The sequence below is a fragment of the Saccopteryx bilineata genome, chromosome X (assembly GCF_036850765.1).
Source record: "Saccopteryx bilineata isolate mSacBil1 chromosome X, mSacBil1_pri_phased_curated, whole genome shotgun sequence".
Classification (NCBI taxonomy): Eukaryota; Metazoa; Chordata; class Mammalia; order Chiroptera; family Emballonuridae; genus Saccopteryx; species Saccopteryx bilineata.
In genome coordinates, this window is record NC_089502.1 from 86,533,955 (window position 1) to 86,678,133 (window position 144,179).

Consider the following 144,179-nt stretch of genomic DNA (forward strand, 5'->3'; position numbering starts at 1 on the left):
TCTTAGTTTTTTCTGATTTACTTATTTCGCTCAGTATAATGTTATCAAGGTCCATCCATGTTGTCGTAAATGATCCGATGTCATCATTTCTTATGGCTGAGTAATATTCCATAGTATATATGTACCAAAGCTTTTTAATCCACTTGTCCACTGACGGACACTTGGGCTGTTTCCAGATCTTCACTATTGTGAACAATGCTGCCATAAACATGGGGGTGCATTTTTTCTTTCCAAACAGTGCTATGGTGTTCTTGGGGTATATTTTTAAAAGTGGGATACCTGGGTCAAAAGGCAGTTCGATTTTTAATTTCTTGAGGAATCTTCATACTCTTTTCCACAGTGTCTGCACCAGTCTGCATTCCCACCAGCAGTGCAAGAGGGTTCCCTTTTCTCCACATCCTCGCCAGCATTTATTCTGTGTTGTTTTGTTGATGAGAGCCATTCTGACTGCTGTGAGGTGATATATCATTATGGCTTTAATTTGCATTTTTCTAATGATTAGTGATGTTGAGCATTTTTTCATATGCCTATTGGCCATCTGTATGTCCTCTTTGGAGAAGTGTCTATTCATTTCTTTCACCCATTTTTTGATTGCATTGTTTGTCTTCCTGGTATTGAATTTTACAAGTTTTTTATAAATTTTGGTTATTAACCCCTTATCAGATGTATTATCAAATATATTCTCCCATTGTGTAGCTTGTCTTTTTATTCTGTTCTTGAATGTCTTTAGCTGTGAAGAAGCTTTTTAGTTTGATATAGTCCCCATTATTTATCCTGTCTTTTATTTCACTTGCCCATGGAGATATATCAGCAAATATATTGCTGTGAAAGATGTCAAAGAGCTTACTGTCTATGTTTTCTTCTAAGATGCTTATGGTTTTACGGCATACATTTAAGTCTTTTATCCATTTTGAGTTTATTTTTGTGAATGGTTTAAGTTGGTGGTCTAGTTTCATTTTTTTGCAGGTAGCTGTCCAATTTTCCCAACACCATTTGTTGAAGAGGCTGTCTTTACTCCAATGTATGCTTTTACCTCCTTTGTAAATTTCAGTTGTCCATTAAAGTGTGGGTTTATTTCTGGGTTCTCAGTTCTGTTCCATTGATCTATATGCCTGTTCCTATGCCAGAACCAGGCTATTTTGAGTACAATGGCCTTGTAGTATAACTTGATATCTGGAAGTGTGATACCTCCCACTTTATTCTTCCTTTCTAAGATTGCTGAGGCTATTTGTGTTCTCTTTTGGTTCCATAAAAAATTTTGGAATATGTGTTTTATATCTTTGCAGTAATTCATTGGTATTTTAATCGATATTGCATTGAATTTATAAATTGCTTTGGGTAATATAGAAATTTTAATGATGTTTATTCTTCCTAACCATGAGCATGGTAAATGCTTCCACTTGTTTGTGTCTTCCCTGATTTCTTTTATCAATGTTTTATAATTCTCCGAGTACAAGTCTTTAATCTCCCTGGTTAAATTTACTCCTATGTACTTTATTTTTTTGGTTGCAATGGTAAAGAGGATTGCTTCCTTCATTTCTCTTTCTGACAGTTCATTGTTATTGTATAAAAATGCCACTGATTTCTGAATATTAATTTTATATCCTGCCACCTTGCTGAATACATTACCAGCTTCAGTAGTTTTTTGACTGAGACTTTAGGGTTTTCTATATACAATATTATATCATCTGCAAATAATGATAATTTTACTTCTTCTTATCCAATTTGGATGTCTTTTATTTCTTTTTCTTCTCTGATTGTTGTGGCTAGGACTTCCAGAACAATGTTGAATAAGAGTGGTGAAAGGGGGCAGCCTTGCCTTGTTTCTGATCTTCAGGGGATTGCTTTTAATTTTTGCCCATTGAGTATGATGTTGGCTGTGGGTTTCTCATAGATGGCCTTTATCATGTTGAGGTATGTTCCCTGTATTCCCACTTTGCTGAGAGTTTTGATCATGAATGGGTGCTGGATTTTATCAAATGCTTTTTCTGCATCTATTGAAATTATCATGTGGTTTTTCTTCTTTTGTTTATGTGATGAATCACATTGGTTGATCTGCAAATATTATACCAACCTTGCTTTTCAAGAATAAATCCCACTTGATCACGGTGTATGATTTTTTTCATATATTGCTGGATTCGGTTTGCTAATATTTTGTTGAAAATTTTAGCATCTAAATTCATCAGGAATATTGGCCTAAAATTTTCTTTCTTTTTGTTGTCTTTGCCTGGTTTTGGGATCAGAATTATACTCGCCTCATAAAAGGAGTTTGGAAGTCTTCCTTCCTCTTGAATTTTTTGAAATAGCTTGAGAAGGATAGGAGTTAGTTCTTCTTTGAATATTTGTTAGAATTCCCTTGTGAAGCCATCAGTCCCAGGACTTTTTTTTTGGGGGGGGGGGTTGATAACTGTTGAATCTCATTTGTTGTAATTGGTCCGTTTAGGTTTTCTGATTCTTCTAGATTAATTTTTGGAAGATTATATGTTTTAACGAATTTGTCCATTTCATCTAGGTTGTCTAGTTTTTTGGCATACAGTTTTTCATAGTATTTTCTTACAATATTTTGTATTTCTGTTGTGTCAGTTGTTATTTCTCCACTCTCATTTCTAATTTTATTTATTTGAGTCCTCTCTCTTTTTTTCTTGGTGAGACTGGTTAAAGGTTCATTGACCTTGTTTACCTTTTCAAAGAACCAGCTCCTGGTTTCATTGATCCTCTGTATTGTTTTTTGAGACTCTATGTCATTTATTTCTGCTCTGATCTTTATTATTTCCTTCCTTCTACTAGCTCTGGGCTTTACTTGCTGTTCTTTTTCTAATACTTTTAGATGTAGGGTCGAATTGTTTATTTGACCTCTTTCTAGCTTCTTGAGGTATGCCTGTAATGCTATGAACTTTCCTCTCAAGACTGCTTTTGCTGTGTACCATAAATTTTGAGTTGATGTATGCTCATTATTGTTTGTTTCTAGGAATTTTTTAATTTCTTCTTTGATCTCCTTGTTTACCCATTTGTTATTTAATAACGTGCTATTTAGTTTCCAAGTGTTTGAGTATTTTTCAGTTTTTCTGTTGTGGTTGATTTCTAGTTTTATGCCATTGTGATCAGAGAAAGTGCTTGATATGATTTCAATCTTCTTAAATTTGTTGAGACTGCTTTTGTGCCCTAACATGCAGTCTATTCTAGAGAATGTACCATGAGCACTTGAAAAGAATGTATATTCTGCTGCTTTAGAGTGAAAGGTTTCGAAGATATCTATTAAATCGAGTTGATCTAGTATGTCCTTTAAGTCTGCTGTTTTTTTGTTAATTTTCTTTCTTGAGGATCTATCTAGTGATGTTAGTGGGGTATTGAAATCCTCTACTATTATAGTATTGCTGTTGATCTAGCCCTTTAAATCCATCAAAGTCTGCTTTATATATTTAGGTGCTGCTATATTAGATGCATAGATATTTATAATGGTTATATCTTCCTGTTGGATTGCTCCCTTTATCATTATGTAGTGACCTTCTTTATCTCTTATTTTAGTCTTTGTCTTAAAGTCCATTTTGTCTGATATAAGTATTGCTACCCCAGCTTTTTTTTCATTTCCATTTGCGTGAAATATTTTTTTCCATTCATTTATCTTCAGTCTATGTGCATGTTTTTTTTAAGGTGTGTCCCTTCTAGACAGCATATATATGGGTCCTGTTTTCTTATCCATGCAGCTACCCTGTGTCTTTTGATCGGGTCATTTAATCCATTTACTTTTAAGTTTATTATAGATATGTAATTCTTTTTTTTTTTTTAATAAATTTTTATTAATGGTAATGGGATGACAGTAATAAATCAGGGTACATATATTCAAAGAAAACATGTCTAGGTTATTTTGTCATCAAATTATGTTGCAAACCCCTCGCCCAAAGTCAGATTGTCCTCCGTCACCCTCTATCTAGTTCTCTGTGCCCCTCCCCCTCCCCCTAACTCTCTCCCTCCCTCCCTCCCATGTCCTCCCTCCCCCCCCACCCTTGGTAACCACCACACTCTTGTCCATGTCTCTTAGTCTCATTTTTATGTTCCACCAATGTATGGAATCATGTAGTTCTTGTTTTTTTCTGATTTGCTTATTTCACTCCTTATAATGTTATCAAGATCCCACCATTTTGCTGTAAATGATCTGATGTCATCATTTCTTATGGCTGAGTAGTATTCCATAGTGTATATGTGCCACATCTTCTTTATCCAGTCTTCTATTGAAGGGCTTTTTGGTTGTTTCCATGTCTTGGCCACTGTGAACAGTGCTGCAATGAACATGGGGCTACATGTGTCTTCACGTATCAATGTTTCTGAGGTTTTGGGGTATATACCCAGTAGAGGGATTGCTGGGTCATAAGGTAGTTCTATTTGCAGTTTTTTGAGGAACCACCATACTTTCCTCCATAATGGTTGTACTACTTTACAGTCCCACCAACAGTGAATGAGGGTTCCTTTTTCTCCACAGCCTCTCCAACATTTGCTATTACCCGTCTTGTTGATAATAGCTAATCTAACAGGAGTGAGGTGGTATCTCATTGTAGTTTTGATTTGCATTTCTCTAATAACTAATGAAGCTGAGCATCTTTTCATATATCTGTTGGCCATTTGTATCTCTTCCTGGGAGAAGTGTCTGTTCATGTCCTCTTCCCATTTTTTTATTGGATTGTTTGTTTGTTTGTTGTTGAGTTTTATGAGTTCTTTGTAAATTTTGGATATTAGGCCCTTATCTGAGCTGTCGTTTGAAAATATCAGTTCCCATATAGTTGGCTGTCTGTTTATTTTGATATCAGTTTCTCTTGCTGAGCAAAAACTTTTAATTCTGATGTAGTCCCATTCATTTATCTTTGCCTTCACTTCTCTTGCCATTGGAGTCAAGTTCATAAAATGTTCTTTAAAACCCAGGTCCATGATTTTAGTACCTATGTCTTCTTCTATGTACTTTATTGTTTCAGGTCTTATATTTAGGTCTTTGATCCATTTTGAATGAATTTTAGTACACGGGGACAGGCTGTAGTCGAGTTTCATTCTTTTGCATGTGGCTTTCCAGTTTTCCCAACACCATTTGTTGAAGAGGCTTTCTTTTCTCCATTGTGTGTTGTTGGCCCCTTTATCAAAGATTATTTGACCATATATATGTGGTTTTATTTCTGGGCTTTCTATTCTGTTCCATTGGTCAGAGTGTCTATTTTTTTGCCAATACCATGCTGTTTTGATTATCGTGGCCCTATAATATAGTTTAAAGTCAGGTATTGTAATGCCCCCAGCTTCATTCTTTTTCCTTAGGATTGTTTTGGCTATTCGGGGTTTTTTATAGTTCCATATAAATCTGATGATTTTTTGTTCCATTTCTTTAAAAAATCTCATAGGGATTTTGATGGGAATTGCATTAAATTTGTATATTGCTTTGGGTAATATGGCCATTTTGATTATATTTATTCTTCCTATCCAGGAACAAGGAATATTTTTCCATCTCATTGTATCTTTTTCGATTTCCCTTAACAATGCTTTGTAATTTTCATTATATAGGTCCTTTACGTTCTTTGTTATGTTTATTCCTAGGTATTTTATTTTTTTTGTTGCAATCGTGAAGGGGATTATTTTTTTGAGTTCGTTTTCCAATATTTCATTGTTGGCATATAGAAAGGCTATGGACTTTTGTATGTTAATTTTGTATCCTGCGACCTTACTGTATTGGTTTATTGTTTCTAATAATCTTTTTGTGGAGTCCTTCGGGTTTTCGATGTATAGGATCATATCATCAGCAAAAAGTGATAGCTTTACTTCTTCTTTTCCGATATGGATGCCTTTTATTTCTTTGTCTTGTCTGATTGCTCTGGCCAGAACTTCTAGCACCACGTTGAATAAGAGTGGAGAGAGTGGACAACCCTGTCTTGTTCCTGATTTAAGGTAGAAAGTCCTCAGTTTTATGCCGTTTAATAGGATGTTGGCTGATGGCTTATCATATATGGCCTTTATCATGTTGAGATATTTTCCTTCTATACCCATTTTGTTGAGAGTCTTAAACATAAAATTGTGTTGTATTTTATCAAAAGCCTTTTCTGCATCTATTGATAAGATCATGTGGTTTTTGTTCTTTGTTTTGTTGATATGGTGTATTACATTAACCGTTTTGCGTATGTTGAACCATCCTTGAGATTCTGGGATGAATCCCACTTGATCATGATGTATTATTTTTTTAATATGTTGTTGTATTCGGTTTGCCAGTATTTTGTTTAGTATTTTAGCATCTGTATTCATTAGAGATATTGGTCTGTAGTTTTCTTTCTTTGTGCCATCCTTGCCAGGTTTTGGTATGAGGGTTATGTTGGCCTCATAAAATGTGTTTGGAAGTATTGCTTCTTCTTCAAATTTTGGAAGACTTTGAGTAGAATAGGAACCAAGTCTTCTTTGAATGTTTGATAGAATTCACTAGTATAACCGTCTGGGCCTGGACTTTTATTTTTGGGGAGGTTTTTAATAGTTTTTTCTATTTCCTCCCTACTGATTGGTCTGTTTAGGCTTTCTGCTTCTTCATGACTCAGTCTAGGAAGGTTGTATTGTTCTAGGAATTTATCCATTTCTTCTAGATTGTTGTATTTGGTGGCATATACTTTTTCATAGTATTCTACAATAATTCTTTGTATTTCTATGATGTCTGTGGTGATCTCTCCTCTTTCATTTTGGATTTTATTTATTTGAGTCCTGTGTCTTTTTTCCTTGGTGAGTCTTGCTAAGGGTTTGTCAATTTTGTTGATCTTTTCAAAGAACCAGCTCCTTGTTTTATTGATTTTTTCTATAGTTTTTCTGTTCTCTATTTCATTTATTTCTGCTCTGATTTTTATTATCTCCTTTCTTCGGCTGGTTTTGGGTTGTCTTTGTTCTTCTTTTTCTAGTTCCTTAAGGTGTGAAGTTAAGTGGTTTACTTCGGCTCTCTCTTGTTTGTTCATATAGGCCTGAAGTGATATGAACTTTCCTCTTATTACTGCTTTTGCTGCATCCCAGAGATTCTGATATGTCGTATTTTCATTTTCATTTGTCTGTATATATCTTTTGATTTCTGCACTTATTTCTTCTTTGACCCATTCATTTTTTAGAAGTATGTTGTTTAGTTTCCACATTTTTGTGGGTTTTCCCCCCTCTTTTTTGCAGTTGAATTCTAGTTTCAAGGCTTTATGATCAGAAAATATGCTTGGTACAATTTCAATTTTTCTAAATTTGCTGATATTGTCTTTGTGGCCCAACATATGGTCAATTCTTGAGAATGTTCCATGTACACTAGAGAAAAATGTATACTCTGTCGCTTTGGGATGAAGTGTCCTGTAGATGTCTATCATATCCAGGTGTTCTAGTATTTCGTTTAAGGCCACTATATCTTTATTGATTCTCTGTTTGGATGACCGATCTAGAGCCGTCAGCGGTGTATTGAGGTCTCCAAGTATGATTGTATTTTTGTTAGTTTTTGTTTTAAGGTCAATAAGTAGCTGTCTTATATATTTTGGTGCTCCTTGGTTTGGTGCATATATATTAAGGATTGTTATGTCTTCTTGATTCAACTTCCCCTTAATCATTATGAAATGACCATTTTTGTCTCTGAGTACTTTTTCTGTCTTGTAGTCAGCATTATTAGATATGAGTATTGCTACACCTGCTTTTTTTTGGGTGTTGTTTGCTTGGAGTATTGTTTTCCAGCCTTTCACTTTGAATTTGTTTTTATCCTTGTTGCTTAGATGTGTTTCTTGTAGGCAGCATATAGTTGGATTTTCTTTTTTAATCCATTCTGCTACTCTGTGTCTTTTTATTGGTAAGTTTAATCCATTTACATTTAGTGTAATTATTGATACTTGTGGGTTCCCTACTGCCATTTTATAAATTGCTTTCTGTTAGTTTTGTATCTAGTTTGATTCTTCTCTTTTGTTTTTCTATCATTTGTTTTTGTTTGTTTGTGTTCCATACTTCTTTCCTTTGTTGCTACCTTTTTTAAGTCAAGTGTTTTTGTGGTGGTTTTTTTAAGGGTGGTTACCATTAAGTAATGAAAAGGGTACCTACCATATTCATTGTAGTACCCTATCTTATAAGTATTTCTGCACTTCATCATCCTTTGCTACTGTTAATCTCCATCCTCTCCCCCCTTTTTTTCCTTTGTTGTCACAGTTTAAGTTTGGTTTTATTGTGTTCTTGGTGGAGCTGTTACTTGTGGTGTTGTTTTCTTTTGTTCTTTGAATCTGGTTGGAAAACCCCCCTTAGTATTTCCTGGAGTGGGGGCTTTCTGTTGATAAATTCTCTCATCTTTTCTGTATTTGTGAATGTTTTTATATCTCCTTCATACTTGAAGGATAGCTTTGATGGGTATAGTATTCTTGGCTGAAAGTTCCTCTCTTTCAGGGCTTTAAATATTGGGGTCCACTCTCTTCTAGCTTGTAGAGTTTCTGCTGAGAAATCTGATGATAATCTAATAGGCCTTCCTTTATATGTTGTACTCTTCTTTTCCCTGGCTGCCTTGAGAATTTTTTCTTTGTCATTGGTTTGTGTCATCTTTATTATGATGTGCCTTGGAGTGGGTTTGTTGGGGTTAAGAAAACTTGGTGTTCTGTTTGCTTCTTGAATTTGAGGCTTTAGTTCCTTCCACAGGCTTGGGAAGTTCTCGTCTATTATTTGTTTGAGTATATTCTCCATTCCATTTTCTTTCTCTTCTCCCTCTGATATACCTATTATTCTTATGTTATTCTTTCTGATGGAGTCAGACAATTCCTGTAGGGCTTTCTCATTTTTTATTATTTTTGAGTCTCTTTCTTCTTCTCTCTGTTGTGCCTCAAGTTGTTTGTCTTCTATTTCACTAATCCTATCTTCAATCTGGGCTGTTCTGTTAGCTAAGCTTGTTACCTCGTTTTTCAGCTCGTGAATTGAGTTTTTCATTTCTGTTTGATTTGTTTTTATAGTTTCAATTTCCTTGGTAATATATTCTTTGTGTTCATTGAGTTGTTTTCTGATCTCCCTATATTGCCTTTCTGTGTTTTCTTGTATATCTCTGAGTATTTTTAAGATTTCTATTTTAAATTCTCTGTCATTTAGCTCCAAGGCTTCCAATATGTTAAGTCTTTTCTCCATAGATTTTTCCACATCTATTTGTGTTACCTCTCTTTCTTTTGTATCCATAATATTCAATTTCCTCTTTCTTATCGGCATCTGAGGGTAGTCTTATTGATAGCACTAATTAGAATTAATAAAGAGTAAAAAGAAAAAAAAAAAAGGGTAAAACACCCCACAAAAAAAAAAAGTAATAATTTATTATTTCCCCCTTTTTTTCTCTCTTCTCTTTCCCTCCTCTCCCCTCCTCAGGGAAATATCGTGCCTATAATGGAGGGCCTGATTTGGGGTGAAGAGTTCAAAGGGCAAAGAAAGGGAGTAGGGACCTACTAAATGCAAAAAAAAAAAAAAAAAAAAAAAAGGAAGAAAATGTTAGACAAGCATAAGATGATTTGCTTGTAAGTGAAGGTCAACTAAGAGATATAATGAGAGGGATAAGAGGGAATCAGAAAAAAGGACCAAAAAAGAATAATAAAGAAGAAAAATAAAAATAATAAGTAAAAATCTGTTGTATTAAGTGGAGCAAAGACTAAATACAATGGAGACCTTGGGTTGGGAGGACCCAAAATGCCACAAAAATAAACAAACAAGAGAAAAAAAAATAAAAACAAAAGCAAAAAAGAGAAATAAAGCCAAAAAAAAGCCTTGAGTCCCAAATTAACTAATTTGTTCGTGATTGAGGATTATATGGGAGGAAAGTAAAATGAGAAAAGAAAAAACGAATAGAAAGGAAAAAATAAGAAAAAGAGAAAAACGAAGGAAGAAATAAAATAGGAGGAGAAAAAAACAAAATAAAGCAAGAGAAAAAAAAAAACAAAAGAAGAGAGAGTGAGAGTTAAGTGTTTTGGAGTATAACCTTAAAGGAGGGTGAGGATGAAGAAGAAAAATAAAATGCAACACTCATGGGTAGTGTAGTTCAAGAAAGGGGAAGCATAAGATGGGAAGAGAATAGAAGGACCGAGGTGGAGGAAATAAAGTCAAAAAGATAGAAGAAACAAACAACAACAACAACAAAAAAAAATTAGTGGATCAAGTTGTAAAGTCTGTGGGTTTTTCTTGATTTTGAGAGGTTAACTTCTTCCTTTTTCTTTTCTCTCCCTCTTCCTAGTCAGTGACTCTGTACCCCAGGCTCTGCCCCTGTGTCACTCTTAGGTAGGGATTTGCAGTTGATGGGATTCTATGGCAATGTCATATAATTGGCTTTAGTCTTGCTGGAAGTAAAGGCTTGTTGGTGTTTGCAGGGTCCAACGATGAGAGAGTTTGCTTTCCTGGATTCTCTCTCCTAGTCCCCCCTTTCTGAATTAGCAGCCTGGTGATCCAGCTATAAGGCTGCAACTGCTTCTGCCTGGGGAGTAAGAGGCTCAAAGAGCTGGGAAATCCCCACTCTATCCCCACTCAGTGCAAGGCTTTGGGAAAGGCTCTGAGAGTCAGGGCCTCCAGTGTAATCAGGCGGGGGTGGGAGTCAATTGTTGTCAAGGTGACTGTTCAGCGCCTATCATTTAGTTGGACCTCTCAACCCAGGCTTTCCACACTTTGTAGCCTGTTTTTGCAGGGAAGAAGAGGCACTAGTCTCTGCTTATGACTAGTGTAGTATAGACCTTATTATCTGCCAAGTCCTTCTTGTTAGCGTTTATCCCTGAATATGGAGGCTCTATCAATCAGAAGTTGCCCCCGCCCCTTTAGCAAGAGGCACTAAAAAATATCACGCCTCTTGTCTTGGATCGCTGAACTGAGAGAGATCTTATCAATTAGAACCGAGGGTGCGCAGATTTTATGGGTTAAGCTAATTTCCGTGATTGGGTCGCAGCTGTGTTTCTGAAGGTGTTTTAGGCTGCCTGGGCGCACCCCTCCCCCAACGCTTGATTGTTAGCTTGAATGGCTGGGTGAGGTGCCCCGCCCACAGAGAGAATCTCCCAAGCCTCTCCCGCTCACCCCGCCGCTGGCGGCTGGACCGCACCAAGCGCAGGATAATGGAGCCCCCTGGGTGTGCGGGCCAGTAGGGCGCCCTGGGCGCGTGGAATGCCCAAGGCACGCGCGTGAATGTGGCGCTCCGGGCACCGGTGGCCGGCGACCCCCACTCGCAGTGTGCGGGCCGCTGAGAACGTCAGCAGTGCTCAACCGGACCGGGCGCGCGCGCGCGCAGCGGCTCGTGGCGGCCGCTCGCGGTGGCGGTTCGCGGGGGTTCGCGGGGGTTCGCGGCGGCTTGCGGTTCCCAAGTATATGGGCTGACTCACCACAGGCGCACTCCCTGGCGGCTTGAATGAGCGTCGCTGTGGTAGTTTCCTCCACACCCTCGTCTCTCAGATTCAAGTGATAACAGTCCTTTTGCTTTCAGTTTGTGTGGAACTCCGGAATGCTCCGAGGATAAATTTTTCTGTTTCTAGTTGATAAATTTGTTGTGATTTAGGGGAGAGCTGTCGGACGCGCTTCTCACGGCGCCATTTCCGTGACGTCACTCGATATGTAATTCTTTATTGCCATTTTATTCTTAAAAATTGTATTCCTTTTTTGCTATATTCTTTTTCTCCTTTGATCTGTTTACAACAGGTCCCTTAGCATTTCTTGCAGCTTTGGTTTGGTTGTAGTGAATTCCTTGAGTTCTTTTTGGTCTGGAAAGCTTTTCATTTCTCCTTCAATTTTAAATGATAGCATTGCTGGATAAAGTAGTATTGGTTGTAGGCTCTTGTTCTGCATTACTTTGAATATTTCTTGCCATTCCTTCTGGCCTCAAGTGTTTCTGTTGAGAAGTCAGAAGTCATCCTTATGGGGGGCTTTTTTGTAGGTGATAGCTTTTTTACTCTAGCAGCTTTTAATATATTCTCTTTATCACTTGGTTTGGTATGTTAATTATGATGTGTCATGGTATAGATTTCTTTGGGTTTCTCTTTAATGGATTTCTCTGTGCTTCTTGAACTTGTGAGACATTTTTCTGCCTTAATTGAGGGAAGTTTTTAGCTATGATATGTTTGAACAAAGTCTCTATCCCTGCTCTTTCTCTTCTTCTTCAGGAACCCCTATGATGCGGATGTTATTTCTCTTCATGTTGTTAGAGAGCTCTCTTAGAGTTTCCTCAAACTTTTTGAGTCTGTTTTCTTTTTTCTGCTCTGCTTCCATGCCTTCATTTATCTTATCCTTTAACTCGCTGATTCGATTCTCAGCTTCATCCATCCTGCTTTTAATCACTTCCATTGTGTTCTTCATTTCTGATATTGTATTTGTCATTTCTGACTGATCCTTTTTTATTATTTCAATGTCTTTTTTTGTATTTGCTACCTCTTTATTTAGCTGTTGTAATGACCATCTATTGTTGTTCTAATATCTTTGAGTGTCCTAACAATCATTATTTTAAACTCTCCATTTGGTAATTTGGTTATATAAGACTCATTCAGGTCTCTTTCTGGGGATTTCTCTTGATTCATTTGTGTTGCATTTCTTTGCCTTCTCATATTGTCTGTGTAAAAGAAGATTTTGGCCACTGGAGTCCACTGGGTGTGGCCTCTGTGTTCCCTAGGTGTGGTCTGTCTGCAGGTCTGTCACTTCCTGTGCTGCTGCTGCTGCCTGGGGCATTCTGGTATGGGTGTTGCCAGTGCCTGCCCACTGGGGCTGTTGCTGTATTCTCCGCCTCTCCTTCCCGGGAGTGGCTGTGATCACATGCTCTGGTGTACAACCCTCGGCCTTGGCCTTTGCCCCGCCCCTGCGGGTGGCATTATGCTCGGCCCTGAGGGCACTGGTGAGCACCTTTGCTCAGCTGCGTGTCTCTGCCTGACTCTGGGCTTTCGCCCTGCCCTTGCAGGAAAAGCCTGCTCTTGGAAAGGCTGTAAGCCTTGGCTCTACAGGCTGGGCAGGACAGTGTGTTCATGCTTAGTAGCAGGACTCGGCCTGTTCTGAGCTTTTGGCCCCACCCCCGCAGGAGGAGCCGGCTCCCAAGTCAGGCCACAAGCCTCAGTTCTGGGGGTTGGCAAGGCTGTGCCTCTGTGCCCTTGCTCAAGGGCAGGTCACCACCCTTCTGGGGTTCCCACCGTCCCCCGCAGGCTGGATTACAGACGTCCCGCAGCTGGGCTAGATGACTTTTGCATGCCCCCTCGTCCCCAGCCTTGCAAAAGTTAGCTCACACCTGGGCCTCGGTGGTGGCCAGTCAGCTTTTGCCCTTGCTGAAAGAACCACAATTCCACCTCCCACCGCTGCCCACCCTTGGGCGAGCCCTCAGCTGTGTGGGTGGGGGCACTACAGCTCAGACCCTAACACTCTCACTACTGTAGTCCCGAAAGCTCCTTCCTTCTAAGCAACTCTGCTCTGAGTGCCGTGGGAGAGCTTGTTTGACTGGTGTCCTGCTTCCCTTTGCTAGTATTGTTGTTTCTAGGGGAAATATTCGCTACAGATTTGGGGAGTGACTTGTCCCAGAGGTTAGGGTGTCTGTCTTTCAAAATGATTCTCCCTGTGTTTCCTAGATTACACTCTCTTCCTGCTACTTTGGTCCTCTCCTTTCTTCCTGTCCCCAGGAGCCTCGGGTGAGTGGTTGTGAGAGAGGTTTTCTGCGTGGTCCCTTTAAGAAGAATACTGGGTCTCAGAAAGCAGTCTCTTTCTCACAAACAATATCCTGACTTGTTTCCAGCTAAATACTGTCCATACGCCTCTTCTAGGCTCTGGGGCTGTAGGCTGGGGCTTTGTTTCTGGGACGCAGGACCCTTTTCTCTCTGCCAAACTCACTTCCCGCCACATGAGTCTGTCCCAGGTGCCATTTGCTCTGGGGAGCCGGGCAGCCCTCTCTGCATTCTGCTTTTCCTACCACTCTGTGTGTGGTTTCTTAGGTGTTCCTTGGTTGAAGAGTCCTCTTAGTTTAGTCCAAAGTTGGTTTTTCCAGATGATGGTTCTTAAAATTAGTTTGTAATCCACTTTGGTTCTAGGGGGTGGAAGTTTGTTCATCCGCCTACTCCATCACCATCTTGTCTCTTTGTAAATTCTTTTTATTTACTGTTTTATAGCCCTGTGATATTGAAATTTTGGTTTAAATATTAGGAATTGTTAATAATGTCTTTTTATGTAATGTTTAGTTTATTATCATTTTGAAACAGCATTGTTAAAATTTATTTTGAATACTAATATACTGAGTTATTCAGCAGCAGAGTGACTCTAGAATCCTAAAAGAGACACCATACCTGTTTCTCTTACAAACCTCTACCCTCTTTTATTTGATCCAGCTAATAACACTGTTTTTGTCTTTTTCCAAGACTTATCTAGACAGAAAAGGGCCCTCAAGCCCCTCTGCAAGATCTTCTGAGCATGGCTTTTAAAGTTTATAATGACCAAGAAAGAAACAGAAAAGGCAAATAGAGCCCAAAAAAGATCAGGAAAAATACCAGCTCTTGGCATATGCCATTAAAGGATTCAGTGCCCTGAAGGGATTCCATCAGGGCCCTGCTTCAAGAATGAAAAGAAAGGTCATTGAGCTAAAGCCTGCCAGGTTTCTCCACCCCCAACAGGGGACATACTTTTCCTGTGGGAAAAAGGGACCCTGGAAGGTAAGCTGCCCCACTGTTCCCCTAAGGGAGGGTTCAGTCTCTTCCAGCCCTGTTCCAGCCACCTGTGACCTAACCTTGCCCAGCCTGCTGAGACTTGCCACTGAAGGCTAAAGATGCCCAGGGCTCTTGGCCCCATCTCTTGTCACCGTGAATGAGCCTACGGTATTTCTTCCAAGTAGCAAGTAGACTGATCTCATTGGTAAACACAAGGGCCACTTACTATACCTTGCCTAATATTTGAGTTTTATTGATCCCTCGAAGATCCCTTCTGTGGGTATTGACAGTCTTATTTCTGTTGCTTTGTTTAATGTATAGTGTCTCCTTTATTTCTGTTGTCTCAATGCCCCCATGCCTATTTTAGGCTGAGACCTTCTCCTAATTCCAGCTAGAAGCAGTGGTCATTAGGACTTAGACTCTAGCTACAGAGTGTGGAATGTGACCACAACTCCAGTGCCTTGTGGACTTTTCCTGAATATATGTGACTCCTGCTCTTTGGGACTTTTCTCAGACTGAGTGGGAATTGGGTTACATTTGCAAATAATATAAAGCAATAATGGTGTCAACATAGACTTAGTGAACTTATGTTAACATGTTAAGGACATTTAAGACTGTAAGAATTTTATTTTGAATCCTGTTATATTGGTTAGTACTTTGATAATCTGGTAGGCTTTGGTCACTTCATTGTATTAGGACACTTGTTATATTATTTGTTAACATTAGGTATTTGAATCTTATTGTTTATTTCATATTTTTCCAGTCTGCCTAAAATCAGAACATAAGAATTAGGAATTCAAATAAATAGAAAGATTCCACCCAGAATCAGTGGGGTTTGGGAGCCCTTATTGCCAAAAAGTTTATTTGAAACCAATTAGAAAAAGATTTTGCCAACAGGAAAGGGATAATTAGAGAAGCCGGACTTAGAATCTATTACAGAAGGAATAATATCTGAGTTTTTATTTGTGTACCATGTGAATACTAAGCAAAATAAAATTATAGAAAGAAACAAGGAGAAAAGTGCTTTCCAGGTAAACATTTAGAAATAGACTTTAGTAAAATAATTGACAAGTAAATAAAAGCTTTTCCTTTTAGAAGTAGGGCCACAGTGGCAGTTAGAAAATTGCTATATAGAATTCTTTCCAGGTTTAGTTTGCTCATTCTAGTGTTGGGCCTGCATTTATATCCTAAATCTCATCACTGATAGGAAAGAAATCACATATTAATTAAAAGCTAATTTGAAGTTACATTGGGCCTACAGGCACCAAAAGAATCATGGCAAGTAAAATGCATGAATAAATGTGACCATTTCCTCCTTAAGTACTTGCAGGGTTTACAGGTTACTGAACAAACTGTTCAAAATACTGTCCAAGAGGCACTTCCAGCATTGCCAGGAGATCCAGTACATCCTTTTCGGCCTGCAGACTCAGTCTAGGTAAAGAAATACATCACCCAAGGACTGACTCCCATGTAGATGGGTTCACACACTGTGATCCTAACTACTCCCACTGCTGTCAAAGTAGAAGGCATGCTCACTTGGGTCCACTATAGCCTGTTGAAGCCTGCAGTCCCAGCATAGACACCCTCATGGACAGCAAAGACTGATCCCACCAACCCTTGTAAGTTAACCCTGAGAAGGTTGGCATGCCCTACTCCAAACATAAACCAGAAGCTGGTTTGTCTATGTACAGTGAATGCATGAAGAAATTCACAAAGAATTCCCTTTTTAATCAGACTTTTGGGGAAAAGGGAAACTAGGGTAAAATGAAATCCAGCTTGTCACTAAAGGTTAAAAGTTTTAAAATTAAGAGTTCTGACTAAAAGTAAATTGTTATAAAAACCAATTAGTTTTATATAAGTTGCAGAAAGGTTTGTACAGTTTGTAGGAAATTGATCGGTAACATTTGTTTCTTTAGTAAACTGTATTGCTATTAACGCTGTCTGTTAAATATCTGTTACATGTTATGAGTTAATATTCCTATACAACAGCCTCATGATCTTCAGTAAATTAAGTCAAGGATTTGACTTAGGAAATAAAACCAGTGGGGAATGTAGTAAGGTACCAAAAAGTTGCAAAATTAATATTGATATTTTAGGAGGAAAGTTCAGGCTTTCCTGTCCCATCCTTCCTTTGGGGATTGGAGGGAGAAGAATGTAGAAGTTTCTGGCTTGCAAGAACAATGGGTCATTTAGTTTTAAATCTAAAATAAAGGTTAACCAAGAAACTTCTTTTCTTTCAATGGGAGACAGAATTTACATACCACCCTGCATTGATTGTAGTTCCTCCTCCCTTCCTGAAATCTTGAGAGTAACATACCTTTAGGCAAAGAAGGGAAGATGAACCCTAAAAGATTGTAAATATCTTTAATTGTGTTACCTTGAAAGTTTTAATGTTTCTGTGTATCCCCTAAACAAATGTTGAAAACTTGTGTCTTGATGTCATGCTCTCCTCAGCCTGTGTGTGTTCAAGGGTGTATAACCAGCCCCTGTGATGTATTTGGGTTTACAACTGCCCTGTGTCAGCCATATGCAGCTGGCATATTTAATAAATCTCCTCCTTTAATTTATAAAACTCTTCAAAATTCATCTGGACTTGGTGTCTCTATATAAACCCACAGAATTGAGGCATGGGTACTTTACAACAATGTGAAGATAGTAGACTAAGTCACCTACTGTTGTTGTAAGGCATCAAAAGCTACAGAATTAATATTAATATTTTAGGAAGTTTAAAGAACATTTTATTAATTTGGGCTAGGTATGCAGAAATATTTTGTAAGTGTTATTTCTATGCTTTTGTGATTAGCATCAAAACTAAGATGGCTGATGGCATTGTGTTATAAATGCAGAAATGGAAGGAGACTTGGATTCTCTGACCTTCTCACATACTTATGGGGGAAGGGTGAATAGCTAGCCAGGTACAGGAAGAAAAAGATTAAATTAAAATCTTTTCTTATACTGATGAACCATTTACAGGCATTTGTCCCTATGGAAATTAGGGACAGATGGAAACTACCCCTCCCCTCCTGAAAGCATGTAGTTAATGTGTGTATCTCTAAACAAAAGGTATAAACTTATGCTGCGATGTCAGGTTTTTCCACTCCCATGTATAATTAGGAATATATAAACAGCCCCTAAATTGTTTTTGGAGGCTACACAAGTTGGGTCTGTTGCCCTGTGTCAGCCATATGTGGCCGGCATATTTAATAAATTTCCTCCTTTATATTTAAAAAAATTTTTTTTGTATTTTTCTGAAGCTGGAAACGGGGAGAGACAGTCAGACAGACTCCCTCATGTGCCCGACCGGGATCCACCCGGCATGCCCACCAGGGGCGACGCTCTGCCCACCAGGGGGCTATGCTCTGCCGCGACCAGAGCCACTCTAGCGCCTGGGGCCGAGGCCAAGGAGCCATCCCCAGCGCCCGGGCCATCTTTGCTCCAATGGAGCCTTGGCTGCAGGAGGGGAAGAGAGAGACAGAGAGGAAGGAGGGGGTGGGGATGGAGAAGCAAATGGGCGCTTCTCCTATGTGCCCTGGCCGGGAATTGAACCCGGGTCCCCCGCATGCCAGGCCCACTCTACAGCTGAGCCAACCTGCCAGGGAAATAAATTTTCTCCTTTAATAAAACTTTTCAAAAACTTATTTGGACTATGTGCCTCTACGAACAACTGTGAAATTGTGGTTTTAGTTATTTTACAACGTGTGGCACCCCCTGTGGGGCCTACGGTGTTTCACGTCACCGGGTAGAGGCACCCCGAATCAGCTGGTCTCTCCGGGAGCCTACCTGGTCCCGCTTGATTCTCAAGGAGTGGTATGCCACCTGAAATGTTGTCAGGGCACCTGGTCTTCCTGTGGGTCCAGATAGTTCCCCAGTAGACACCCCCGGTTTCCAAAATCAGCAATTTCAACTATTCGGCAGAGAAATAATGGAGGTAAGTAAAACAACTCTTTCTGCTTTGCTGAATTTTTCTGGCTTTCCTCTGAATACTTGCTTTCACTTTTCTGTCTGAGACTGGTACTGGTCAAATTTGTTTGGGACTAGAATGTAGGTAGGGCAGATTTGGAGGCTTTGCTGATTTTTGACTCTGGGGATGTGGAACCCCAGTGGAGTAGGTAGCGCCTTCAAAGCTACTTTGCTGAGATTTTCTGTTGGTCTTGATTAGGATTCTCTGGGATGCATTTAGTTATATTCTGGAAGGACAATTAGTAGGAGCTGAAAGTGACCAGGTCCATCAGCTTCTATCACGATTTTGTGCTTGCGCATTTATATATTTCTCAAGAAAGATAATTAATGGGGACTGAGTAGAGCCACCAAACTTCCAGAGGCAGCTAATTGTGTTATGCTCTCAGAGAAACTTGAGTAAAGACACCTTTGTATTTATTGAGATCTCATTCTTCTTTGTTCTCCTTACTTTTAATTCTAAAAGTCCTAGGTTTAAAGTCTAAAGTCCTTGCAGGGATGCAGCCTGAGTACACCTGAGAGGCCATGAGGGAAGCCCTTCCCTCATCTATGAAAGTGCGCTCGTGTGTGGTTGTGAGTCTTTTGTTTAATGTCTAAAATGTGTCTGTTTCTTTTCTTTCCTCTGAACTCTTGCTTTCACTTTTCTTTTTGGGACGAGAAGTAGGTAGAGTGTTTTGGGGGCTTTTGCTGATTTGGGACTCCAGGGATGTGGAACCCCAGTGGAGTAGGTAGGGCTTTCAAAACTGCTTTGCTCTTTGTCACTAGTCTATAGTCTTTATGTTTTGGGGTACGGTGAAATAGACCCGATGTGGTTGGCATGTTTGCAGTATGCTCTCCAAGACCGAGACATCGGTGGGGAGTTTTAGTGGCCCTGCCTTGGGTTCTAGTTGCGTTCTCAATAGAATGTCAGAAATGGGGATGATGCGTCTATCTCTACGAAGGCTAGTGGAGGTTAAGTCTGTCCAGGATTAGTCAGTTTCGCATCGCACTGAATCAGTGGAGACTGAGCTAACCTGGATTGATTAATCTCGACCCAAGACTTCCAAGAGACGTCTCTGTGTTTGTCGAGATCTCAGTTTTTTTAAAAGGTGTCTGTTTAGAAAACCCTGGTTTAAAGGAATCTCTGTTGCAGCCTGTGTGCATCTGAGAGGCCATGAGTGGAAGCCCTTTTCTCTTCAGTGAGACACAGCACCTACAGCATCCTCCCTTGTCTATTAAACTTTGTCTTTGTTTGCCAGAAAAATTAGGATAAGTAAAGCATGCTCATTTAAACTTCTTGATTTGTGTATATAAGTTCTTTGTTTAATGTCTAAAGTGTCTGTTTTAAGGCCTGTTTGAGTCTTTTGTGTTAAAATTGGAAGCTTCTTACTAAAAAGAAATCTTAAGTAGTGAACTATTATACTCTTTGTTCTCAAAGAGAACTAGCTTCAGGGCACGCTAGAATGGGCAAGCTAAGGTTTCTCCCCTGAAGGAAATTATTCTCTTCTGTTGGCTTCTTCCCTTGGTTTAATGTAATAATTAATACCTCTATAGTCAAACACCCTCTTTTTCTGGGTGCTAGTTAACTATCTGTCTATCTCGTAAGAGCACTAATTCTTAGATTCTCCTGAAACAAGTTTCAGTTTTGTAATAAGTAATAGCAACAAGGTATTCTAATTCCCGGATAATAAGGACAGTCTGGAATATAGTAATTGGGAACCCAGGTTGTCCCAATCAGTTTCCATACATTGATCAGTGGCTAAATTTAATAATAAATCCACCACAGTGGCTTAAAACATGCTCAATACAAAGCGGTGCCACGTCTTCTTGGTCATGAAAAATTTGAGTCAAAAACAGAAAAAAAAGAATAACTAGAGCAGCATTCCAAGAGACAAACTCTTCTAAGGATAAGGGACCCTGGGTGGAAGAAGGAGCATTCTCCCAAGCATGTGAGGAAATAGCTATCCTTGAGAAGGATTATGAGGAAGTTAATGTAAACTTTGAAAAGAAGAAGGAATTCAAGAAAGAATAGGACTAAGCTAGAAAAAATCAATACACATATTGTAAGAAAAATGGACATTGAAAAATTAAATGTCCCATATTACAAGCAGCCACGGGAAGAGAAAAAGTGGAGCCCACAAATTGAAAGTGTTCCACCATCCTCTAAAAGACTAGCAAGTAAGCAGTTTGAGTGAGAGAAAAACCGAGCCGGGCTGTGTGGTGTGCGGAGCGAGGGGGTGGGGCCGTGGCCAAGGAGAGGTGAACATAAGCATGCCCCCTCCCCTCCCCATTGTTCTCCAGTCTCTATTATCATGCTGCACCCAAGTGGCAGGCAAACAGTAAACAACCCGCTGCCTCCAGGTGCATGGTTAGGCTAGGATTCAGCCTGCTGTGTGTGTGGAGCAACAGGAAAGGCAATAAAGTAAGGATAAGGTAACTAAAAATATAGAATAAAAACTAGTTTCAAATGTCCACCTACTGACCAAAAGAAGTTTTACTCATTCAGAAAATACAGGAAAAGTATTAAAATTGGAACTTTGCTTTAGAAAAATCTTAGAAAAAGAACAAGACCAAGTAAAAAGGATTTAAAAATTAACAAACCATAGGTGTGGACCTTGATAGTTAATTGGTGGTTTCTTAAATTAAATTGCAACTCCAGAGGAGTAATAAAAGTGTAAGGTTCAAGAAAAGATCAAATTGTTAAATTCAGGAAAGTGTGCTGGGATTGCCAGAGTGTAGAAGCAGAGACAGGGAGGTAATGATAGGGACCCTGTAAAGCTAAGAACAAAGGAAGACAAACGTTTGCATTCCACTGGTTAGAGACCCTTATCAGAAGTTTATGTTTGAAGTTCTCCAATGAGTTAGGCCCAGCCCCTGTTGCTATGCTATGTGCAACTCCCTTAGCGAATAGGTAACCGCCACTTCTGCTTCTGTATTATGCTTGCTTACTTAGGATATATAAGGAACTAGCTGTAAGCGCCAGGGGTGATTCCCATTTGCGGCTCCTACTGAGTGCGGTGTCTCCGGACACCAGGGAATTCGCCCCTGCACAGGTGAAACTGGCCAATAAAGTTACATCTATACCTCTGAAAGTCTCCGACATTTGTTTTTATACCTGGTGGATGCTTCAGCTGGGGGCTCGCCCGGGACCTGCCTCGGCACAGTTTTGGGGTCGGAGACCAAGGAGACAGCTCGGGCTAAGTAAGTATTCTTTAAGGATCCTCATTTGGTTTCGTTTTGGGCTCCGGAGCATATTATCTGTGGTAGCAGGCAGGACGCTGCTGGTGACCTACCCAGGACTCTCAGAGGCGGGACACCACTGTCTGAGATGGGTTTGAAAATTAGGAAGTGACCAGTCACATTAGAAAGTCACTGCACTGCACTGCGTAACTGTCGGGCAATTCAATGAGAGGGGGAAATCTAACTGAGAAGCTTGCTTGTGTGTGTTTAAGTCTGTTTATACTTTTAAGCACGATAGTTCTTGTGTGGTTTTTCCTTGAGGAAGCAGAAAAGAAGAGGATCCAAACTGAAAGCAGCAAAATGGGTCAAAAGTAGTCTGTCCCTAATTCCTCACTGGATTGTGTACTAACTAATTTTTCTGACTTTCAGAAACAAGCTCAGGGATATGGCGGACCAGCTCCAGATCAGGAGACACTCCGCACCCTGAGTCAGCTCGAGTGGCCAACCCTTAACGTTGGCTGGCCCGCTGAGGGCACCTTTGATCTTCCTGTTGTGTATGCTGTACGAGCTATCATATATCAGGTGCCCCACCCAGATCAGTTTTTGTATATAGATGTATGGATTGATATTGCTACCGAGAAGCCAGGGTATATCAAGAAGTGCCTGAGGGAGAATAAGCGAGAAAAAAAGGGCAGTGTGCTTAGCTGCAAGCAATCAGAAGGCAGGACAGAGAAACAGGGAGAAGAAAGGAAATTCTGAAAAACTTGGGCCCCCGGAACAGCCCAGTATGCCATCATCTAGACTTTACCCAGTATTGCCGGCGGCACCAGAAGATCATTTAGATCCAGTGAATTTTCCCCCACCCTATCAGCAGCAGGAGGAACCTGATTCTTCGAGGCAGGACGAGAAGGGGTTTCTCAGTCCGCCTCACACTCAAGGAGGGGAGGTTTATGGGGAGGCAGCAGGTTTGGCAGGAGGGACCGCCATCTTGCCTTCTTCTTCAGCAGGTTTGGCGGGAGGGACCGCCATCTTGCCTTCTTCTTCAGCAGGTTTGGCGGGAGGGACCGCCATCTTGCCTTCTCCTTCAGGTTTGGCGGGAGGGACCGCCATCTTGCCTTCTTCTTCAGCAGGTTTGGTGGGAGGAACCCAGGAGAACGCAGCCATTTTACCACTCTGGGAGGCGCCGCCGGCACCAGATGCTGGTTCACGGGCGCCTCCTTGCCTCATCTATGTGCCTTTTTCTACCAGTGACTTGTACAATTGGAAGCATCAGAACCCTCCCTTTTCTGAGAAACCGCAGGGATTAATATCTTTGCTTGAGACTGTTTTTAGGGCCCACCAGCCAATGTGGGATGATTGTCAACAAGTCTTGCAAACTCTTTTTACTAAAAGAAACAGGATAATGAGCGAAGCAGCAAAGGTTGTTTTAGAGGATGGGGGAATGGATGGGGAAGTCGAGAATGTCCTTCCTAAACAACCCCTGAATTGGGACCCAAATACTTCTGGGGGAAGAGAGGCACTCTTCCAATACTGCCGGGCTCTGCTTTGGGGTATAAAGGCAGCAGCCAGGAGACCTACTAACTTCAGTAAGGTAAGTGAGGTTATCCAGGGAAGGGAAGAGTCCCCCGCTGCATTTTTAGAGCGGCTAATGGAGGCCTATCGGATTTATACCCCTATAGATCCAGAGGCTGAAGAGAATCACAGGTTGGTGAATATAGCCTTTGTGATGCAAGCTGCATCAGACATTAGAAGAAAGCTTCAGAAATTAGAGGGATTTGAAGGAGAAAATAGAAGTAAGCTATTAGAAATAGCTCAGAAAATATATGTAAATAGGGGTGACCCAGAATTAGGAAGAGCGGCTGTCAAAATCCTCCTTGCCGCTCACAAGTCTGAAGGGAAGGGAAAGAAAGGGCAGCAGCCCCAAGGTAAGGGGAGAGGCCCACCGCAGAAGCAAATAGACAAGGATCAGTGTGCATATTGCAAAGAGAAGGGACACTGGAAGAAGGATTGCCCTAAACTGCGGGCTGAAAGGCCCGAGCGGGAATTGCAAGTACTGCTCCAATTGGACTGACGGGGCCGGGGCTCTATCCCTGTTGGCTCCCAGGAGCCCATGGTTACCTTGGCAGTTGAAGGAATGCCCACTGATTTCCTAGTTGACACGGCAGCACCTACTCAATCTTGAAAAGCCCTCAAGGACAAATACAAAAAGAAACTACAAAGATAGTAGGGGTAACGGGAAAAGCGGTAACTTACGGCCTCCGCAAGAATTACTAATTTGGGCCGAGGCACCATCACCCATTCATTTCTAATCACTCCAGACTGTCCTAACCCTTTGTTGGGTCGAGACCTCCTCCAGAAACTCCATGCCACCATCACCTTCAAGCAACAAGATAGCAGCTCTCAAGAGAACAGCAAAGGAGGTAATCTGGAGGTAACAGTGCTCATATCTGAAGAATATTTGATAGCAGCCCTCCAAGAAGGTAAGGATGAAGCTATCGGGGTCACAGAGGAGTTACGGAAACAGGTTCCCAGAGTGTGAGCAGAAACCAACCCACCAGGCCTAGCCGCCCATCAGCCACCTGTCATAGTGCAGTTGCTGAGCACCACTAGTCCAGTGCGGGTAAGGCAATACCCCATACCTGCACAGGCTAAGCAAGGCATAGCACACCATTTGCAGTGCTTATTAGCGGCAGGTATCCTCCGGGAATGCCAGTCAGCCTGGAACACACCTTTGCTCCCAGTCCAGAAGCCTGGGACCCAGGACTATCGCCCGGTGCAGGATCTGCGAGAAGTAAATGCCTGGGTAGAGACTATTCACCCTACGGTGCCAAATCCCTACACTTTGCTAAGCTCGTTGCCCCCTACTCATATCTATTACTCAGTACTAGATTTGAAGGACGCCTTCTTCTGTATTCCATTAGCCCCCAAGAGCCAGGAAGTATTTGCTTTTGAATAGAATGATCCAGAGAATGGACTAGTGGGGCAGTATACATAGACCAGGCTTCCCCAAGGGTTCAAGAACTCCCCCAGTATCTTTAATGAGGCTCTGAGCAAGGACTTGCAGGGGTTTCCATCAGTTGTACTGCTTCAATATGTAGATGACCTTCTCATTGCTGCAGAAGAAGAAGAACAATGTAAAGAGGCCACCCTAGACCTATTCCTGGACCTCCAGCAGATAGGGTATCGAGTCTCTGCCAAGAAGGCCCAAATTGTCACCCAAACCATAAGTTATCTGGGGTATAACTTACAAGGGGGACAAAGGACATTATCCAGTCGAAGGATTCAGACTGTATTACAAATCCCAGAGCCTACTAACAAGAGGCAAGTACGAGAATTTCTGGGAGCAGTGGGCTATTGCAGACTTTGGATACTAGGGTTCGCCGAACTGGCTAGGCCTCTGCACGAGCTGACTAGGGGAAAGGAAGAACAGTTTATTTGGACAGACAAGGAAAGGAAAGCTTTCCAGGAATTGAAGGAGGCCCTAGTGGCTGCCCCAGCGTTGGCCTTGCCAGACATTGACAAACCCTTTCAGCTGTACATTACTGAAAAGAGAGGGGTTGCCTTAGGAATCCTCAGCCAAGAGCTTGGGCCATGGAAGAGGCCTGTAGCATACTTGTCCAAAAAACTAGATCCTGTAGCGTCTGGCTGGCCAACTTGCCTGAGGGCACTTGCTGCTACCTTAACCCTAGTCAAAGAAGCTAATAAACTGACATTGGGTCAGGACCTCCAGATAATTAGACAACATTATTTAGAACAAGTGCTGCGAGCCCCACCGGATTGATGGCTTTCAAACGCTCGCCTAACTCAGTACCAGGCACAGCTATTGAATCCCCCGGCAGTGCAGTTTTTGAAAACAGCAGCCCTAAACCCTGCCACCTTGCTACCTTTGCCAGACCCAACAGTGGTCCATGATTGCAGACAGATACTGGATACTGTTACAGGGGCTAGACTGGACCTTCGGGACCAGGCCTATGAGAAGGCAGACCTCACGCTGTTCACTGATGGAAGCAGCTATGTCCAAGATAGACAAAGATGTGCAGGAGCAGCTGTAACCACCCAGAACAGTGTTTTGTGGCAAAGGGCATTGCCAAAAGATATGTCTGCACAGCGAGCAGAGCTAATTGGACTGACACAGGCCCTCCAGATAGCCGAGGGCAAAGTGGCCAACAGCAGGTATGCCTTTGCCACTGCCCACATTCATGGTGCCATTTACAAGGAAAGGGGCTTGCTAACAGCAGGAGGAAAAGAGATTAAAAATAAAACTGAGATCTTGGCCCTGCTTGAGGCCATTTGGCTTCCCTCTAAAGTAGCCATAATTCATTGCAAAGGACATCAAAAAGGGGATTCTCCCATTGTTCAAGGAAACCGTTTTGCTGACATGGCTGCCAGAGAAGCTGCAGAAAGAGGGACTGCAGACATTCTTCCGCTCTTGCCTCAACCCTTGCTGCCTCCAAACCCTAAGTATGCTCCTGAAGAAGAGCAAGAGGGAAGGCAACTAGGGGGTAAAAGAAATAACCAAGGGTGGATAGAACTTCCTGACGCCAGACTCTACCTACCCCAAGGAGTAATAGGAGAAATTGCAAAGGAGATCCATGCAAGTTCCCATTTAGGGCAAAATAAGATGGAACAACTAATTAAGAAGTATTATGGGGGACCCCAGATTAGAAATATAGTTCAATCTATAGTTTCTAGATGTAAGGCTTGTGCTAAGGTCAACGCTATTAACAAGAAGCTTCCCCCTCTAGTTAGGTATAGGGGAAAGTGCCCAGGAGAATTGTGGGAAATAGGTTTCATGGAAATGACTCCAGGAAAGGCAAAATTCAGGTATCTACTTGTGCTAATAAATGCCTTTACAGGATGGATGGAAGCCTTTCCGACCAAGGGTGAAATCACTTCCACAGTTTGTAAAATTCTACTAAGAGAGATCATCCCTAAATATAGAATTCCTATAGCTATAGGACCTGACAATGGACCAGCTTTCATCTCTAAGATTTCCTAGGAATTAGCTAAGAAGCTAGGAATTAATTGGAAATTGCATTGCATTTATAGGCCTCAAAGTTCAGGACAAGTAGAAAGAATGAATAGGACTATGAAAGAAACTTGATTAAGTTGAAGGAGGAGACCGGTGAAAACTGGGTAGAATTACTCCCTTTTGCCCTATTCCGGGTTAGATGTACACCTTACATTAATAAATGGACCCCCTACGAGCTCATGTTTGGACAACCAGTTCCCCAGCTTATCAGGGAGGAAATAGAGGTGTCTAATCATAACTTCCTCAAGTCCCTACAGGCATTGCAACAGATTCGGAGAGAAGTAAGGGAACTGCGGGAGCAAAGGATTGCAGAATCGGGAAGGGACACCCAGAGACCCTCACCACCGGACCCTGGACAGTGGGTATGGATCCTTAACCACCGCCGAGGAAACCTAGAACCGTGGTGGCAAGGACCGTTCCAGGTATTATTCAGCACTCCCTCTGCAGTCAAGGTGGCTGAGAAACCTTATTGGATTCACCTCTCCCACGTGAAACCCGCTACGCTCAGTGAACAAGAGACTGATCCCAAGCGATGGAGAGTACATAGAGACCCCAAGGATCCTTTAAGGTTAAGATTTTCATCTGTATCCTAGGACTACTATTTGATTTTGCTAACAGTGGGTTTGGACCTCCTGTAGACACTGAAACATTTCTTAGAAAATTATATGGGCCTCCATGCGAGTGTAGGGGTAGCACATATAGTGTACCACCTGAGCAATGGGCAAGGACAGTCGACTGCACCAATAAGGTAGCCTACCTCACTTATCAATAGTGGATACCTACTCTTATGGATATTAAAACAGGTAGACCCCTAAATTCAGGGGGATGCTCACGAGGAACACAAAGTCAGCTACCTATGGGGGGTTTAAAACAACATTGGGTCTGTCATGTAAAGCCTCACAGTAAGCCACCAACCCTAGGAAAGAATAAGTCGTGCCCCAGGGAGTGCGAAACCATTTATGATCAAATGCATTCCACTTGCTATCAGGAATTACAAGAATGCATTAAGGGCAATCTGACAGTATATACTGCAATTCTAATAAGAAACAGAGAAGGAAAAGCACCAGATATTGGGACAAACCACTATATACAAGCCTCATGTAGAGGTACAGCGGGAAAACCAGTGTGCTGGACCAGGGAGCTACCACTGCATATCTCAGATGGGGATGGGCCTCAAGATGCAGTACGAGAGTTTCGAGTCCAGAAGAAATTAGAGCAAATACTTGAGAACATGTTCCCTAAAATAGACTATCACCCTCTAATATTGCCTAAGGGCTGGGATGTTGATTTGGATACCCAAACCTCTGAGATATTGTTAGCTACCTATAAGGCTCTGAACCTCACCAACCCAATTCTGGCTGCTGACTGTTGGCTTTGTATGACTCTAGGCACACCAATACCTATTGCAGTCCCCTGCACAGTTAATGAATCTGCACTTGTTCTTGTCTTAGGAAATAGAAACTGCAGTGGCAACATTCCTTTTAGAGTTCAACCCCTAGAGTTTTTCAATGTTTCCTGTGTAATCAGTTACCCACAAAATAATAGTTTAGACATAGATGTTGGATTGGCAGATTTTGCTAATTGCAGCCGGTTCATCAACTCCAGTTCACCCTTATGTGCAGATACGGGGAAGGTATGGCTATGCGGAGGTAATTTAGCTTTCTCCTATTTAACTGTGAATTGGACTGGGGCTTGCGTACTTTAATGCCAGATATAGACATCATCCCTGGTGATGAACCTGTCCCTGTTCCCACTTTAGATTACATCAGTGGACGGCTCAAAAGAGCGGTTACATTAATCCCCCTGTTAGTTCGTCTTGGAGTAACTGGAGCAATAGCATCTGGAACGGCTGGACTAGGGGTGGCCCTTCACTCCTATAATAAATTATCACACCAGTTGATCGATGATATCCAATCTGTGTCTCAGTCCATCCAAGACATACAAGATCAATTAGATGCCTTAGCTGAAATGGTCCTACAGAATAGGAGAGGTCTAGATTTACTAACTGCAGAGCAAGGGGGAATTTGTCTGGCATTACAGGAGAAATGCTGTTTTTATGTTAACAAATCTGGAATAGTCAGGGATAGAATAAAGAAACTACAGGAGGGCTTAGTAAAAAGAAGAAGAGAACTCTTCGAAAGCCCTTTGTGGAGTGGCTTTAATGGAATGTTGCCATACCTACTTCCCCTCTTGGGTCCGTGTATTGGCTTCCTGTGTCTTATATCCTTGGGCCCTATAATTTTAAATAAACTACTTGCTTTCGTTAAAGAGTATATAGACACTGTTAATGGTCCTGTCTCAACCCTGCACTCTCCTTCCCTCTGATGAAGAATCAAGGGTTTGATTATGCCCCAACAGGAGTAGGGAATGTGAGGATCAAGAAAAGATCAAATTGTTAAATTCAAGAAAGTGTGCTGGGACTGCCAGAGTGTAGAAGCAGAGACAGGGAGGTAATGATAGGGACCCTGTAAGGCTAAGAACAAAGGAAGACAAACATTTGCATTCCATTGGTTAGAGACCCTTATCAGAAGTTTATGTTTGAAGCTCTCCAATGAGTTAGACCCAGCCCCTGTTGCTATGCTATGTGCAACTCCCTTAGCGAATAGGTAACCGCCACTTCTGTTTCTGTATTATGCTTGCTTACTTAGGATATATAAGGAACTAGCTGTAAGCGCTAGGGGCGACTCCCATTTGCAGCTCCTACTGAGTGCGGTGTCTTCCGGACACCAGGGAATTCGCCCCTGCGCAGGTGAAACTGGCCAATAAAGTTACATCTATACATCTGAAAGTCTCCAACATTTGTTTTTGTACCCGGTGGATGCTTCAAAAAGCATAAGTAATAAGATTCTAGGAATTAAATTAAAAATAAGCCCTCCGTGGGTTTGGAATAGAGGCTTGCTGCCCTCCACTGGTGTAAAAATGAGGAAAAAGGTTCCAACACTCTCCCATGGGCCGAGAGGGTTTTGGGTTCTCTATAAGCCTCTCAGTTACATAGAAGGCATAAAGTTCATAAGGGCAACCTACTGCATTAGCCATAATGGTAAAAGTTATAAAAAGAATTTTCAGGGAATTGTGGGAAAAAATTGGAAACTTCATATAGGCTAACCAACTCACTATTGGGAAAGTAATTTTGTAAAATTTGTATTTCAATTAGCTGCTCAAAGCAAGGCAGTTAGTTTACAGGTGGCAAATTGATTCAAGCCTTGCTTAGGAGAAGTCCCATTATCTTGCTAAGGAGCTTGGCTACAAACTGCAGGAAAACAAAGGGTAAAAGCAGCAAGCTCTTGGTTCTTGGAGTCTGTTTCTCCCTCAGGCATCCACCCCGTCCCTCATGATTGATGTAATAGTTTAAATTACTGTCAGTCAAAAGAAAGTTAACATCTCATTGCCAGCTGGGTAGTTTCTACCAAGAATCCCTTACTGTATAAAAGTATTTTCGATGTTAAAATGTATATATTATTTTAAAGGTCTTTTGTTAATTCTTTTATTTGCTGTTTTATAGCCCTATATTAGAATTTAGTTTAATATGTAATAATTGCTAATAATGTCTTTTTATGTAATGTTTAGTTTATTATCATTTTACAATATTGTTTAATGCCAGGTAATATAAGGAAAGAAGTCATATCCTGGAACTCTTGTGAATCTATTTTATCATGCTTCCATTGAAATTTATTTTGAATGCTATGTACTGAATTATTTAGCCCCGAAGAGATTCTAGAATTCTAAAGTAGACACCCAAACCTATTTTTCTTAAATTGATCCAGCTAATAACATTGCTTTTGTTTTTTTTCCAAGTAAACAGATAAGGACTCTCAAGCCCCTCAGCGAGATCTTCTGAGCATGGCTTTTAAGGTCTATAATGACCAAGGTAATAACAGAAAAGGCAAATAATGCCCAAAAGAGGTCAGGAAATACCAGCTTTTGGCATACGCTCTTAAAGGCTTCAGTGCTCCAAAGAGCTTCATAGAATTCCATCAGGGCCCTGCTTCAAAAGTGGAAAGAAAGGTAATTGAACTGGGGCCTGCCAGGCTTCTTGGCCTCACCGGAGTACATATCTCTGCTGTGGAAAAAGGGACATGAGAAGATAAGCTGCCCCCTTGCTCCACGGAGAAAGGGTTCAGACTCTTCTATCCCTGCTCCAGCTACCTGTGACCTGACCTTGCCCAGCATACTGGGATTTGCCACTGAAGGCTAAAAGGTGCCCAAGGCTGGCCATTGGCCCCATCTCACGACATCGTTCATGAGCCTAAGGTATTTCTTCCAAGTAGCAGGTAAACTGATGTCATTTCTTGTGAACACAAGGGCCATTTACTATGCCCTGCCTGAATATTTGTTTTATTCATCTCTTAAAGATCTCTACTGTGAGTATTGACAGTCTGATTTTATTGCTTTATTTAATGTATAGTATCTCCTTTATTCCTCCTGCTTAATGCCCCATGCCTATTGTAGGCTGGGACCTGCTCCTAATTTCAATTAAAAGCAATGATCATTAGGACTTAGACTCTAGCTACAAAGTGTAAAAATGTGACCACAACTTCATTGCCTTATAGCAGTGGTCCCCAACCCCCAGGCCGTGGACTGGTACCGGTCTGTGGGCCATTTCTTACCGGTCTGCAGAGAAAGAATAAATAACTTACATTTTTCTGTTTTATTTATATTTAAGTCTGAACGACGTTTTATTTATTTATTTTTAAATGACCAGATTCCCTCTGTTACATCCGTCTAAGCTTACTCTTGATGCTTGTCTCGGTCATGTGATACATTTATCCATCCCACCCTAAAGGCCGGTCCATGAAAATATTTTCTGACATTAAATCAGTCCGTGGCCCAAAAAAGGTTGGGGACCACTGCCTTATAGACTTTTCCTGAATATGTGTGACTCCTGCTCTTTAGGACATTTCTCAAACTGAAACATAAATCAGGTTACATTTGTGAATAAAAAGCTGCAATAGTGTCAACATAGATTTAGTGAAATTACGTTAACATGTTAAGGACATTTGTGATTGTAAGAATTTTATTTTAAATCCTGTTATATTAGTTAGAATTTTATTTTGTTTAATAAGCTAGTAGGCTTTAGTCACTTTATTGTATTAAGATGCTTGTTATAGTATTTGTTAACATTAGCTATTTGAATTTTATTTTTAATTGTATATTCTTCTAGTCTGCCTCAAAATCGGAACATAGTAATTCAAATGAATAGATGCCCATCAGAATCAGTGGGGTTTTGGGACCCTTATTGCCAAAGGTTTATTCGAAACCAATTAGAAAAAATTTAAAAACAGAGAAGAAAGGAATTTTCTCAGGTAAACATTTAGAAATAGACTTTAATAAATTAATTGACAATTGTTAGGAAATTACTATTTATGGTTCTTTCCAGGGTTAGCTTGCCCATTCTAGTATTGGACCTGCATTCATGTCCACAGTCTCAAAGCTAGTAGAAAAGGAACTGAATATTAATTAGAAGCTAATTTAAAGTTACACTGTACCCACCAGTACCCAAAGGTTCAGGGCAAGTAAATTACATGAATCAAATAATAAAAGAAATATAACCACTCTTTCCTAAGTACTTGCAGGATTTACAGGTTATTCAGCAAACTATTTGAAGGACTGTCCAAAGGTGCTTCCAACAGATTCAGTACATCACTCAAGAACGACTGACTCCCACGCAGATGGGGCCACACACTGAGATCCTGACGACTCCTACTAGTGCCAAAAATAGAAGGCATCAACCACAAACAGCAAACTGGTTGGTCTACGTATGAAGAATATATGAAGAAACTTAGGACTCTTTAATCAGACTTTGGGAAAAGGGAAACTAGGGTAAAACAAAAGCCAACTTAATTGTCACTAAGAATTAAAGGTTTTAAATTAAAAGTTCTGACTAAAAGTAAGTTGTTATAAAAGCCAGTTAGTTTTATGTAAGTTGCAAAAGGTTTGTGCAATTTATAAGAAATTCATGAATAACATTTGTTTCTTTAGTGAACTGTATTGCTATAAATGCTGTCTGTTAAATATCTGTTACATGTTATAAATTAATATTCCTAGACAACAGCCTTATGCTCATCATTAAATTAAGTCAAAGATTTGACTAAGAAATAGAATCAGTGGGGAATGTTCTAAGGTGACAAATGCTACAGAATTAATAATAATATTTTAGGAAGTTTAAAGAACATTTTATTAATTTGAAATAGGTGTGCAGAAATATTTTGTAAGTGTGATTTCTATCTTGTATGATTAACATCAAAACTAAGATGGCTGATGGCATTGTGTTATAAATGCAGAAGAGGAAGGAGACTTGGATTCTCTGACCTTCCCACATACCTATTGGGGAAGGGTGAATAGCTAGCCAGGTGCAGGAAGAAAAAAATTAAATTAAAATCTTTTCTTATACTGATGAACCATTTACAGGCATTTGTCCCTATGGAAACTACCCCTCCCCTCCTGAAAGCATGTAGTTAATGTATGTATCTCTAAACAAAAGGTATAAACTTATGCTGTGATGTCAGGTTTTTCCCCCTCCCATGTCTAATTAGGAGTATATAAACAGCCCCTGAACTGTTTTTGGGGGCTGCACAAGTTGGGTCTGTTGCCCTGTGTCAGCCATATGCGGCTGGCATATTTAATAAATGTCCTTCTTTAATAAAACTTTTCAAAAACTTATTTGGACTACATGCCTCTACAAACACCTCCTAATTGTGGATTTAGTTATTTTACAACACTGTGAGCCTGTCCTGCTCTCCAATTTCCAAAATAAAGATTCCTTGATGTAGGCAACTGAAAAAGTACCAGAGAACAACAGTATTCTTTGAGCACCTAGCGTGCATGATAGTGTTATGCAAGTTATGTCATGGAATCTTCCCAACAAGTTTAGAACATAGGTTTTATCATCTTCATTTTGCAGCAGAGAAAAATTAAAGCTCAAAAATGATGACTTGCACAATGAAGATGAACCTGAGAGTTTGAACACGATGGTTTATATTGACAGAAGAGGCCAGATGTGAAGTAACCAAAAAGTCTATGCAGGAGCCAAGGGACCTCTGAATTAGATTAGTAAAGCTAAAACGATTCCCAAATTTACAGTTTGGGCACTATCCACCCTCCTCAGCAAAAAAGTTCTTCCACAGGATAGTGAACCCATGAAAGGCAGGCTGTGGGGAGGGAAGATAACTTTGATGCAGGGTAACCTGAGTTTAGGACAGCCAGTTTAACTTGAGCTGGATTGGTCCTTGGGAAAGAAATTGAGAAGTGGATACTGGAGTCACTCACAGATCTAACAGGTGAAGCCTGGGATAAGATCACCAAAATGCAAGGTGTCCCCTTGGCCGCAACCTCCAATCCCCAGGAGGCTTAGTGCTCACTAGGGGAAATGTCCAGAAGGCAGGGTGGGCCACGGTGACAGGTGTTATCTTAAGACCTCACTGCAGGCCTCCTAGGCGGCCTGCTCCCTCCCCTCAAAACTCCACCTTGTCAGCGTCCCCGCTAGGCTCTCCGTCCCCTCGCCGGGACCTCGGTCTCCACCAGCCTCTAACCTTCACAGTCTATTCAGCCAGCCTGGACCAGAGAGGGATGGCGCGTGGCGTCGCCCCCGACTCCTGAAGCCTCCGAAGGTCAGCCAGCGGAGCCTATGCGCATGCGCGTCCGCTGTACGGAAGCCCGGATGGAGGGCGGGGGTGGCGGGAGGTGGCTCAGGTTTCTCCGGGTGGCGGAGGCGACGGCGGCGGAAGCGGGGACGGGTCTGGCGCGAGCACCATGAACCCGCTCTAACGCGTAGGCTGGGCGGCGAGGGGGGCGGGGGGAGGAAGAGGCCGCCGCGGTGAAGTTCTCCGCCATGAACCTGAGGGGCCTCTTCCAGGATTTCAACCCGAGGTGAGGCGCCGCAGGCTCGGCTTTAGGGAGGCGTAGCGGGTGGGATGCTGCAGCGGGAGGCCAGGCACCTGCAGCCCCTGACGCCTGCTCCAACCTCTCCGCGGGTGCGAGAGATTCTGAGAAAACAGCCATTCTTGGCGCAGGCCCTCTTTCTCCTCCCGCACCCGGTACCTTCAGTCTTGTAGCCCGTCGCGCCATCTAGAACCTCCAGGCCAGGGCTCCCATCTGGCCTGGGAGGGAGCGAGCTCATTCTCGGCGTGCCCTCCTTCCTTGATATCCCAACGAACCCTTCTGTGTTCCTGCTTCTCATAACCCGCTGCCTACCACCCCATACCCTGCGCCAGAGCCATTTCACTTGCCCACACACTCCTAATCCCCAACTCAGCTGTTTCCTCCAGGTCTTCTCAGCGTTTGAGATTTTCCTTGGAGGTAAGCCCTTCTTTTCTTACATGTGGAACTGATACCTGGAACATTGAATCCTTGGAGTGGGTGTCAGGGTATGGCAATATCTTACATAATGCCTTTGGTGGTGAACCTGACAACTTTCCATACCCGTTTTCTCATGTGTTCACTGTAAATTTATTTGCAGCAAGTAGATATTGCTGTCCTCTTTCCCGGTTGGGGAATATCCAGTGAACAGTGTGGAGAGAAGACTGGCTACAGAAACAAGAATCTGTCTATGCACTTGCCCAAATGTTCTGTAACTCTGTTTCCTTCCCCAGGCTATGAGCTCCCTGAAGCAGAGACCATCTCCTGCGCATCTCCCTATCCTCATCACCTCCCACCATCGTGTCTGACAAATAGTAGGCACTTAAGAAATATTTGGGGAGCTAAACTGGGCCAGCAGACCTAGATTGGAGACCAGGCCATCTGTAACTAGGTGATTCTCTGCTCATCTAAAAAATAAAGGGTTGGCCTAATTGATCTCTTAAGCCCATTTCTCTGTAAAATATATACTTTCCCCCCTTATTTACTGGTGAGAAGCCATGCACTCAATAAACCTATTGTATGCCAGGTCTTAAGCCAGGTACTTCAGATGCTAGGCAGTCCCAGCTTGGAGGTTGAGACATGTAAATAGATGATTTACAGCACTATGAAGAATTATACTGTGAAAACCTAATGGAGCCCATTGCCTGGGCAGCTTGTGGGAAATGAAAGGAAGTCTTGGAGTAGTGTGTTGGGAGTGCAGTCTCCTTAAGAACAGTGACATTTTAAGCTATAAGCTTAAATGTGACTTCCTGGGTGCTCTTGTTCTTCTGAGCACTTTTGAGTTCATATTTGGGTCTGGAGTGCCAGTGTCCCAATCACAGTATAGTCACGGTAATTGTTGGTCTTGAAGGCACGCTTCATAGAGGATCTTATTGAGGGCAGGTAACTGACAACTGCAGTGTCTTCCTCTGCTGCTGTAGGAGTTAGGACTCCTCTGCAGGGTAACAGGATTGGTTGTAGAGTTGGACAGGCCTTGTGTGTCTGCTTTGTTTGGTGAAGATGTTAAGAAACATAAGTCAAACCTGAATTGTTTTGTATCCTTAAGCCACTTACTTATCTATCCATTTAATCTGTAGAATTAGTATATTCTCCCAGCAGGATAGGAAGGCCAAATTAATGATTGACTGCAAAGTGCTTTACAAGTAGATAGTTCCAGGACTACTTTGTAAGGTGACAGATAATTCAGAAGCTACAAAGAACTGCATGGAATGATCTAACTGGCTTTTAGAGTTGTCAAAGCAAAATATTCACAGATAATATCTTTAACCATTGTTTCTTATACCTTCTCCCCCCCTAAAAAAATTGGTGTATGAAAATTACAATGAACTATTAGGTATCTAAACAGATTTGTGGTAATCATCAACATATTTTTTTTTGTATTTTTCTGAAGTGAGAAGCAGACAGGCAGGATGCACCCGACCAGGATCCACCCAGCATGTCCACTAGAGGGCAATGCTCTGCCCATCTGGGCTGTTGCTCCATTGCAACTGGAGTTATTCTAGCACCTGAGGCAGAGGCCATGGAGCTATTCTCAGCGCCTTGGCCAGCTTTGCTCCAATGGAGCCTTCGCTGTGGGAGGGAGGGAAGGAGGAAGGGAGGGAGAGAGAGAGAGAAAGAAAGAGGGAGAGAAAGGAGAGGGGAAAGAGTGGAGAAGCAGATGGGCGCTTCTCCTGTGTGCCCTGGCCAGGAATTGAACCTGAGACTTCCACACACCAGGACAAAGTTCTACTGATGAGCCAACCAGTCAGGGCTTATCAATATATTTGTCAACAGTTTAATTCTGAGAAGTTTAAAAATCTTTTATAGGGTGCCATTTTCCTAGATCAGTAGGAGTGAATGGAATTACTTCATGGTGGTGACTACCACTACCGGCACAGTGGCCAGGAAATATTGGCAAGTCTGATTTTTTTAGCTGGTGGTGTGTCATATCTTATGGCCACACCTAGTTTTGACATTGTCCTTTAGTCCATTCCATGATGAGGAGAATCTTCTAAACAATTAGAAAGCAAACTGAGGGATTTAGTAGGAGATGTTCAGGACCTCAAACCTTATTGCTGCTCCCTGCCTCTAATTCAAAGCCAGTTCAACATCTCCTACCCCAGGATTTTGGCACACATGCTGTACTCTTTTCCAGGAATGTTTCCTTCTCCTTTCTTCCTGACCTACTTAACTCCTATTTATTCTTGAGTTCTCAGTTCACTTGTTATTTGCTAAGGGAAGCTATTCTCACTTCCCCAAACCAGGTCCACTGATTGCTGTTTGTACAATCTCTGTAGCATGTCATACTCCTCCATCATAGCACTTATTTGTACCTTTATATTTGTCTATGTTTATTTGATTAATGCCTATCTTCCCTACTAAATGCTCCCCTACTGTACTCTCCTCCTATAAACTCTATGGGGATAGGGCCAAGACACTCTTCATTATGGTATCATACATACTTGAATTGTACCTGGCTCAATAAATATTTTTGGAAAAAATGAATTAATTACACTCTAGATCCTATGAGAAAATTCTAAAGCTATTTCTTTCAATCACTGCTTTCCTGTTGGTCTATGGCCTGGTTCTCTTTTGCTTCACCCTCTTCCCTCCCTCAGAACATAGCCATTCCATTGGAGAGACAAGAAAGATCATGACACTAAGACAGAACATGGCTGCCTTTGCTTTGTGAATTATGTATGTCACATAAATAGTTGCTATCATGGTTTGGTGGGTCCCAATTTGTAGCCCATTGGACCAGATCTCTTGATAAGTCTGAACCCACTGCCATATTGCCAATGCTCTAAAAAAACTACAGTGACAGAGAATGATTCACAAGTGTCATCATTCATTTGTGGAAGGCTGCCAGCTAACCCTCTGCCTATTTCCATCTGGCATAGAACTGGTTCATCATGAACTTCTTTTTAGTTATGCAGATTAGGAAACTGCTTCATTGGACCCACCAAGTCCTTCCTTGAATGCCCAAGGCTTCCTAATAACTAGGGAGCCCTATTCATTGAATTGGCAAACTGTTAGAAGTATACAGAATTGGGAAACTCTGACTCCAGGGTGTTCGAGGCGGTAGCAATCTGGTATTAGGTGGCATTAAGCTGGCACTTTGCCCTCCCTGTGGAGCTTTGGGATTTTCTGCTATCTTGGTGGAGTTGCTGGGTCAGGGAAGGACCTTCAGCTCTGGTAGGTAACAAAGCAATGATCCAAGGCTGTGAGGACTCTGCTAGGCCTTCTGAGTCATCCACTGGGTGAGCTCACTGATGGAGAGTGGTACATCCTATAGGTATGCAGGACTGGGGCAAAGGCTGAGGAATCTGCTCTAGGGATTCCTTCCAGTGGGATTGGAGTACTGAGAAGGTCAGTAGTGTTTAGGAACTTCCATATGCTGCAACTTTTAATGTTATTCTGGAATCTAAGTTATCTTGTCTCTTATTTGAATTCAGGAAGAATAGGAAATGTGATTGCTGGTGATTATTATTAAAGGCAGCTATCTGGCCTTTAAGAGTCTGTGAAATATTTATATTTAAAGAATTCATTACTCAAATATCTCCCAAGTTATTACTGTGTACCAAGAGATGTGCTAGATGCTCTAAATACAAAAAGAAATGTGATACAGTCCCTCTCCATGCTCAAGCCCAGCAAAAGAAGCAGAAATAGAGAAATTACATTTCAACACAGGATGAGGCATTCCAGAGAGAGGAACCAAATGCTGTGAGAGCACAAGGGCAGAATGAGTTTTGTTAGAACAGAGGGCAAGAAAGGCATCTTAGAGGGGACAAAGTATGCCAAGGTACTGGGTCATGGGAGGGTGCGGTATGTTTAGACAGTGGTGAAAGGTCAGTGTGCTGGGAACACTGCTGGCAACATGTCATGTGATTTAAAAATACTGTACACACAATTCAAATTTTATTTACATATTGGGTTTTTTTTAAACAGCACTGGGTGTATGTTGGTATTGTTACCACCCAAATTGTTACCATGTCATTGTGTCATGTCAAAGCACCTATAGTGGGAAAAGTCTTTTGATTGTATTAAGGTTATTATTAATATTAGCTGTGACTTAGGGGCACCTACCACATTCTAGGCACAGTGTCAGTGCTTTGTATCTATTATCTCAAATCTTTACAACAGCTCTGTGAGTTAGGTATCAGCAGTCTTAGAGAGCTTGTGACTTCCCTAAAGTCACACAAGCAGCAAGGGGCCATGTCAGGATTCTAACACAAGCAGGTCTCCTAATAAAGCCTGTGTTCTTTTCTACATGCCGTGCTACCTCTTTAATTTAGTGACATTTCTCTCACCCCCATGACATAGTAGGTCCTGTATACTAAGGAGCCTTCTATTTGTAGTTGTAAGTGATTAAACAAAAGGAACCTTATTCAGAGTTTACACATCCAAATGTGTATTATCTTTTAAAGAAGTTACTTAGGAAAAAGAGAAATATATGCAGGGTAGGACAAAAATAAATTTACAGTTCATATGGAAAATAATATAATAATTAATCAAAGAATAAGCTCATTTTGCATACTCACAACTATAAACTTACTTTTGCAGCACCCTGTATATATACAGTATATACCTATTCTATTGCTCATGCTCCTTGTTACATAGCTGCAATTTTTTTTGGAGTCAAATTACAAATTATATAAGGAAATCAGTTTTGTTATTCTTTAGTCATATACTATTTCTGAACCCAAATAATGCCACTTAGTTTGATCACACATCTTATTCACTAAACTTGGCTCTGACTGACTTTTGACTGTTTCCAAAAATCAAATGCCCTTTTGGTGAAGATTTGACAGCATTGACGATATTCAGAAAAACAAGACTGCATGCTCTCAAGTGTTTCTCGAAGGTGGGCTCTAAAGATGCTTTGAACAATGAAGTGGAATTGTGCATTGCTTCCCAGGGGAACTGTTTAAAGGAGAAGAGTTTCATTTGAATGCATAATTTCTGGTTTAAATTTTTTTTCTCATTACTTGACAATTACACATATATTTCTTGGCTGTGAATTCTTTGAAGGCCAGCATGTTGAGGCATTCAATAAATATACTGATGATTGATGTTGAGTACCAGTAGACATGTACCACTGGACACTCTTTGTTGTAGGAGAGAGAGAATGGATTAGATGGGTTAGAGGAGTTTTAGATGGTTTCCTAGGACTCTGGGGATTTAGCTTCCCAATATTGAGCTTGGGGTTTCTAATTGCCTTGCCTGATGCCTGATTATAGTTCATGCCCTTACAAGGTGACTAGAATTTAAGATGAAAGCCTTGACTTGAACTCTGGAGATGGGCTCTTTATAACTGATAATTTGTACTTTGTCAGCGAAGACCTACTAGTGAGAAAAATGATTGCTAAATGAGATTGTTACTGCTGTTCTCTTTTATAATAGTAGTAGTAACTAAAATAGGTAAAATTGATCATTGACACAGGGCTTTTACTTCACTTATCTTAATGTATTGATATATGAGCAACCAGATGAGGAGACAGGCTTAGGTAGAGAGTGACCCACAAATGCACAGATTTGTGCCAGCCTGGGCTATTTGTAGTCCTCCTTAAAAGTAGTTTGTGCTCATCACCCAAAGGTCAAATCATTTTTCATCACAGTATATTTGTCCCTGCACACAACACAATAGTTCAAATACTATAGAACTGTTTACCCGAAACTTAAGTATTCTTATGGATCAATGCAACCCTATTAAATTTAATTTTCTCTTTTTTATTAAATGAGAGGCAGGGAGGCAGAGACAGACTCCCACATGTGCCCCCACCAGAATCCACCCTGCAAGTCTCCTGCGGCCGATGCTCTGTGCATCTGGGACCACTGCTCTGTTGCTTGGCAACCAAGCTATTTTAGTGCCTGAGGTGAGGCCATGGTGCCATCCTCAATGTCTGGGGCCAACTTGCTCAAACCATTTGAACTATGGTTACAGGAGGAGAAAAGAGAGAGAGAGAAGGGGGAGGAGGAGAGGTAGAGAAGCAAATGATCACTTCTCCTGTGTGCCCTGACCAGGAATTGAACCCAGAACTTCCACACACCGGGCTGACACTCTACCACTGAGCCAACTAGCCTGGGCCAAAGTTTAATTTCCAAATAAAAAAAATTAAAATAATTTGTTTTTATTTGGTTTTTGTGTTTTCCTATATATATTGGTTAGATGCTCTTAAACATTTTTCATTTTAATAAAAACCAGTTAAAATTGCCATTAAATTTTGTCACTAAGGTCTCAGTGGGAGAGGTACAGTCCCTTTAGCAGTTTGGGAGAGTGTGAGCAGATTGTTAGCTGGGGTCATTGTCTGGTGTTAGAGAAGCGCTCATAGGGATGTGTCACACAGAATTTTCATATGTGTGGGTATGTATGTCTGTGCACATGGTGCCTGCTCCAGTTAATCAATCCAGCTTTCACTGTAGAAAACTGAAGAGTAAATGGAGTCCAGTTCTATTCTTTTGATTTTCAGGAAGCAGATACTAGAACTTTTTACACTCACAGAGTCATCTCTTTCCTAGGTATATTCCGTCCCTCCTTCAGTCCCTCCCTTTTCTCCACAGAGTGGAGAGAGGAAATTTGAGCCTCAAGCCAAGGCTCCATATACATTTTAGAAAGGATACTAACTTTCTAGTTTGACTTATATCTCACTATGAGTGATCACATGCTATCATTCCTGATTCAGATGAGAGAGAAATAAATCTATTTTAAAGGTGTAATTGGAAAAGTAAAGTTTAGGAAGTAGTGATCGATGTCAGAATATTCTATGAAACCTCCAGTTGTTAGTTTGTGGAGAACTAAGAAAAGGTTATTTTTATACTTGCACTCTGATCTGAATGTTTCTTTTTATTTTAGTTTGTATTTTCCTGAAATGAGAAGTGAGGAGGCAGAGAGACAGGCTCCCAAATGTGCCCGATAGGGATCCACAGGCCACTGCTCTGTTGTAATAGGAGCCATTCTAGTGCCTGAGGTGGAGGCCATGGATCTATCCTCAGCACCTGGGCCAACTTTGCTCTAGTGGAGCCTTGGCTGTGGGAGGAGAAGAGAGAGATAGAGAGATAGAAAGGAGAGGGGGGAGGGTGGAGAAGCAGATAGGTGCTTCTCCTGTGTGCCCTGGCCAGGAATCGAACCTGGGACTTCCACATGCCAAGCCAACTCTCTACGACTGAGCCAAACAGCCAGGGCCTGATCTGAATGTTTCTTGAAAAGTCAGAGTTCTTTAGGCTTTGACCATTACTTTTTAAAAATAATTTTTCTTATCACTGTGTTATTGCTGCATCATATTCTGTTCTTGCCAGTCAGGTTTGGAATTTACTATTTGATATGCAGTCATTTTTTTTAGGTTCTCCAATGTATTAGCATAGTTGAGATACTATTCTTCCTTCCTCCAATTAAAGGTGTATGTATAAATTACATCTTTTTAAATTCCTGATTGTATTAATTTTTTTTGATCAGCTGTGTAGTTTGTTCCATTTTCTTTGAAGAACCAGTTACTAGTGTAACTTGTCAATTCCATTTTTGTATCTATATTTCTGCTTTCAGTTTTATTATTTCTTTGGCTTCTTTAGGTTTTTGTCTGTAACTTTTTTATAAACTCAGTTCACTAATTTTTCTTTGCCTCTTTTTTATTTCTTTTCTTTTTTTCTTTATTTACACATTTTTGAATGGATACATTTTCTCTAGTTTTGCTTGGGCAGCAATACAGGTGTTTTTATGTTTCAGTTAAGTTGTAACAGTATTTTAAATATTCTGTGATAGTATTGCATTTCATCCTTGATTTAGTCGTTATTTAAAGAGGGAAACTAGCATTCATTGAATTTTTTGATAGTTATTCATACTTATTTCAGCACTGCCTGGTAGAGGTTACATTACATGGGTTTTGCTCACAAGGAACCTGAGGCTCAAGTAAAGTTGCACATATAATCTCTCAACTATACTGCTTAACAAGTGAATACTGAAAATAGATGCACATGAGTAGACCATTTCCAGTATGTTTTATTAGTTTATTACGAATTATGTGGAGTTTCTGCCTCTGTTCTCTACCAATTACAGTCTAGTGTACCTGGTCTTCTATACCTTCTGTCACCCTTTTCCTTGGGAAATCATCAGTATCTTTTTTTGTCCTGCTACTTAATTCTCTTGATAGAACTGTGCTATTTTTTTTTTATCTACTTGAGTTTTATTTCATGGTTTCTTTAGGATCTTTGTCTACTTTATTATGATTTAATAATAGTATGTAGAAGCCTACAATGAGAATATTTCTGTATATTCTTTTTTTTTGTGACATAGACAGAGAGGGACAGATAGGGGCAGCCAGGAAGGGAAATCATCAGTATCTTCCTATTGCCTATTAATGAGTTTGAAGGATTTTACCTTGATATTTAAATCCCCTACCTTCTTACCCGAGCCAACCTTTCCCTTATTTCCTCAGGTGCCTTTTCTTTTGTTTCTCCAGCACCCCCTTCCCCCAATTCACAGAATGTACTCCATGTGTTCCAGTCTTTTGGGATACAAAAGATTGTCTCCTATTTTTAAAAATCTTATCCTCTTTTGTCTATAATTTCTGTCCCCCACCTACTGCCCCATTCCTACCTCCCTTCACAGCTTTCCCAGAAAATTTAGTCTCCTAAGTTCCAATTTACCATGGTATATATAGTTACCTGCTGATTGATCATCCCTCTCTGCTCTTGTCTTTGAGCAGGGCATAGACTTTTTTTTTTTATCATCTTTGTATATATCACATTGCAGATACTCAAACAGTTTTTTAAATTTTAAATTAGACTTGTGTTTATTGTGATCAGTGTCCCATGATTCTTTCCCCACCACTGGGAAAAAATTGTATAATTTTTTTACAGGAGAAATTTACAAAAAGAAAGAAAAGGAAAAGAAAACTTTTTTTTTGTCCTGCTACTTAATTCTCTTGATAGAACTGTGCTATTTTTTTTTTTTTATCTACTTGAGTTTTATTTCATGGTTTCTTTAGGATCTTTGTCTACTTTATTATGATTTAATAATAGTATGTAGAAGCCTACAATGAGAATATTTCTGTATATTCTTTTTTTTTGTGACACAGACAGAGAGGGACAGATAGGGACAGCCAGGAAGGGAGAGAGATGAGAAGCATCAGTTCTTTGTTGTGGCACTTTAGTTGTTCATTGATTGCTTTCTCATCTGTGCCTTGACTAGTGTGTGTGGGGGCTACAGCAGATCAAGTGACCCCTTGCTCAAGCCAGCGACCTTGGGCTCAAGCTGGTGAGCCTTGCTCAAACCAGATGAGCCCTGGTTCAAGCCAGCAACCTTGGGGTTTCAAACCTGGGTCCTCCACGTCCCAGTCCAACACTCGATCCACTGTGCTATCATCTGGTCAGGCTCTCTGTATATTCTTTATTTATTTTTCTTTTTTGTATTTTTCTGAAGTTGGAAACAGAGAGGCAGTCAGACAGACTCCCATATGTGCCCAACCAGGATCCACCCGGCACGCCCACCATGGGGCGATGCTCTGCCCCTCTGGGGCATTGCTCTGTTGCAACCAGAGCCATTCTAGCGCCTGAGGCAGAGGCCATAGAGCCATCCTCAGCACCCGGGCTAACTTTGCTCCAGTGGAGCCCTGGCTGCGGGAGGGGAAGAGAAAGTCAGAGAGGAAGGAGAGGGGGAGGGGTGGAGAAGCAGATGGGCGCTTCTCCTGTGTGCCCTGGCCTGGAATCAAACCTGGAACTCCTGCACACCAGGCCGATGCTCTACCGCTGAGCCAACTGGCCAGAGCTTTCTGTATATTCTTAAAAGAAAAAATTATCAGATTATTCTGTGGCCATGTTGTTAGGTTTTTGTTATTTATGTTTTCCCGGTTAATTATTTTTGTATTTAAATTTTTTTTTTTTTTGCTTTGAAATCTAATTTATCAAATTACTATCCTAGTGAACTGCTTCTTTTTTCTTACTCAGTCATGATAAACCTTTGTCATCTCCTTTCTTGTATTTGGTTTGACTTTTCACATTGATTGCAAGTGTGACTCTTAAACGCAGCAGATTTAGATTTTATTTTTTAATTCAGTAAGTGACCTTTCTTATTGGCCTGTGGTAGGCAGTGCAGTAACCCCCTCCCCAGCTCCCAAGCAAATATGCCCTCATCATAATCCTTAGAACCTGGAAATGTGTTCTTGGTATCTAGCAGAGAGAAACTAAGGTAACAGATGGAATTATGGTTGGTAATCAGCTGACCCAAAAATAGGGAAATGATTTTGGATCTTCTGACTAGAAGATATCAGAGTGAGTCAATGTGAGGAGGACTGGACTCTCCACTGCTGGCTTTGAAACTGGGGCCAAGAGCCATGAGCCAAGGGACTTTGAGGCAGCCTCTAGAAATAAGACAGAGAAACTCTTTTTCCTAGTACCTCCTGAAGGATCACAGCCTTGATGATACCTTTATTTTATCCCAGTAATACCTATCTTAGATTTTTGATGTCCAGAACTGCAAAGATAAAAAGGTTTTACTTTTTAAGCAACTAAGGTTGCAATTTTGTATGGCAGCAATAGAAAACTAATACAAGGATATTCCACCTTATTTGTTTTTCCAACCCAAGTATTTGAATTGGGAATTACATTTTTATACCATTATTTGTCCTCTTGTAAGTTCATCTTATATCCTTCCTATTCTTCATGTTTCATGTAATAGACCCAGAACTCTTAATTTCCCTTTAAATTATGTCATAAATAATAAAATAATCACTTTTACATTTTAAATATTTTGATATTTCTGTTTTCATTATTTCCACTATTTTCTTTTATTAAATAAGAAAACTCAATTTTTCAAAGTCTGAAACTCCTTCAGAAATATTTTACCTCTACATATCTGATTTACCTATGAATCCTATGTTTATCTTTGTCCTTGCATTTGTTAACATTCTGATTCACGTATTTCTTTTTCTTTTAATATGAAGGGAGAGTTTGTTTCTATATAAAGTCAAATAAGATTGCCTGGATATGGACTTGTGCCCAGAAAGAATAATGAAATTGAGCCACAGTGAACAATAAAGTTACTGACATCACTAGCCCAAAACTTCTGCTTTAGTTACAGAAAAGAGCACCAGGGTTTCCTTTCCAGCTGTGTAATTCACTTATTTCTTTTGAATAGTCTTGTCTGTTTTTTTTCCTTCTTTAATCTGTCTATTTTTTAAAAGGTTTTATTTTCTGGGTCAAATAGCAGTTCCATTTCTAATTTTTTGAGGAATCTTCATACTGTTTATGGCAGCATTGTTCACAATAGCGAAGATCTGGAAACAGCCCAAGTGTCTGTCAGTGGACGAGTGGATTAAAAAGCTGTGGTACATATATACAATGGAATACTATGTGGCTATGAAAAAGAAGGAAATATTACCTTTTGCAACAATATGGAGGGACCTGGAAACTATTATGTTGAGTGAAATAAGCCAGGCAGAGAAAGAAAAATATCATATGACCTCACTCATTTGAGGAATCCAAGGAATAATGAGAACTGAGGAACGGAATTGAGACAGAGGAGGGATCAAAGGGATCAGAGGAAAAGAGGACAGGGAAAGAGGATGATAGGATGGGATAAACCTGAAGGAAAGGGGGGAGGGCACTGTAGGGAGGGGGACAAGGGGAATGGGGAGAGGGGGGAGGCATTTGGGGTGACCCTAGAATCTATGTAAACACCATTAAATAAAATGTTAAAAAAAGATTTTATTTGCTGATTTTAGAGTGAAGGGAGAGAGTGAAAGGATGGGGGAGGAGCGAGAAGCAACTCACAGCAATTGCTTCTGTGTGTCTTGACCCAGCAAGCTTGGGGTTTTGAACAGATTGACCTCAGCATTCCAGGTTTATCCACTGTGCCACCACAGGTCAGGCAATATTCTGTCTATTTCTAAGTTAGTTGTTTCTGGTAATGACACAAATAGATAAATTAAGTTGACAAATAGGTTCTGATTTTTTAGATTTTGCAATTTTCCCCTTTGCTTTCAGAGTAAAAGTCATCTCAAATGGTTACTTTATTTAGGGTGCTCATTCCATTTCTGTTAGCTTGTTAACTGCCCTTTTTCTCCTCTAAAGTCTGGGGATGAAGTTATTCTTATCTTGGCATCTTTCCGTGGTAGCTCTCTTTTTCTTTGTAGCAGCTTATAAAAGCCTTCCTTTGTCTTTGAGCATTAATAATCAAAACTAGCATGTATTTAGTGCAGCAGTCAAACTATTTTCCACAGACCCCTGAGGTACCTTGAGAACCTTTCCAGGTTTCTGCAAAGTCAAAACTATTTTCATTATAATACTAAGATATTCTTTGCCTTTTTTTCTGTTTTGACATTTGCACTGATGGTGCAAAATCAGTGGTTGGTAAACTGCTGGCACCTGAACACAAATCAGGCTGGTGAGAGGAAACTGTACTAGTTGTCTTTGGATTCTTCACCACAGTGTGCTTGCATTAAAAAAATAAAACCAGCTCACTTAAGAATGTCTTTAATGCCTGACCATCGGTGGCACAGTGGATAGAGCGTCGGACTGGGATGCAGAGGACCCAGGTTCGAGACCCCGAGGTCGCCAGCTTGAGTGCGGGCTCATCTGGTTTGAGCAAAGCTTACCAGGTTGGACCCAAGGTAACTGGCTTAAGCAAGGGGTTACTCGGTCTGCTGAAGGCCCATGGTCAAGGTACATGTGAGAAAACAATCAATGAACAACTAAGGTGTTGAAGCGAAAAACTGATGTTTGATGCTTCTCATCTCTCTCTGTTCCTGTCTGTTTGTCCCTATCTATCCCTCTCTCTGAGTCTCTTTCTGTCTCTGTTAAAAAAAAAGAATGTCCTTAATAAAGCAGAAAAATACATATCATTCAGTCTTGACCCTTGAGTATACACAAAGGCCCTTGGCTGTATATTGAACTACAGTAGTTCACTCAAGAAAAAAACACTTGTGTGCCTGAGTTGTAAGCTGCTGTTTTCATGGAACACCATTTTTACCTGGGACGGTGGCTATTTGTAGTATGGCATTTGACAGATATTTTCTCAAAAATGCAAATGAGCCTATCAGCTTAAGGAAAACAACTGAGAGTATTTTTGTAAATGGCAAAATTTGAGCTTTCAAGGGAAAATCAGAAATTATAGAATGTTATATCATCTACTACCATAAGCTTGAGAGCCTCTCAATACATAAAATATCTCTGATGAAGTGGGTTGTGTAATAACTAATGTGCTTTTTTTACTATTGTATAGTGAAATGTATCAACATATGAAAGATCTTTATTATTCAGTGAACCAATATTTTCCAGAAGTTCATTGATAGATTCCACACAACAGTCAACCATCCATAAGAAATTGCCATTTTACAGTTTTGGTATCCTATCAAAGAAGAATATCTTCCCTTATCTGAAAAAGCTATTAAAATATTTAGTTCTTTTCTACCTACATATTCCTGTGAGGCCAGATTTTTTTCATATACTTGAACAGAATCAACATATTGCAACAGAGTGAATGCAGATTTGTGTGTGTTTGTGTATGTGTGTGTGTATTTTTTTTTTTTTTGAGAGAGAGAGAAAGAAACAAGAACAGACAGGAAGGGAGAGAGATGAGAAGCATCTACTTGTAGTTGCACCACTTTAGTTGTCCATTGATTGCTTTCTCACATGTGCCTTGACTGGGGGGCTCCAGCCAAGCCAGTGACCACATGCTTAAGCCAGTGACCTTTGGGCTCAAGCCAGCGACTATGGGGTAATGTCTATGATCCCATGCTCAAGCCGGTGACCCTGCACTCAAACTGGTGAGCCTGCGCTCAAGCCAGCAACCTCTGTGTTTCCAGCCTGGGTTCTCATCATCCCAGGTCAACGTACTATCCACTGCACCACTGCCTAGTCAGATGCAGATGTATATATTATAATCTAGGAGTTGTCTATGAAGCCAGACATTTAAAAATATTGCAAAACTGTAAAAATAATTTTGGAAAATAGTGTTTATTAAAATTATATTACTTGTATTAATATGAGTATTAATTTTAATACATTTTTAATAGTTTTAAAATTTGATAAAGTAAATAGCAATAGATGTAACCTATATAAACAAAACTCTTTGTGACCCTCAGTAATTTTTATGATTGTGAAGGAGTCCTGATACAATCATATATATATAGATAGATAGATATAGATATAGATATATAGATATATCTATATCTATTTATATATATATGGAAATTAGCAACCTCTCCAAATCACTGCAGTTTATACTCTTAGATCTTTGCTTCAGAGTTGAATTTTTAAGTTCTTCTCTCCTTACAACATTCCCCCTTTTTTTCAATTGAAGTTCCTTATGTTGTTTTTCATAATATAAAGTATACATAATACAAGATGCATATACCTTGTAGAAAAACCAGCAATCGTATGTAAAAATGTGTGAAGACTGTCCTTAATCTTCTTTGCTAGAGATTTCTGTTAATCTGCTTATCTGTCTGGGTGTTTTTCCAAAAATGTTGACTTATTAGTATAAAGTTAGTGTTGTATAGTACTCAAAAGGATTTTGGCATTAAATAAATCTTTGTTTGAATCCCAGCTCTGAGCTGCTAGCTGCTTGGACAAATTAGCATCTAAGCATTCATTGCTCATCTCTAAAGTGGAAACAGGAAAAGTGCCTCCTTCATAGGATTGCTGTGAGGCTTAAGAGAGATACTGCAGGAAAAACAGTACAGTATCTGACATTCCACAAACATCTAGTAAATGTTAGCTGTTGATATTGTTGCATATGTGTAGGTAGATCAATAGCTGTTCCACATTTATCCAAGTGTATTTTACATGCAGCTGGTTTTAGTGCACAGTCCTATGAATTTTGATAAATCCATATACTTGTATAACTGCCACCCAAAGATAGAGAATAGTTTCATTGCTGAAAAAAACTTTCCTCATGTCCCTTTGTAGTCTTTCACCCATCACAGCCACTGGTAACCACACTGATCTGTTTTGTATCTATATGTTTGCTTTTCCAGAATGTCAAATAAATGGACTAATAAAGTGTATTATGTCTTCATTCTGAGTTATTTTACTTAGCATAGTGCGTTTGAGGTTTGTCCATATTGTTGCATGTATCCCTAGTTTGTTACTTTTTACTGCTGATTAGTATCCCATTGAACAGATAAGCTGCAATTGGTTTAACCATTCACCAGTTTATAGATATTTGGCTTGTTTCCAGTGGCTATTATAGCTAAGATGCTTTGAACATTTGAATGCAGGTCTTTGTGTGGATGTATGTTTTTCTTTTCCTTGAGTAAATACCTAGGCATGGAATTTCTGGGTTGTATAGTAAGTATGTATTTAATTTTATAAGAAACTGCAGAAGTGTTTTCTAAAGTAGCTGTGCTATTTTGCATTTCCACCAGTGCAATATATGAGGGTTTCAGTTGTTCCACATCCTTAGATGTCATAGTTGATCATTTTAATTTTAGCCATGTGGTGAGTATGTAGTTTTATTTCATTGTTTTAATTTGCCTTTCCTTAATGTCTAAAAATATTATGTATCTTTTCATGTACTTATTTGCCTTTTGTACAACTTCTGTTCTTATTTTTTCTATCATTTTAATCAAATTTATTTTTAGTTATGTAAGTCCTTTATGTATGCTGGCTATGGGTACATTGTTACATATATGTTTCTAGAATATGTTCTCCCAGTTTATAGCCATATTTATTTTTTTACTGTCTTTTAGAGAGTAAGAGTTTTTAATTTTGGAGAAGTCCAATTTTGTATACCATCTAAGGTCTTTGCCTAATCTTAGGTGGCAAATTATTTTTCCCCTATGTTTTCTAGACATTTTGTAGTTTTGGGTGATTATATTCAGGTCTATGATCCATTTCATGTAAATTTTTATATATGCTTTGAGGTTAAGGGTATAGGTGTATTTTACCCATCTATCCAGTTTCAGAAATATTTATTTGAACACAGTCCTTTCTCCATTGTGTTGCCCGGGTACCTTTTATAAAAATTAATTCACTATGTATGCATTGGTCTGTTTTTTACTCTATTTTATTTCTGTGTGACTCAAAATACCCATTGTCTTGATTATTGTGGCTTTATACTAAGCTTTGAAGGCATGTAGTATAGGATCTCCAATATTGTTCTTTTTTACAGTTGTGTTACCCATTCTAAGTCCTTGGTATTTTTATATAACTTTTAGAATCAGTATGTAGCCTGACCTGTAGTGGCGCAGTGGATAAAGCGTCGACCTGGAAATGCTGAGGTTGCCGGTTTGAAACCCTGGGCTTGCCTGGTCAAGGCACATATGGAGTTGATGCTTCCTGCTCCTCCCCCCTTTTCTCTCTCTGTCTCTCCTCTCTCGCTCTCTCTCTCTCTCTCCTTTCTAAAATTAATAAATAAAATAAAAACAAAAAATTAGAATCAGTATGTCAATTTCTATAGAAGAGGCTGCTGGGATTTTCAATGGGATTGCACTGAACCTTTAGAATAATTTGATGAGTGCTACAAGCTGAATAATGGCCCTCAGAGATGTCCACTTCTCAACCCATAGAACCCATAAATATTTATATTAGCTTCTATGGAAAAAAGGTGATAATTACCTTATATGCCAAAAAATGTGATTAAATTAAATGTCTTTCTATGGAAGAGTATCCTGGATTATCCAGATAGACCCTAAATGAGTCATAGGTTTCTATATAAGAAGGAGGCAGAAAGAGATACTATCAAGAGCAGAAGGCAATTTGATGGAAGCAGAGAAAGAGATTTGAAGATGCTTCGCTGCTGGATTTGATAATGGAGGACAGGGGCCCAAGGAATGCAGCTCTAGAAACTGGAAAAAACAAGGAATGGATTCTCCCCTAGTCTCTGGAAGGATCAGGGCCCTGCTGACACCTTAGTTACACCTGAGTGAAACCCACTTTGAACCTCCAGAACTATAAGAGAATTTGTGACAGCAGTCATAGGAAACTAATACACAGAGGATATAAATCTTTTTTTATTGATTTTAATTTATTGTGTTTACATTGGGCAATATTTGCATGGAGAATTATTTTACAATCTTCTACTTTGAGTCTACTTTTGTCCTTGAAGCTTAGATGTGTCTCTTGAAGGCAGCATATGGTTGGGTTTTAATTTTTGATCCAGTCTTCTATTCTGTGCCTCTTTATTTTATTAAGTGTGCTGTTCTTTTTTCTTTTTTTAAATTTATTTTAATTTGTTATGTTTACATAGATTCTAGTGTTGTCCTGAATGCATCCCCCCTCCCCCGTATTCCCCTCAACATCTCCCTTGCTCCTCCCCCATAGCACCCTCCCCCGTTCCCTTCAGGTTTATCCCATCCTATCATCCCCTTTCCCTCTGTCCTCTTTTCCTCTGATCCCTTTGATCTCTCCTCTGTCTCAATTCTATTCCTCAGTTCACATTGTTTATTGGATTTGTCAAATGAGTGAGGTCATATGATATTTTTCTTTTTCTACCTGACTTATTTCACTTGACATAATAGTTTCCAGGTCCATCCATGTTGTCGCAAAAGGTAAGATTTCCTTTTTCATGGCCCCATAGTGTTCCACTGTATATATGTACTACTGCTTTTTAATCAACTCGTCCACTGACGGACACGTGGGTTGTTTCTAGATCTTTGCTATTATGAACAATGCTGCCACAAACATGGGGGTGCATTTCTTCTTTTGAATCAGTGATATGGTGTTCTTGGGATATATTTCTAAAAGTGGGATAGCTGGGTCAAAGGCATTTTTATTTTTGGAGGAATCTCCATACTGTTTTCCACAGTGGCTGCACCAGTCTGCATCCCCACCAGCAGTTCAGGAGGGTTCCCTTTTCTCCACATCCTCGCCAGCACTTATGTGTTATTTTGTTGATGAGCGTCATTCTGACTTGTGTGAGGTAATATCTCATTGTGGTTTTAATTTGAATTTCTCTAATTATTAGTGATGTTGAGCATTTTTCATATGCCTATTGGCCATCTGTATGTCCTCTTTGGAGAAGTGTCTATTTATTTCTTTTGCCCATTTTTTGATTGCATTGTTTTTCTTCCTGGTGTTGAGTTTTACAAGTTCTATATAAATTTGGTTATTAACCCCTTATCAGACGTATTGTTGAATATGTTCTCCCATTGGGTAGTTTGTCTTTTTATTCTGTTCATATTGTCTTTAGCTGTGCAAAAGCTTTTTAGTTTGATATAGTCTCATTTGATTGTCCTGTCTTTTATTTCACTTGCCTGTGGAGATAAATCAGCAAATACATTGCTGTGAGAGATGTCGGAGAGCTTACTGCCTCTGTTTTCTTCTAAGATGGTATTCTTTCATGGCTTACATTTAAGTCTTTTACCCATTTTGAGTTTATTTTTGTAAATGATGTAAGTTGGTGGTCTAGTTTCATTTTTTGCAGATGTCCAATTTTCCCAACACCATTTGTTGAAGAGGCTGTCTTTACTCCATTGTATGCTCTTACCTCCTTTATCAAGTATCAGTTGTCCATAAAGGTATGGGTTTATTTCTGGGTTCTCTGCTCTGTACCATTAATTTATATGCCCATTCTTATGCCAGTAACAAGCTGTTTTGAGTACAATGGCCTTGTAGTATAACTTCATATCAGAAAGTGTGATACCTCCCACTTCATTCTTCCTTTTCAAGATTGCTGAGGCTATTCGTGTTCTTTTTTGGTTCTGTATAAATTTTTGGAATATGTGTTCCATATCTTTGAAGTATATCATTGGTATTTTAATTGGTATTGCATTGAATTTATAAATTTCTCTGGGTAATATAGACATTTTAATGATGCTTATTCTTCCTAACCATGAGCACGGTATATGCTTCCGCTTGTTTGTATCTTCCTTGATTTCTTTTATCAGTGTTTTATAATTTTCTAAGTACAAGTCTTTAATCTCCTTGGCTAAATTTACTCCTAGGTATTTTGTTTTGTTTTTCGATAGTGAAGGGGATTGTTTCCTTAATTTCTCTTTCTGACAGTTCATTGTTGGTGTATACAAATGACTCTGATTTCTGAGTATTAATTTTTTAATATTTTTTTAAACTTTTATTTATTTATTTTTTTATTTATTCATTTTAGAGAGGAGGGGGAGAGAGAGAGAAAGAGAGAGAGAGAGAAGGAAGGGGGAGGAGCAGGAAGCATCAACTCCCATATGTGCCTTGACCAGGCAAGCCAGGGTTTTGAACCGGCAACCTCAGTGTTTCCAGGTTGATGCTTAATCCACTGCGCCACCACAGGTCAGGCTCTGAGTATTAATTTTTTATCCTGCCACCTTGCTGAATTCATTTTTCAGTTCCAGGAGTTTTTTGACTGAGACTTTAGGGTTTTGTACATAATATATCGTATCATCTACAAATAATGATAGTTTTACTTCTTCTTTTCCAATTTGGATGCCTTTTATTTCTTCTTCTTGTCTGATTACTGTGGCTAGGACTTCCAGAACTATGTTGAATAAGGGTGGTGAAAGGGGGCACCCCTGCCTTGTTCCTGATCTTAAGGGGATTGCTTTTAATTTTTGCCCTTGAGTATGATGTAGACCAGGGGTCCCCAAACTTTTTACACAGGGGGCCAGTTCACTGTCCCTCAGACCGTTGGAGGGCCGGACTACAAAAAAAAACAAAACAAAACTATGAACAAATCCCTATGCACACTGCACATATCTTATTTTAAAGTAAAAAAAAAACAAACAAACAAGGCCGGACCTGTGGTGGCGCAGTGGATAAAGCGTTGACCTGGAAATGCTGTGGTCACTGGTTCGAAACCCTGGGCTTGCCTGGTCAAGGCACATATGGAGTTGATGCTTCCAGCTCCTCCCTCCCTTCTGTCTCTCCTCTGTCTCTCCCTTTCCTCTCTAAAATGAATAAAAACAAAACAAAAAAAAAACCAAAATGGGAACAAATACAATATTTAAAATAAAGAACAAGTAAATTTAAATCAACAAACTGACCAGTATTTCAATGGGAACTAAGCTCCTCTCACTGACCACCAATGAAAGAGGTGCCCCTTCTGGAAGTGCGGCGGGGGCCGGATAAATGGCCTCAGGGGGCCGCATGCGGCCCGTGGGCCGTAGTTTGGGGACCCCTGATGTAGATTGTGGGTTTGTCATAGATGGCCTTTATCATGTTGAGGTATGTTCCCTGTATATCCACTTTGCTGAGAATTTTGATCATGAATGGGTGCTGGATTTTATCAAATGCTTTTTCTGCAACTATTGAAATTATCATGTGGTTTTCCTCTTTCCTTTTGTTTCTGTGATGAATCACATTGATTGATTTCTGAATATTGTACCAGCCTTGCCTCCCTCTAATAAATCCCACTTGATCGTGGTGTATGTTTTTTTTCATATATTGCTGGATCCGGTTTGCTAATATTTTGTTGAGGATTTTAGCACCTAGATTCATCAGGGATATCGGTCTATAATTTTCTTTTTTTGTGTTGTCTTTGCCTGGCTTTGGAATCTGAATAATGCTCGCCTCACAGAAAGAGCTTGGAAGTCTTCCTGCCTCTTGAATTTTTTGAAATAGCTTGAGAAGTATAGGAGTTAGTTCTTCTTTGAATATTTGGTAGAATGCACTTGTGAAGCCATCTAGCCCAGGGTTTTCGTTTGTTGGGAGTTTCTTGATAACTGTTTCAATCTAATTTGTTGTAATCGGTCTCTTTAGGTTTTCTGGTTCTTCCAGATTGATTTTTGAAAGATTATATGTTTCAAGGAAATTTTCCATTTCACCTAGGTTATTTAATTTTTTGGTGTACAGTTCTTTATCGTATTTTTTTACAATATTTTGTGTTTCTGTTGTGTCAGTTGTTATTTCTCCATTCTCATTTCTAATTTTATTTATTTGAGTCCTCTGTCTTTTTTTCTTGGTGAGTCTCATTAAAGGTTCATCAATCTTCTTTACCTTTTCAAAGAACCAGTTCTTGGTTTCATTGATCCTCTGTATTGTTTGTTTAGCCTCTTTGTCATTTATTTTCACTTTGATCTTTATTATTTCCTTCCTTTTACTACCTCTGGGCTTTACTTGGTGTTCTTCTTGTAGTTCTTTTAGATGCAAGGTTAGGTTGTTTATTTGAGCTTTTTCTAGCTTCCTAAGGTATGCCTGTAGTGTATTGAATTTCCCTCTCACGACTGCCTTTGTTGTGTCCCATAAATTTTGAGTTGTATGCTCATTATCTATCATTCGTTTCTAGGATTTTTTTAAATTTCTTTTTTGATCTTATTGTTAACGCATTTGTTATTTAATAATGTGCTATTTAGTTTCCAAGTGTTTGAGTATTTTTAATTTTTTCTGTTGTGGTTGATTTCTAGTTTCATGCCATTGTGATCAGAGAAAATGCTTGATATGATCTCAATCTTCTTAAATTTGTTGAGACTGCTTTTGTGCCCTAACATGTGGTATGTCCTAGAAAATGTACCATGAGCACTTGAAATGAATGTATATTCTGCTGCTATAGGGTGAAAGGTTCTGAAGATACCTATTAAATCCAGTTGATCTACTGTTTTCTTTAAGCCTACTGTTTTCTTTTTGTTTATTTTGTTTCTTGAGGATCTATCTAGTGATGTTAGTGGGGTATTGAAATCTCCTACTATTATAGTATTGCTGTTGATCTCACCCTTTATATCCATCAAAGTCTGCTTTATATATTTAAGTGCTCCTATATTAGATGCATAGATATTTATAATGGTTATATCTTCCTGTTGGATTGCTCCCTTTATCATTATGTAGTGACTTTCTTTATCTCTTACTATAGCCTTTGTTTTAAAGTCCATTTTGTCTGATATAAGTATTGCTACCCCAGCTTTTCTTTTATTTCCATTTGCATGAAATAGATTTTTTCACTTTTTTACTTTCAGTCTATGTGCATCTTTTGTTTTGAGGTGTGTCTCTTATAGACAGCATATGTATAGGTCCTGTTTTCTTATCCATACAACTACCCTATGTCTTTTGATTGGATCATTTTATCCATTTACATTTAAGGTTATTATTGATATGTCGTTGTTTCTTGCCATTTTATACTTAAAGCTGTATTCCTCTTTTGCTATATTCTTTACCCCCTCTGATCTGTTTCCAACAGGCCCCTTAACATTTTTGCAGCATTGGTTTGGTTGTAATGAATTCCTTGAGGTTTTTTTTTTTTGTTTTTTTTTTTCTGGGAAGCCTTTTATTTCTCCTTCAATTTTAAACAATAGTCTTGCTGGATAAAGTAATCTTGGCTGTAGGCTCTTGTTCTGCATTACTTTAAATATTTCTTGCCATTCTCTTCTGGCCTCAAATGTTTCTGTTGAGAAGTCAAATGTCATCCTTGTCGGGGTACCTTGTAGGTGATACCCTTTTTTTCTCTAGCAGCTTTTATTATTTTATCCTCATCTCTTAGCTTTTGTATTTTAATTTTGATGTGTCTTGGTGTAGATTTTTCAGGTTTCTCTTTAGTGGAATTCTCTGTGCTTCTTGAACTTGTGTGACTTTATCCCTGCATCAGTTTAGGGAAGTTTTCAGCAATGTTTTGATTGAACAAAGTCTCTGTCCCTTGTTCTGTCTCTTCTTCTTCAGGAACCCCGATGATGAGGATGTTATTTCTCTTCATGTTGTCACAGAGCTCTTTTAGAGTTTGCTCAGACTTTTTGAGTCTCCTTTCTGCTCTTCTTCTGTGCCTTTGTTTATCCTGTCCTCTAACTCGCTGATTCATTCCTCAGCTTCATCCATCCTGCTTTTAATTCTTTCCATTGTGGTATTCATTTCTGATATTGTAATTGTCAATTCTGACTGATTTCTTTTCTATTATTTCAATGTCCTTTTTTATATTTGCTATCTCTTTATTTAGGTGTTTGTTATGACCAGCTGTTGTTATTCTAAGATCTTTGAGCATCCTAACAATCATTATTTTAAACTCTGCATCCAGTAATTTGTTTATATCCTACTCATTCAAGTTTTTTTCTGGGGATTTCTCTTGATTCATTTGGGTTGCATTTCTCTGCCTTCCCGTTTTGACTGTGTATAAGAATGGAATGGCCACTGGAGTTCAGTAGGTGTGGCTTCTGTGTTCCCTAGGTGTGGTCTGTCTGCAAGCCCGACACCCTCTCTGCCACTGCCTTGGACGTTCAGGGGTAGGCATTGCCAGTGCCAGCCTGCTGCGGCTGTCCCTGCGGTTTCTACCTCTCCTTCATGGGAGGGGTTGTGTTCATGTACCTGGTCTATAAGTCTTGGCTGGCTTCGGCCTTTCCCCTGCCTCTGCAATTGGGGCGGTGCCCACAAGCCTTGGCACTGCAGTTGGGGCTGTACAGCTGTGCTCAGCCGCGGCTCTCTACCTGTTCCCTGGCTTTTGCCCCACCTCCGTGATTGAGCTGCGCTTGCTTGCCAGCTGTACGCCCCAGCTCTGCACGCTTGGTGGGGCTGGGGCTGCTTTCCCATGCTCAGTTGCTGGTCTCTGCAGTTCCCTGGCTTTTGCCCTTCCCCTGTGGGCATGATTTTATGCAGGCCTGCTCTTGCTCACCTGGCCCACAGCCAGGTTGGACCACTTTCATGCACCCCTTCCACCCTTCCCGAAGAGACTGAACTCATGCTGAGCCTCTGTCATGGCCAGCCCAGCTTCTGCCCCCACCGACAGGACTGCGCTTACACGTCCCGCTGCCACCCACCCTCTGGCGAGCCCTCTGCCCTGTGGATGGGTTTGCTGCTCCTCAACACTTAATACTGTATTCCTGAAGGCTCCCTCCTTCTAAGTGACTCTGCTCTGAGTGCCATGGGAGAGCTTGTTTGGCTGGTGTCCTGCTTCCCTTTGCTGGTATTGCTTGTTCCAGTGGAAATATTAACTTTAGATTTGGGGAGTGACTCAGCTCAGGGGTTAGGGTGACTGTCCCTCAAAATGTTTTTCCCTGTGCCTCCTAGATTACATTCTCTTACTGCTATTCTGGTCCTCTCAACTCTCCTGTCTCTCAGAGTCCCGTGTTAGTGGTTGTAAAAGAGGTTTTCTTCATGGTCCCTTTAAGAACAATACTGTGTCTGAGAAATCTGTCTTTCTCACAAACAGTATCCTGGCTTGTTTTTCAGCTAAACACTCTCCATATGCTTCTTCTAGGCTTTGGTGCTTCAGGTTGGGGCTTTGTTCCTGGGGCCCAGGACCCTCCTCTCTCCTCTAACCTTTCTTCCCACCACACGAGTCCCTCCAGGCTGCCGTTTGCTCCCCGGAGCTGGAAAGCCCACTCTGCATTTCCAATTTCCCTACCAGTCTCAGTGTGGCTTCTTCAGTGTTCCTTGGATAAAGAGTCCTCTTAGTTTAGTCCAAAGTTGGTTTTTCCAGATGATGGTTCTTAAAATTAAGTTGTAATCCACTTTGCTCCTGGAAGGTGGAAGTTGGTATGTCCACCTACTCCATCACCATGTTGCCACCCAGAGGATGTAAATCTTAATATTGACTTTGTAATCTGTAAACATGGTTTATCTTCCCATTTATTAATATCTTTAATTTTCTTGGTAGTGTTTGGAATGTTTCAGGGTACAAGTCTTGCACATATTTTGTTTCATTATCTTTATTAAGTATTTGATATTTTGATGCTGTTGTTAGTGATAGTTTTTCAATAAACTTTATTATTTTTAGCATATGCTCGCACGCGAGAGAAACAGACAGACATGGAAAGACAGACAGGAAGGGAGAGATGAGAATTATCAACTTGTAGTTGTGACACTTTAGTTGCTCATTGATTGCTTTCTCATATGTGCCTTAACTGGGGGGCTCCAGCCAACCCAGTGACCCCTTGTTCAAGCTGTGACCTTGGACTTAGAGCCAGCAACCAACTGGGCTCATGCCAGTGACTATGGGGTCATATCTATGATCTCACACTCAAACTGGCAACCTTTCACTCAAGCGGTGAGCCTGCGCTTAATCTAGTGACCTCTGGGTTTCAAACTTGGGTTCTCAGCATGTCTGGTTGACGCTCTATCCATTGTGTCACCACCTGGTCAGGCTTATAAGTTGCAGTAGATGATAATTTAAAAAATTTCAGTATTCAACGTCTCATTGCTAGCATTTTAAAATGCAGTAATTTTGGTACATTTATTTTGTGCTCTATAACTTTGCCTAATTCACGTATTGGATTTGGTAGCTGTTTTGGTAGATGATTTGGGACTTTCTACACAGATAATCATACTGTCTGCAAATAACAAATTTACTCCTTCCTTTTAAATATTTTCATTTTATTTCTTTTTCTTCTGTTATCACTGTGGCAGAGACCTCCAGTACAATATAAAATAGATATATTGAAGTGGCCATACTTGTCTTGTTTACAGTCTTGGGGGAAAGTATTAAGTCTTTCACTATTAAGCATTATAATTGTGGAGTTTTTATAGATACCCTTCTATTTCTAATTTGTTTAGAGGCTTTATCTTGAATGAGTAGTAAATTATATCATGCTTATTCTGGAGCTATTGAGATATTATATACTCTTTTTTTTCATTCTTTTACTATCATAAATTTTATTAATTGATTTCAAATGTTAAGCCAAGCTTGCAATCTTGGCTGAAACCACAGTTGATCATAATATAATATCCTTTTTAAAAATATATATATTGCTGGATTTAATTTGCTGATTTTAAAAGGGTTTTTGCATCTATGTTCACAAAGGATACTGGTTTGTAGTTTTCTTTCTTGGTCAGGTTTTGACATCAGGGTAATGTTGGTCTCATAAAATAAATTATGAAATGGTTTTTCCCATCATTTTTTTTTTGCAAGAGTTAGTAGGGAAAAAATGGTGCTATTTCTTCCTTGTGTTTGGTAGACATTGGCTGACATTTTCTTTATTAGAAGGTTTTTAACTACAGTTCTATTTTCTTTAATAGCTATAACGTTATAAAGTATTTCTTATGTGAATATTGTTTTTTAAGATATTTTTATTTAGAAATTAAATTTAATGTGGTAACATTGATCAATAAGAATATATAGGCTTTAGGTGAACATCTCTATAGCATTTGAACTGTTGATTGTGTTGTGTGCTCATCACCCAAATTCAAATCATTTTCTGTCACCATATCTTGTGTGAACTTTGATAATGTCTTTCTCTCAACAGATTATTTGCATAAAGTTGTTCATAATTTCTCCTTCTAATCTCTGCAATATTTGTGGGGTTTTGTGTAATGTCTCTGCTTTCATTCCTGATACTGGTAATTTGTGTCTACTATCTTTTTCTTAATCATCTGGCTATAGGTTTACCAATTTTCTTGACCTTTTAAAAGAACCATTGATTTTTCTCTAATGTCTTTATAGTGTATTTTGTTGATTACTGTGCTTATATTTGTCACTTCCTTCCTTCTGTTTACTTTTAAAATCTCCTCCTTGTAGTTTCATAAAGTGAACTTTAGATCATTAACTTGAGATCTTTTTGAAAGTAAACATTGGTGCTATAAATTCCTTAAGGATTACTTTAGTTGCACCTCACAAATTTTAGTATATTTTTTATTTTTAATTGAATTTATTGGAGTGACAGTGGTTTGCAAAACTATACAGGTTTTAAGTATACAACTCAATAAAAGATCTTCTGCATACTGCATTGTGCCCCAAGCAAAGTCTCTTTTTTTTCCCATTTCCCACCCCCTTTGCCCACCTCCACCTACTCCCAACCCCCTTTCCCTTTGGGTATCACCACAGTGTTGTCTGTGTTTATGTGTTATATATACGGTTTTTGGCTTAAATCCTTCACATTCTTTCATCCAGCCATGCAAGCTCCCTCCACTCTGACAGCTGTCAGTCTGTTCCATGTATCTATGCCTCTGTTTCTATTTTGTTCATCAGTTTATTTTGTTTAATGGATTCCACATATAAGTGAGATCATATGGTATTTGTCTTTCTCTGACTGGCTTATTTCACTTATCATAGTAATCTCCAGGTCCATCCATGCTGTTTTAAAAGGTTAGATTTCCCTTTTACAGCCTAGTAGTATTCCATTCTGTAAATGTACCACAGCTTTTTTATCTACTTATCTATTGATGGGTACTTGAGTTTTTTTTTTTCCACATCTTGGTTATTGTAAATAATGTTGCATTGAATATAGGGGTACATATTCTCCCAAATTAGTGTTTTGGGTTTCTTAGGATATATTTCCATAAGTGGGATCTCTGGGTCAAAAGGAAGTTACTTTTTAAAATTTTTTGAGGAAACTCCATACTGTTTTCCACAGTGGCTGCACCAGTCTCACCAACTGTGCATACGGGTTTCCTTTTTTTCTACATCCTCACCAGCACTAGTTGTTTGTTGATTTGTTAATGATAGTTATTCTGACAGGTGTAAGGTTATATCTCATTTTGGTTTTAATTTTCATTTCTCTGATAGTAACATTGAACATTTTTTTCATATCTCTATTAGTCCTCTGTCCTCTTTGGAGAAGTATCTCTTCAGGTCTTTTGCTCATTTTTTAAATCGGGTTGTTTGTCTTCCTGGTGTAAGTTCTTTTTATATTTTGGAAATTAACTCTTATGAGATGTATCATTGACAAATATGTCTCCCATTCAGTGGGTTTCCTTTTCACTGTTGATGGTTTATTTTGCTTGCAAAAGCTTTTTAGTTTCGTGTAGTTCTGTTTTTTTCTTTGTTACCTTTGCCTGAGGAGATATATTGGCAAAAATATTGCTTTAAGAGAAGTGTATGATTTTACTACAAGTGTTTTCTTCTAGGATTTTTATGATGCATGATTTATATTTAACTCTTTTACCTAGCTTCTTCTTGTGTATGGTGTAATTTTGTGGTCTAGTTACATTATTTTACATACACCTGTCCAGTTTTTCCAATATCATTTGTTGAAGAGATTGTCTTGACGCTTTTTGCCTCCTTTGTCAAATATAAATTGACCCTATAGATGTGGGTTTATTTCTGGATTTCCTGTTCCATTGATCTGTATGCCTATTCTTATGCCAGTACCAGGCTGTTTTGATTACAATGTCCGTGTGTGGTTTGATATTAGGTATTGTGATACCTCCAACTTTTTTTTTTTTTCAGCATTGCTGAGGCTATTTGGGGTCTTTTGTGGTTTCATGTAAATTTTTGGAATATTTGTTCTAGCTCTATGAAATACACCATTGGTATTTTAATAGGAATTGCATTGAATCTATACAGTGCTTTTGGTAGAATGGACATTTTAATGATGTTAAATTCTCTCAGTCCATGAACACGGTATATGCTTCCACTTACTTGTTCTTCCTCACTTTCCTTCTTCAACATCCTATACTTTTTTGAGTACATGTCTTTTACCACATTGGATAAATATATACCTAGATACCTTATTTTTTGTTGTTACAGTAGTAAATGTGATTATTTTCTTAATTTCTCTTTTAGATAGTTCAGTATTGGTGTATAAAAATGCCAACAACTTCTGAATATTAATTTTGTATCCTGCTACTTTGATGTTTTCATTTATTAAATCTATTAGTCTTTTGGTAGAGTCTTTAGGGTTTTCTATGTACAATATCATATTATCTGCAAATAATGACAGTTTTACTTCCTCCTTTCCAATTTGGATCCCTTTTATCTCTTCTTCATGTCTGATTGCTGTGGCTAAGACTTCCAGTACTATGTTGAATAGGAATGGTGAAAGTGGATATCCTGTCTTTTTTTCTGATCTTGAAGGGATTGCTTTTAGTTATTGCCCATTGAGTATGATGTTGGCTGTAGGTGTGTCATAGATGGCCTTTATTATGTTGAGGTATGTTCCCTGTATTCCCACTTTGCTGATAGTTTTGATCATAAATGGGTGCTGGATTTTATCAAATACTTTTTCTACATCTATGGATATGATCATGTGATTTTTATCCTTCATTTTGTTTATATGATGTATCATGTTATTGATTTGCAAATATCATACCAGCCTTGCCTTTCAGGAATAAATCCCACTTGATCATGGTTTATAATCTCTTTAATGTATTGCTGGATCCGATCTGCTACTGATTTGTTGAGGATTTTAACATCTATGTTCATTGGGAATATTGGCCTATAGTTTTCTTTCCTGGTAGTATCTTTATCTGGTTTTGGAATTAGGATAATACTGGCCTCATGAAATGAGCTTGGAAAGGCTTCCCTCATGAATGTTTTGGAACAGTTTGGGAGGGATAGGTGTTAGTTCTTTGTGTGTTAAAATTTGCCAGTGAAACCATCCAGTCCAAGACTTTTTTGATCACTGCTTCAGTTTCATTAGCTGTACTTGATCTATTCAGATTATCTGGTTCTTTCTGATTCAATTTTGGAATATTAGAGGTTTGTACAAATTTATCTATTTTATCCAGGTTTTCCAAATTTGTTGGTATATAGTTGTTCAAAGTATTTTCTTACAATCCTTTGTATTTCTGTAATATTCATTGTTTCTTCTCCTTTTTCATTTCTAATTTTGTTTGAGTCCTTTTTCTTTCTTGATTAGTTTGGTTAAATGTTTGTAAATCTTGTTTATCTTTTCAAAGAGCTTTTGTCTCAGGACTGCTTTCACTTTGTTCCATAAATTTGGGGTTGTTGTGTGTTCATTTCTATTTGTTTACAGGTGTGTTTTCTTTTATTTCTTCCTTGCTCTCATTGTTAGCTCATTCATTGTTTAATAGCATGCTGTTTAGCCTCCATGTGTTTGCATGTTTTTCAGGGTTTTTTTTTTATTTCTAGTTTCATACCATTGTGGTCATAGAAGATGCTTGATATGATTTCAGTATTCTTGATTTTTTTTTCAGACTCATTTTCTGTCCTAACATGTGGTCTCTCTTTGAGAATGTTCCATATGCACTTGAGAAGAATGTATATTCTGCTGCTTTGGGGTGAAATGTTCTGTAAATATCAATTAAATCCATCTGATTGAGTGTGTCATTTTAAGGTCAATGTTGCCTTATTGACTTTCTGTCTGTAAGATCTAGCCATTGATGTCAGTATGGTGCAAAAATCTCCTACTATGACTGTTTCTCTATTAATCTGTCACTTAATGGACACCAAGGTTTTCTTGATGTATTTAGGTTATCCTGTGTTGGCTGCATATATGTTTACAAGGGTTATATCCAATGGTGAGATTGAAATAATTTAACAACTGGTTCTCTGCCCTAATGACCATTTTAAGTACAGTGGTACCTTGACACATGAGTTTAATTCATTTCATGGCCGAGCTCATGACTCAATTTGCTTGTATGTCAAATTGAATTTCTCCATTTAAATTAATGGGATTGCAATTAATCCGTTCCAGCCCCCAAAAACCACACAAATTTTTTGTTTTATATGCTTTTAAATAAGAAAATGTACTTTATAAATAACAAATGCATATGTGTGTGTGTGTATATACACACATACACATAATAAGAGAGAATGTAAAGAAATAAACTGGTTTATGAAGTGTATTTACCTTCAAGGTCAGGCAAAGATGCTGGCAGAGGGGGAGGAGACTGGTGGAGGAGATTTTCATTTCATGTGCTATTGCTTAATATAACTTACTGTCTACACACTTAATGTTGCATTTAATTGTAAAATTTAACTTACACACTATGTATGATATGTAACTTTATCGCTAAACTTAATTGCTATTTTTTTACTTTGCTTAATCATCATTTTCTTCACTGACTTTTGGCTTTTTTGCCATACTTTCCTCACTTTCACTTAGAGGCTGTTTCAATAAAAATCTTTCCATGGAAGTTTGTTTCTTCCTCCCTTTCAGAACGTTCAGCAGGCCATCTAGTGGAGGGTGGTGGAAACTCATGATTTAAATATACACTCATTGCCTGACCTGTGGTGGTGCAGTGGATAAAGCATCGACCTGGAACTCTGAGGTCGCCAGTTCAAAACCCTGCACTTGTTCGGTCAAGGCACGTATGGGAGTTGAGGCTTCCTGCTCCTCCCCCCTTTCTCTCTCTCTCTCTCTCTCTCTCTCTCTCTCTCTCTCTCTTTCCTCTCTAAAAAAAATGAATAAAAAAAATAAATATACACTCATGACTTAAAGCAAAAAATCCCGCGAGTGACTGCTTGTCTCTCAAATTGCTTGTGATTTAAAGTGCTTGTGCGTCAAGATACCACTATATAAGACAACTATATACTGAAAAGTAGTTTATTATTTCATGCATTTAATACTTAAATAAGAATAATAAATGAGGTATACAAAACTAGATTATAAAAATGAGTTTCAAAATATTAATGAAAAAATATGAAATAATACCTGACAAAAAAGAATACTGTGATTAAAGATATTGTATTTCCATGTTGCTTGATTGTCATCCTCACTTGCAGTTTTCTTCACTTTTATCTGAGCAGCATCCTTGGCTGTGTGATTTATTCATAACCATCTTTTCACTGTAGTATTTCATCAAAGGTATAGTGAGTTTTACGAAATAAATATTACAGGCATAGTTCTGTCAAACTTTTTTCACCTGTGGACGGAATGAACATTACTACAGGTGCTTAGAATATGCAGATGAACATTAAAAAAGAGTAAGGAATGTACATTTGTGATTTCCACACTGGGCAGCTGCCCAGATGCCCACCTTAGAAAGAACCTTGATTACAAGTGCCATATTAACAACTGGTTCACTGAACTCAGCAAAAAAATTGGTATTGGTTTTGCTGAACTGGTGCGAACTGGCTGAATCCCACCACTGGTTATATCCTCTTGTTGGGTTGATTCCTTTAGTATTATGCAGTGACCTTCTTTGTCTCTTGTTATGGACTTTCTTTTGAAGTCTATTTTGTCTGCTATAAGTACCAAAGCTTTTTTTTTTTCACTTTCATTTGCATGGAATATTTTTTTTCCATCCCTTCACTTTCAATCTGTATCTTTTTTTCTAAGCTGGGTTTCTTGTAGACAGCATATATTTGGGTCATGTTTTCTTATCTATTCAGCTACCCTATGCCTTTTGATTAGAACACTTAATCGATTTTTACTTATATTATTGGTAGGTACTTCTTTATCACCATTTTATTCTTTGTACCTATGTTTCTCTCTCTCTCTCTCTCTCTCTCTCTCTCTCTGTTTCTAATTATTCTTCTTAAAGCAGGCCCTTTAACATTTCTTGCACTACTGGTTTGATGGTAATGAGCTGCTTTAGCGTTTTTTGTTTTCTTTTTTGTCTGGGAAGCCCTTTATTTTGCCTTTTTGGATAAAGTAATCTTGGTTGTAGGTCCTTGCTTTTCATCACTTTGAATATTTTATGCCAATACTTTGTGGCCTGGAATGTTTCTGTTGATCCACGAAGTCTTATGGGAACTCCCTTGTAGGTAGTTAACTGCTCTTCTCTTGCTACTTTTAATATTCTCTTTGTCTTTAACACTTGGTATTGTAATTATGGTTTGAGCTCCTTTGAATTTATCTTTATCGGAACTCTATATGGTTCCTAATCTTGTGTGAATTTTTCCTTTATCAGGTTAGGGAAGTTTTCAGCCATTATGTCTTCAAACAGGTTCTCTATCTCTTCCTCCCTGTCTTCTCCTTCTGATACCTCTATGATGAGAATGTTGTCATACTCTGTGTTGTCCCAGAGGACCTGTAGACTTTCCTCATTTTTAAATAATTCTCTTTTCTTTTTGATACTCTGAGTGTATGCTTACTGCTATCGTATACTCTAAGTTGTTCAGTTGATTCTCTGCTTCATCTAACCTGTTGATTCCTTCTAGTGTATTCTTTGTTTCAGATATTGTATTTTTCATTTCTGGCTGGCTATTTTTTTATAGCTGCTATTTTTTTTAATACTTACTATCTCTTTGTTTAATTTCTCACTGAGATCATCAATTTTTCCCCTAAGGTACTTGAGCATCTTTATAACCATTGTTTTAAACTCTGCATCTAGGGTTGCTTCCACTTCATTTAATTATTTTTCTGGGAATTTCTCTTGTTCTTTCATTTAGAGCATATTTCTCTGTCTCTTTATTTTGCTTGCCTTTTTTTGTGTTTGTCTTTCTGTATTATGTAGGTCTGCTATGTCTCCCATGCATATTATGAGGGCTTTCTGATGTCAGTGTCATGTGGGTCTCAGTTGTACAAACATGTAGATCATCTGAGCTAGGTGTTCCAGAAATGATTCTTGTGTGATTTAAGCGTCCTCTTTTTCTTTTGCTGAGTCTTTAATGCTGTTGGTTCATGTGTGGGTAGAATTAAACCTCAAGCTGGCTGAATATATGAATAGACCGATTTTACTGTGTACAAGTCACTGTTCAGAGGCTGTCCCTTAAGGTGGAGTTGCTTCCAGTAGGCTTATATGATCAAGCTCTGGTGTGGCTATCTGATCAAGCACTACTTGCATTAATTTTGGGCCGCCTTGGCCAGGGCTTCAGTGCAGCTCAATGTTGTATGTAACTGGCCTTCTGCTACCCATCTAGAGCTACCACTCTAGTCACTGTGGCTGCATCTACTATGCCAGGGTGTGTGGGAGGAGCCAGGTTGTGTACTAGGATAAGCTTCCTGAATCCCTGAGCTGGGGTTAGATCAATAAAAGTCCAAGACTCTCTGATGTCAGCATCCACCTTTAGACTATTCCACCCTCCCAGGATTGTCTCAGCCTCCTCCAAAGTCTTATGAAGAAATGCTCTAGAATGTGCCCAGGCTGTCTGCACCCCACTGACCCTCTACAATGCTCAAACTCAGTATGAAGGGGCTAATGGGTCCTCTTTTTGGAGGCAGTATGGTCAAGCACTCAGTAGGGAGAATGTGGCCCCTACTCCAGAGCCATACCACTTAGTCTCTGGTAGAGTCTCCAACTCTAACTTCCCCAGGAGGAGTGCACCACAGGTTCAGGGTGTGTGCAGCCAGCTGTCCACACTGAAGGAGCAAGTTCAGTAGGACAAGACTATAGTGGGACTTGGGAAAACAGATCAAGAAGGACTTATGTTGGGGGTGGCACAGGCTGGGCCATGGGAGAGGGAAAGCTGTACTCCTGCCATTTGCCATTAGCTCTGTAGCCATGCCTGCCCCAGTCCCAAAGTGGCACCTCCAAGGGTGATACACTCCAAATGTTCAAACTCTGAGTGGAGTTGCCTTCCCTCTATAACTGAACCTAGCTGGATGGGGCCAGCAGGACTTATAAAAAACAGATCAAGGCAGTCTTCCTTTGTGGGGTGGCACTTGCCCACATGTAAGGAGCAAACCACACACCTACCAGCTCCACAGCTTTGTCTTCAGAGAACCCAGTGAGGTTGCAGTCCAAAGGTCCAAACTCCAGGCTCCGCTCCCTGATCCCCCCACCCCCCAGCTTTGGAACTCAGCCCAGGAAGATGGGGCCAGTGGAACTTAGGAGAAACAGATCAAGGCAGCTCTCCACTGGAGGTGGCACTGGCCCTCAAGTTAGAGGTGAACTGAACACCTCCTCCTAATAGCCAAGCCTCAAGAGGCCCTGATGGGAAGCTCTGAGGGGTTCACACGAAAGACTCTAGCTGTGAGCTTCACCCCCTTACACTGTGGAACTGAACTCAGCATGACAGGGCCAGCAGGATTTGAGAATGCAGATCAAGACTACAGATCAAGGGAGCCCTCCTTTGGGGTGGTACAAGCCCATGGGAGGGGAACAAGCTGCATCCCTCTCCTTAGCTTTCAACTGCACAGGCAGAGATCCTGACTAGGAAGTCTTCCATTGGGGCTGGCACCTGCTGAACTCCTGGGAGTGGAGAGAGATTGGCCCCTGTCCCAGTTACACAGTTCAATTACCATCTGAGAGTCTGCCTATAGTTTCTCTAGAAAAGAGGCACCACAGGTCCCTATTGGGTGCAGCCAAAGTCCTTTCTGCCTGCTCTGACTTGTTAAGGTAGTGTTGCGAATATTTAGAGGACCAGTTAGTATATTCCTCCAGCTGATGCTGTAAGAATAGGAGTGCCTGATCCTGGAAGATGGCTCCTGAGGATGGTGTGGGATATTTACTTAAGATCAGGACCTCAGAAGCTGGCCCTCCAGATCTCTCTCTGGAGCCATATCACCCAGATTTTCTCTGTACGGCTTTCTGTATTACCTGAGTCACCTTCTGTCTACCAGAGTCCTGGGTGAGTGTTCAAGAGCGAACTTCTGTGTGTTGGCCTTCTAGGAGAGCACCTGGGATCCTGGTATACTCCCTTCTCTTTCCAGGGGACAGAGTCCCTGCTGATTTTCACAGCCAGATTCTATGCAGGCTCCTCTTCCCTGCTCTGGTGCTCTGGATTTGGGTCTCAACATAGGGTTGTGACCCCATGCTCTTCGAGGGGAGGTACTTTTGCAGCCAAGATATCCCTTCAGCTTCTGAGCCACTGCACCTGGGTGCAGGGAGCAGCACTCTCCACAACTCTGCCCTTCTTCTCCACATCTCCACCCTTCTTACTAGTCTCTGTGTGGCTTCTTCTATAAATCCTTGGCTAGAATACTCTTGTTCAGCTGCCCTGCCGTTTGTCACTCAGACTGATTGCTCTATATTTTAGCTGTAAATCCTGTTTGGTGCCTGGAGATATGTATAGCTTCCAGCTACTTTGCAGCCATCTTGGATCCCACCAATTTTGGTATATCCACTTTCATTTAGTGATTTTTTCTTTCTTTCTTTTTTTTTTCCATTTTTCTGAAGCTGGAAATAGGGAGAGACAGTCAGACAGACTCCCGCATGCGCCCGACCGGGATCCACCCGGCACGCCCACCAGGGGCGATGCTCTGCCCACCAGGAGGGGGTGCTCTGCCCATCCTGGGGGTCGCCATGTTGCGACCAGAGCCACTCTAGCACCTGAGGCAGAGGCCACAGAGCCATCCCCAGCACCCGGGCCATCTTTGCTCCAATGGAGCCTTGGCTGCAGGAGGGGAAGAGAGAGACAGAGAGGAAAGCGCGGCGGAGGGGTGGAGAAGCAAATGGATGCTTCTCCTGTGTGCCCTGGCCGGGAATCGAACCTGGGTCCTCCGCACGCTAGGCCGACGCTCTACCGCTGAGCCAACCGGCCAGGGCCCATTTAGTGATTTTTTCAAATTTTCCTTGTGTTTTCTTTTTCTTTCACCTATGAATTATTAGAAAAGGTGTTGTTTAATTTACACATATTTTGAGAATTTTTCCATATATATTTTTTATTGATTTTTAGTTTTTCTTCATTGTGCTTAGATATTTACTTTATATGATTTCAAACCTTTAAACTTTGTTGAGTCTTCTTTTATAGCCTACAATTCAGTCTGTCTGAGTGAATGTTCTGTGTGTACTTGAAAGGAAATTTTATTCTACTGGTATTGGAAGGAATGCCTTATCAATTTCAATTAGGTCATGTTGTTTGATATTGTTATTACCATCTTGTATATCCTTATTAATTTTCTGTTTATCAGTTACTGAGAGATAAGTGTTAATTAGCAATAATTGTGCATTTTTATTTCTCCTTAATATTTCAAATATTAATATTTTCTACATGTATTTCAAAGTTTTGTTATTACATACATAAATATTTACAATTGTTAGATCCTCTTTGACAAATTAATTGTTTTATCATTATTAACTGCTCCTATTTGACTCTGGTAATTTTCCTTGTTCAAAAATATGCCTTGTCTTATATTGTGGTAGGCAGAAAGTCTCCCAAAGATATCCAGGTCCTAAGCCTTAGAACCTGTGAATATGATATATCACTTGGTAAAGGAAACTTTGAAGATGTAATTCATCTTACATTACTAGTTGCCCTATTTTCCAGGACAAATTACCACAGATTTGGTATGTTAAAATTACACAAACTTATCTCACATTCTGTAGATCAGAAGTATGGGTACAGCATGGCTCAGTTGGATATTCTGTTTAGATTCTCACAAGGTTGAAATAAAAGTGTCAGAAGGACTGGTCCTTGAATAATGTCATTATGTTTTAACATTGATAAGATGCCATAAAAACTTAACTCTTGTTTATATCAATTTGCCTATAATAAAATTAGTTTTACTTAGAGTCACAGAACCTATCAACAGTGTTAACTGAGAACTTACTATATTTCTTTCTGGAGGCCCTAAGGATTGATCTGTTTTCAAATTTATTCAAGTTGTTAGAATTTAGTTCCATGTGGTTGTAGGGCTAAGGACGCCATTTCCTTGCTGGCTGTCAACCAGGAATATTCTCAGCTTCTAGAGTCTGCCTGCATTCCTTACTTCATGGACACTGTGGGGAAAACATCTGTGTGAGGCTTCCTTGCTGGTTTTCCAGCTGCAAGCATGTGGCAGAAAGCCATGTGTATAGACTATGTAAAGCTATGAATGCTTGTGCAGATGGAGGATTGCTTGCTTGCCACTGTGAGGAGCCACTTCTGCTGTTTGTTTGCCTGAGAAGTGGTTTTCCCTGCCTGTTTGCTCATCTATAGTTGCAAGAATCTATTAAATGAAAATGATCCAATGCTTTCTGGCTCTGAAGTTTCTATACCATCTGTCTGAATCCAATGTAGACCTTCCTGGCCTTGGCTACTAGCTTTATATCTTGCCTAGTTGACAGGATTCAGATCAGATCACTATGGAGCCACTGACTCCCTTGAAGGGTGGGATAGAAGGGTGTCTTTTCCCCATGGCTGTCCCTTTGGGGGCTGTGGGCTGGGTATTTAGCCCTGTGAGCAGAAACCAAAAGCTCTGCATGAGAGGCTGCCCGGGTTCGAGACCTCCAAGATGAGCTGTAGACTAACAGCAGCAGCAACTATAGCATTTGCTGGAAAAAGAGACTGACCATGCTCGATTGGAGCAAGTTGGCTCTGGGTGCTAAGGATGGCTCCATAGCCTCTGCCTCAGGTGCTAAGAAGAGCTTGGTTGCTGAGCAATGGAGCAACGCCCCAGATGGGCAGAGCATTGCCCCCTAGTGCTTTCCAGGTGAATCTGGTTGGGGTGCATGTGCGAGTCTGTATCTCTGCCTCCCCTCCTCTTACTGACTAATAATAATAAAGCTATGGGTTCTTTTCCTCAGGGGCAATTCCCCCAGATTTCTCTCCCACCACTGCAAAGTGCCGTTCCCTAATTCTCTCAGCCACTACCATGAGGGGCAGTTTTCCTGATCCCTTGCCCTCCACTGCTAAAACAAGTTTCCTTGACTTACTTGCTCACTCATCTCTGCAAGCCTCCAATAAACGGGTAATAGTCTGATGTTTTCCAACCTACAGTTCTTCTACTGTCTACCCAAATTCAATGTGAACCTGCCTAGGCCCAACCACCAGCATTACAGACCCTTTTCTCTGTCTTCAAAGCCAGTCAAGGCATGTGTTGGGGAAACAGGTGTGTTAGGTTTCCTCACTTGTACTTTGTCTAATTAGTATGTGAGTATGTGGCAGTGCCACGTGTATATAGTCTATGCAAGGTTATGAGTGCTTGCCCTCAGGGTGGATTGCAGACTGTGGATTGCCTGTCCACTACCTTAAGGGGACATTTTTACTGTTTGTTTGCATGAGAAGTGGTTTTCCCCTGTTAGTTTACTCGTCCACCATTGTAAGACTCCATTAAATGGGAATGACTCAATGCTTTCTGGGTCTGTAGTTTTCTCTGCCATCTTTCCAAGTCCAGTGTGAACCCGCCTAGCCTCAGTCACTGGCATTACATCTGGCATAGTGGGCAGGATACAGGTCAGACCGGTATGGAGCTGCCAACACCCTTGAAGTGTAGAGTAGAAGAGTGGTCATTGTTCTCCAGCTTATGGGTCCCTGTGCCTGTCCTCTGGGGGCCAGGGGCTACATGTTTTTTATAACCCTGTGAGAAGAAACCAAGAGCTCTGTGTGAGAGGTACCTATGGTCAAAAGCTCCAGGATGAGCTGCAGACTGAGTGCCAATGGCTTGAGCTGGAATGGTTACTGGATAAAAAGTTGGAGATTCGAAAACTGCATATCAGGCTACAAGCTGAGAACCAGCAACAACTTGACCTGGAATGAGCACTGGAGAAGGAGGCTGATTGCAGTTGAGAAATACAGTGTGAGATGCAGGCTGAACACCAGCAGCACCTAGAACTGGGGCGGTTACTGGAGAAGGAATTATGGGTTCATGGGTTGCACTTTGCCTTGGAAGCTGAACATTGGTAGTGACAGTTGTTAGAGAAATAACTGTAGGTTTAAGAGCTCGAGCTTCAGCTTCTGGCTGGGAGCCAACAGCTGCAAGAGCTGAAGTGGGCGTGGAAGAAGGAGCTGCATTTGTGCTGGCAGAGTGACTCTGAGTGAATGGTTGTAGTTGTTTTCAACTCCTCTTCTGAGGAGGAGGTTTGAAATTACCATCTGCAGACTCAGAGCCCAGCTAGTAGTCAACCAGAAGGTAAAAACCCAGCAGCCATGAGTCTCTAAGAAGCAGGAACAACCCCCTAAGCAGGTAGTGGGGCACTCTGTGGTCCAAGACCTACACTCAGACACAGCTGGTGGAGTTGGGGGAGAATTTAGGCAGAAACCCACCGAGCCCCTGGCAGCCTGGCTGCTGTGGTTGTGAAATATAGGGGTGGATGGCATCGTGCTCACTGGAATAGAGATGGACAAATTGGACTCTATTACCATACTCCTCCTTGAAGCAGCATCTTCAGAACTGATATGGCAGATCAGGAAACCATGCCCTGTTAGAGTGGGTGATGGCTGCCATTCATACAGTCTGGCAGAGTGCTGGAGACTTGCTAGAGGCAGAGAGTCGGTGGCAGTCAAATACTGAGCTGCCAAAGGTGCTTTGCAAACTGGGTATGAGGAATGCTGCTTTCAATATGAGGTCCTGTGGGCCAGATGAGGAAGTGTTTACAGCAGGCATGAGGAACTTTATTCTCTGTAGTTCCCTGTCAGCCCTTTTGGGGTCACTAGGTCACTATAGGCTATCTTGAGTCCTTACGTGGGGTAGCCTATCAACATGGTTACACAGATGGTAGCAGATTTGGAGGAGCTAGAGACAGTGTGGGACTGTAGGGCTGTGAGGATTGTTGCCCGTACTTCCCCTCCCCCCAACTAAAGGTTACCCAAACACAGGTGTGGGTAGATTTGATTGCGGTCAAGGAAGATAGGGTGACATTTTATGGTAGATCTAATAAAATCTTGTTAGAGCTTTGGCAGCAGCTTAAGCTGGGGCAGAGGTTGCAGCCACTGAATAAGTGGATGAAGTGGGCAGCCCCAGCAGCTGCCAAGAAAATGGTTGGCATTTGGGTTGCACATTTGCAGGATTACATGATGGAGACAGCTGATAGAGAGGAGGATCCCCAAGACCCGTTGTCCCAGATTGAACAGGAGGAAGCCCAAGGGACCCATCTAACAGGGACAGGTGGTGGCTGGAGGCTCCATGTGAAATTGGTAATCCACTGGTCCCCTTCTCTAATGTGCAGCAGGTGTTGGTATTAGAAGATAATAGGTGCTTTTTTTAGTAGCATCAACAGCTAAGAGAACTATCAAGTTGGCACATGCCTTGAAGGTGTTTGACCTCCTTCAAGCACTGTAAGCTTGCTGCGGGGTTTGGATGGGGCTTGTGGCAATGGACAGAACATTTATTGAAAGGCCCTGAGGTCCATTAATAAAGAGCTGTATGGATAGTTGCTGTAATAGATGATTTACTAGATGATTTACATAGACAGTGGGGCTGTGTACCATGGCCTAATGACTGAGTGGTGTAATGGACTCTTGGGCTGTGATCAGAGGGTGTCACTGGCTCCCTTGCTGAATGGATATGCCACTTGTGGACAGTACTAAAAGAGATCTTGATGAGGAGCCCATGGCACCTGTGGAGGCTGTCTTGCACGGGGCAGTTGCTCCCAACCAGTTGCAGAGATGCACCATAGACACTTTATAGTTTCAATGGACATAGCCCCAGAGTATACTGGCCCTCCCACCTACCATGGGGTGGTGAGCTAGAGATAGGTCTCCAGTTGATGCCCTGGACAGAGTGCTCAGGGAGACATTGTGAAGGGCACTTTTGTAATTATTGTATAACTTCTACTGTTGCTGTAGTCTATGTTTATGTAAAGTACCTCACTTCTTGCACAGGGACCATTGCGGAAGATACCTGTTGCATAGATTATGAAGCAAGCAACCCTTAAGGGGTGAAATGTTGTTAAAACAGGTGTGTTAGGCTTTCTCACCTGTACTTTGCCTGATTAGTGCATGAGCACGTGGCAGTCATGTGTGTATAGTCTATGTAAGGCTACAGGTGCCTTCCCTCAGGGCAGATTGTGGATTGTGATTGCATGCCTATCACTGTAAGGGGCCATTTTTGCTGTTTATTTACCTGAGAAGCAGTTTTACCTTGCTGATTTGTTCATCTGCCATTGCAAGACTCTATTAAATGGGAATTACCCAACACTTTCTTGCTCCACAGATTCTCTCCCGTCAGCTTGAATCCAATGTGAACCTGCCTAGCCTTGGCCACTGGCATTACAGCACATCAGGTCCTTCTCATGTTTGAATTCTCTGAATCCCCCTTCTGCCTCATCTCTCCTCTTCTGCCACATCTGTCTGACTTACTTATGTGCAGCCCTCTAATTTTAAGGGCTCATATAAATATATTGGACTCACCTGGATAAGATGGAATGATCCTCCTATTTTATGGTCAGTGAATTAGTAACCCTTATTCTATCTAAGTTATTTCATGGTAATATCTACATTTGTGTTTGAATAACAAGAGGACAGGACTCTTTGGGAATATCTTTGAAATTCTCCCTATCACAGTTACAGACTTTTAAGATAGCAATAGTTGGCCCTGGCCAGTTTGCTCAGTGATAAAGCATCAGACTGGCATGTGGATGTCCTAGGTTTGATTCCTGGTCAGGACATATAGGAGAAGCGACCATCTGCCTCTCCACCCTCCCCCTCCTCTATCTCTCTCTTCCCCTCTCATGGCCATGACTCAGTTGAAGCTAGTTGGCCCCAGGTGCTGTGGATGGCTCCATGGCCTGGCCTCAGGCACCAAAATAGCTCAGCTGCTGAGCAGTGGAGCAATGGCCTCAGATGAGCAGAGCATCGCCCAGTAGGGTGCTGCCAAGTGGATCCTGATTGGGGTATATGTAGAGGTCTCTCTGCCTCCCCACTTCTTACTTAAGAAAAATTAAAAAATAAATAAAATAAAAAATAGAAAAATAAGATAGAAATAGTATCCTGGATTATCCAGTTGAACCCAAACAAATCATATTAGTTCTTAAAAGCATAGATGTTGTAAGTCGGGGGTGCAGAGAGAGAGATCAGCAGATGAAATCATCAAGGACTAGCAAAGGACCACCACTGGCTCAGGCAAATGACCCCGAGTTCACGCTGTGTCGTATTTTTATTCACAAGGCTTCAAAAAGCTTGTTTACTGAGAAATTGGCATAACATCAAGCTTAACTTTTACTTAAAGATACATGGAGTACACCTGCATGATAGCTTAATAACAACATAATATCAAAAGGCATTAATTGCTATTGCTTCTATGATTCCCACAACATTCCTCTCCTTATCTCAAGGGATAACCTTGGAAGGAACAGAAATCTTATGAGAATGTTTTACTGAGAAAAAAGCCCAGCAACTGCCTTCAGTCACATAGACCTGTTTCAGTGACCCGCCCTCAAGTCACAAAACAATTTTCTTGGCAAAACATTCTTTTCCTGTTGGCTGTGTCCCAATCCAAGGCCATGCAATGGATTATTCCATTACATTTCCCCCTTTTTGTTTATGCTGAATGTTATGAAGCACCACAGAAAACACAGCCTTCTGTCGTTCATTCCTTATTTCTCTTGCTTTGATTTGTCAACAGACTACATATAAAAGAAAACATAGAATTAAAACTATTATAAAAAGTCCTACAGTGGATCCCCAAAATCCTTTAGTATATTCAATAGAATTTAATTGCAATGAATTATCCATTAATTCCTTCAATATAAGTTGACATGTTAGAATTTCTAATTTTCTTTGAAAAGCTTCATGAATATGTCTTTGTAATTTAATGATTTCTTTAGTTACATTATCATGATTTAACAAATGCTTTTTAACATTTTCCTAATGGAAATAAATATGATTTTAAGAAATAGGGGTAACACAAAAAGTAGTTAATTCTAATCACATCTTAGCTTAATTTGTCTTTGCAGGCTAACAATTTGATCTCTTAATACAATCATAGTCTGTTCTAAATCATTAACTTTAGTATTAATGTTACTATCTATATGTTATTGAGAAGTCCACAGTTGTTCAGAATCTTCATGCCATTTTTGTACAAAGTCCACAGTCTATATTTTGATGTAATGCAACTCTAGATACAGCAGCCATGGTGGTTACAGTTATTAGTCCTATAATGATGGCAATGATCAGTCTAACCATTCTCTTGGTTCGTTTCAAGGACTTAATAAGATGTTGTAACAGCATCATGGAAGGGGAACCCTGCCACATCTGATGCATGTGTCCTGGAATCCAGACTCCTGTTCAGTTTCTTAAAATGTAAAGTCTTTGACTATTTTTATTAAAAAGAATAGAAGAATTAATACATGTATAAAAATCACACTTATTGCAAGTTATTGAATAATTTTCAGCTATTTGATTTCACCTATAATAAACATATAAAGCAATCTAACACAAGCAGATATAAAATGTATTTCATTCTTCTTAAAGATTAACATAATATGATTAGAAGGATAATCTTTCTAGATTTCTCCTTTCTACAATGACATATGTTTAAGTACCATGGCTACTTTCCACAAATGATATTGTATAGGACCAAATTTTATATGAGGAGCTTGAGGTGACATCCCTCCTCTATGCTATATGATAATATGATTACTTTGATCACCAGCTGTAATTAAACCATTGTTCTTATGCCACCTTAAATCAGCACCCTGCCCTTTAACTTGGGTGGAGCTATGAGGGCTTTAATTTATAACGTTTTATGTACAGATGTATTACTTTTAAATTTATATATATCCTTGTAACAAACGTTTTTTTTTCTTTACTGTTATTTTTGACAATAGAGATCCAAGCTTGAACTTCTATTTTTAAACAATGTGGCTCATGTCCTATATATATAGGTAATCCCTCAACTCCTGTTGTGTAATTTTCTAATTTCATGCCTTCTTCTGTAGGTGCTAAGGGACCTCTATTATTAAAAGGTCCTGGAAGCCAGTTAAAGTCATTAACAAAAATAGGAATAAGGTACTATTTTCCTAATGAATACCTCTACTTAATGGAGGATTAGGGTCATATGCCTAATAACTAAAATTTTCAGCTCTACTTACCGGAATTGTTACCAAAGCAATCATTGCTATAAACAGGTTAGTAGCATTTTTTTTTCTAGTAGCTTATTTTTACCATTAAAGGTCAGCTTTTTAAGTTGAACCTAATTTGGTATTTTAGCCTTTTCAATACCAAGCAGCAGCACCTTTAAGATTCTTCTTTTGAAATTCATTTCTTCCATCTCAGCAATGGGAAGATATGGAAAGAATCTATTGTTCTTATTCATGTTGTTAGTTTAATTCTGCAAGCAGGAATCCAAAGGACTTCACCGGATTCTGCAATGAAACAAGCAAACCCTCTTCCCCAATATTGTACTACACCAGGTACCTATTGATCCAACTCACTTTTATAATATATAGGTTGATTAATATTAGAACTGTTATTTTTTTGTCCAATGTCTGTCTGCAGCTATCAAATTTTCTTCTACTGTATTTAAGAGATTTAAAGTAAATAAAACTTTGTGTAACATAATTTTAAGGGATAATCTCCTTTCTTCTCCCCCCTTTTAAGTAACATATTTTTCAGAGTGCAATTACTGCATTCAATAATTGCCTGTTCTTGTGGATTATATGGAATTCTAGTATTATGTTTAATATTCTAAAATGCTAAGAATTGTTGAAATTTAGTAGATGTATAGGCAGGACTATTGTCAGTTTTAATTGCTTTAGGAATGCCTATAACATTAAAAGCTTCAATAAGATGTTGAATAACACAATTAGCCTTTTCTTTAGGCAAAGGTGTGGCCTATCAAAAGGAAGAATAAATATTAATAAAACTGTACATAAGATAGTTTTTTTTTAAGAAGAAATATGAGTAACATTTATTTGTTATAGGTTATTACTGTGTTGTCCTCTAGGATTCATTCTTCTCGGTAATAAAGGAGTATTTATAATACTATACTGAGGTCAGTTTCTAACAATATTCCATGCTTCTTGCCAGGTTATTTTAAATTTTTGCATAAAATCTTTTTTATTTGTATTAGTCTTTATATAAAACTTAGTAGCTGTTTGATCTAATGAGTAATTGATCAACTTCATTATCTGTAGTAGACATAGGTCCTGGTAAAGCTGTATGAGAATAAATGTGAGTTATATAGATAGGCAAATTTTATTCCTACAATAAAAGTTTTAACTCTTGAAACAATTTGTGTAATTCAGAACCATCATTTGAAATGTAAACAGTTTCTATAAGTTTAACTGTATGTTCTACATATTGTGAATCAGTAACAACGTTAACAGGACTGGATGTTTGAATTTTGTCTTCAACTACAATTAAACTACACTGATTTAAGGTTTCAGAAGCATTTTTAAGGATGACTGAAAGTTCAGCATTTATTTTTATAAACTATTAATATGGCATTTATATAATGGATTATTAAGGATTGAGGATATTTGTAATGAATTTTTTCTAAAGGTTGATTTACATAATGTTTATACAGTGTCTGACTATTCAACATTGCTATTTAAGTAATATAAACTTAGTAAGAATAGTTATGCTTATTATTATAGACACAAGAGCTAGCATTGCTAGAAACAGAGTCAAAGATGTTTTTTGAAGTCTTAGTCTTAATTAAAAAAATTTTTCCTCCTAGGTAAGTTTATTTAATTGTCAAATTTCCCTTTTTTCTATTTCCAACTTAGGCCGAGGCTTCAATTTTCAGGAAGGTATCTACTGGTCTCCCGTATCTGTGGAGATAAGAGCAAATACTCACCCCTACATTTTGCCTACATTGCTGTTGTAAATTAGCAAACTGTCCATCTAAAAAGTTCATCTTCTGTAATATTAATAAGAGGGTTAGCATTAGCATTTTGATTAGCTTGAATACAAGCCTGATTCTCCTACTAAGTCATAAATTGTAACTCTTTTGCTTTTGAAAGAACAGTCCAAGCTAATGTTTCTAAATGTTTTGAAATAAAACATTCAGAGTCCATGAAGGAGGATAGCAGTTCCTGCGTATAAAGACAAGTTAGTTTTATACTGGGAACAAGCTGTTTTTAACTCTTTAAGAGCTTTGACAGAAATTTGGTCATAGTGAGTGTAAAAAACTTCTTGTCAGAAAATTTAGACTGTAATTTAAAAAGTTGCTCTTTTAATTATTTATAAGAGAAATGTTTTTCTTTATCAGAGGCCAAATGACCCTTGTTATTTTCCTATTGTAAAAAAAAAAAATCTTAGAGCTTTGTTAGGGACTTTCCCTAAGCTATACAGCTTAGTGACTACTGTCTATGTGGGCTAAAAAGAAAACTAATGTTGCTTAGCAATAAGAGATGCATCAACTTCTATATCTAAAAGTCTCTTGTATTGTTAAGTCTATCATAGGACATCAGAGGAACTAAATTCCTGCTTTCCTTCGTGCCTCCTTTTTCAGGATGTTGCCTTACAAGCAGCCAACTGCCTGAAGCAGCTTGAGATAAATTCTTAAAATGACTTAATTTTACTTAATTCCTTAGTTTTACAAATTTGAGCATATTTTACACACAAACAAGACAATTTTCAACACAAAAACACAAGTATAACATATAACTTTAATTAATCCTAATACTTGAATTCTTATTTGATTTCAAACTTTGAATATACTTTACAATGTATTAACCAAATTAGCAAGTGTTAAGGATCCATATTATATTAAATTTAAATTTAAATGAGCACTCCTTATAATTTCTAATTTTAAAGCAAAAAATATATGGATGAAACTATTTTTTCAATATAAAAGTTGGCATTTTTAATCTTTGTATGTAAACAATTCAGGCCTTAAAAATCACATTTTAGACAATATTAAACAAAAACTAAACAGAAATTAGAATCAGACAAACCAAACCAAACCAAAGAGAAACCCGGGATTTCAGAGCACAGTCAGACTAGAAAGATGCCTGCCTGATTTTAATCAGGGCATTTTCTGACAGAGGGACTGACAATGGATGAGACTAAACAAAATTTCCCCAAGAAAATTCTCTTGGCAGCTGCTGGGATATTTTCTATAGTCAGATCCAACACATGTCCCCTGCCTCAGTTTCCAGGCAAAGAATAAGAAACAAAATGATAGCTCAGAGGAGTGTAGCTAAAACACCAAAGAAAATTACTATTTTATTATTACAAAGACTAGAGAATTCTAAGGACTTCATGATTCTTCTATATGTCCTAATTCTATTAATAATTGAATTTGTACCAACTGATGTAAAGCTTTAAGCTTTTCTTCCTTGTCTCCAACTCCATGAATTTGCATCCAGGCTTTAAGACAAGCGATCTAATCTGAGCTATAACAGCATCAGTTTAACCAGTTTGCTGTCACCACAGCTGCATAATCGTCAATGCTGATGAGCATTTCAAAAGTAGCTCCCAGGGGATTATTTCTGGCATTCACGTGAGATATGAGATATTCGAAGAGCCTCCTCTCTCCACCAAGATTTGAATTGTAAATATTTGTCCTGGTTCCAAAACCATACTAGCAAATAAATCCCAATCCAAAGGAATCAGGAATCATTAAATGATCATTAAATAGGAAGAGATAAGGCCTTGAACATGTGGGGCCTGAGATCCATACATAGCAACAGATTGTTTGACTAGCTTTAAGAAAGTAAATTCAGTTTGGTCAAATTGGATATTATGCCCTCCCCCAGGATCTGGAGCATTAAGAGGAAAAGGCTGTCAAATAATTGGAAAAATAGATGCAGAAAAATTACTAGAATTAGATTCTAAATCATCATGATGCACAAGCACCTGTTGCATTTCAGAGATTTCAGGGAGTTGAAAAATCCTTCCCCTGCCAGTACCAATTAATTCTTGACCTTGAATTGGAGGAGCCGTAGGCTCACATATCTTGCTTTTGAACAGGATAAGCAGTATACTGATTTTCAATCTCCTGTTCCAGTATAAATTGTAGTTTATTTAATAAATGTTTTAGACAGGCAACATCATCTGTAGGGGCTCCCTCATTTTTTTAGAAAGAGGGATGAAAGCCTGTGGATGGCTGAATTTCATTAACATTATCAGTAACTTCAGAAGCGGAGACAGTATTGTCCAAGTCATTATTGTGTTCAGTCTGTGCTGAATAAAATTCTTCAGGCTCATTATAAATAACCTCACTCAAGTCTTTAACAGAATCTCCATATGATGGCAAAGGGCTAAGGGCTGTAGCAATAAGATTATAAGCAGCCCACATTTCAGCATCAAGCGGATCTCCGTGCTGATGAGCACAGTGTAAAGATTTTCCTACTTGTTGCCAAACATTTAAATTCAATTGATTATGATGCTCAGGAGTATACCAATAACAATGTTTCTGAATAGCATTTAAAAGATGTAACAAGGCCTGACCTGTGGTGGTGCAGTGGATAAAGCGTCAACTTGGAAACGCTGAGGTTGCCGGTTCAAAACCCTGAGCTTGCCTAGTCAAATATGGGAGTTGATGCTTCCTGCTCCTCCCCCCTTCTCTTTCTCTCTCTCTCTCCCTTTCTATAATGAATAAATAAAATCTAAAAAATTTAAAATTAAAATAAAAATAAAAGACATAAAATAAAAAAAAATAAAACACGCAAGAAAACCGTGTCTTTTATCTGAATCCTAGACCGTTTTAAAAGGGATTTTAAAACTTGAACATAATTGTCCAATAATGAATGGGAATTTCCCATGACCTTGCTAGTTACCTGAAAGTTTCGCATACACAACGTGTCCAGCTTACCCTTTCAGGGTTCCGCCTGTTTCCAATCTCTTATTGAGGCCCCACAGTAGGTGCCAAATGTTGTGAGTTGGGGACGCAGACAGAGAGATCAGCAGACGAAATCATCAAGGACTAGCAAAGGATCACCGCTCGCTCAGGCAATTGGCCCCGAGTTCACGCTGTGTCCTATTTTTTATTCACAAGACTTCAAAAAGCTTGTTTACTGAGAAATTGCCATAAAATCAAGTGTCACATTTACTTAAAGATACATGCAGTACACCTGCATGTTAGCTTAATAATGACATAATATCAAAAGGCATTAATTGAACACAACTGAAAACTGGAAGCAGACAACACCAAGCCTAGACTCAACCAACTCTACAAACAAAACACCCAAACACAGACAATGAGAAGACAAAAAAGTGCAATTTAAATGAAACCACAAGAGAAACCTTCAGGAAATGAACTAAGTGATATGGAAATAATCAAACTTCCAGATGCAGAGTTCAAAATAATGATTGTAAGAATGCTTAGGGATCTTAGAACAACAATGGATGGTCATTATGAACACCTAAATAAAGATATAGCAAGTATAAAAAAAAATCAGAGATGACAAAAAAAAATATCAGAAATAAAGACCACATGGAAGGAATTAAAAACAGGATAGATAGAGCTGAGGATTGAATCAGCGAGTTGGAGGACAACTGGAATGAAGGCATGAAAGCAGAGAAGAAAAAAGAAAAGAGACTCAAAAAGTCTGAGGACACTCTTAGCTCTGTGACAACATGAAGAGATAACATCTGCATCATAGGAGTTCCTGAAAAAGAAGAAAAAGAAAAAGGGATAGAGACTTTGTTCAATCATATCATAGCTGAAAACTTCCCTAAATTAATGCAGGAGAAACTCTCACAAGTTCAAGAAGCACAGAGGACTCCATTAAAGAGAAACCCAAAGAAATTTACACCAAGAAACATCATAATTAAAATACCAAAGCGAAATGATAAAGAGAAAATATGAAAAGCTGCAAGAGAAAAAAAAGCTATCACCTACAAAGGAGCCCCCATAAGGATGACATCCGACTTCTCAACAGAAACACTTGAGGCCAGAACGGAATGGCAAGAAATATTCAAAGTAATGCAGAACAAGAACCTACAACCAAGACTGCTTCATCCAGCAAGGCTATCGTTTAAAATCGAAGGAGAAATAAAAAGCTTCCGAGACAAAAAAACAACTCAAGGAATTTATTACAATCAAACCAGTGCTGCAGGAAATATTAAAGGGCCTGTTGTAAACGGATCAAAGTGGGAAAAGAATATAGCAAAAAAGGAATACAGCTTTAAAGAAGAAAATGGCAATAAACAACTACATATCAATAATAACCATAAATGTAAATGGATTAAATGATCCAATCAAAAGACTTAGGGTAGCTGCATGGATAAGAAAACAGGACCCGTACATATGCTGTCTACAAGAGACAGATCTTAGAACAAAAGATACACATAGATTGAAGGTAAAAGGATGAAAAAATATCATGCAAATGGAAATGAAAAAACTGGGGTAGCAATACTTATATCAGACAAATTGGACTTTAAAACAAAGGATATAGTAAGAGATAAAGAAGGTCCTACATAACGATAAAGGGTGTAATCCAACAGGAAGATATAACTATTATAAATATCTATGCACCTAATATAGGAGCACTTAAATATATAAAGCAGACTTTGATGGATTTAAAGGGCGAGCTCAACAGCAATACTATAATAGTAGGGGATTTCAATACCCCACTAACATCACTAGATAGATCCTCAAGAAAGAAAATTAACAAAGAAACAGCAGACGTATTGGACACACTAGATCAACTGGATTTAATAGATATCTTCAGAACCTTTCACCCTAAAGCAGCAGAATATACATTCTTTTCAAGTGCTTATGGTACATTCTCTAGGATGGACCACATGTTAGGGCACAAAAGTGCTCTCAACAAATTTAAGAAGATTGAAATCATATCAAGCACTTTCTGTGATCACAACGGCATGAAACTAGAAATGAACCACAAGAGAAAAGCTCAAAAATTCTCAAACACATGTAAACTAAATAGCAGGTTGTTAAATAACGAATGGATTAAGAATGAGATCAAAGAAGAAAAAAAAATTCCTAGAAACGAATGACAGTGAACGTACAACAACTCAAAATTTATGGGACACAGCAAAAGCAGTATTGAGAGGGAAGTTCATAGCACTACAGACATACTTTAAGAAGCTAGAAAAAGCTCAAATAAACAACCCTGCATCTAAAAGAACTATAAAAAGAACAGCCAGTAAAGCCCAAATGTAGTAGAAGGAAGAAAATAATAAAGATCAGAGAAGAAATAAATGATAGAGGCTAAAGAAACAATTCAGAGGATCAATGAAACTAGGAGTTGGTTCTTTGAAAAGGTCAACAAGATTGATGAACCTTTACCTAGACTCACCAAGAAAAAGAGAGACAAGACTCAAATAAATAAGATTAGAAATGAGAGTGGAGAAATAACAACTGAAACAACAAAAATACAAAATATTGTAAGAAAATACTATGAAAACTGTATGCCAAAAAATTAGACAACCTAGATGAAATGGACAAATTCCTTGAAACATATAATCTTCCAAAAGTCAATCTGGAAGAATCAGAAAACCTAAACAGACTGATTACACCACATGAGATCGAAACAGTTATCAAAAAACTCCCAACAAAGAGAAGTCCAGGGCCTGATGGCTTCACAAGTGCATTCTACCAAATATTCAAAGAAGACCTAACTCCTATCCTTCTCAAACTATTTCAAAAAATTCAAGAAGAAGGAAGACTTCCATGCTCCTTTTATGAGGCGAGCATAATTCTGATTCCAAAACCAGTCAAAGACAACACAAAGAATTATAGGCCAATATCTCTGATGAATATAGATGCTAAAATCCTCAACAAAATATTAGCAAACCAGATCCAACAATATATGGAAAATATCATACACCATGATCAAGTGCGATTTATTCTGGGGAGGCAAGGCTTGTACAATATTCGCAAATCAATCAATGTGATTCATCACATAAACAAAAAGAAGGAGAACAACCACATGATAATTTCAATAGATAGAGAAAAATCATTTGATAAAATCCAGCACCCATTCTTGATCAAAACTGTCAGCAAAGTGGGAATACAGGGAACATACCTCAACATGATAAAAGCCATGTATGAGAAACTCACAGCGAACATCATACTCAATGGACAAAAATTAAAAGCAATCTCCTTAATATCAGAAACAAGGCAGGGCTGCCCCCTTTCACCACTCTTATTTAACATAGTCCTGGAAATCCTAGACACAGCAATCAGACAAGAAGAAATAAAAGGCATTCAAGTTGGAAAAGAAGAAGTTAAACTATCATCATTTGCAGATGATATGATTTTGTATATAGAAAACCCTAAAATCTCAGTCAAAAAACTACTGGACCTGATAAATGAATTCAGCAAAGTGGCAGGATATAAAATTAATACTCAGAAATCAGAGGCATTTTTATACACCAACAATGAACAGTCAGAAAGAGAAATTAAGGAAACAATCCCCTTCAGTATTACAACCAAAAAAATAAAGTACCTAGGAATACATTTAACCAAGGAGACTAAAGACCTATACTCGGAAAATTATAAAACATTGATAAAAGAAATCAAGGAAGATACAAACAAGTGGAAGTATATACTGTGCTCATGGTTAGGAAGAATAAACATCATTAAAATGTCAATATTACCCAAAGCAATTTATAAATTCAATGCAATACCAATTAAAATACCAATGACATACTTTAAAGATATAGATCACATTCCAAAAATTTATATGGAACCAAAAAAGAACACAAATAGCCTCAGTAATCTTTAAAAAGAAGAATAAAGGGGGAAGTATCACACTTCCTGATATCACGCTATACTACAAGGCCATTGTACTCAAAACAGCCTGGTACTGGCATAAGAACAGGCATATAGATCAATGGAACAGAATGGAGAACCCAGAAATAAACCCACAGCTCTATGGACATCTGATATTTGACAAAGGAGGTAAGGGCATACAATGGATTAAAGACAGACTCTTTAATAAATGGTGTTGAAAAATTGGACAGCTACCTGCAAAAAAAGTGAAACTAGACCACCAACTTATACCATTCACAAAAATAAACTCAAAATGGATAAAAGACTTAAATGTAAGCCGTGAAACCATAAGCATCTTAGAAGAAAACATAGGCAGTAAGCTCTCCAACATCTCTCAGAGCAATATATTTGCTGATTTATCTCCACAGGGAAGTGAAATAAAAGGATAAACAAATGGGACTATATCAAACTAAAAAGCTTTTGCACAGCTAAAGACAACAAGAACAGAATAAAAAGACAAACTACACAATGGGAGAACATATTTGACAATACGTCTGATGAGGGGTTAATAACCAAAATTTATATAGAAGTTGTAAATCTGAACACCTGGAAGACAAACAATCCAATCCAAAAATGGTCAAAAGAAATGAATAGACACTTCTCCAAAGAGGACATACAGATGGCCAATAGGCATATGAAAAAATGCTCAACATCACTAATCATTAGAGAAATGCAAATTAAAACCACAATGAGATATCACCTCACACCAGCCAGAATGGCGCTCATCAACAAAACAACACAGAATAAGTTCTGGCGAGGATGTGGAGAAAAGGGAACCCTCCTGCACTGCTGGTGGGAATGCAGACTGGGCAGCCACTGTGGAAAACAGTATGGAGATTCCTCAAAAAATTAAAAATCGAACTGCCTTTTGACCCAGCTATCCCACTTTTAGGAATATACCCCAAGAACACCATAGAACGGCTCCAGAAGGAGAAATGCACCCCCATGTTTGTGGCAGCATTGTTCACAATTGCGAAGATCTGGAAACAGCCCAAGTGTCCATCAGAGGACGAGTGGATTAAAAAACTTTAGTACAGGGCTGACCTGTGGTGGCACAGTGGATAAAGCGTTGACCTGGAAATGCTGAGGTCGCCGGTTCGAAACCCTGGGCTTGCCTGGTCAAGGCACATATGGGAGTTGATGCTTCCTGCTCCTCCCCCTTCTCTCTCTGTTTCTCTCTCTCCTCTCTAAAAATGAATAAATAAAATAAAAAAAAAGCTTTGGTACATATATACTATGGAATACTACTCAGCCATAAGAAATGATGGCATTGGATCATTTACAATAACATGGATGGACCGTGATAACCTTATACGGAGTGAAATAAGTAAATCAGAATAAACTAAGAACTTTATGAATCCATACATAGATAGGACATAAAAATGAGACTCAGAGACATGAACAAGAATGTGATTGCAACGGGGGTGGGGTGGGGGGAGGAGGGATGGGGCGAGGAAGGAGAGAGGGGTGAGGAAGGGGAGGGGCACAAAGAAAACCAGATAGAAGGTGACAGAAGACAATTTGACTTTGGGGGAGGGAAAAAAGAAGAAAAAAGCATTAATTGCTATTGCTTCTATGGTTTCCACAACATTCCTCTTTTTATCTCAAGGGATAACCTTGGAAGGAACAGAAATCTTATGAGAATGTTTTAGTGAGAAAAAAGCTCAGCAACTTCCTTCAGTCACATAGACCTGTTTCAGTGACCCACCCTTAAGTCACAAAACAATTCTCTTGGCAAAACATTCTTTCCTTGTTGGCTGTGTCCCCATCCAAGGCCATGCAATGGATTATTCCATTACACATAGAACTTTCTCAAGAAGGATGAGTAATATGGCAGAAGGAAAAGCCAGAGGAGTTCCAAACATGAGAAATATTTGATATGCTGAGCTGGTTTTTAGATGTAAAGTGCTATGTGCAGGAATCAGGGAGAAACCTCTAGAATGTAAGGGTGGCCCCCACCTGACAACCAGCATCTCAGTCCAACAACCACCAGAAGCCAGATTGCCAATAACCTTAATGAAGTAGATCCCTCCCAGAATTCCCAGGTAACAGCCCAGCTAACTGACATCTTAATTTCAACCTAATGAGACTGAATAGAGAAACCAACTAAGCCTGTCTGGACTTCAGACCTACATAACTGTGAGATAATATATTTATATTATTTTAAGCTTCCAAGTTTGTGATAGTTTGTTACTACAACAATAGAAGACTATCTGTGACTTTATAGATAGTCTGGGGCAGCTGTGTTAGGCTGTCTCGTGGGGTTACCAGCTGCAAGCACTTTGCCTGATTGGTATGTGAGTGTGTGCCTGTGTCATGTGTGTATGGCCTATATAAGGCTATGGGTGCTTACACTGGAGAGAGATGGGGGATTGTGGATGGCAGTTTGGCTGCCTGCCACTGTGAGGGGCATTCTTGCTGTTTGTGTGCCGGAGAAGAGATTTTCTCCTGCCTGTGTACTCGTCCACCATTGTGAGAATTTATTAAACAGAATGGCCCTAACACTTTCTGGCTCCGCAATTTCTTTACCGTCTGCCTGAATCCACTGTGAACCTACTTGGCCTTGACCACTGGCATTACATCTGGCATAGTCAGCAGGATTCGGAGCAGATTGGTATGGAGCTGTTGACACCTTGAGGGGTAAAATAGAGCCTGGCTGTTCCCTGTGGCTCTCCTGGTAGGTACCATGGGCTGGGTGTTTTTTTTTTACAATCCTGCGAGAAGAAACCAAGAGCTCTGTGCAAGAAGCTGAGTGAGGTCGAAAGTTTCAGGATGAGCTGCATACTGAGCACCAGTGATGGTGTGAACTGTAGCAAGTGCTGGGGAAGGAGGCTGACTGGGTCCGATAGTTTCAGTGTGAGGTGCAGGCTGAGCACCAACGGGGCCTGGAACTGGAGTAGTCTCTGGACAAAGAGTTACAGGTATGCGAGTTGCAGTTTGCCCTAGAAGCTGAACATTAGCAGTGACGGCTGTTGGAGAAACAACTGCAGGTTTAGGAGCTGGAGAGTTAGCTTCAGGCTGAGAGCCGGCAACTACAGGAGCTGAAGCAGGTGCGGAAGATGCAACTGCCTTCATGTGGATGGAGAGGCTCTGAGTTGGTGGGAACAGGCATTTCCAGCTCCTCTTCTGGGGATGAGGAGGCTCAGGCTAAAGCTGCCATCTGCACACTTAGAGCTTGGCTGGTGGTTGCCAAGAAGGCAAAGACCCAGGGGCAGCCACAGCCTCCTCCTCAGGTAGTGGGGCACTCTGTGGTCCAGCCATACACCCTGGCAGAGCTGGAGTGAAATTCAGGCAGAGACCTATTGAGCCCCTGGCAGCCTGCTTGGTGTGGCTGCAGGACATGCGGTGGATGGCATCATGCTCTCTGGATCAGAGGTGGTCAGTAAGGCTGTGAGGGCTGCTGCCTATGCTTACCCCCCCCAACTAATGAGAAACAGGTCTGTGAAAGTTACCCAAACACAGATGTAGGTGGATTTGATTGTGGCTGGGGCAGATAGAAATTAAGTGGCAAACCTAATAATAAAGTCTTGTTGGAGTTTTGGTGGCAGCTTGAGTCAGAACAGAGGTTCCATCTGCTGATAAAGCCAGGTAAGCGGGTGGCCCCAGCATCTGCCAGGAAAATGGTTGGTGTTCAGGTTACAGAATCCCCAAGACCTGTTGTCCCAGTTTGAATAGGGGGAATGGCAAGGGACCCATCCAACAGGGACAGGTGGGGGCCAAAGGCCCCATGTGAAACTGGCCATCCACTGGTCCCCTTCTAATTTGCAGCAGGTGTTGGCATTAGAAGGTAATAGGTGCTTTTTTTTTTAAACAGCAGCAGCAGCAGCTAAAAGAACTGTTAAGGCTACACCTTGAATGTGTCTGACCCCACCAGGCCCTGTGTTCTTGTTGAGGGATTTGGATGGGGGTTGTGCCAACAGACAGCACACTATGGAAGGGTGCTGAGGTCTGTTAATAAAGAGCTTCCATGACTACAGGGATGAGGGGGGAGGCCTGAGGCCCTATGTGAACCTAGTTGCCTGTAATGGACCTTTACCTTGGTGACTTGCACAGACAGCTGGGCTGTCTATCGTGTAATGACTCTTGGACTACAGCCAGAGGGGCACACTGGCTCCCCAGTTGGATGAACATGCCATTTTTAGATAGTATGAGAGACCCTGATTGGAGGTCAGCTCAGGTGGATGCCATCCTGCACCAGGAAGTTGCTCTCATCCAATTGGATAGATTCACTAAGGACACTTTAAGGTTTTCATGGACACAGCCCTGGAATATATAGGCCCTCCCACCTACCGTGGGGTAGGGAACTAGAGAAGGGTCTCCAGTTTGTACCCTGGGCAGAGTGCTCAGGGAGACATTGTGAAGGGAACCTTTGTAATTACTGTGTAACTTTTGCTGTTGCTGTAGTCTCTGTTTCCTGTCATGTAGATTGTGACGTGAGCAACCCTGAAGGGGGGGAATGTGGGGTGCTGCATTAGGCTTGCTTGCAGGATTACCAGCTGCAAGCACTTTGCCTGTTTGGTACATGAGCATGTGGCTGTGCCATGTGTGTATGGCCTATATAAGGCTATGGATGCTTGCGCTCGAGAGAGATGGGGGATTGTGGATGGCACATTGCCTGCCTGCCACTGTGAGGGGCCATTCTTGCTGTTACTGTGCCAGAGAAGAGGTTTTCTCTGACTGTGTGCTTGTCCGCCATTGTGAGAATTTATTAAATAGAATGGCCCTAATGCTTTCTGGCTTCGCAATTTCTTTACTGTCTGTCTGAATCCAATGTGAACCTGCCTGGCCTCAGCGACTGACATTACAGATAGGTAAAATGGGTTTCTTTTTCTTCTTATTATTTTTTTTTTGTATTTTTCTGAAGCTGGAAACGGGGAGAAACAGTCAGACAGACTCCTGAATGTGCCCAACCAGGATCCATCCGGCACGCCCACCAGGGGCAACACTCTGCCCACCAGGGGGCGATGCTCTGCCCCTCCGGGGGTCGCTCTGCCGCGACCAGAGCCACTCTAGCGCCTGGGGCAGAGGCCAAGGAGCCATCCCCAGCGCCCGGGCCATCTTTGCTCCAGTGGAACCTTGGCTGCGGGAGGGGAAGAGAGAGACAGAGAGGAAGGGGGGGGGTGGAGAAGCAAATGAGCGCTTCTCCTATGTGCCCTGGCCGGGAATCGAACCCGGGTCTCCTGCACGCCAGGCCGACGCTCTACCGCTGAGCCAACCGGCCAGGGCCAAAATGGGTTTCTTATAGATAGCATACAGTTGTCTTGATTTTTAAATTCAATATGACAGTCTTTGACTTTTAATTTGTATTTACATTTAATGTAATTGTCAGTAGGGTTGAGTTTTAATTACTTTCTTCCTATGGCCTGGAAACTGCCTCAAGGCAGTAAGCTGCGATAATAAAGTTTACTGTCATTTTGTTTCTTTTGTTCTGCCCTCATGGTCCTCCACTGCCTGCTGTCCGGTATCTGAAAACTGTTGTTTCATATATTTTGCCCAGTTTCTTGTTTGACGTGGGAAGAAAAACCTCATTCCTCTTATTACATAAGAATATGGAAGTAGAAATCCTTTGCAATGTAATTTCTAATTAATATTTTAAGGATATACTCTTCAGGAAGCCCCTTTTATATGGAAATGGAGAAATTTATTGAGTCACAAAAAGTACAATACATGTAATAAAATATTACTGTATGTGAACATGAATATGGCAGCCTTTTTAAAATAAAATCAAATAATTACTCAGTGACAGAACTCAACCATTTTCTGAACATGTCAACCTTTCCCAGTCTCCATGTCTTGGTATGGCTAGTTCCTTCTGCTTGAAATGCTTCTTCATCTCACATTCTTTCCTGCCTGGCATCTTTCCATATATCCTCTAGAACCAGATCTATGATCATTACCTCTGTGCTTTACAGTGTCCCATATTTTCTCTTGTGAGCACCCATTGCACCCTGCTTCATAGCACCATTATATGTTTCTGTGTAGACTTTCTTCTACAGGAAGCCCTCCTAAGCAAGGAACTGATTTTATTCTTATGTTTCTCTTTATCCCCTAACATAGTAAGTCTACTACATAGAACTTTTCAATAAACAATTGTTGAATTAGTGACTCTTCATGCTGAAAAATATTGCTGTTATTACTCCCCATTTCAGTATCACACATTTGTACATATGAATCCTTGTTAATCATTTTACTTTTCTTTTAGTAAATTCCTCATCTATGCCTGTCTGCTGCTATTTTCTGTGCTGCTGGCCCTTCGTCTGGATGGCATCATTCAGTGGAGTTACTGGGCTGTCTTTGCACCAATATGGCTATGGAAGTTAATGGTCATTGTTGGAGCCTCTGTTGGAACTGGAGTCTGGGCACGAAATCCCCAGTATCGGTAATATTGCTTTATGGAACCCATTGCTCTCTATCCCAAGGGATCACTATCTTGCTTTTCACTTTGAATAAAGTAAGGACTGTTTTCTTTTCTACCTATCCAAGATATTATAAGAACTATAATACAGGAAACTGAATTCTAGTTTGTTTTTAAAAATTAGGTGTTTGACATGCATTTTCTTGTAAAAGCAGTATTATTTAGGGTGTTTCATTTGTTAGCCAGCCCACAGAAGCTGATGTAATCTAAAGTTCATGCCAAATATAGAACTGTTATGGCTATGCTAGACTAGGTTATGGCTAGACAAGGAAGTATAAAACCATCATGTTTGTAGGAGCAGTTCTAGAAACCAGTTCTAGCTCTGGTCATTAGGGATTTATCTTTCTCCAGTTCAGTCCTAGAAATAGAACTCTCCTTGTCCCAATCTCCTAGTCCTGCTGTTTTAGGACTGTTATCGCTGAGGGAGATAGTTTGGTCAGGAAACAGTCCCTAAAACAGAGAAAGATGGGGCACAGATGCTGTGCAGGAGATCAAAACCTTTAGGAGCCAGGCAGAGGTGTGATCTTTACCTTCAGCTTGTCTGTTCTTGGATGGCTCAGCTGGTCCAAGTGCCTGGAGTTGACTCATTCAAGCATGTAGCCTGGATCTACTAGGGCCTGTGAGAGTCTCTCTTTGCTCCCTTGCAGAGACTGGAACTTCAAAAAGGATAAAAAAGGAGAATTGTGAGGGGGGGCTATTCTTAACTTTCACCAGAATAGGGGGAAGTGAAGGAATACCCAGTAGGCAGATGGGGACGAAAAAGAGAAATACAAGCAGCCTCTTGCGTGAGAAAAGTATAGATATTCTGACACTTCAGCTTGTTTAATTCTTGGTTATTGACATTAAAATAAGATGTAGGTTATATAAAATATATTATCATATACATGACTAACAACTTTAAACTAGACACACAAAGAGCTTTGGAAGGTGGGGGACATTCTTATGTAGATGTTCTACAGTTATTGGATTTTTCTTTTCAGATTACCTGGATGACTGCAAATCTTTTTAATGAGATACTTTCAGATATCTAACATCTACTGCACCAAAAATAAAAAGTTAAATCACTGAATATTTGGGGTTCCACTAATTGATATTTAGAAGTTATTTAAACTTTTCTCTCTTTGCTTAAGATTTTTAGAGCAAGGAAAGGAATTGTATTGTGTAGTTTAATGTACTGAGTGTACAGTTGTGGTCATTTTAGTCAATAATAGTCAAGGAAAATTGTTGGGTCCTATAGAAATAACCACTGACCTTATTTTCTCTGTGTCCTAAAGTCAGGTTTATCATCATCAAGATACATCATAAATGTTTATATTTTGAATGAAACATTATAGGTCTTTCAAATGTATTATAAAGCATTTTCCTGATTAGTGGCCTTATTGTTTTTCTATTGTTCCATTCTTTAAGCTCATGTGTGATATTTAGACAGCTAATTAAACTAATTTTGTTTAAGAAGTTTTACTCTTGCTCTTCTCTCTTTCATCCACAAGTGTCAACTCATCCTAATAGAAAGGAAAATAAAAAGGCATTAATATTTTTTATTTGCATTTTAAAATAGCACCTAACAATAGTTACTATATTTTCTTGAACTATCACTCACACTTGTTCAAAAAGCTAGAGTTATTTTTGTAGCATTGCATGAAATATGATTTACATGGGTTTTAATTCATTAAGAAATGAGGGTCATAAGATGTAAGGGATATTTGTCAGTTTTCAGCAATAAAAGCAATCAACTTGAATAATCTTGGAAGCAGTTGAATTTAAAGGTATAAACAGGCCTGACCTGTGGTGGTGCAGTGGATCAAGTGTCGACTTGGGATACTGAGATTGCCGGTTCAAAACCCTGGGCTTCTCTAGTCAAGGCACATATGGGAATTGATGCTTCCTGCTCTTCCCCCTTCTTTCTCTCTTTTTCTATCTCTCTTACCCTCTCTCTCCCTCCCCTCTCTAAAATGAGTAAATAAAATAAAAAAAGAATAAAGGTTTGAACAAAAGTGTTTTATACTCTGTCAGGGAAATAATAACTGCAATTCTTCTGAGAATATCCTTTCATAATTAAAACTAAGTCTGGTTTGTTGCAATGTTTATTTCTTATCATGTAGTAGTTCTTCTCTGTTTAGAAGATTACCTATTAAATATTAAGTTTAACTAAGTTTTCTGTCTTATATTTCCTTTGCTTTTTGTCAAATTTACAAATATGACTCATAGTAACAACCTAAGTTGGTGTATTCCCTGGACTGCTTGCTTATTATGAAGCTTCTGAACTGAGGGTGGTTTTTTTTTTCTTTCTTCTGTCCCTTTTAGAGCAGAAGGAGAAACATGTGTGGAGTTTAAAGCCATGCTGATTGCAGTGGGCATCCACTTACTCCTGTTAATGTTTGAAGTGCTGGTCTGTGACAGGATCGAGCGAGGCAGCCATTTCTGGCTTCTGGTATTCATGCCACTGTTCTTTGTTTCCCCGGTGTCTGTTGCAGCTTGTGTGTGGGGCTTTCGACATGACAGGTCACTGGAGGTAAGATTTAATATATTTAAGAATGGTCAGTTATAGTGTAGATTTCTTGTCCTTTGTTAGGAAATTGATCATTAACTCTAGATCATGGTGTATTAGGAAACAAAAGACCATGAAATAATCATTTTGCACTATCTTGAGTTAAAACACTGGTTTTTCACCCAGGCCATCAGTCTTTCTTCCAGCTATGCCTGTCTACCTGTTTCAGTCAGGCTTCTTGTGAGAAACAGAACCAATAGGATAGACATAGATGTAGGTATAGATACAAATATAAATATAGATGTAAGGAGATTTATTTTAAGGTTCTAGCTCATTCAGGGCAGGACTTTAATCCCATTTAAGTTCATTTTCATGGAACTGCATGGAAGCTGCAGTCCCACTGCCCTATACAGATTGGTTCAGGGGAGAATTGTACACTATGGACACTTTGTTTTGAGCTTTTTGGGTAAAAAGTAGAAGAAGGTGATGGCGGTTGGATTGGAGGAAGCTGGAGAGTGGCTTACTTGTAGGTTGTGTGAACCTTGTAGAGATGCCGGTGTAGAAGGAAGGTGATGGAGTGAGGACCTTTGGGAAATAGAGGAAACAGGACCTTAAGCACCAGAAAGAGCTTGGCCTCAAAAAGGAAGAGTAATTTGTTTGGTGCTAGTGGGAAGGGTCTGGGCAGACTGAGGGAGAGAGTACTCCTGAGGGCCCACTTTTACCTTCCCTGCACTTCCAAACCAGCCACTTCCCTGCACTGACCCTTGTGGCTGCTTGCCAGTGGTATTAAAATTTCATGAGGTAATGTTAAAAAAGACTCCTGGAAGGGCAGTAATTTGAGCAAGGCCGAGGAACTCTGAATTAGATCCTTCTTTTTCCTCTTCATCCTGTTACCCAGCCATCTATCTCTGCATGGGCCTCTCTTTGCTCCATGTTCCCCAGGTGTCATTCGAGATCACTGTCTGTTCTCTCTTATCCCTGCCTGTCCATCCTCCCTCCTGGGGCAGGCCAGTCAGGCTTGTACTTCAGCCCCTCTCCCTTTTTTATTATTTTAAGCATTTGCTGCTGAACTTATCCATACTCTCTCTCATAACTTTGGTCTCTCAGCTGAACAAGAAAAAAGAAGACAACATCAAAACCCTCTCAGTCCTCTGGCTGTTGTGCCTTTTCCTTCCATTCACAAAAAAGACTCCTTGAAACAGTGCTGTTACAACCTTGTGCTCCCTGCTCAACTCCTTCACAGCCCCTGCATACCCTGAAACTGGCACTGAACACCCTTGGGCCAAATCCAGAGGGCCAATTCTGTCTTCATTTTTTCTGGCCACCAGCCCCTCTGTAGCTCCAGTCACTCCTTGTCCTTTGACCAGCCTGGCCACCTCTGTGTTCAGTTCTATTGTTAGTTCTTAGGATTCTAGTCTTGGACACTTTCTCTCCTCACTGTGTATACCTCTTCTGAATATTTTGTGTACATTTTCTGTTTCCACTGCCACTTATGTGCTGTCCTCCCCTAGTTTCATATTTCAAAACCCAAATTTTTCCTCTAGCTCCAGGCTCCATATCTTTCACCCAAATTTGTATCCCCTTTGTTGGTTAAAGGTACAATTCCCACGCAGTCATCCTAACTTTCTACTTTATGCATGTCTTGTTTTGCATGTTTTTCTCTTACCTGAGCAAACGAAGTAAAATCAAGCTTTAAAAATCATTTGCAAAAGATTATTTTAAACAAAATTACTGAGGTAAAACATTCTTGGTATTACCTGTTTGATTCAGCATTTCTTAGTGGAGCATGGTGTATGCAGTTGGCCTCTGGATAGGAAATGTTTTGTTGAACAGCACTGTCCTATGCAATGCAGGACCTCTGCCTAGCCCTACCCCAAAAGAGCACCTCTTACCCAGGTTGAAAAGGACCAAGTTGGATAGGGGCTGAGAAGGAGTTTTAAGAAAACTAAAAATGTGTTACTTTTTTCTTAAAACACAAAAGCATATACAAGGGCCAGGACTGCAGAGAATGAAATGGTATTATCTTAATTCACAGTTATAAAAAATTATTCACTCATATAGCCACATTCTTGGTATTCCTACCTATAAGAAGAAACAGCATGCTAGGAGTTTAGCTCCCTGTTGCTTCTTGTGTTCCAGAAGGAGGATTACCTACATTTGCTAAGGGCTGTTGGGGATAGACTCACACAGAGATGTGAAGGAGGAGTCAGGGTTGGCCAGTGAGTCATATGCAGGTAGGGAAGGAGAAGGTATTTTCCAGGTAAAGGAAATAACACATACAGAGGCAGAGGCAGGAGAAAATCTGTCATGTCGAGTGAACAATGATGGCTCAAATGACAAGCATGGTTTTGCAAGCTGCCAAGTTTTTGGAGCAGAATAGTGGTAATATTTTCACAGTATGAATGTACTTAATACCACTGAACTGTAAAAAGATGGTTAAGATGGCAAGTTTTATGTTGTGTGTATTTTACCACAATAAAAAAATATGCCTGGAACATAAGGTGGAAAGGAGGATATTGTGGCATTTTGGGAAAAGGGAGGCTATATAGAGAGATTGGGCTGAGTAGGGGCCAGATCCTCACTCCTCAAAGCATGTGCCCAACTACTCTAGCTTTCATAGTGAACTCACAGGGAACCCATGAGATATTGGACATTTTTTAAGGGAAAAGCAGTGATAATTGTCATCTGTGAAGGTACCATATGACCTACTAGCTCCAAGTAGTTTATGGTTTTATTAGTTCACATTACATTCCTTTTGATAATGTCACAGAAGAAGATGGGTTGTTGGCAGTTCCTGTGATGAGAAGGTAGTACTGTGGAAAAATTGGTATGGAGAACAGGTAATGAGTTTAGAAATACCTTGGGAAATTGAGCAGTAGCCAACAGGCATACCCATCCCATTAGCAATTACTTGTGTTTATTTAAGAATGAAATTAAGATATTTTCTTTCAATTTGTGTGAGTGTTTTTTTTAGGATGACTAGTTAGCAAACAAATACTAAATTTAGATCTAATGACTTAAATACATGTAACTATTAGGTCCTTCTTTTGGCCCAGAGGCCAACAAAAGAATTGCTGAGTCGCAAATGCCCTGTGAACTGCGAAGTTTTGAGAAGCTCTGGCCCAGATCCAGTGGCCTCATGTGATTCTACTTCTCTGGGCACTGGTGAGCCATTGAGGAGCAGTGAGCACTGCAGGCAGAAGGCAGGCAGTCTGGAGGGCTTTGGGGACCTGAGGGCCATTCAGGACTGGAGACCGGGAAGATTGTCAGAGGGCTGTTGGAGTGCTTTGGGGGTTGGGGATGAAGAAGGCCTAATTAGGCAACAGTAATTGGGATGGAGAGAAGGCAGGAGATTCAAAAATAGTCTGGATGGTAGAGAGGACAGAATGTGGTGACTCTGGGAGAATGTGGGAGGAGGTATATAGGGTGCTTTCTGGCATCATGGTTCAGGTAATTAGGCCACTGTGGTACCTTACAACAAAATGGGAGGCTATCAAAAGGGGTGGGACAGGGTAAAGGGGTAAAGGTATGGGGAATAATGAACTCAGTTCAGGACTTGTTTCATCTGAGGAGCATCGAGGAGAGCTGGGTCTGGGCCACAGCACAAAGGCTAGATTGGAGACAGAGATTAGAGGACCAGTCAAGGGGAGGTAACACAAGTCAGGGGTGTGGATGACAGTTCTTCTCCCCTATCCCTATTGGCAGAGCAAGTGAGTGAAAGCATGTGTGTTTGTGTCTATGTATCTTTAGTGGGGAGAGAAGAGTGAATTTAAGGCTGTGGGGAGCATCACCATTTAAAGTGAGAAAAAGGAGACTGAAAAGAATTGTCAAAGACCAATACGTGGGCAACACTGTGCACTGGGATTCTAGAAGCTGAAAGGAGTAGTCAGCAATATCAGATGCTACAGAGATCTCTATGAAAACAGTTTCTGAGATCAGACAAGATCAAACTGAAAAAAAGAAAAAAACAACAGTTTCTGGGCAGTCATGAGGGTATGGTCTGGATCACTGTGTTTGGAGCTTGGAATGGCAGGGAAGGCCATGAGGCTTAAGTCTCACAAAGCTTGATGGTCATGGAAAGAGAGAGGTAGAGCTAGGAGGGTGTACTGAATCAAGGGAACAGTGAGGTCGTTTGGTCTTCACGTTTTATTTGTAATGGGAATGAATTGAACTTCTTTCTGTGATTCTGGGAAAAATCAGTGTAATAGATAAGGTTAAAGAAGCAGTAAAGTATTTATAATTGACATCTTGATGTGACAATGCTCGTAAAGCCTGAAAGAAAAGGATGGATGCAGGGCTGAGTCCTGGGTACAAGAAGGAAATACAGGGATGGGTAAAGAATAGAGATTGTGGTAGAGGTAGGAAGGAAACCAAGGGAGTCCTGTGGATTGCCTATATACTCAGCAAGCCTGGAAAAAAGGTCATTGCCTGGACAAGCATAAGGGGAAAGCAGCCACTGAGCAGAGGGGTCAAGGCAGAGGTATTTTCTCTTTGACACAGCATTGCTTTGCTCCTGTGGTGCTGAAAATCGGACAATCCCAGTGTAACTTAATAAAACTTGTACAGTATTGTAAATTGCATTGCCTTTTAGTTTGTTAGCCAAACCAGTGCAATACTGAATAGAACTTTTACTTTGTTTAATGGATTCTTCTCTTGATTTTTAGTTAGAAATCCTGTGTTCTGTCAACATTCTCCAGTTTATATTCATTGCCTTAAGACTGGACAAGATCATCCACTGGCCCTGGCTTGTATGTAACTATTTAAATCCTTAAATAAACTTTTTTTAAATTATAAAAGTAATTTGTGTTCATTGTAGAAAACTTGGAAAAGACAGATAAGCATAGGTAATAGAATAAAATCATTCATAATACACTGGAAGATAAGATGTTTATTCCTTGTTTTGTGCTATATTGTTTCATAAAGATAGTTGAGAGCATACCATGTATATAAGTTTGTATCCTGATTTCTTGTTCTAATATTGTATCCTAAACATTTTCTCATGTCAATAAAAGGTCTTTAAAAACATAACTATTAAAGTTTTATTGATGGATAATATTCTTCAAATGCGTTTACCAAACCATTCTCTTATTTCTGAATATTGAAGTTGTTACCAATGTTTTGTGATTATAAATCATGCTGCAGCATATATTTTTGTGCATAAAAACTTTTGCTTGATTTCTTTATTGTTTTATTGGGAAAGACTCCAGGTACATTATTACTAGGCCAGAGAGTGGGAACTTTTTGAGATTTTGAAATACCAACTGCGCTACCAATTTGCTTTTCAAAAAAGCAGTGCCAGTTTATACTACTGCTAAGGGTGAAGTATATGTCATGCTTATAACTCATAGCTTCAATTTACATGTGCTTGGTTAATATTGACTGTGCATAGGTACATAGCAGAATGGATGAATGTATACACTCATACATATGTACATATGCATAGCAAGCTATGGATTACAGAATATGCTGTGGTTTCAACTATTAATGCAGAGAAAGAAGATGAGAATGGAGGTAGAAAAACTACATTGAATTTTAGAGGCAGTCATGCTGGTGTTTTTTTTCCCCTTGCTGCTTGATACTAATTTTTGCACACAAGACATTTTCTGTAATTCATGTGGTTTACCTATTAACAATATACAAAATACAGTGAAAAAAAGAGGAAATATTCATTTGGCAACAGGAAATAAAATAAGGGAACATATATTGCCTTCACAATGACTAAAGACAAGGCTCAACACTTCTGCCTAAAGTCTTTTATAAAATATTAATAAAATAAAATATTATCCAACCACCCATTGTACATCTTCAGGGTGCTGTATCTGGAAAACAGTAATTAGGTTTCAGACTTTTTGTTGTTAAATGGAGGAAAAAAATCATGCTAAGACCAAAAATTAAGTGTAAGGTATATCAGGGGAAAAAAAATAGGAGTTATGAATGTTTTCCATAGTTGAACAGAGGGATTTTTTCAGGCCCAGTCCTGTCTGATCTCAGCAGATGAAGCAGTCTGGTTGCACATTTCCCAAAGTGATCAAGAGAGACCAAATTTGGCCATCAAGACCACTAACATTTCACCCACAGGGGGCATGCCACTAAGTGAGAGTCTAGTTACAGGGAAGAGGCTGTGCATAGACTGTACAGCAAAACCTATGATCAGGAACTCCGAGTCACTCAGGAGGGCTAAAAACTCAAATATTGGCCTAAAAAATAAAATGTAAAACCAAAGAACTATTAGTATAAAACAGGAGAAAATCTTTGAGACTTGGACTTAGGTAAAGAGTTCCCAAAAATGACACAAACAACATGGTTCATAAAAGAAGCTCAAAACTTCAATGAAAATACAGGCCACAGGGTAGGAGAACATATTTGTAAAGTACATGTCTGACCAGAATTTGTATCCAAAACATCTAAAGAACTCTAAAAATTAAAACAAACCAACCTAATTTAAAAATTGACAGAAAACTTGAACAGACTATTTACAAAAAGAATGTACAAATATTGAATGAGCACAAGGAAAGAACATTGAGCATTAGAGAAAGGCAATAAAAATCAGGATGCAGTACCACAACACATTCACCAGAATGGCAAAAATAACACAATACCAAGTGCCGGGGAGGGTGCAGAGGGACATGGACACTCACATGTCACTGGGAGGAATGCCAAATTGTATAGGCATCTTGGAAAAATAGTTTCACGATTTCTTATAAAGTTAAACATAGAATTGCCATGTGACTCAGCGCCAATCCTGCATATTGCCCCCAGAAAAGTGAAAATGTAGAGCCACACAAAAGCCCATTCACAAGTGTTTATAGCAGTTATATTTATGATAGCCAAAAGTGGGAAAACCCCCAAATCTTCAATGGGTGACTGGGTGGGTTGTTGTACATCTATCCAGTCGACCACCACTCAGCAATGAAAAGGAATGACCTGTTGATGCATGCAGCAACTTGAATGAATCTCAAAGACATTCTGCTGACTGAGAGAAGGGAGTCTAAGATGGTGACATTCTATATGATTCCATCTGCAACACTGTATTGAAAAAACAAAAGTGCAGTGATACAGAACAAAGCAATGGTTTCCAGAAGTTGTGGGTAGAGTAAGGAGGTGACACAGTGAAGGGACAACATGAGGGAGTCTTATGGGGTCAAGGAGCTGTCCTGTATCCTACCTGGGGCTATGCCAACCTACACGTGCGTATGTGAGAAGTCATAGAACTGTATAATAAAGAAAACAATTTTCCAGTTTGCTATCACAAGATAGGGCTAACAGATGTGGGCATTATATGAGGTATTTCTGGTATGACAGCAGCAGACACAGGACCCACCTGGGAGACGTGGCAGGGACCAGGTTAGTGCAGACCTCCCAGCATCAATGTGCAAGTTGAGGGCCTGTGCACCCCGGGCAGCCAAAGCTTCCAAGGCACACAGTCCCCAGTTTATGACCAAAGTACCTCCGGCAGGATGGGTAAATGGCCTGTGAAGAAGGTATGTTAGGGTAAATGGGGTGAGTGTGCATGAAGTGGTAGCACTGTCCTGTTTCCCTGGCAGTTGGGAGCAAGAGGGTGATGCTGGCAGAGTAGGTGCAGGCTGTTAGATCATACCTTAATTTTGAAAAGCAGCTGCAAGGCTCTTCACCCTAAGAATGATCCATAGTGGAAAACTTCCAGGGCAGGTGGCAGGTCTCACAGTGAGTGTACTGTGTGTCCTCACAGCATTCCCAGCATGTAGGGTTATCCTTGTTAGTACTTGCACTATCTTCACCACAGATATCCTGCAAGGGGTTTACCATGTTTCCCCTCAGATGCTGAGGTAGAAACTAAACTACTATAAAGACATTTTTTCTCCTTCCCTTAGGTTGTGTGTGTCCCCCTGTGGATTCTCATGTCCTTTCTGTGCCTGGTGGTTCTCTATTATATTGTGTGGTCTGTCCTATTTCTGCGATCCATGGATGTGATTGCAGAACAGCGAAGGACACACATAACAATGGCACTGAGCTGGATGACCATTGTCGTGCCTCTCCTTACTTTTGAGGTAAGCTTTTGACAATAGAACTTTCGGCCCTGGCCGGTTGACTCAGTGGTAGAGCATCGGCCTAGCGTGCGGAGGACCGGGGTTCGATTCCCGGCCAGGGCACACAGGAGAAGCACCCATTTGCTTCTCCACCCCTCCGCCGCGCTTTCCTCTCTGTCTCTCTCTTCCCCTCCCGCAGCCAAGGCTCCATTGGAGCAAAGATGGCCCGGGCGCTGGGGATGGCTCTGTGGCCTCTGCCTTAGGCGCTAGAGTGGCTCTGGTCGCAACATGGCGACGCCCAGGATGGGCAGAGCATCGCCCCCTGGTGGGCAGAGCGTCGCCCCTGGTGGGCGTGCCGGGTGGATCCTGGTCGGGCACATGCGGGAGTCTGTCTGACTGTCTCTCCCCGTTTCCAGCTTCAGAAAAATGAAAAAAAAAAAAATTAAAAAAAAAAAAAACAATAGAACTTTCAAGGTCCTTTCCTATGACAGCACTCTATGTAACTATAAGGTCAGTCCACTCTCCCTGAAAATCACCATGAGTTAACTCTTGGAGAGTACACCAAGATACAATAACAGTAAAATTAGAAAGTTTTTTCCTCACAGGTGGTGGGGGCTGTCAGTGAGAAATGTACCTTTCTAGGTATGATGCATCTATATGTATTAATTTGTCTACTTCTACAAAGAGAAATTGGTGGTTGTATTTTCGTGTATGAATTCTGGGGAGAATTATAGGATGGGCATTGTTGACTCCTCAGAACCAACACAAGAAGGAGTTTCCCATAACAATCCTAGTGTTGAATACTTTGCAGATGGGTGGATTTTGTTTCCTCTAAAGTAGAGGGTTTTTGTGGTCTTCTGTGGAGCTGACTTCCCCCCTTATGAGAACTGGTAAGGGAAGAGCACTCTGGCTTCTGACATTGTTTATTTTCTGATGCTGTATCCAAGAACCTCAACTGTTTCTCTTTTCTTAGATCCTGTTGGTTCACAAACTGGATGGCCACAATGCATTCTCTTGTATCCCAATATTTGTCCCCCTTTGGCTTTCCTTGATCACTCTGATGGCAACCACATTTGGACAGAAGGGAGGAAACCACTGTATGTACTCAGCATTTCAGAAATCCTTGGGGGGGGGGGGGTGCCCGCACATAAGGACCTGCTCTATGAAAGGATGAGCCTGAGGGCCCCAATTAGGGAGTTTACATTGGAAAGCTGGTGCTCAGGAAGGCCTGGAATCTTCCAAGGGAAGGCTGTGCTGTCAACCTTGATTTCCATGCCCTGCACCATGACCTCCAAAGCAGTACACTAAAGTTTGAGGTAGGACTGATCATGGCAGATAGCCTATCTGAGCCCATCCTGTCCTCTGCAACATGGGAATTAAGATATCTACTTTTCAGGGGATCCTGAGGATTAGATGAAAATCCAAATTGCTCATTGAATGCCAGGAGGCCTAGGTCCTATTTCCAACTTGCTTTCCCCAGTGTCATTTTTTATGTCACCCGGTCTTGTCAGTGGTGCCCTGCTTGTTCTCTTTTTCTTCACTTACATGCCGTGATACTCAGGTTTGAAGGGATCTATGAAGAGAGTCTTTACCTCACTAGATTATGAGCTCCTTTGCATGTAGTCCCTGAACATGCCCTTCTGGAAACCAGTGGAAGGGTGTGTTGTGTGCCAGCGTTAACCTCAGGTCCTATGGTACACAGGAAGAGCAGACCTCTGAGAAGTAGCTTTGAGGTGGCCCCTTAAGCTCAGGCCACCTCCTAGCCTAAACCAACATGTATCTTTCATCCTCCTGGATTGCGAAAAATTACAGAAATACTTCCTTGGATACCACTCTTTGTCATACATAAGTTTATCGTGGGTGGGGAAGATTAGAGGATGTCCACAGAGTCTAGATGTCACAGGTATTTGAGACTCACTAGAGCAAGTACTCAAACTGGAACACCCATCAGAATCCCCAGGAGGGCCAATTGTGATTTAAGAAATAAGGGCTGGGCTGAGATTGTATCCCTACTGAGGTCCTAGGGACAGTATCACAGCTGGTCTGGGAACCCCTCTGGGAGCTCAATCTGGAATCATGGAGCTCAGATATGACTTCTTGTCCTTAGTGGGTATTTAGGACTTGCTCAGTCTTTATTTCCAAGATACCAGGATAAAAATTCTCATTCAGGAAGGAAAAGTAACATGAAATGTATTACAAAGACTCGTACTTTTAAAAGTACATTCTTCTTTTGCAGGGTGGTTTGGTATTCGTAAGGATTTCTGTCAGTTTCTCCTCGAAGTCTTCCCATTTTTAAGAGAATATGGAAACATTTCTTATGACCTCCATCATGAAGATAATGAAGAAACTGAAGAAACCCCAGTTCCAGAACCTCCTAAAATTGCTCCTCTGTTTCGAAAGAAGACCAGGGTAGTTATCACCCAGAGTCCTGGGAAGTATGTCCTCCCACCTCCCAAATTAAACATTGAAATGCCAGATTAAACAGCACTTCCTGGGGCAGAACACAAGTGCACTGGGACGCATGCACTCCTGTACCTTCCTCTGCCTCCTTGTTCACCCCCTAGAACTGGAAGTGGAGCTGGAGCTCCAAGCACTTCAATCTCATGCCTTGTTTGCACTTAGTGCCTACCAGTGACTCGCCACAATGGGACACACAGGTAGCAGATGACTGGATCATGTGGTGTGGCTTGGGGCGTGTCAGAGGATGTGGATGCAATAGATGAAGTGTATATGAGAGGGAAAGATCAAGCCAGTTCAGAACCACTGGTGGTGGGCTTGATCAGGCAAGAGAATTAACATCTACAGAGCTGTTTTTTCAAAGTGCTAAAATACCTATCAAAAGTGTTATTTGAAATTGTATTTTTAAACTGGGCTAGCCTCACCGCTTAGCTCCAATCTTCCTGTTGTGGCGTAGTTGGTAGGAACTGTAAATAGGCCTCTCTGGCACCATGTGTATATCCACATCATCATTACTGTTCGTGTTTCTGCTGTGGAAGTAGTTTCTTTTTGGGCATGCTGACAGCAGTTTTTAATGGCCCCATTGGTGAGCCCTTTCTAATGGAGTGACTCCTTGCTTGTATAGTATTTATATAAATATTTTAGCATTGTAAAATACCATGTTAAACCCTAGTTCTGTACAGTATATTCTGTTAAAATATTTTTTTTACAAGCTTGTACTGGAGACATATGTGTTCATTGCAGAAGTAGAAGTTGGTGGCATACTGTCCCATCCACTGTGGTGCCACTCCTTAACAGGATATCACCATTTCCTTTTTAATTTCTCCGCATACATAGTAGCAGCTACTTCCAGAACACCTACAATAAGCAAGAAATGGTCTGTGTTTTTCTAACATTCTGGGAATATTGACTTGCCAGAAATTTATAAAGCATGACTTGAAACTGGAACACTGGAGGAAGTTACTGAGACTAGGAACCAGTGGAACTGTGTATATGAGAAGATCTTAGGCTTTTGTCTGCCCCAGCAAGAAAGCTTCTGGCTGGGTCCGTGTTTTTAACTAGAAGGACAGTTGCTCCAAAAGCTGGTGGTGAAGCCATGAGTCAAAGGGGAAGAAAGATCCTACAGGTAACACCCTTCTTCCTGGAAACAATTAGGCCATTTGTTAAAGGAAGGTAAAAGGAGCACTGACATTCTCATCTAGGGAAAGAGTGGGGGGTTTAAGGCCAGCATCTGCTAACTTGTCTAAGCTGGGATCACCTGATGTCCACCACATGCGTGACTTGAATCTGACTCTGGCCTCCAGCCAGAAAGCTCTGTCTGAGGGAAAGGAGACATTTGGAATGGCTGTAGCCTTTCCTGCTTGGTGTGTAACAAATGTAAATCAATCCACTATTTTTGCTCCTTTTAGCTGTTTAATAAACTGTTTCCTCATTTTCCATGTACTCTGTGTGAGTCTTGCTTTAGATACCAACAGGATATGGGAATTGTTATAAGCCAGTGGGGAAGGAAACTGGCTGCCTCAGGTGGTGGAGGTATCTGGGGGTGGGTGAATATCCCTGAGTCTTCAGGTACAGTCTAAAAATGCAGCATGCACAGGGAAAGAGAGGTGTTATGGAAATTCTACTGTTGTTTGATGAATACAGTTCTTCAATCATTATGCCTCAGGGGCCTTATGAAAGTATTCTTGGGTTCCAGGACAGTCTCAAGCTGAAATAGGCTATTTAGCAGTCCCAAGGCATTCACATCAGCAGCTGAGTATTACTTATGGCCAAATAAAATCTTCAGTTTCTGTCTAGCTCACCCTAGCTGCCTGTACAGTTTAATGGGCATTTAACTCAGGAGGTGTTTTAGAGCATGCTTTGCAGCAACTGACAAGGAAGTCCACCACTTGCTGGTAATAGATTATTTTCTACAGAAGCCAAAAGCCACAGATGGATTATTTTGAAAGTTCATTAGATTTCAGACATTCTGTTAGACAAAACACCCTTTTCTGTAAACTGCAGTAGCTATGGCTTAAGTGTTAGATACCTTGCTACCTAATGTACATTCCATTGGATCCTTATAACCCAGTGAGGCACATGCAACTACTATTATTCCCATGAGGAAATAATACTCATGGTAGTATTATTTCATGGACCTCAGAGAGGTCAAGTAACAGGCCCAGAGTCATGCAACTAGGAAATGTCAGATCCAAGCCAACAGTATGATCTCTGTAACAGCCCTTTCCCTCTGTATACTACATGTTCAGACTGTACTCAAACACTCATTAGGAATGTTCACTCACCCTTGCATGTCTTGGCCACCTGTGGTAGCTTGTGGCTTTCTCTGAGGGGAGAAAGAGAAAACTGTGGGGGAGAAGGATACTTAGCATAATCAGACCCAGAGCTTGGTTAAGGTGGGGCAAAGTCCTCTTGGTGGTCCTCACCTGCACTTCACAAGACCTGGGCCCATGTTCTCTGCCTATGTGAGTCTTCCGCTCTGACCAAGGCTGTCAATCTCTGAGTTCCCTGAGGAGGTATAGGTGGGGATTGCTTAGCCTGACAACCCTGCTCAAGGTCCCACAGAGCCAACAGTAGCATCTGGAGTTGGCATCTGTGAGTCCTGGGTGTTGAGGCTGGTGGACCCCTCAGATCTCCCTTAGGAAGTTCCTTACAACTCTTGCAAAGAATGCTTGCAGTACCAGGACAAATGCTAAAGGAGGAACTGCCTCACCGAAGACATGGGGAAGGGTTAATGAAGAAAAACCTTTTTTATGATATCTCTTCACCAGACAGGCTGACACTTTGGAAACCCTGCATTCTAGAGGTTTAGGTATTACTGAAGACTCTGAGCAGAAGCAGGGATTTGGGGAGGTCCTGCGGGTTTGCGGTTATCTGCCTACTTTTGCCTGTTGTTGCAGGCTTTTTCATTTTTTTTTAATAATTTTATTTTTTTAATGGGGTGACATCAATAAATCAGGATACATATATTCAAAGATAACAAGTCCAGGTTATCTTGTCATTCAATTATGTTGCATACCCACCACCGAAAGTCAGATTGTCCTCTGTCACCTTCTATCTTGTTTTCTTTGTGCCCCTCCCCACCGCCTTTCCCTCTCCCATTCCCCCCTCCCCCCCGTAACCACCACATTCTTATCAATGTCTCTTAGTTTCACTATTATGTCCCACCTACGTATGGAATAATACAGTTCCTGTTTTTTTCTGATTTACTTATTTCACTCCTTATAATGTTATCAAGATCCCACCATTTTGCTGTAAATGTTCCGATGTCATCATTTCTTATGGCTGAGTAGTATTCCATAGTGTATATGTGCCACATCATCTTTATCCAGTCATCTATTGATGGGCTTTTTGGTTGTTTCCATGTCCTGGCCACTGTGAACAATGCTGCAATGAACATGGGGCTGCATGTGTCTTTACGTATCAATGTTTCTGAGTTTTTGGGATATATACCCAGTAGAGGGATTGCTGGGTCATAAGGTAGTTCTATTTTCAGTTTTTTGAGGAACCACCATACTTTCTTCCATAATGGTTGTACTACTTTACATTCCCACCAACAGTGTATGAGGGTTCCTTTTTCTCCACAGCCTCTCCAACATTTGCTATTACCTGTCTTGCTAATAACAGCTAATCGAACAGGTGTGAGGTGGTATCTCATTGCCGTTTTGATTTGCATTTCTCTAATAGCTAAAGAAGATGAGCATCTTTTCATATATCTGTTGGCCATTTGTATTTCTTCCTGGGAGAAGTGTCTATTCATATCCTCTTCCCATTTTTTTATTGCATTGTTTGTTTGTTTGTTGTTGAGTTTTATGAGTTCTTTGTATATTTTGGATATTAGGCCCTTATCTGAGCTGTTGTTTGAAAATATCATTTCCCATTTAGTTGGCTTTCTGTTTATTTTGTTATCAGTTTCTCTTGCTGAGCAAAAACTTCTTAGTCTGATGTAGTCCCATTCATTAATTTTTGCCTTCACTTCTCTTGCCTGTGGAGTCAAATTCATAAAATGCTCTTTAAAACCCAGGTCCATGAATTGAGTACCTATGTCTTCTTCTATGTACTTAATTGTTTCAGGTCTTATGTTTAGATCTTTGATCCATTTTGAGTTAATTTTTGTACAGGGGGAGAGACTGTAGTCCAGTTTCATTCTTTTGCATGTGGCTTTCCAGTTTTCCCAACACCATTTGTTGAAGAGGCTTTCTTTTCTCCATTGTGTGTTGTTGGCCCCTTTATCAAAAATTATTTGACTATATATATGTGGTTTTATTTCTGGGTTTTCTATTCTGTTCCATTGGTCTGAGTGTCTATTTTTCTGCCAATACCATGCTGTTTTGATTGTCGTGGCCCTATAATATAGTTTGAAGTCAGGTATTGTAATGCCCCCAGCTTCATTCTTTTTCTTTAGGATTGCTTTGGCTATTCGGGGTTTTTTATAGTTCCATATAAATCTGATGATTTTTTGCTCTATTTCTTAAAAAAACATCATTGGAAGTTTGATGGGAATTGCATTAAATTTGTATATTGCTTTGGGTAATATAGCCATCTTGATTATATTTATTCTTCCTAGCCAAGAACAAGGTATATTCTTCCATCTCATTATATCTTTTTCGATTTCCCTTAACAATGGTTTATAGTTTTCATTATATAAGTCCTTTACATTCTTTGTTATGTTTATTCCTAAGTATTTTATTTTTTTTTTGTTGCAATCGTGAAGGGGATTATTCTTTTGAGTTCGTTCTCAGTTGTTTCATTGTTGGCATATAGAAAGGCTATTGACTTCTGTATGTTAATTTTGTATCCTGCGACCTTACTGTATTGGCTTATTGTTTCTAGTAGTCTTTTTGTGAATTCTTTGGGGTTTTCGATGTATAGGATCATATCATCTGCAAAAAGTGATACCTTTACTTCTTCTTTCCAATATGGATTCCTTTTATATCTTTGTCTTGTCTGATTGCTCTGGCTAGAACCTGTAGTACCACATTAAATAAGAGTGGAGAGAGTGGACATCCCTGTCTTGTTCCTGATTTAAGGGGGAAAGCCTTCAGTTTAGTGCCAGTTAATATGATGTTAGCTGATGGTTTATCATATATGGCCTTTATCATGTTGAAATATTTTCCTTCTATACCCATTTTGTTGAGAGTCTTAAACATAAAATTGTGTTGTATTTTATCGAAAGCCTTTTCTGCGTCTATTGATAAGATCATGTGGTTTTTGTTCTTTGTTTTGTTGATATGGTGTATTACATTAACCATTTTACGTATGTTGAACCATCCTTGAGATTCTGGGATGAATCCCACTTGATCATGATGTATTATTTTTTTAATATGTTGTTATATTCGATTTTCTAGTATTTTGTTTAGTATTTTAGCATCTGTATTCATTAGAGATATTGGTCTGTAGTTTTCTTTTTTTGTGCCATCCTTGCCTGGTTTTGGTATGAGGGTTATGTTGGCCTCATAAAATGTGTTTGGAAGTATTGCTTCTTCTTCAATTTTTTGGAAGACTTTGAGTAGAATAGGAACCAAGTCTTCTTTGAATATTTGATAAAATTCGCTGGTATAACCATCAGGGCCTGGACTTTTATTTTTGGGGAGGTTTTTAATGGTATTTTCTATTTCTTCTCTACTGATAGGTCTGTTTAGGCTTTCTGCTTCTTCTTGACTCAGTCTAGGAAGGTTGTATTATTCTAGGAATTTATCCATTTCTTCTAGGTTGTTGAATTTAGTGGCATAAAGTTTTTCATAGTATTCTACAATAATTCTTTGTATATCTATGGTGTCCGTGGTGATTTCTCCTCTTTCATTTTGAATTTTGTTTATATGAGTTCTTTCTCTTTTTTCTTTGGTAAGTCTTGCCAAGGGTTTGTCAATTTTGTTGATCTTTTCAAAGAACCAGCTCCTTGTTCTATTAATTTTTTCTATAGTTTTTCTGTTCTCTAATTCATTTATTTCTGCTCTGATTTTTATGATCTCCTTTCTTCGGCTGGTTTTGGGTTTTCTTTGTTCTTATTTTTCTAGTTCCTTAAGGTGGGAAGTTAAGTGATTCACTTGGGCTCTCTCTTGTTTGTTCATATATGCCTGAAGTGATATGAACTTCCCTCTTATCACTGCTTTTGCTGCATCCCATAGATTCTGATATGTCGTATTGTCATTTTCATTATTAGTCTGTATATATCTTTTGATCTCTGCACTTATTTCTTCTTTGACCCATTCATTTTTTAAAAGTATGTTGTTTAGTTTCCACATTTTTGTGGGATTTTTTTCCTCTTTTTTGCAGTTGAATTCTAGTTTCAAGGCTTTATGATCAGAAAATATGCTTGGTACAACTTCAATTTTTCTGAATTTGCTGATGTTGTTTTTGTGGCCCAACATATGGTCAATTCTTGAGAATGATCCATGTACACTGGAGAAAAATGTATACTCAGTCACTTTGGGATGAAATGTCCTGTAGATGTCTATCATATCCAGGTGCTCTAGTGTTTTGTTTAAGGCCACTATGTCTTTATTGATTCTCTGTTTGGATGACCGATCTAGAGTCGTCAGCGGTGTATTGAGGTCTCCAAGTATGATTGTGTTTTTGTCAGTTTTTGTTTTAAGATCAATAAGTAGCTGTCTTATATATTTTGGTGCTCCTTGGTTTGGTGCATATATATTAAGAATTGTTATGTCTTCTTGATTCAGTGTCCCCTTAGCCATTATGAAATGGCCATTTTTGTCTCTGAGTACTTTTCCTGTCTTGTAGTCAGCATTATCCGATATGAGTATTGCTACACCTGCTTTTTTTTGGATGTTATTTGCTTGGAGTATTGTTTTCCAGCCTTTCACTTTGAATTTGTTTTTATCCTTGTTACTTAGATGGGTTTCCTGTAGGCAGCATACATTTGGATTTTCTTTTTTAATCCATTCTGCTACTCTGTGCCTTTTTATTGGTGAGTTTAATCCGTTTACATTTAGTGTAATTATTGACACTTGTGAGTTCCCTATTGCCATTTTATATCTTGCTTTCTGTTAGTTTTGTGTCTTGTTTGATCCTTCTCTTTCGTTTTTCTATCTTTTGTTTTTATTTGGTTGTATTCCATACATCTTTCCTCTGTTGCTATCTTTTTTATCTCATGTGCTTCTGTGGTGGTTTTTTCAATGGTGGTTACCTTTGAGTAATGAAAAGGGTCCCTACCCTGTTCATTGTAGCGAACTATTTTGTGAGTACTTTTGCACTCCATTGTCCTTTGCTACTGTTAATCTCCATCTTCTCCCCCTCTTTCTTTTTGTTGTTGTCACAGTTTAAATTTGGTTTTATTGTGTTCTTCTTGGAGCTTTTACTTGTGGCTCTGTTTTTTTTTGTTCTTTGTATCTGATTGGAGAACCCCCTTTAGTAATTACTGGAGTGGGGGTATTCTGATGATAAATTCCCTCATCTTTTCTGTATCTGTGAATGTTTTTATTTTTCCTTCATATTTGAAGGATAGCTTTGATGGGTATAGTATTCGTGGCTGAAAGTTCCTCTCTTTCAGGACTTTAAATATTGGGGTCCACTCTCTTCTAGCTTGGAGAGTTTCTGCTGAGAAATCTGATGATAATCTAATGGGCCTTCCTTTATATGTTGTATTCTTCTTTTCCCTGGCTGCCTTGAGAATTTTTTCTTTGCTGTTGGTTTGTGTCAATTTCATTATGATATGCCTTGGAGTAGGTTTGTTGGGGTTAAGAAAACTCGGAGTTCTGTTTGCTTCTTGAATTTGAGGCTTTAGTTCTTTCCACAGGCTTGGGAAGTTCTCATCTATTATTTGTTTGAGTATGTTCTCCATTCCATTTTCTCTCTCTTCTCCCTCTGATATACCTATTATTCTTATGTTATTCTTTTTGATGGAGTCAGATAATTCTTGTAGGGCTATCTCATTTTTTTTAATTTTTGAATCTTTTTCTTCTTCTCTCTGTTGTGCCTCAAGTTGCTTGTCTTCTATTTCACTAATCCTCTCTTCTATCTGACCTGTTCTATTAGCTAAGCTTGTTACTTCGTTTTTCAGCTCGTGAATTGAGTTTTTCATCTCTGTTTGATTTGTTTTTATAATTTCAATTTCCTTGGACATATATTCTTTGTGTTCATTGAGTTGTTTTCTGAGCTCCCTAAATTGCCTTTCTGTGTTTTCTTGTATATCTCGGAGGATTTTTAGGATTTCTATCTTGAATTCTCTGTCATTTAGGTCCAAGGTTTCCAATATATTAAATTTTTTCTCCATAGATTTTTCCTCATCTATCTGTGTTACCTCTCTTTCTTTTGTATCCATGATATTCGATTTTCTCTTCCTTAATGGCATCTGAGGGTGGTTTTGTTGATAGTATTAATGAGATTTAATAAAGAATAAAAAGTTAAAAAAATAAAAATAATAATAAAAAAATAAAAAATCGAAAAGAGTTGTTTTTTTAAAAAAAAATTAATAATGAAGTAAAGAAAAATAAAATAAAATAAAATTTTTTTAAAAAGGAAATTATTCCCCCCCTCCTTTTTTCCTCTCCTCTCCTCTCCCCACTTTCTTGAGAAAATCTTGTGGTGAACTGTGAATTATAACCAACAATGCCTGTGATGGGGGGCCTGAATTGGGGAAAAGTAATAAAGGGGCAAAAAAAAAAAAAAGCGTATGGACCCACAAAAAGCAAATAAGGAAAAAATTTGGGTCAAGAATAAAATGATTTGCTTTTAGGTGTTGGTTGTCTAAGAGTTATTATGAGAGGAATAAGAGGAAAATGGAAAAATGGGGGGACAAATTAAAAAATTACTATTGTATTTAGTGGAACAAGAACTAGATAATATGGAGAGCCAGGGATGGGAGCACTGCTAGTGAGTTAAAAAAGGTGAAGTAAAAACCCCCCAAAATGCCACAAACATAAGTTTGAGTCCCAGATAAGATAATTTGTTTGTTATTGAGGTTTGAATGAGAGGAGATGTAAAGGAGAAAGGAAGAAACTAATATAGAGGGAGAAAAGAAAGAGAGAGAGAGAGAAAAAAAGAGGGAACCACTAAAAGAAGAAAAAAGAAAGGAGAGAGAGAGAGAGAGAGAGTTAAGGGTTTTGGAGTGCAACCCTCATAGAGAGAAAGGAAGAGAAGAGAAAAGATAATGGGAGATGTAACACTTATGGGTAGTGTAGTTCAAGGAGAGGAGAGAGTAAGACCGGCAGAGAGTTAATCGGCCAAATTGGAGGAGGAAAAAAGTATCAAGAATGAAGATAAGAGAAACAAACGAACAAATATAATAAAATGGGATAGGTTATAAAGTCTGCAGATTATTCTTGATTTTGAGAGGTTATCTTCTTGCTTTTTCTTTTCTCTCCCTCTTCCTGGTCGGTGGGTTCTGCCCCTTTGGCACGCTCAGGTAGAGGTTTGCAGTTGATAAGTCTCTATGGCAATGTCATGTATTGTGCTTTAGTCTCGTTGGCAGTCGAGGCTCATTAGCATTTATAGGCTCCGACAGTGAGAGAGTCCGTGTTCCTGGAGCCTTTCTCCTAGTCTTTCCTTCCTCAATTAGTAGCCTGATAATCCAGCTATGGGGTTGCTGCTGCCTCTGCCTGGATAGTAAGAGGCTCAAAGAGCTGGCAACTCCTCACTCTATTTCCACTCAGCACAGGGCTCTGGGTAAGGCTCAGTCAGTCAGAGCTGCTAGCATAATCAGGCGGGGTTTCCGCCCACTCAAAGACCTCTGGCTCTGCTACTCTGTCCGGTAACACAGGCGGGCGCCCACTTCCGGGGCGCTTGGAGGAAACTCTCACTCACTGTCTGCGCGTGCAAACCAGGATATCCGGCCAGCAGTTTCACGCTCTCAGTGAAACCCCCAATCGCAGGGAAAATTTCCACCGGTGGAATTGAGTCTCGCTCTGTCTCCGTGTGCGGCTTTTGCAAGGTGCTGGGGTGGCCCGAGATTCCGCTTTGGCCCACACAAAGGCCCCTGACTCTGCCCCTCTGTGCTATAACACAGGCGCGCACTGCCGAGGCACTTGGAGGAATCTCTCATTCACTATCTGCGCGCGCAGACCAGGATATGAGGCCGGCCGCGTTTCCGTCTGAGTGAAACCATCGCCAGCACGGAAAATCTCCACCGTTGGAATTAGTTCTCACTCCCTCCCGTGCGTGGCTTTCCCAGGGCACTGGGGCTGCCCAGAGACTCTGCCCTCGGCCCACAGAAAGGCCTCTGACCCTGCCTCTCCATGGGGCAACACGGGCACCCACTCCCGGGGCCTAGGAAGAAATCTCTCGCCCACTAACTGCGTGCACGCCGACCAGGAGACCGGGTAAAATGGCCGCTCTGCTTGTCTTTTTTTGTTTGGGTTTGGCGCGAGTGTTAGCTTGTATTGCCCGGGTTGCCACAGGATCAGTTTTTCCTCGGCTTGGATCTTCGTGCCACAGCCTGGTTCGGCCGTTTGTGCCACGGCCTGGATCTATTCACCCCCTTTGCCCGCCTCAGTTTCTATATTCACAGTTACCAGAGAAAGCCACCCTGTTTAGGTTAGTGAGGAAGGCGGAGCATTTCTTACTCCCTATTTCCTTCGGGGTTTGGTTATATATTTAGCCAATTTTTCACTCGACCATACCTTTGGGTGTATTGCGAAGCATCTGGAGGCTCCAAGTATAGTTTTTTCTGTTTCTGGTTGAAGATCTTGTTGAGTTTTGGGGGAGATTTATCGGTATCGCTTCCTACCCCGCCATTACTCTGACGTCATCTCTCGGCTTTTTCATTTTTGAACCTCATTCATAGTGAATAATACATTTTACATCTCTACCTAGTGTGTGTAATAAATTATTTCTATATAACATAAATGCAGATTAGATGTGCTTATATCCCCATATATGTACAAACCATGTAAATAAACATGTATCTAGGCATGCATGTTATATATATTTATATATAATATACTATGTTATTTTACTTATTTTACTTAAAAACACCTACTCTTACTGTGCATGATTCACTCATACTATGTAACTTCTAGTCTATTCTTTATATTCTATTAGAATAATATTTTTTGAAAGGCCAATTACCTGCTAAAATTGTTTCAGAGGTTGTTAGCACAGGCTCCGAGTCACATGCCTCAGTCATTCCATCTTTCCTGCTGTCCTGCTATTGTCCCACAATAACTGGCATGTGTGGTCTGAGGGCCTCATGTTTGTGCAGTGAGGTATGGACAGAAGTTTAAAGTCTTCCCTTCTATCCATCCTGTCATCTGTATCATGCAGCCAATAACCCCTCCAAACTTGCCTTCTTTCCTATGCTCCCACCCCAATCACAAATACCAGCTCAGTATAGCCTTCAGTCTCCTCCAGGGCTTTTTCATGGTTGTTGTTTTGTTTTTTTGGTTTTTTTTAATCTTGGCGTTCATATTGTGTTTGTGTTTTGTTAAGACTTCACTTTTTGGAATACTTTTAGTTACACAGGAAAATAAAGAGATTTCCCAGTAAGCCCTTGCTTAGCCTCCTCCATTATCAATGTGCCCCACCAGAGTGGTACTTTTGTAAAAACAGCTGTGCCTACATTGATACATCCCCCATCACCCAGAGTTTATATTCAGATTCACTCTTGGTGTTGTACACTCTGTGGGTTTGGACAAATATATAATTGCATGTACCCATTATTATAGTATCATAAAGAGTGTTTTCAGTACCCTAAAAAATCCTCTGTGTTCTGCCTATTCATTCTTTCCCACACAGTCCCTGGCAACCACTGATAATTTTACTGTCTCCACAATATTGCCTTTACAGAATGTTATATAATTGGAATCACACAGTATACAAGATTTTCAGATTGACTTTTTTTACTTAATATGCATTTCAGTTTCTTTCTTGTCATCTTGTGGCTTGATACAGCTCATTTCTCTTAGCGCTGAATAATATTTCCTTATCTGGATTACCAGTTTATTGATCCACTCACCTACTGAATGACATCTTGATTGCTTCTGTTTTGTCAATTATTAGTAAAGCTACTGTAAATGTCTGTGTGCAGGTTTTTGTGTGGACAGAAGTTTTCAGTTCCTTTGGGCACATACCCTTACAACTGTTGGATCACATGATAAGAGTATGCTTCATTTTACAAGTAAATGCCAAAGTGGCTGTACCATTTTGCATTCCCACCAGCATTGAATGCAAGTTCCTGCTTCTCCACATCCTTGCCAGCATTTGGTGTTGTCTCTGTATCAGATTTTGGCCAGCCTAATAGTTATAATGTATGTGTGTATTTAAATTCATTCTCTCTTCTATAGTTTTCCATCATTGATTTTGGGAGTGGAAGACAGATGTTTGAGCTTGTCATTATGGAAGCTGTGGGTAAGACAATAAATCTGCAAATTTAGGCAGAATTGACATCTTTGTAATATTTTATTCTCTCTCAATGAATATAGCATATTGTTCCATTTGGGAAGACTTTTACCTGAAATTATAGCTGAATATGTATAGTTGCATTCTTAAGAAATCTGTAGATTTTTGTTAGTTATCTTAGTTAAATTTTGGATTTTGTTGCTATTGTGAATGGAGTATTCTCTTATATATTGTAAATAATTTTTGCTTCTTTTTTTGTGGCAAGGTTCTTGATTTTGCTTTGGTGCTCTTCTATGCACTATTTTACTGAAGTCTCTTTTTCATTTGAACATTTCATGTGCCCATTACTTTAAGTTTTCTTAGAAAGTTGATCAGCTTGTCGTACCAAATATGAACTCATTCTTTCAGTACTCATATCTGTCCTTTATTTTGATATTCATAATTCGGGCTTTATATATATATATGACATATATCTAACAAGAATGCTTATAACATTTCACACCTAAGTGCGTTTGCTGTTGATTTTAGCAAAGTATAATTCCCTTTTAATCTTATTTTGCTAATGGTTTTTCCCTTATAAATTCATGTTGTATTTCTTTCAAAGGATTTATTTGTAACAATTGATGTGATCAAGTATTTTTCTTTTACTAGTTATTAATGTAGAGAATTGAAATTGAAAGAATTTTCTGATATTAATTTATATTTTCATTCATTAAACTAGACCTGTTTGTCCATTTAATTCCCTACTATATTAAATAGGCTACTAATTTATTTAGGATGTTTGCTGCTATGTGACTGGTTTTAACTCAACTATTTTTGTCTCATGGTGAGGTGCTCCTCTGGTATTTAAGTTAAGGAGAACCAGTTTGGGAAAATGAGTTGAAAAACTGCACATATTCTTTATGGATCCAAAGAATTTGCCTAAGATGGTAATGAGTTCTCTCTGTCCATTTGGTAGAAAAGGCAAGCAAAGCTATCTTGATCTGAAACATTTTAACGTTGATTGAGCTAAGAATACGTTTATAGTTTGTAATGAAAACTTAAGGTTTTCTATTCTTTCTGGATCTATCTGGAAATACATACATATACACAAATAGGGTGGAGCAACAGTAGGTTTATTATTGTGAACACACAAAAAAGAATTCAATCATGTATTATTATGTATTAATTATTGCATTATTTTCCATACAAACAACTGTGAACCTAGTTTTGCAATTTTTTCATTGATCCATTTTCACTTAGGATTTAAATATAATGGCATGTTATTTGCAAATAAAAGCACACATTTCTACTTTAAGCTCATTTTGATTTTTCTTTTTTTTAATTTTATTTTTTTAATGGGGCGACATCAATAAATCAGGATACATATATTCAAAGATAACAAGTCCAGGTTATCTTGTCTTTCAATTATGTTGCATACCCATCACCCAAAGTCAGATTGTCCTCTGTCATCTTCTATCTAGTTTTCTTTGTGCCCCTCCCCCTCCCCTTTCCTTCTCCCTTTCCCCCCTCCCTCTCCATTTCCCCCCTGTAACCACCACACTCTTATCAATGTCTCTTAGTTTCACTTTTATGTCCCACCTACGTATGGAATAATGCAGTTCCTGTTTTTTTCTGATTTACTTATTTCACTTCGTATAATGTTATCAAGATCCCACCATTTTGCTGTAAATGATCCGATGTCATTATTTCTTATGGCTGAGTAGTATTCCATAGTGTATATGTGCCACATCTTCTTTATCCAGTCATCTATTGACGGACTTTTTGGTTGTTTCCATGTCCTGGCCACTGTGAACAATGCTGCAATGAACATGGGGCTGCATGTGTCTTTACGTATCAATGTTTCTGAGTTTTTGGGGTATATACCCAGTAGAGGGATTGCTGGGACATAAGGTAGTTCTATTTTCAGTTTTTTGAGGAACCACCATACTTTCTTCCATAATGGTTGTACTACTTTACATTCCTACCAACAGTGTATGAGGGTTCCTTTTTCTCCACAGCCTCTCCAATATTTGCTATTACCTGTCTTGTTAATAATAGCTAATCTAACAGGTGTGAGGTGGTATCTCATTGCAGTTTTGATTTGCATTTCTCTAATAACTAAAGAAGATGAGCATATTTTCATATATCTGTTGGCCATTTGTACTTCTTCCTGGGAGAAGTGTCTGTTCATGTCCTCTTCCCATTTTTTATTGGATTGTTTGTTTGTTTGTTGTTGAGTTTTATGAGTTCTTTGTATATTTTGGATATTAGGCCCTTATCTGAGCTATTGTTTGAAAATATCATTTCCCATTTAGTTGGCTTTCTGTTTATTTTGTTATCAGTTTCTCTTGCTGAGCAAAAACTTCTTAGTCTGATATAGTCCCATTCATTTATCTTTGCCTTCACTTCTCTTGCCTTTGGAGTCGAATTCATAAAATGCTCTTTAAAACCCAGGTTCATTAGCTTAGTACCTATGTCTTCTTCTATGTACTTTATTGTTTCAGGTGTTATATTTAGATCTTTGATCCATTTTGAATTAATTTTCGTACAAGGGGACAAGCTGTAGTCGAGTTTCATTCTTTTGCATGTGGCTTTCCAGTTTTCCCAGCACCATTTGTTGAAGAGGCTTTCTTTTCTCCATTGTGTGTTGTTGGCCCCTTTATCAAAAATTATTTGACCATATATATGTGGTTTTATTTCTGGGCTTTCTATTCTGTTCCATTGGTCTGAGTGTCTATTTTTCTGCCAATACCATGCTGTTTTGATTGTCATGGCCCTATAATATAGTTTGAAGTCACGTATTGTAATGCCCCCAGCTTCATTCTTTTTCCTTAGGATTGCTTTGGCTATTTGAGGTTTTTTTTATAGTTCCATATAAATCTGATGATTTTTTGTTCCATAGCCTTAAAAAATGTCATTGGAATTTTGATGTGAATTGCATTAAATTTATAAATTGCTTTGGGTAATATGGCCATTTTGATTATATTTATTCTTCCTATCCAAGAACAAGGAATATTCTTTCATCTCATTGTATCTTTTTTGATTTCCCTTAACAATGCTTTGTAGTTTTCGTTATATAGGTCCTTTACATTCTTTGTTAAGTTTATTCCTAGGTATTTTTGTTGTTGTTGTTGCAATCGTGAAGGGGATTATTTTTTTGAGTTTGTTTTCTAATATTTCATGGTTGGCATATAGAAAGGCTATGAACTTTTGAATATTAATTTTGTATCCTGCGACCTTACTGTATTGGTTTATTGTTGCTAATAATCTTTTTGTGGAGTCTTTGGGGTTTTCGATGTATAGGATCATATCATCCGCAAAAAGTGATACCTTTACTTCTTTGTTTTCGATATGGATGCCTTTTATTTCTTTGTTTTGTCTGATTGCTTTGGCCAGAACTCCTAGCACCACGTTAAATAAGAGTGGAGAAAGTGGACAACCCTGTCGTGTTCCTGATTTAAGGGGGAAAGTCCTCAGTTTTATGCCATTTAATATGACGTTGGCTGATGGTTTATCATATATGGCCTTTATCATGTTGAGATACTTTCTTTCTATACCCATTTTGTTAAGTGTCTTAAACATAAAGTTGTGCTGTATTTTATCAAATGCCTTTTCTGCATCTATTGATAAGGTCATGTAGTTTTTGTTCTTTGTTTTGTTGATATGGTGTATTACATTAACCGTTTTACGTATGTTGAACCATCCTTGAGATTCTGAGATAAATCCCACTTGATCGTGATGTATTTTTTTTAATATGTTGTTGTATTCGATTTTCTAGTATTTTGTTTAGTATTTTAGCATCTGTATTCATTAGAGATATTGGTCTGTAGTTTTCTTTTTTTGTGCCGTCCTTGCCAGGTTTTGTGTGAGGGTTATGTTGGCCTCATAAAATGTGTTTGGAAGTATTGCTTCTTCTTCAATTTTTTGGAAGACTTTGAGTAGAATAGGAACCAAGTCTTCTTTGAATGTTTGATAGAATTCACTGGTATAACCGTCTGGGCCTGGACTTTTATTTTTGGGGAGGTTTTTAATAGTTTTTTTTCTATTTCCTCCCTGCTAATTGGTCTGTTTAGGCTTTTTGCTTCTTCATGACTCAGTCTAGGAAGGTTGTATTGTTCTAGGAATTTATCCATTTCTTCTAGATTGTTGCATTTGGTGGCATATAGTTTTTCATAGTATTCTACAATAATTCTTTGTATATCTATGATGTCTGTGGTGATTTCTCCTTTTTCATTTTGGATTTTGTTTATATGAGTCCTTTTTTTTCCTTGGTGAGTCTTGCCAAGGGTTTGTCAATTTTGTTGATCTTTTCAAAGAACCAGCTTTTTGTTTTATTAATTTTTTCTATAGTTTTTCTGTTCTTTATTTCATTTATTTCTGCTCTGATTTTTATTATTTCCTTTCTTCGGATGGTTTTGGGTTGTCCTTGTTCTTCTTTTTCTAGTTCCTTAAGGTGTGAAATTAAGTGGTTTACTTGGGCTCTCTCTTGTTTGTTCATATAGGCCTGAAGTGCGATGAACTTTCCTCTTACTACTGCTTTTGCTGCATTCCAGAGATTCTGATATGTTGTATTGTCATTTTCATTTGTCTGTATATATCTTTTGATCTCTGCGCTATTTCTTCTTTGACCCATTCATTTTTTAAAAGTATGTTGTTTAGTTTCCACATTTTTGTGGGTTTGTTTACCTCTTTCTTTCCAGTTGAATTCTAGTTTCAAGGCTTTATGATCAGAAAATTTGCTTGGTACAATTTCAATTTTTCTGAATTTGCTAATGTTATTTTTGTGGCCCAACATATGGTCGATTCTTGAGAATGTTCCATGTACACTAGAGAAAAATATATACTCTGTTACTTTGGGATGAAGTGTCCTGTAGATGTCTATTACATCCAGTTGCTCTAGTGTTTTGTTTAAGGACAATATATTTTTATTGATTTTCTGTTTGGTTGAAGGATCTAGAGCCATCAGCGGTGTATTGAGGTCTCCAAGTATGATTGTATTTTTGTCAGTTTTTGTTTTTAGGTCAATAAGTAGCTGTCTTATATATTTTGGTGCTCCTTGGTTTGGTGCATGTATATTAAGGATATCTTCTTGATTCAGTGTCCCCTTAAACAATACGAAATGACCATTTTTGTCTCTGAGTACTTTTCCTGTCTTGTAGTCAGCATTATTAGATATGAGTATTGCTACACATGCTTTTTTTTTTATGTTATTTGCTTGGAGTATTTTTTCCAGCCTTTCACTTTGAATTTGTTTTTATCCTTGTTGCTTAGATATTGTTTCTTGTAGGCAGCATACAGTTGAATTTTCTTTTTTAATCCATTCTGCTACTCTGTGTCTTTTTATTGATAGGTTTAATTTATTTATATTTAATATACTTATTGACACTTATGGGTTCCCTATTGCCATTTTATAAATTGCTTTCTGTTAGTTTTGTATCTTGTTTGATTCTTCTCTTTTGTTTTTCTATCATTTGTTTTTGTTTGTTTGTATTCCATACTTCTTTCCTCTGTTGCTAACTTTTTTAAGTTATGTGCTTCTGTGGTGGTTTTTTCAAGGGTGGTTACCATTAAGTAATGAAAAGGTTACCTACCATATTCATTGTAGTACCCTGTCTTATGAGTGTTTCTGCACTCCATCGTCCTTTGCTCCTGTTAATCTCCATCCTCTCCCCTTTCTTTTGTTTTTGTTGTCACAGTTTAAATTTGGTTTTACTGTGTTCTTGGTGGAGCTTTTAATTGTGGTTTTGTTTTGTTTTGTTCTTTGTGTCTGGTTGGAAAACCCCCTCTAGTATTTCCTGGAATGGAGGTTTTCTGATGATAAATTTCCTTGTCTTTTCTGTATTTGTGAATGTTTTTATTTCTCCTTCATATTTGAAGGATAGCTTTTATGGGTGTAGTATTCTTGGCTGGAAATTCCTCTTTTTCAGGACTTTAAATATTGGGGTCCACTCTCTTCTAGCTTGTAGAGTTTCTGCTGACGAATATGATGATAATTTAATAGGCCTTCCTTTATATGTTGTATTCTTCTTTTCCCTGGCTGACTTGAGAATTTCTTCTTTGTCATTGGTTTGTGCCAATTTTATTATGTGCCTTGGAGTAGGTTTGTTGTGGTTAAGAAACCTTGATGTTCTGTTTGCTTCTTGAATTTGAGGCTTTAGTTCTTTCCACAGGCTTGGGAAGTTCTCGTCTATTATTTGTTTGAATATATTCTCCATTCCATTTTCTCTCTCTTCTCCCTCTGATATACCTATTATTCTTATGTTATTCTTTTTTATGGAGTCAGATAATTCCTGTAGGGCTTTCTCGTTTTTATAAATTTTTGAGTCTCTCTCTTCTTCTTTCGGTTGTGCCTCAAGTTACTTGTCTTTTATGTCATTAATCCTACCTTCTATCTGGCCTGTTCTATTAGCTAAGCTTGTTACCTTGTTTTTCAGTTCATGAATTGAGTTTTTCATCTCTGTTTGATTTGTTTTTATAGTTTCAATTTCCTTCATAATATATTCTTTGTATTCGTTGAGTTGTTTTCTGAGCTCCCTAAATTGCCTTTCTGTGTTTTCTTGTATATCTCTGAGTATTTTTAGGACTTCTATTTCAAATTCTCTGTCATTTGGCTCCAAGGTTTCCAATATATTAAAGTTTTCTCCATAGATTTTTCCACATCTATCTGTGTTACTTCTTTATCTTTTGTATACATGATATTCAATTTCCTTTTTCTTAATGGCATCTGAGGGTGGTCTTGTTGATAGCACTTCGCCTTCAGTGTGTGGGATTCCCAGACGCTCCAACAATAGATTTTGCTGTCTCTGGTTGATGAACTTGTTGAAATTTTGTGGAGATTTGTTGGTCGTGCTCCTCATGGCGCCATTTCTCTGACGGCACTCTCATTTTGATTTTTCTTTGCATCATAGTTTCTTTTGCTTCTTTGTAGGATTATATCATAATTTTTCCCCTCTGTAAAGAGATATTATTGATAAAAAATGATCTTCCTTTATATGTTATTCATCTGGAAAGCATTAACATTCATTGAAAATATATTAGGAAATATACTAATATAAGAAATAAAATGATAAATAAAATACATAGGAATAAACTTAACAAAGAATGTGAAGGACCTATATATTGAAAACTACAAAATATTATAGAAATTGAAAAAGATACAATGATATGGAAAAATAATCCACTTTCATGGGTTGGAAAGAATCAACATAGTTAAAATGGCCATCTTACACAAAGCAATATTTAAATTTAATGCAATACCTATCAAAATCCCAATGTCATTTTTTAAATAAATAGAACAAAAAATCAACAGGTTTGTATGGAACGGTAAAAAACTCTGAATAGCCAAATCAATGCTGAAGAAAAGGAATGAAGCCAAAAACATCAAACTACCTGACTTCAAATTGTACTATATGGCCAAGATAATCAAAACAGCATGATATTGGCAGAAAAGCAGACAGACAGACCAATGGAACAGAATGGAGAGCCCAGAAATAAATCCACGTTTATGTGGCCAAATATTTTTCAACGAAGGAGCCAAAAACACACAATGGAGAAAAGAAAGCCACTTTGATATTGGTGCTAGTGAAATTGGAAAGCCACATGCAAAAGAATGAAACTTGACTACAGTTTGTCCCCTGCCCAATAATTAATTCAGAATAGATCAAAGACCTAAATATAAGATCTGAAACAATTAATTACATCACAGGAAACATAGTTATTTAACTTATGGACCTTGACTGTAGAGAACATTTTATGAATTTGACACCAAAGGCAAGAGAAGTAAAAGCAAAAATAAATAAGTGCAATTATGTCGGGGACCGAAAAATCAACAGGGTTTTTAGAGTTATTTCTGGGGGATAGAGGTGTGGGGAACTAGCTGCTGCCTAACCTCCCACCTCGCTTGCAAAAAGCTAAGCCCTTCCGCACACCTCCACGTTAGCTATGATGCTCTTCCTGCCTCCCATGTTCTCCAGAAAACCTGGAAGTAAGTTTTCTTTTTATGTAAAGTTAAGATATTAAGTATTGTTGGGGGAGTTTTGCACTTGGTGGAATTCTTGGGTTGCCTTGAAAACTGTAATCAGAAAAGTCATTGATTTGTTAATGTCCCACTTTGCCCCTTAAATAAAGGAAGGTGTGGTTTTGGGGCTTTGGCCTGTGGCCATGTTTTGTCTGCTAGAGTGGTGCTTCTGCCAGAAATAATTGCAAAGCCCTTCCGAACCCATCTTTTATTTATTTTATTCCTTAAGTCTATTTTCTTTAATTCTGCACCATTCTCACTCGGGACCTAAATATACTGGTCACGGCTGCCTCACAACAGGACTATATCAAACCAAAAAGCTTTTGAACAGCAAAAGAAACTGACAACAATAAAACACAGGCAGCCAACCAAATGGGAGACGATATTTACAAACAAAGCTGATACGGAGTTAACATCTAAAGCAGGGGTCCCCAAACTATGGCCCGCAGGCCGCATGTGGCCCCCTGAGGCCATTTATCTGGCCCCGGCTGCACTTCTGGAAGGGGCACCTCTTTCATTGGTGGTCAGTGAGAGGAGCATAGTTCTCATTGAAATACTGGTCAGTTTGTTGATTTAAATTTACTTGTTCTTTATTTTAAATATTGTATTTGTTCCCTTTTTTTTTTACTTTAAAATAAGATATGTGCAGTGTGCATAGGGATTTGTTCATAGTTTTTTTTTTAGAGTCCAGCCCGCCAACAGTATGAGGGACAGTGAACTGGCCCCCGGTGTAAAAATTTTGGGGACCCCTGACCTAAAGTATACTAAGAACTTCCAGAGCTCAGCAAAAATCAAGCAAAAAATCCAATTAAAAAGTGGGGAGAAGACCTGAACAAACACTTCTCCCAAGGAGACATACAAATGGCCCACTGACATATGACAAGATGCTCATCTTTGCTAGCTATTAGAGAAATGCAAATCAAGGTTGCAATGAAATACCCTCTCACACCTGTTAGATTGGCTGTTATCAGCAAGACAGGTAATAGCAAGTGTTGAAGAAACTCTGGAGTAAAAGGAACTGTTGGGCAGATAAAATATATTATGCTCACTTTGTTAAAGATGGCACTGCCCACATGGAAGCCCATCACCCAGGTGATATTAATGTGTGTTGGGAGTGGGCTGTGGGCAGGCAAGATGCTTGTAGCCTGGGGCTTGGTTTTAGGACTAAGGCTTTCCCACCCTTTTTGATGTAGGGTGGTACAATCCCATCATGCCCCAGATAAGTGACTTTGTATTAGAGACTTTCCTATTTTGTATATTGGATTAAAGATTTTGATTTCTACACTATAAAATGGGGGCAGAATGGAAGCTTGCTCTCTTAGTTCCTGCGATTAGCATTAGAAAGCAGAGAGCAGAGAAAAGCCACGTGGAGGAGGCCAGGAGAAGCAGTCAAGATGGCGGAATGCTAAAGGAGAAGCCAATTTGTGCAGAGATTGTGCAGAGAGAAGGAGATGGGGAACAGAGGTGAATAAGGCTGGTGAGCTAGAAACCTTAGATCAGTGGTTCTCAACCTGTGGGTCGTGACCCCGGCGGGGGTCGAACGACCAAAAAACAGGAGTCACCTAAAGCCATCGGAAAATACACATTTCCGATGGCTTTAGCCACTGAGAAGCCACGCTACCATCTGCAGCAGTGCTATTCAGCCTTGAATGCATGCCGTTATGGACGTGCGTTCCAAACTGAATGCCTACGGTCATGCGCAGACATGATTGCATCATCCGTCTGGGTTCTAAGGGGCGGGGGAAGCGGGGTGAATGCTCCACAGTCCATAGCAGCACGGCTGCTTGTCCATAGCAGTGCATTACGTGTGTCCGGTGCTTGCTGACATCATCAGTGGGCGAGTGCAGCAAGCGCTGGAGGACAGAAGCCTAGGAGGTGGATAGGCAAGAGGCAGAGAACCAAGAGAGCCTGCGAGAGAGCCTGCTGGCATAAAAAAGGTTAATAATGTAAAAACAGTACACACACCATACACACAATACTGTGTAAGTGTAAGGTACTTTGTGTGTAATCATTACACAGTACACAAAGCAGATTACACTTACACAAAGCACCATACATTTACACAGTGTTAACTACATCGGTCTTATACTATAAGAGACCACTATAAAATGTAGTTCAAACTGTTCCCCAATGTATAATTATCTCCCATATCTCCCACTGTTTTCCCATATTCTGAATGAGGAAACTGCTGAAATCAGCGGTTTCCAGCATTGAATCCGCTTCCTATTGATTTCATTGGGAGTGTGGCGGATTGTGTGGAAGAGAGCTCCCGAGAATTTCGGGTTACCACACAATCCGCCGCAGCCTCCTTTTGATTTTAATAAGAGGCAGAGAAATGACAGTTTCTGACACATTTCTTCCTCTCCTATTCAAGTCAATGGGAGGCCGCAGCAGATTCCGCTCAAATATAGAGCATGTTGCTTAATTTTTTCCACGCTAGAACATTTCCTAGAGCTGAAAAATTCCAAAGGTGGAATCCGCCACCCCCAATAGACTGAAAGAGGCCTCACACTGAGGAATCTGCTGTGCGGATTCTGCAGTGTAAAAGATCTGCCTCCTATAGAAGTCTATTGGGGGTTGCGGACTCCACCTTTGGAATTTTTCTGCTCTGGGAAAAGTTCTAGCATGGAAAAAATTAAGCAACATGCTCTATATTTGAGTGGAATCTGCTGCGGCCTCCCATTGACTTGAATAGGAGAAGAAGAAATGTGTCGGAACTGCATTTCTGCCGTACAGGTGATCTCTCTTCTCGGAATCCACGGGTCTCCCATTGAAGTAAATGAGATGTGGATTCCACTGCAGAACCCACTGCTTTATAGTGTGAAAGAGCCCTGAAAGATACCATGCTGTGCAGAAACTGCAATGTATCCTATGACGTAGTTCACACTGTTCTATATAGAAAACTTGCCACTAATCTGGAAAACACAGATCCATTAGTTAAGCAGCTATTTACGGAATGGTAGCCCCAATACACTAGGTAAGGAGGTCCATTAGTAATAAATATTTCTCAATATATAATTATTGTTTTTGTGATTAATCACTATGTTTAAATTATGTTTGATTTGTAGCAATGAGAATACATAATGCATATCAGGTATTTACATTCTGCATCATAACTGTAGCAAAATTACAGTTATGAAGTAGCCACCAAAATTATTTTTTGGTTTGGGGGTCACTGCAACATGAGGAACTGTATTGCGGGGTCATAGCATTAGAAAGGTTGAGAACCACTGCCTTAGATTCTAGGAAACTCAGATGTCAGTAGCTTTGTGAGCACTAAATCAGTGGGTTTTGGAGCCCAGTGTGTGTTTTTACTTGCCCACCGGGTGCAAGCTAGGATTAAAGCTAATGACCCAGCAGTTCTTGGATCAGTTGTTTCATTACCGACTGTCAGAATCCAATGCGAACCTGCATGGGCCAGGCGGCTGTGATGGTGGCCGTGGCTACTGGCCATACAAGGTACTTTACAACATAACAATATTTTAGTTTTTTGGGGGGGAGATACCCAGTAGAAGGATTGCTGGGTCCTATGGTAGTTCTATTTTCCAATTTTGAAGGAACCCATACTTTCTTCCATAATGACTGTGCCAGTTTACATTCCCACCCGTAATGAGTGAGGGTTCCTATAGAGCCAGTAGTCAGGGCCACCATCACAGCAGCCTGGCCCAAGCGGGTTTGCAATGGATTCAGACAGTCGGTAAGGAATCAATGGAGCAAAAAATTGATGGACCATCATCTTTAATCCTAGCTTGCACCCAGCGGGCAAGTAAAAACACACACTGGGCTCCAAAACCCACTCATTCAGTGCTCACAAAGCTACTGACCTATCTGAGTTTCCTAGAATCAAAGGTTTCTAGCTCAACAGACTTATTCACCTCTGTTCCCCATCTCCTTCTTTCTGCACAAACTCTGCACGAACTGGCTTCTCCTTTAGAATTCCAACATCTTGACTGCTTCTCCTGGCCTCCTCCACGTGGCCTTTCTTTGCTCTCCTATAGCATGGGATTCTTCTAGAATGTAATCATTGTTTACCAGAACAATGTGATCTCTCTTCCTTTTAAAACCTTTTGGCGCAAAAGCCCTCCCTCAACACACATTAATATAATCACGCCCATCCCAAGCAAAAAGGGCAATTAATATTATCGCCTGGATGATGGGCTTCCCATTGGCAGCACCATATTTAACAAAGTGAACATAATATATTTTATCTGCCCAACAATCCACCCCTATGCTCACGTTACTACCCACAATCTACACCACTGGCATTCCTGTCAAGGAAATTAGACACATTACACAAATTACAACAACATGACAAATCATAAAATTTCAACAATTACAAAGGTACATTTCACCAGTCTTTGAGCACTTTGCCAAAAGTGCAAAATGTCCTCACCTTCTTTCTAGCCATGGGAAAAGCTTCCCGGGGCAGGGGAGTGCTTCCAGCAAAGCCACCCCCCACCCCCATCAGGGTATTTCACATTGTCCAAAATCCATAAGTCCATCCAACAAAGGAGCCAGTGCCCACTCTGGTCATAGTCTAGGCATCAGTCCAAGCACATGGGGCCTCAGCCACCCCCCTCATCCCTGCCATCTTGGCAGGTCTTACACTGTCCCATTGCACGTGGCAATGGGAGTCAGCATTTCCATCTCTGCTCCAGAGAGCATGATGGCATCCACACCTATGTCCCAAATTGCAGACCTACCAGGGGCATAGCAGGTACTCCTTGCTGCTGGGCTCTCATCTTCTGGAGACTACAGATTGCAACTTCAGCTCAGATCTCCTCATCCTCCAAAGATGAACTAAAAACATCAGCTCGCACTGCCAGGCTTGAGCTCTGGGCTGCTTCCACCTTCTGCTCTGCAGGCCTTGCAGCTCCAGCTCCGGCCTCAGCCCTGGCCTCCCACTGCTGCTGGCTCTCCACAACATCCAGGGCAATCTGCAACTCACGAACCTGTGATTCCTTCTGTAGTGGCTGCTTCATTTCCAAGAGAATCCCACAAACCTTGTCAGCCTCCTCCAGTGCTTGCTTCAGCTCTGGGGTCAGCATCTCTTTCTCCCATATTTGCTCCAGCTTCTTCCACTGCTCAGTTTGCAGGTCCCAGGCAGCCTCTTCCACAGAGCTCTTAGCTTCCTCACGCATGGCTGTAAAAGTTAGCCAGCCTACAGCCCCCAAAGGACAACCATTGGGAACCATAACAACAGCCAGTCCTCTACTCCACCACTCAAAGGTGGTGGTGGCTCCATACTGAACTGTATCGAATCCTGCCACAGACTATGCCAAATGTTTGGCCATTAGCCATGGCCATGAATAGAGCCGCCTGGCCCATGCAGGTTCGCATTTGATTAGGACAGTCAGTAATGAAACAATGAAACCAAAAACTGCTGGGCCATTACCTTTAATCCTAGCTTGCACCAGGTGGGCAAGTAAAAACACACACTTGGACTCCAAAACCCACTCATTCAGTGCTCACAAAGCTACTGACTTATCCGAGTTTCCTAAAATCTAAGGTTTCTAACCTCACCAGCCTTATTCACCTTTGTTCCCCATGTCCTTCTCTCTGCACAAACTGGCTTATCCTTCAGCATTCTGCCATCTTGGCTGCTTCTCCTGGCCTCCTCCATGTGGCCTTTCTTTGCTCTCCTACATCATGGTCTCCTCCTAGAACGTAATCACTCTTCTCCTGGAATAATGTGATCTCTCTTCCTTTTAAAACCTTTTGGCACGAAAGCCCTCCACCAACACACATTAATATAATCATGCCCATACCAAGCAAGAAGAGCAATTAATATTATACCTGGGTGACAAGCTTCCACATGGACAGTGCCATCTTTAACAAAGTGAGCATAATATATTTTATCTGCCCTACATACCCAATCCTCAATTCTGTGGGTTTTTGTAGAGACACCAAATCCAGATAAAATTTGAAAATTTTTATTAAAGGAGGGAATTTATTAAATATGCCAGCCACATATTTCTTACATTTGGGCAGCAGTCCCAAATCATGTGTCCTGTTAATATTCTAGGGGCTGGTTATATACCCTTTATTACAATGGGCAGGAAAAAAGCATGACATCACAACCTTTATCTTTACCTACACAGGTTTGGGAAAAGGATGAAGAAGGGGGATGGGACATGAATCATTAGCAAGTTCATAACATTTGTCTATAGGATTCGTAAAAACATTTTTGCACATTAAAACTTATAAGGTAACATAATAGTAAAAATGTCACTCTACATATTAAAAGATATTCCTATATTTTCTAGTGTTCACCTGCCATTCCTTTTTCAGATATATATATATATATATATATATATATATATATATACACACACACACACACACACACACACACACACACACACACACACATTAACTACACGTTTTCAGGAGAGGAGGGGTAGTTTCCATGTGGACAAATGCCTGTAAATGGCCTATCAATATAAGAAATTTTTTAATTTAATCTTTTCTCTTCCTGCACCTAGCTAGCTATTCACTCGCTTCCTCACAAATGTGGGGGGAGGTCAGAGATTCCAACTCTCCTTCCCCTCTGCACTTAAAATACAGTGCCATTGGCCATCCTGGTTTTGATGATAATCACACAAGTACAAAGATAATTTTCAAAATCTCTCTGTATGCCTAGCCCAAATTAATAAAATGTTCTTTAAGCTTCCTAAAATATTTATATTAATTCTGTAACTTTTGATACTTTACAACAGTTACAGAAAAGTGCATGCACCACATATATTCATCACATCATTATTCACAGTAGCCAAGACATGGAAAGAACCACAGTGTCCCTCAGTAGAGCATTGAACAGAGAAAATATGGTACATATATAGAATGGAATACCACTCAGGCATAAGAAATGTCATACTGTCATTTGTGACAATATGGATGGACCTTGAGAACATTATAATGAGTGAAGTACGTTAATTAGAAAAAACTAAGAACTATAAGACTTCATACATAGGTGGGATATAAAAATGAGACTCATGGACATAGATAAAAGGTAAGTGTTTACCAGGGGAAGGGTGTTGCGAGGAAGGGGTGGAGGGGAGGGGAGTAAAGAAGGACAAATATACCATGACAGAAAATTATTAGAATGAGTGCTGGTTACACAATATAATCAATATTTCAAATGCTACAGAAATGTTTCTCTGACACCTATGCACTCTTATTGATCAGTGTCACCCTGTTAAATTTGATTTTCTAAATTTAAAAAATGGAAAATATTTAAATAGATTTAATTCACCTAAAAATAAATGTACATGTCAACAAGAAAAACTATGCATGAATTCATTTCAGTTTTGTATAACATTAGAAGTATTTACTTTCAAGTTTGTTAAAAAAAACTATATTTTTTATTATGAAAACTCAAACATATAAAAAGTAGGGACTAGTCTAATCATCCCCATTTACCTGAAACCTAGCATCAACATCTCCCATGTATTGCCAGTCTTTTTCCAGATCTCAGATCTCAGCTGCTGGAATACATGTAAAGTGTCTACAAAACATCATACCATTTCATTTTTAAGTACTTCAGTATGCATTTATAAAACATAAGTACTCTTTTATGAAACATGAAGCCAATGTGACTATCATTAAATAAGTAATATAGTGAAGTATCTACTTATTTATCACACATTTTTGGCAGCCATATACACATTTTAAAATGCAGTTTCTTCCAAAAATGTATGTGGACCCAAAATAGAACCCAAATAGCCTCAGCAGTCTTAAAAATGAAGAACAAAGTGGGAGGTATCACACTTCCTGATATCAAGTTATACTATTATAAGGGGATTGTAATAAAAACAGCTGGGTACGGGCATAAGAATAGGCATACAGATAAAAGGAACAGAACAGAGAACCCAGAATTCCATGCCTTTTTGGTCAGTTAATATTTGACAAAGGGGGCAAGAATATACAATGGAGTAAAGACAGTCTCTTTCATAAATGGTGTTGGGAAAATCAAACAGATACATGCAAAAATATGAAACTAGACTACCGACTTACACTATTCACAAAAACAAATTCAAAATGGATGAAAGACTTAAATATAAGTTGTGAAACCATAAAATTCTTAGAAGAAAACATAGGCAATAAACTCTACGATATCTCTCATAGCAATATTTTTTGCCAATATATCTTCGCAGGCAAGTGAAATAAAGAAGAAAAGAAACAAGTGGAACTATATTGAAGATGTGAACAGTAAAAGACACCATGAACAATATAAAAAGACAATCCAATCAATGGGAGAACATATTTGCTGATACATCTAATAAGGGGTTAATAACTAAATTTATAAAGAACTTCTAAAACTCAACACCAGGAAGGTAAACAATCCAATTAAAAATGGATAAAGGACCTCAATAGACATTTATCCAAAGAGAACATACAGATAGCCAATAGGCATATTAAAAAATGTTCAACATCACTAATCATCAGAGAAATGCAAATTAAAATCACAATGAGATACCACCTCACACCTGGCAGAATTTGTCTCATTGACAAATCAACACACAGCAAGTGCTGGCGAGGGCATGGAGAAAAAGAAACCCTCCTTCATTACTGGTGGGAATGCACACTTATGCAGCCACTGTGGGAAACAGTATGGCACTTCTTCAAACAATTAAAAATGAAACTTTCTTATGACCCAGCTCTCCCACTTCTATGAATATATGCTAAGAATCACAAAACACTAATTCAAAAGAAGATATGAACCCCCATGTTTGTTGTGGCATTGTTTACAATAGCCAAGATCTGGAAACAGCCCAAGTGTCCATCAGTGGGCTAGTGGATAAAAAAGTTGTGGTACCTATACACAATGGAATACTACGCAAGCATGAAAAAGAAGAAAATCTTACCTTTTGAGACAGCATAGATGGACCTGAAGATTATTATGCTAAGTGAAATGAACTAGGAAAAGAAAGAAAAACATCATATGATCTCACTTATATGTGGAATCTAATGGACACAATAAACTAAGGAACAAAACAAACAGAGGTAGGGTTACAAGGAACAGAAGAACAGCTCTCATAGTGAAGGGGATGAAGGGATGCAATCAAAGAAGGTGAATGGATTAGCAAAATTATATATACATAACACATAGGTACAGATCCCTGTGCAGCAAGTCCCAGAGGGAAAGGGGAGTTGAGGTAGGGAGCAGGGGGGCAAAGGGGATGAAATGGGAATAGAAAGAGACTTTGCATGGAACATAGGGGTCACAATATAGGGGGTTGACTGTGTTATATTGCATGTGACACTTGAAACCATGTTAACACAATAAATTAAAAATAAAATAAATTTAAATTTTTTAAAAAGTTAATCAACAAAAAACTAATAAAATACAGTTTATTTGAATCAGTGTCAAAATATTTTTTGTACATTTTGACTTTGCAGGTCCCTTAAGTTTTTCTAAATCTACCAATTCTCCCACATCAACTCATTTTTTAGCAGGTGTTGAGTGTATCTTGTGAGGTATGCAAAGTATATAGGTTCTAAATGACTAAAAGCATGTTTACTTAAAATAACTGGATATATAATCATGTGAATTTAGCATCAGTGAATTTTGGACTGATAATTCAGGCCTACTGTGAAGAAGCAGACAACATGGCAGTCATTTTAGGCCGATACATAGTGGCCATCTTTAACCTATTTATATAGCAGTCGATACTTCTTTGGATAAAACAACAAAACCCATTAATGAAAATAAGTAATAAATTTTACTTCATCAAAAGTCAAAAGTTCTTTTCCTTAAAATATTCTATTAACAGGGTAAAAAGACAAGCCACACACTGGAAGAATATACAGGGGTACCTTGAGATACGAATTTAATTTGTTCTGTAACCAAACTTGTATATCAAACTGCTGATACTGGACCCGTGCGCCAACGTGCCAACTAGTGGCAGGTTCCCAAATCACAACTTGTATCTCGGAATTTTGCTTGAATCTGGATCAAAAATATGGACCGAGTCACAGCTCGGTATCGTATCTTAAAAAAATTTGTATGTTGGTCTGTTCGTATCTCAAGGTACCACTGTATTTTCAAATCCCATATATGATAAAATTTTTGTGCTGAGAATATACAAAGAACTCTCAAGTCTCAATAAGAAGAAATTAAACAAAACAATAAAAAATGGACAAATATTTGTGCACACACCTTTCCAAGTAGACGTACAGATAACAGTCCTATCACTAGAAGCTGAACATCATTAGACATTAAATAAATGCAAGTAAAAACCACCATGAAATACCACTACACATCTATTAGAATGGCTAAAATTGAAAGAGAAGCTATACCATGTGCTGGCCAGAATGTAGATCACCAGACTATTTATACTCTGATGGTGAAACTATAATATGGTACACCATTTTCTAAAACAATTTGGGAGTTTCTTAAAAATTTAAATATACACCTACCATATGATGCAGGCATCTCACTTCTATTTATTCATATAGAACTGTAAAAATACAAAATAAGTCTATCAGGACAGAAAGCAATTCTGTGGTTTCTTGGGAATGGGAATAAAGGGAGTTGGAAGAGGGAAGAGGTGCAGAGTCTATGGGAAAAGTGTGCAGATGGTGGAAATGCTCGCTGTCTTCCTGGTTCTGCTAGTGCATACATATGTGAACTTACCAAGTGATATATTTTGGTGTGTTGTATGCCAATTATTAACCTGTTTCTTTAATTGTATTATTTTTAAATTTTTATTTAGAAAATTAAATTTAATGTGGTGACATTGATCAATAAGACTATATGAATTTCAGAATAGCATTTTCATAGCATTTGAACTGTTGATTAGTTTGTGTGCCTAATACCCAAAGTCAAATAATTTTCTGTCACTGTATATTTGTCCATCTTTAGTCCCCTCCCACTACCCATTCCTCCTGGTAACCACTTCACTTTTTTTTTTCACTTTTTCCAAATAAGAGGAGGGGAGATAGACATACTCCCACATGTGCCCTGACTGGGATCCACCCTGCAACCCCCTTCTGGGGTCAATGTTTTGCCCATCTCCAGCCATGCTCGCAACTGAGATATTTTTCATACCTAAGGTGGAGCCTCCACAGAGCTATCCTCAGCGCCAGGTGCCAATGTGCTGAAACCAGTGGAGCCATGGCCTCGGTAATGGAAGAGAAAGAAAAAGAAGAGGGAGGAACAGGGGTAGAGAAGCAGAAGGTTGCTTATCCTGTGTGCCCTGACCGGTAATTGAACCTGGAACATCCACATGTCAGGCTAACGCTCCACTATTGAGCCAACTAGCCAAGGTCTCCACTTCACTTTTATCTGTATCCATGAATCTCATTTTTAAATCCCACCTATGTATGAAATCATACAGTTCTTAGCTTTTACTAATTTACTTATTTCACTTGGTATAATGTTTTCAAGGACCATCCATGTTGTTGTAAATGATAATATGTCATTTCTTATGAGTGAGTACTATTACACAGTATATATGTACCACTTCTTATTTGTTCAATCCTCTATTAATGGAAACTTTGGGTGCATCCATACCTTGGCCACTGTAAATAATGCTGGGGTGGAAATGGGGGTGCATGTGCCTTTGCATAACAATGTTTTTGAGGTTTGGGAGTAGACACCCAGTAGAGGGATTGCTGGGTCGTAAGGTAATTCTATTTTTAATTTTTTGAGGAAGCACAATACTTTCTTCCATAAAAGCTGTACCATTTTACAATTTCCATCAGCAGTGAAGGGGGTTTATTTTCTTCATGGTCTCTCCAAAACTTGTTATTACTTCTCTTGTTGATAACAGCCAAACTGATACATGTGAATTGTTATGTCATTTCGGTTTTAATATACATTTCTATAATAGCTAGCAAAAATAAGCATCTTTTCATATATCTGTAAGCCATTTGTATGTCTTCTTGGAAGAAGTGTTGGTTCAGGTTATCTCCCCATTTTTTAATTGGATTGTTTGCTTGTTTCTTGCTGAGTTTTGTGTGTTCTTTATATATTTTGGATATAAACCCCTTTTAAGAGCTGTTGTTTGTAAATATCAACTCCCTTTTCATTGGCTGCCTGTTTGTTTTGTTATTGGTTTCTTTTGCTGTGCAGAAACATTTTAGTTTAATATAGTAATAATAATTATTTATTTATTATCTTACTTCTCCTGCCATTAGGGTCAAATTCTTTTGCATTTGGCTTTCCAATTTTCCCAGCACCGTTTATTGAAGAGGCTTTTTTTCCTCCATTGTGTGTTTTTGGTTCCTTTTTTGAGGAATATCTGTCCATATATGTGTCGTTTTATTTCTGGGCTATCAATTGTGTTCAGTTAGTCTCTATGTCTGTTCTGCCAATGTCATGTTGTTTTGATTATCATGGCTTTATAGTATAATTTGAAGTCAGGTAGTGCGATACTTTCATCTTCATTTTTTTTTCCCTCAGGATCGCTTTAAATATTCAGTGTTTTTTATGGTTCCATATACACCTGGTGATTTTTTTGTTCTATTTTTTAATAACATTGAGATTTTAATGGGGATTGTATTAAATTTGTATATTACTGTGGATATGAGTGTTTCCAGGTTGACGCTTTATCCACTGAGCCACCACAGGTCAGATTACTGTGGATAATATGGTCATTTTAACTACCGTATGTTGATTCTTCCAATCCATGAATGTGGAATTTTTTTATTACATTGTGCCTTTTTCAATTTCAATAATGCTTTGTAGTTTTCAGTACATAAGTCCTTCACTTTCTTTGATAAGTTTATTTCTAGGTATTTTGTTTTTTATTGTTCTTGGTGCAATTGTATAAGGAATTGTTTTTTTTTTTTTAGTTTATTTTCTGAAGCTTTATTTTTGACATAGGAAAGCTGTAGAATTTTCTATATTGATTTTGTTTCCTGTGACTTTACTGTATTGGCTTATTGTTTCTAATCATTTTTCAGTGGAGTCTTTGGGGTTTTCTATATTCAAGATTATATTATCTGCAAAAAGTGATACCTTTACATTTTCTTTCCTGATATGGATGCCTTTAATTTCTTTCTCTCACCTGAGTGCTCTAAGACTTCCAGTACTATGTTAAATAAGAGTGGAGGGGGTGGGAAGCCTTGTCTTGTTCTGAATTTTGGAGAAAAGCTCTTCAATTTTTCACCATTTAGTGTCATATATGGCCTTTATTATGTTGAGGTACTTTTCTTCTATATCCGTTTTATTGTTTTAAACATAAATAGATGCTGTATCTTATCAAATGCCTTTTCTGCATCTATTGATAGAATAATAAGATTTTGTCCTTTGTTTGGTTAATTTGGTGTGTTACATTGATCTATTTACATATGTTGAACCACTCTTGTGCTCCTGGAATGAATCCCACTTGATTGTGACTGATTATTTTTTTTAATGTACTGTTGTATTTCATTTGCTACTATTTTGTTTTGGATTTTTGCAATTGTATTCATTAGAGATATTGGTTTGTAGTATTTTGTTGGTTTTTTTTACCTTGTCAGGCTTTGGTATCGCAGTCATGTTGGTCTCAAAAAATGTGTTAGGGAGTATTACTTCTTCTTTTCTTTTTTGGAAGACTTTGAGAAGGATAGACACCAAATTTTCTTTGAATGTTTGGTAGAAGTTACTAGTTTAGCCATCTGGTCCTGGACTTTTATTTTGGGGGAGGTTTTAGATAGTTATTTCTATTTCCTCCCTGCTTGTGGGTTTATATAGGTTTTCCACTTCTTTGTGATGCAGTCTAGCAAGACTGTATAATTCTAGGAACTTAATCATTTCTTTTACATTGTTAGATTTGGTAGCATATCATCTATCATAGTATTTTAGTATGATCCTTTATATATCAATGATGTTTGTTGTAACTTTTCCTTTTTCATTTCAAATTGTGTTTATATGAGTACTTTCTTTTTTTTCCATAGTGAGTCTAGCCAGAAGTTTGTCAATTTTACAGATCTTTTCAAAAAACCATCTCTTTGTTGTATTAATATTTAGTTGTTGCTGTTTTTTCCAGTGAGAAGAGGGGAGGCAGAGACAGATTCCCGCATGCACTCTGACTAAAATTGACCTGGCAAGTAAATCACGACCTCGGAGGTGATGTTTTACTTATCTGAGGTGTTACTCCACTGCTCAGCAACTGAGCTTTTCTTAGAGCCCAAGGCAGAGGCCATGGAACCATCTTTAGTGCCAAGGGCCAATTTGCTCCAATCAAGCCATAGCTTCAAGAGGGGGAGGGAGGGAGAGAGAGAGAGAGAGAGAGAGAGAGAGAGAGAGAGAGAGAGAGAGAAATGAGAGGGGGAGGGGTAGAGAAGTAAATGGACACTTCTCCTGTGTGTCCTGACTGGGAATCAAACCCAAGACATCCATATGTCATGCTGATGATCTACCACTGAGCCAACTGGCCAGGGCTAATGTTTTTTATACTTATTTTGTTCTCTGTGCCTTGGGATAGTGCTCTAACCAAGACAGGTACCCAGCCAAGGCTGGTTTTGTTCTCTATTTTATTTAGTCCTCTATACTTTACTATTTTCTTTCTTCAGCTGACTTTAGATCCATTTTCTTTATCTAGAGCTTTAAGACACAATGTTAAGATGTTTTCTTGGGATCTTTCTTGTTTGTTGATATAAGCTCCTAATGATATAAACTTCCCTCTTATTACTGGTTTTGCAGTATCCCAGAAGTTTTGATATAGTGTATTGTCATTCTGGTTTGTTTATATACATCTTTTTTTTTTAATTAATTAATTTATTTATTTATTCATTTTTAGAGAGAGAGAGAGGGAGAGAGAGGAGAGAGAGACAGAGAGAGAGAAGGGGGAGGAGCTGGAAGCATCAACTCCCATATGTGCCTTGACCAGGCAAGCCTAGGGTTTCGAACCGGTGACCTCAGCATTTCCAGGTCGACACTTTATCCACTGCGCCACCACAGGTCAGGCTATATACATCTTTTGATCTCTGCTATTTTTCTTCTTTGACCCAGTCATTTCTTAGAGTTGTATAGTTTAATTTTCTCATTTGAGGGGTATCTTTACTTCCCTTTTGTAGTTGAATTCCATTTCTAATATGTTATGGTCAGAGAATATGCTTGGTATAATTTTAGTCTCTTTGAATTTGTTAAGGTTAGTTTTCTGCCCAACATATGATCTATCTTTGAGAATGTTCCCTACACATGGGAAAAAAATAGTTTAATCTGATGTTCTGGGATAAAATATTTTTAAAACATCTATTATGTTCATTTTGGTTTAGTGCATCATTTAAGTCTGATATATCTTTATTGATTACTTTTTTCTTCTTCTTTTTTCTTGTGAGAAGAGGTGAGATAGTGAGTGAGACTCCTGTGTGTGCCCCAATGGAGATCCACCTAGAAACCTCTTCAGGGTTGATGCTCAAATCAACTGAGATATTTTTAGCACCTAAGGCTGACATGCACAAATCAAGCAAGGTATCCACAGTGCCTCGGGCCACTGGCTCAGGGAGGGAAAGAGGGAGAGAAGGAGTATAAGAAGTGGAGAGAAGCAGATGGTCACTTTTCCTGTGTGCCCTCACCGGGAATTGAAGCCAGGACATCTATACAGCAGGCTGATGTTCTAACCACTGAGCACCTGGCCAGGACCTTTTTATTTTTATTTTTTTATTTGGACAATCTAACTAAAGCTGTGAACTGCATTTTTGTCTGTTTCTATTTTTAGGTCAGTTAGTAGATGTCTTATATATTTTGGTGCTTCCTGATTCAGTGCATACATATCAATAGGTGTTATGTCTTCTTGCTATAGTGTCCTTTTTATCATTATGAAATGTCCATCTTTGCCACTTGTTACCTTTGTTGTCTGGAAGTCAGGATTGTCATTCATTAGCATGGTTACCCTTGCTTTTCTTTGGGTACTATTTGCTTGGAGAATTATTTTTCAAACTTTCAATTTAATTCTAGTTTTGTCCTTGCCAGTTAGATGTATCTCTTGAAGGTAGAATATGGTTGGATTTTTCTTTTTGATCCAATCTGTTACTCTTTTAGTGAGTTCAGTCCATTTATATTTAGTGTAATTGTTGATGCTTGAGGATGTCCTATAGCCATTTTATGTTTTGTTTTCTGATAGATCTGTGTCTCCTTTGGTTCTTCTCTTTTGTATTTCTGTCAGTTGTTTTGTTTGGTAATATTGCATACTTTTTTCCCTCATATTCTCATTTTTAAGGTACGTATTTCAGTATTGGTTTTTTGTAAGTGGTTACCAATAGGTTATTAAGATAAAAATGTTCATGTATATACTTTTCTTTTTCTTATAAATGCTTCTTCACTCCATCCTCCTTTGCTACTGCAAATCATTATGTTCTTCCCTGTTATGTTATTGTTGTCACAGATTATTCTTGTTTTTGTTTAAACTGTTGGAGATTTTACTTGTAGTTTTCTTTTTTTTTATTCTCTGTGTCTGGTCAAATAACTCCTTTCAGTATTTCCTGCAGTGGGGTTTTCTGGTGATAAACTCCCTCAGCTTTTGTATGTCAGCAGATTTATTTTTTTATTTTTACTTCATATTTGAAGGATAACTTTGATGGACATAGTATTTGTGGCTGATAATTCTTCTCTTTCAGTACTTTCAATGTTGGGTCCTTGCTCTTCTGGGCTGTGGAGTTCCTGCTAAGAAGTCTGAAGATAACTTAGTGGGCCTTCCTTTATATGCTATGTTCTTCTTTTCCCTAGCTGCATTGAGGATTCTTTCTTTGTCATTATTTTTTGACAATTTCATTACTACCTGCCTTGTAAAAGGTCTGTTTGGACTGAGGTAACTCCGCATTTTTTTATTTCTTGGATTCAAGGATCTAGCTCTTTCCATAGGCTTGGAACATTCTTATCAAT

At 39.4% G+C, this 144,179-nt stretch overlaps 1 protein-coding gene across 3 annotated transcripts; it reads left to right on the forward strand.

Annotated features, from left to right (window-relative positions):
• Window positions 1-34,443: 34,443 nt before the first annotated feature.
• Window positions 34,444-108,511, forward strand: TMEM185A (transmembrane protein 185A). 3 transcript variants are annotated; one of them, XM_066249669.1, is made up of 8 exons: window positions 34,468-34,623; window positions 35,346-35,503; window positions 93,907-94,083; window positions 96,424-96,631; window positions 101,272-101,355; window positions 104,458-104,634; window positions 105,587-105,710; window positions 106,850-108,511. In XM_066249669.1, exons 3-8 carry the CDS (start codon window positions 94,025-94,027, stop codon window positions 107,092-107,094), a joined length of 897 nt encoding a protein of 298 aa, XP_066105766.1. In that variant the 5' UTR covers window positions 34,468-34,623; window positions 35,346-35,503; window positions 93,907-94,024; the 3' UTR covers window positions 107,095-108,511. The 3 variants fall into 3 exon arrangements, with proteins under 3 accessions (XP_066105765.1, XP_066105767.1, XP_066105766.1); XM_066249668.1 differs by lacking the exon at window positions 35,346-35,503 and having other exon boundaries at window positions 34,444-34,623; XM_066249670.1 differs by lacking the exons at window positions 35,346-35,503; window positions 93,907-94,083 and having other exon boundaries at window positions 34,444-34,623.
• Window positions 108,512-144,179: the final 35,668 nt, after the last annotated feature.

Coding starts and splice junctions, on each gene's coding strand:
- TMEM185A (XM_066249668.1), top strand. CDS start 34,586: ATGAACCTGAGGGGCCTCTTCCAGGATTTCAACCCGAG. Junction 34,624..93,906: donor TTCCAGGATTTCAACCCGAG/GTGAGGCGCCGC, acceptor CTTTTCTTTTAG/TAAATTCCTCATCTATGCCT. Junction 96,632..101,271: donor GACATGACAGGTCACTGGAG/GTAAGATTTAAT, acceptor CTTGATTTTTAG/TTAGAAATCCTGTGTTCTGT.